Below are 121,896 nucleotides of genomic sequence, written 5' to 3'. Positions count from 1 at the left end.
TTAAAATCTTTGGAGCAGCGGGGGCATCGAGCTTTTATTGCAGTTTCCCCATGTGATCTCTTAGATGAGGGGAGAGTGCGGGCAATGTGCTTGTGCCCCTGCTGTCACTGCTTCTCAGTTTAGAAAAAGGCTGAGGAATTGGGGTATCCTACTTCTTCTTTTTTTCTTTCTTTCTTTCTTTATTTATTTTTATATGAAATTTATTGACAAATTGGTTTCCATACAACACCCAGTGCTCATCCCAAAAGGTGCCCTCCTCAATACCCATCACCCACCCTCTCCTCCCTCCCACCCCCCATCAACCCTCAGTTTGTTCTCAGTTTTTAACAGTCTCTTATGCTTTGGCTCTCTCCCACTCTAACCTCTTTTTTTTTTTCTTCCGCTCCCCCATGAGTTCCTGTTAAGTTTCTCAGGATCCACATAAGAGTGAAACCATATGGTATCTGTCTTTCTCTGTATGGCTTATTTCACTTAGCATCACACTCTCCAGTTCCATCCATGTTGCTACAAAAGGCCATATTTCATTTTTTCTCATTGCCACGTAGAATTCCATTGTGTATATAAACCACAATTTCTTTATCCATTCATCAGTTGATGGACATTTAGGCTCTTTCCATAATTTGGCTATTGTTGAGAGTCCTGCTATGAACATTGGGGTACAAGTGCCCCTATGCATCAGTAATCCTGTATCCCTTGGATAAATTCCTAGCAGTGCTATTGCTGGGTCATAGGGTAGGTCTATTTTTAATTTTCTGAGGAACCTCCACACTGTTTTCCAGAGTGGCTGCACCAATTTGCATTCCCACCAACAGTGCAAGAGGGTTCCCATTTCTCCACATCCTCTCCAGCATCTATAGTCTCCTGATTTGTTCATTTTGGCCACTCTGACTGGCGTGAGGTGAGGGTATCCTACTTCTAATGTGGGGACCTGTGCCTGCAGAGTAGTCTGGAAGGGTGCATTTTGGGGGTGGCCAGGATGTCTTACCTAAGCCTACTCCTTTGCTCCCTTCTAGTGGAGAAAAGGGAGACAGTGAGAAGCCATATCTGTCCGCATAATATACAGCAGCTTATAACCCATCCCACCCCTTCCTGAGCTCCCCAGAGGGTTCTATTGTAGTCACTGGGAGTGATATTGCTAAGGGTGGCCCTCCCTTTGGGTTTGTGGGGGGAAAATACCCCTGAATGTAATAATGAAGTCATCCCTGCTGAAATCAAAACCACAATGAGATCACTTCACACCTGTCATAATGGCTAAAATCAGCAACACAAGAAACAATAGATGTTAGTGAGGATGCGGAGAAAGGGGAACCCTCTTACACTGTTGGTGGGCATGCAGATTGGTACTGCCACTCTGGAAAACAGTGTGGGGTTTCCTCAAAAGGTTAAAAATGAAACTACCCAGTACCACCACTCAGTATTTACTGAAATGACACAAAAATACTAATTCAAAGGGATGCATGTACCCCGATATTTATAGCAGTATTATTTACAATAGCCAAATTATGGAAACAAGTCTCAGTGTCCATCAACTGATGAATAGATAGGGAAGAGGTGGTCCCTAACATATAGGGTGTTTCATATATACAATGGAATATCACTCAGCCATCAGAAAGAATGAAATCTTGCTACATGCAACAATGTGCATGGAGCTAGAGAGTATTATGCTAAGCAAGATAAGCCAGTCAGAGAAAAAGAAATACCATATGATTTCACTCGGATGTGAAATTTAAGAAACACAACAAACGAACAAAGAGGAAAAAAAAGAGAGAAGGCGGGGGGGGGGGGGGGGGGGCAAACCAAAACAACAGACTCTTAACTGTTGAAAACAAACTGATAGTTACCAGAGGGGAGATGGGAGGGAGGATGGGTAAAATCGGTGATGGGGTTAAGGAGTGCACTTGTTGTGATGAGCACCAGGTGTGGTATGAAAATGTCGAGTCACAATATTATACACGTGAAACTAATATTACACAGTTCGCTAACTCACTGGAATTTAAATAAAAACTTAAAAAAGATGCAGAGAACGAAACTTAGGGAGCCACAGACAGTAGACCCTATGTGCATCCTGACTGGAAGGTTGCAAGTCTGCTCAGAAAGAGGGTCCCTCAAACACACAGCCTGTTTGTTGGCTCGCCTAGGCACTAGGGTTTAGGTCAGAGTTTTAGGGAGAAAGTGCAAATTCAAGGATGGGAACAGATGTTTCTCATCTTGAAGACTGTCCAGATGCTGCCACTTGAAAAGAGGAAAGAAGCAACTAATTCAGCAGGGCTGGGGAATTGAGAGTTTGATGCCAGGCTGTAAGTTGCTTGCGGAAACCTCGAGTTCCCGTCGCTGCTGTTGTACGGATGCCAGCTCCCTCCAGTCTGGGAGCATTCCCCAAACAGATAGTGCCGGCACTCACGCCAGGTACCGCACAGGAAGCTGCAAATGCATGAAGCGCACACCTCTGGTAAGAAACAAGTTTAACCTTCTTCTGACATGGTGCTGGTGGTAAGAGGGTGTCAGTGTTTTAAACGGTATGCTTGGTTGTAGTCATCTAGGAAACGAAAGGGCCACAGAGAAAACTGCTTGCTAACAGACAAAAGCGCTTTGTCCTGCCCAGGGAGAGAAGTTGTTTCTGTTCTCTGCTTAGAGGTAAAAAGAGCGAGATCAAGAGGTCAGGTGGGGGGAAAGGTAAAGCAAGGAGATGTTTTATGTAAGCAACTACCCGAGCCCGGAACCTTCATCCTCTTAGGCTCCAAGTCCTCTGACTTGGTTCCAGTCACAGACGCGGTGTATCTGGAGGTAGCAAGATGGTTGAAGCAGCCGGTGTTTCTTAGGAGAGCAAATAAATGAAAGAATCTAAAGAAGATCTCATCAAATGAATCTGTCTGATCCTAGGACCTTGGCTTCTGTTACAACCCTCCTGTTCCTTCCCATCTTTCTACCTTTCCTGTATGCATCTCTGGCAAATCATCAGATATTTACAATCCAAACATTCCAGGAATTTAATTTGAATTGTCTGCTCCTAAGGACGTCACAGATGAGATTCTTCAATTATCAAAATATGTGTGCCTCTAGACCCACGTGGCAGATAACGAGGCTAGCTTGCTCAGCAATCATTCTACCTCTCTTGTAGCCTACTTCTCTGTCTGCAGTCGTTTGCTGTCTAAAGGCTAGTTTTCCCAGATTTTTAGGCACATAAAATTCCAGGCAATTTAGATTCTGTCAATCAGATCCCCAAAAACTCTGAATGTATGCTGTGTTTCGTAGGAGTGGAATAGGGTGTATGGCATAGAGTTTTCTGGTGCAGTTAGCGCAGAGGTTATAGAGGACTGGAGTAGTCAGGTGTTTTGGTAGCTTCTTGATTCAGTGGGTTCTTGAAGAGTCCTCTGTTCCCTTTGCAGTCTAGCTCTTATGTATATACAGTTTGGGAAATTATTCCTGAAGACCCTCAGTGACTGTTGCGTAGGGTCTACCAATGAACATGGGGGCCATAATCATCTCTTTGGTCTAAACCAGCTAAGAACCTGATTGTTAACTTGCTCCACTTTATCGTTGGACCTAGAAACAAGGCGAAAAGAAAAATTCTGTGGGAAGAAACCAGACAAAATGTATGCTCCTTTCTCAGACATTCTATTTATGCTAATGAGAGATTGACGAAAGGATAAATCTATACAGCTGTGGGTGTCACCATTTTCATTCCCAAACTAGATTGCACTAAGTTCGTAAAAATCTATCCTGCAAGCTCCAGGTCACATTTATTCAGCAGAGTCTTAGGTCCCCCAAATTATATTTTTATGTAGCATTTACAAAAATACTTAATGACCTTTGACCCAAGGGGCCCAGTCACGACCCTCATTGTTAGATGTGCAGCCAGGTCCATTGGTTTTCTCATTCTCTGAAAAATATTCTGAGGGGCGCCTGGGAGGCTCAGTTGATGAAGTGTCCAACTCTTCATGCCGGCTCAAGTTATGATGTATGGTTTGTGAGACTGAACCCACACTGGGCTCCTCACTAACAGTGCAGAGCCTGCTTGGGATTCTTTCTCTGCCCCTCTGAAGTTCATGTGCATATGTGTTCTCTCTCTCTCTCTCTCTCTCTCTCTCTCTCTCTCTCTCTCTCGCAAAATAAACGTTAAAAAAAGTTCTTGTATTCTTAGTTGTAGGCTTTTGTTTAGGATCCTATGAGCTCAGATCCCAAAATACAGTAGAAGCTACTCTGTTTGAAGAACTGTAAATAATATAATTTTCTTCAAACTGATTGTACATGATTGGAGTTTTATTGGAATATAAAAAAAAATTAGTTACACACAAAAAAAATTATTATATAATAAAACAAAAAAAAGTAATTGGAAAATCTTACCTTGGAATTACCTTATATATGCATATTCTCATTAATCACCCAGTAAGGAGAATACAAGGAGAATCCCAGGTTACCATACTTAATAAATTCTCACTGCCTGTGTTACCCATTCTCTTCAGCATGTGGTCCATTCTAACTTAAAACAGTTTCTGGTACATGCTCACATAAAGTGATGAGAGAGCGTTAGCATATAATCAGAGAATTCTAACCCCCAGAATAGTGTAATTGCCAAAAATGAGAATAAACTTGAAATACAGAAAAGAGAATTGTTCTATCAGTGAAAAAGTAATTTTACCCTTGTGAAGAAGATAATATGATTAAAAAAAAACAAAAAAGATCTATTTTTCTACTTAACATATATTTCAGAAGCATAAAATGGCATTTATTAGGCCAAAATATGATTGGGATCTCTGAAAATGAAACTTGTAAGAAGCAGCTTTAGAGGTTGTATTAGAACAGATTAGAAATAAAAATAGATACGGTTTCTCGGAGCATGTCTTATTAGCAGGCAGGTTGTCTGTTAGTTTGGGCATGCAGAAGGAAACCAGGGGTAGAAATGAAATCCCAAAAAGCTCTTGGGAGGACAATATGAAAAAATGAGATCATAAGAAACCCATTGCCTAAATAAAGGTGACAAAATTGAAAAAAAAAAAAAAAAGGCCAGAATAGGACTTTAAAAATAAAATCTATAGGGGCACATGAGTGTCTCAGTAAGTTAAGTGTCCAACTCTAGATTTCGGTTCAGGTCACGATCTCATGGCTGTGAGCTCCAGCGGGACATGTGGCTCCGTGCTGGGCATGGACATTGTTTGGGCCCTCTGTCCTTCCCTCGCTTGCCAGCACAGGCTCTCTTTCTCTAAAAAAGAAAATAAAAAGCATAAATCTCTAAAGGAGAGAATAAGGTCAATTCTTCTTATCCCAAATGAGAAGCCATCTGTTTTTCACCTACCATTTACTTAGCAATGACTTTTAGGTCAGACTTGGACTAAGCAATTGTTAATATAATATTAATCACCATAAGACATCTCTAAGTCTTGAACGTGTGCTGGACCCTGTTAGGTGCTACAAGAATATAATCTTAATCCTCACAATAATCTCAGGATTATCTCAGGAGACAAGTATAACTATTAACTCCTTTTTGTGTCTAAAAGAGCTGGAAAGAGAGTTTGAGGAAACAACTGAAGGTCCTAGCTCACACTTGATACTGTTAACTTCTATAGTACCCTAATTTTTTCATGGCCTTATCCTTAGAACTAAAACTAGTACCAAATTGTACCAAATAGATATGTTCACCTATGTGACTGTTCTTAAGTCAAAGCACAAGAAACACATTTAAACACCAAACAAATAAAAATTGAGTGAGAATCCACCAGTGTATCAGTTAGGACATTTACCTGACAAAGACGAACTAAGCCTTTAGTCCAAACGTATATAAGCAAAACAACACAAAAAAGAAGAAAGAATTATGGAAAGAAAAAAGAAAAAAGGAGCTCAGTGGCTGAGAAAACTGAGAAGCACAGGAGGCAGTGTTGCTTTTCAGGCAACCACTGCTGCAGAGATTCTGACAATGACCCCAGGCCTTGAACCTGCCCTCCTCCGGCCTCCAGGTCCTCTCTGCCTTGGTTCCAGTTGCAGCCAGGCCCTACCTGGCAGAAGCAAGATGGTTGAAGCAGATTCAGTCCTTATCCTTCCAACTTTGAGTCAAACTACATCTAGAGTTCACTGGGACTCAGAGTAGCAATGTGTCACTCAAATCACATGGGTCGAGTCATGTTGATGGCATCAATGTGTCCAGAGAAAAGGCTTGTTGTGGTTGGATTAGGCTGAGGGTGTGTATGAATGGGGCTTACTATGCTACAAGAGTCCAGTATAAAAGGAAGGCAGTGCCCTAACTAAAACTCAAGGCTCACTAACAAAAGAAGAAAATGGATGTGAAATGGTCATAAAACCAAAGTAGTCAAATACTCACTCTTCTAGCAACTGAAGTCACCATTTCTTGATTTTCTTCATCTCTAAAATGAAGTGTTGACCTAGATGATTTCTAATCTCTGAGTCCACAAAGTTCTATGGGAAGTCCCAAATCATGAGCATTATTTGTTGGCAAACCCCTACTTGTGTATCTGATTTACTTTTCCTTTTAATGCCAGTCTGCCAGGTACTGTGGCCTCTGGTGTTCGCAGCTTACTCTATTCCTCCTCCTTGGGAAGACTCCTGTGCTCCATCTAGACTTCTCTGAGTCCTTCGCTTTGCCTTCCACAAATAACATCTTTTCTTGTGCCACTTCTAGTGCTTGGTGAATATAGATAGATATACATATGTTTAGCACATAGTATGTTCAATGAATATCTTTAATGAAAACAGGTTATCATAACTGTTACTGCATTAATAAATTACCAGCCCTTACTAACACGCTTGCATTCTTTAATGGCTGATACAACGACTTCAATCGTAACAGTAACTCTATTGTGGGATTTGCAGTGGGTATCTTTCATGACCTTTAAATTCAGCCTCTTAAACTGTAGGTAAAAGGAAGCCCTTCTAATTATGCAGTCATAAAAACCCATACCCAGAAAATGATACTAATGTAATATTTTATGAGCTGTTAAGTTCTACGGGGCAAGGGTTTTATCTTATCTTCACATGTCCTAATGCCTAGCACACAGTCAGAATTTAATTGGTGTGGGATAAATGCTGTCACCTAGTGCCCCAGAATTGTCAACCCATAAGGTGAATATATATAAGCAACATCAACATTTTTATGACCCTATCATTCATTCATCCAGTAAAAACGTGCAAGACAGTGTTGTAGTACTCAAGATATAAAGGTGAATAAGATAGACAAAATGCTATTTTTATAAAGCTTATATTCCACTGGAGAGACAGGAAGTGAATTAATAAATACAATGTTAGAAAGTGATGTGTGCTACAAAGAACATCATTCAGGGGAGAGGAAGTAGGGAAAGATAGGAATAGTGTTGGTTTAGGAAAGGTGTCCAAAGGTTACCTCTAATGAGGGGATTTTGAGCAGATACTCTTTATCTGGTCCTCACTGCACAAAGCAGGAAAGTTTGCATTGTCACATTTCATATCAGAAGCTCTACAAAAGCAGGAGCTACATTCGAGATAGACAATATCTGAATTACTCCAAATTCCAGTCTACTGATTCTTTTGTAATTACTGATAAAAAGTGTCAAAATGAGATGTATTATAGTTACAGAAAGAATAAAACTTGTTCTCAGAGAAATTTAGGATGAAAGAAGCAATGAAAGTGGTGTCAAAAAGGTAATGATCCTTTGCAGCAACATGCTGATTGCAGCTTTGCTCTGCTGGGGAGGGTAGTCTGGGATGCCGCTCAGGCAGTGGAACCCCGGACATGAGGGTTCTCAAGGCCTTGCTGCCTCAGGACATTCACTAAAGATGCAAATACATGTTCTTCCCTCATTATTATTCATGATAGCCCCCAACAGACTCTTATAAAGCAAAACATCATTCACTAAGCTCAGTATCCATGAACTTAAAATATGGTTCTTCACTCATGTGTCACTAATTACCACTGCACTAACTAAAATGTATTTATAAACCATTATCCCATTGAGGTTACCTCAGGCCATTTTTAGGAGATACTTTTGTGGGAAGTGATGCTGTCAAAAAATTTTAAAGAGGAACTTGAAAACCAAGTAATGGGTATTTTTGCCTTTCGCATTAAAATGTCACAGAAAATCTTGAAGGTTAAGAAAACCAACACTTGGGTGTCAAACATGTGTTTTAATGGTTTTATTTATGAAAAAATACAAACCTCATTTGAAAATACTACAGAACATGAAGATTCTGGGTTTACGACCCATAGGATTCACTGCAACTCTCGATCTTGGTGATTCTGACTGGGCCTTTGTTATAATGAGAAACCCAAATGTTCAATATAAGTAATTAATAAGTGTATGTGATAATAAAGAAACTGGATCCATTTTTCAGGTTCTCACTTTTTTTTTTAACTTTTCTTGTTTATTTATTCTGAGAGAGAGAGACAGAGAGAGACAGAGAGAGACAGAATCCCAAACAGGCTTCATGTCATCACAGAGCCCAACACAGGGCTCCATTTCACGGAATGTGAGGTCATGACCTCATGAAAGAGGGGGCGCCTGGGCAGCTCAGTCGGCTAAGCATCGGACTCTTGGTTTCGGCTCAGGTCATGATCTTGTGGTCTCGTGAGTTCAGGCCCAGTCTTGGCCTCTGTGCTGGCAGCACGGAGCCTGCTTAGGGTTCTCTCTTTGCCGTTATCTGCCCCTCCCCCACTTACGCTGTCTCTATCTCAAAATAAATAAATAAACATAAAAAAATGAGGCAGAACTACTTGGCATCATAATGAGCATTCAGAATACATTCTTTTGCACTGATATCACTGAAAAGATGCTATAGCAAAATGGTTTATGATAAGGTTCTATTGTATTAAACAAATTGATTCCATAGATGTATACATAGGCAAAAGCACAGAGGGAAATGGAAAAAACCTAGAGCTATTAGCTACATAATTAATGTCAAATAAAAATCTAGTTAATTATCTAGTTTTTTTAAATAAAAGAAACTATTTAACTGAATTAGACGTTATATGTATTCTATCACATGTAATATAGATAAAATAACTCGTCTAGAATTGGGATTGTGTGTGTGTATATATACATGCACATGTGCACATGAGCTATATTTGGTGCATATACATATGCATACACCATACATGTTAGGTTTCTCAGGCATGTGTGTGTTTTAATGAATGAAATTGTGGTGCACACACAGTGGTTAATGACCGTATAATGCCATTGCAGAGATTAAACAAAGTCTTTTGATCTTTGTTCCTAGCTTTGTATTACTCCTCCACATTCAATATATAATAGCTTAAAAAACACTAGAACTAGCAATAAGTGTTGATTTCACTCTTAAAAGGATGACCAAGACTATTCCTAGGATAGCATCACTTTAATTCACTTGTAAATCCCAAGTACACCTCAAGCTCACAAAACTTCATCATGATTCCTTATCTGTGTACAATACTCTGGGCATTTGTAAGGAAAAAATGACCCACAAATGAGACAACAAAGGGCTATGCTCACTTTGGAACAAAATGGCTACAAGTAGCTAATGATTAAGAATATGCAGAATACTTATATATGCACTATTTGGGCTCTAAGATTCTCGTCTTGGGAAATTTTATTGAGGATTTGAGGATTTTCGATGAAAAAGGCAGCAGCAAAAGTGTAGATGTAAATTGGGGCTAGGGGAATAATTCAAGTGAATGAAAGGTTTCGTGAACTAGGCACAGGCACATAACTAAAACAGAAATAGAAAAGATTGTATTTGCTGTATTAGTCTAACTATTGAAAGAATACAAATCTGGAAAAAGTATTTACACTTCTAGAAGATTTGACAGAGAAGTATTGGGCTTAAAGTCAGAATTCAAGCACAGGAAAATACATACCACCAGAGATACTTAATGTAACAATAAACTAAGCCAAAGGTAGGTCTAGAATTTGAACTACCAAGACAAGTAAGTGCTCATTGACTCCAGTATTAATTTTGAATTCTGATCACTTAGGTGTCCTTTATGGAATATTAAAACAATTATGATATTTAACTGAGCTACTGGCAGATTCCAGGCAATCTTTCATGTCCTTTAAAAATATCTCTAGTTAGCAACAGTAATTCAGTGGGTAAGTTTCGTTGTGTGTGTTTGTTTGGGTGTTTTGATTTGGTTTGGTTTGTTTTGGTGAGTCAGACGACCAAAATTCCAATCCTGTTTGTGCAGTTTCATAGGTATGTGATGTTGATTACAATATTGCTACCTACCTTAAAGGTATCTCATAAGGAGGAAATGGAACAGTAGGGTCCTTAACACATTGCAAGGAGAATAAACCTAATAAAAGGATTTCTAGGGGTGCCTGGGTGGCTCATCTGACTTGATTCAGCTCAGGTCATGATCTTGTGCTTCATGAGTTGTAGCCCCCACTTCAGGCTCTGCAGAGCCTGCTTGGGATTCTCTCTCTCCCTCTCTCTCTGCCCTCTCCCCCCACTCTCTCTCTCTCTCTCTCTCTCCCTCTTTCAAATAATAAATAAACTTTAAAAAATAAAAACCTTAAAAATGAAAGGATTCCTAAGTGGTCACTTTGTTCAACAATTTATAAGGTAGTAATTATTATCTCCTGTTCACAATTTACCTAGTAAGAGATATATCTGAAAATTAGAACTAAATTTGTTTGACAAATAAACCCACAAATAACAAGTTTAAAAAAAAATACATGATACTACATAATTAAAGGATTTTTCTGCCTATGACCCTAATGTCAATTGCATTTGCTTATTAACAAAGTTTTAATTCATCTTTATATTTTTAATTTTTTTATGTTTATGTTTCAGAGAGAGAGACAGAGTACAAGCAGGGGAGGGGCAGAGAGAGAGGAAGACACAGAATCCAAAGCAGGCTCCAGGCTCTAAGCTGTCAGCACAGAGCCCTACATGGGGCTCGAACCCATGAACTGTGAGATCATGACTTGAGCTGAAGTCAGACACTTAACTGACTGAGCCACCCAGGCACCCCAATTCATCTTTATCTTTTTACTCTACAGAAAAATTGAAGTAACAAAATGGCAAATAAACAATTTTGAAAGCACACTGGAGGGAAAGCACTCTAAGAAAATGTTAATTAATCTTATTAATAGAAGTACATTTTAATACAAGCAAATCAACACTGAAAAGTAAATTTATATGCAAAACTTAGGGCATTTAAAGGCAGACATTTTTACTGGAATAATCAAACGAGTTAAATGATTTGCAATTTTTGCAATACATGAAGCATATAATCTTTTTTTAAAAAAAAATGTCAGTTTTTTGAAGTGCTTGGGTGGCTCAGTTGATTAAGCATGGACTTTGGCTCCTGTCATGATCTCCCAGTCTGTGAGTTCCAGCCCCAAGTCGGGTTCTGTGCTGACAGCTCAGAGCCTGGAGCCTGCTTCCATTCTGTGTCTCCCTCTCTGTCCCTCCCTTGCTTACACTCTAGATATTTCTCTTAAAAATCAACATTAAAAAAATTAAAAACAAACTTTGTCAGTTTTTCCATGTCTGTAAAACACACCATTTAAATTTCTTCATGTAATTTAAAAGGTGTGTTGTCCTAGAAACAGCTGTTAAATAGTTTTTATTTTTAAAGACTATTTATTCCACTATGGCAAAACACTTTAGGATGGAGGTACAAAATCTTTGAAACTTGAATAAAGGCTATATTTTGCCCAGAGGTTTAATCTTTTGTACTACATTGGGTGATTCCAAGTAGGACATTTTCTAGTGAATATGATTTTCCACTTTGATCAGTTCTGGCAGAACATGATAGAAGAGCACAGAGCAATATGTGAATCAAATTTTTTTAATTTAGTCAAGTAGGCATTTCCTCAAGCACAAATTAATGTAAATCAAGCATTGCTAGAACTCTGACCTTTGAAATTATACTTGCATAGTCAGATTTCCCTAACAAAGTGCATGTTTACAGTATCTTTTATTTAAATCAATATCCTTTATGCATGAGCAGATAAAGGAAAATGGAAAGGCCAACAGCAAATAAAGAGAACCCAAGTGATTGAACTCAGCACAGTGGAATAATGAGCCAACCTTTCCCCAGTGTCCAAGTCACTCTGTGATATTTAGCTAGGCACTTACAGAAGTGTATTAGCTCCTCAGGTCATTAAGATGCCATTTTGTGCACTTCCATAGTCAACTTATTCTCTGAGGCATCCACGTTGCTATTGGGGAATGACTGCAGCAGTGGGGTGAATAAACTGCATGATTAATTTATGGCTTGATGACAATGTTAGTTAAGGGATACACTTGATTTTCAGAAAGGGAGTAGTTATCAGATGTGTGGAATTGAAATGAACTGAAGCACTGAGTTGATAGTAGGGAATGAAAAAAATCTTTTCAGTATTCCTCAAACATAATAGCAGATCCCTGCACTATATCAATGTGTGCAGCAATTCTTTGGGTACCACTAATAAAGATGCTAGTGAAATACTAAATTCTTGGCAGCTTTAACCGCAAATCAAAAAGATGACACATGTGCCACCTGTAGTTAAGAAAAAAGAATCTTGGAATGATCACCTTTTATCCATTTTTAAGTATGACACTGTATAGTTTGGATCAATTGAGGAACAAATTCCAGTCCACTGGGGACCTCTACTTTGTACTAACCTATCAACAATAGTTCCTTAAAAAAAAAAAAAAAAAAAGGTTGGTTGGTATAGGAAAATGGCCCGATGAGAGGAAAAAAATGCATGTCAGGGGCATGTCCTGTATTGTGAAGTAGACCTTCTCAGGTCTACATGTTAGAGCTATCAAAGCTTGGGGATCCATTCCTATGTTCCCTCTTCAGATTTTTCCTAATAAAACATGCTGTTGAGCAAATTATCTGGTTCACAAACTACTGCAATTTACCAGTTTGGGGGATTATTTTTTTCTTTGTACTGTTTATCTAATCATTAAGTCATTAAATCTAGTCCAAGAAAACTTTTCTGAATTTTTATGAAACTCCTCTAGAATAAAAAGTACCTGTTGGTGAAGTGATGTCAATGAGACCATAAGAATTTTAAGGGAAGTCCTTAGTGCTATAGATTTGACATGAATAAATATAAACATATTGTACTCGTTCATTGTGTATGGGAGATGAATGCATCTTAATGATAGCATTGTAGATGCTGGAGACAGATCCTCACCAAAAAATTAATCATAATAGTAAAAACTTTCATTACCTTTACTGTGTATCAGGCATGTTCTAAGCACTCTGTGTTACTTTATCTTCTCAATCCTAAAGGCAAGGTTTTATTACCTCTATTTTGCAGATGAGAAAAGTGACACGTAGAAAAGCTAAGTGATTCATCAGATGTTGTATGACTCGTAAAGAACAGACTCGGGAAACAAACTCACAGAGCACATTATCAAGTCCAGGCTCCTGGCCACTGTACTATGGCCCTCTCAATGTCATTGTGGTACTCTTGACGATATACCTCATGAGTTTTTATATCAACATGCTACATACAATTCAGTGCTTTTAAAATGTATTCACATATCATGGCACACACAACAAATTACAGCATTTGGCCTGCAGACTTGAAGGAAAGTATGAGGCTGTTTGCTGCCAGAGGTCTCTTTGTTCTGGCTGCTCTGGGGATTGAAGGAATCGGTATCTCAGCACAGTTGTATGGCATTTTAGCGACACAAATGTGCCTTAGCCCAACGGTCAAGAAGCTCTCATGTAATTCCCTGTAACCAGCTACTGTAGATAGATCTTTCCAAGGCAGAAGCAGATTCTGAAATACTCCCTTTAAATTGTTAACAATTTTAGAATTACGAGCTAGCATATGAAGAAGGAGGGGGTAGAAGCATGCATAGATACGATTAAAAAGTAAGTTACGGGTTAACTTTGTTACTTTGATTCAGAATATCGTCTTAAGCAACTCACAGACGTGTTTGTGAAGACCCTGAAAGTGGGAACTTCTTTACATGTACACATGAAGTGCATATTACATTCATTTCTGTTCATTTCCCCATAACTGGGGACTTGAAAAATTGCTCTGTGAAATCCAAGACATTGCACATCGTATAGACCAGCTCTGATAAGTACAGTGCTGATGAGAGTGATCCATGCAGTCCAGTATAAATAATTTGCAGCATTGCAGGTGGTTCACAGATGGCAGGGAAAAATCATACATGTACACTGTTAGGAATTCTTAATTTATGAAGCCCTCATAAGTGCCATTATAGAGTATGTTGCCAGAGCAATATAATGTAGTGTGGCTTCTCTGCCTCCCCTACTGAGCTTCCAGATTAGTCTTTGAGGTTGCTGTAAGCCTAAAGAAAAAAATAGGCACCTGGGTGGCTCAGTCAGTTAAGCAACCAACTGGGCTTAGGTCATGATCTTGTGGCCCATGAGTTTGAGCCCCACGTCGGCATCTATGCTAACAGCTCACAGCCTGGAACCTGCTTTGGATTCTGTATCTCCCTCTCTCTCTGCCCCTCTCCCACTCACATGCTGTCTCTCTCTCAAAAATAAATATTTAAGAAAACTTAAAGAAAAAAGCAAAGTATGTGTTAGGACACTGTACTTGTTACTCAGTCTTTCAACATCAATTCAGAAAAACCTACACCAGTGATTTATGTACTTCTTTTGAAGAGCCTATTTACAGATATCCTTACTCCTGATACAAATTTAGCATAAACAGGGACTTTGTCATCCCTGAGGCAAAAGTACTGTCAAAGGTCTAGGTACCCTTGAACAATATCTGTATCTCTAATTTTCCAATGTTCTAGAAAGCCCATCACCCAAAGGAAATAGAGCACTCTTGAGTCTAGGTTATAGAGGTAAATTTAACATGGGATTGTTTCCTTCACCCCTTCATATATTTAACATACTTGGCTTCTGCTGAAGAGCAGACATGTTTAAGATACAGGAAATGCAAAGAGGAATAGGGCAGAGTTCAGTCCTCAAGGAGCTTGCAGGCCAGTGGGGAGGGACATGAGAAGGACATGCATTACAAACAATGTGGTAGTTGCTGGTGAAAACAAGATGCTGGGCTTGGGGAAGGTGATGGGGTGTTATGGGCACAGGGATTGTAACAACTTCTGTTTATTTCACAGTAGAGGGAACATGTGAACTGTGCCTTGATCTATGAGGAGGGGTTTCTCACGCAGACAAGAAGAGGAAAGGCATTCCAAGCACAGGGCTTAGTATAAGGAACAGTGCTATGAAAAGAAACGTGTGTTCAGCAAATGATCCACAGTTCACTGGAGATACATCATAGGATGTGCATATGACGGGGTGGGGTGAGAATGAAAGACTTACTCTCAAGGGGTGAACCTGAGAGAACTCACAGGGTGCCGGGATTTGAATTGTCTTCTTTCCCCCCACCCACACAAACGATTTGATTTTGTCCCCTAGGCTGCCTTTCTCATGTTAAAAAAAATGCCATTATTAAATAGCCTTCCTTCTACTTTCCTTATGGACTTACCTCTTAAACATCATAAATATTAACTTTCAAGTAATTCAACTATTAATCTTGGCAAATATTACTGTCTCAGTAATAGCATTCTATTTATCCCAGGCTCCCAGCTCAGTACTGAATTGTTTAAATCCCTCTGGTGTTTTCCAGGAGTTTTACATTCTTGCTGTACCTGCAGCCAGTATTATGGACCTGCTAGTATTCCCTCAGAAGCCAGAGATTCGGCCACATTGTGTAGAACCAGTTTTATCAAAGGTACATTACACTGGATAAATCTAAGACTAGAAAAACATCAGTTCTGAAGTATATAGGATAAAATAAAGAATTTTACAGTCCTGGGTACAACTCCCTAAACTGATCCTGAGCTTTCAGCTTCAAAACAGTCATTCTTAACCTATTCTCCTACCTCTGCAAGCTACTGTGGGTGTTCTCTTTGGGACCATAAAGGTTACATTTCCTGAATTGATCAAAGCATTTTTCTGGATCTCCTCTTTTATGAATGCAAACATGTATAAATTTTAAAATTCTAGGTCAAGAATTTGTCAAAACAGTACTCTTACTCAGACTCGTGTGTGAATTCAAAGAAAGAAAAATAAAATTACATAGATTCATTAAAACTATTCAGCGCACTGTAATTATAGGATTACTCAAGAGCTTCCTTCTAACAGCTGCAAGTCTTTAAAATTAATCCACACACATATTTGCACACGACTTCACATGCTTGCGTGCGCGCGCGCACACACACACACACACAAACACACACATTCCTTGCTTATTAACACCTCTTTCAGAAATGTAGAAATGACAAAGTTTGGGAAATTGAAATCCATAAGAAGCAGAGAATTTGCAAAAAGATAAGGAGCAGAGATGTTTCCCCACCACCCTCATGGATGTCTATGGAAATAAAACAAATAATAATAAAATGGAAAAAAAACATCTACCAACCTGAAACTATAAAGGGTGCCATTAAAAATCAGAAGCTTTGATGAATTTCTTCAAGATGAAGTGTAGAGAAAACTGTAAGAAGCACAGAGACCTGCAAAAATCGTGTCTAGGAAATAAGGATGGGAGAATTTAAAAATAACTCACATAGTTCCATTTATGCAGAATTGGGGTGCAGGAAGAAAAAGGAGATCAGCGTAAACCAGATGGCCACACCAAGCAGAATGTCAAAGTTCATAAGGTTTATATCCCAGAGTAGATAGCCAGAAGGAAGAAATATCAATACATAGATATTTCCTTGAAGAATAGATTCTGTCCCAAAGAGAAAACCTAAGTCATCAGACTTTCCTATTGAGTGAGCTTCTACAAAAAGCTATCATCATGGTTGGCAGTGATGTGACTAGCATATTTGATAATCAGAGATTACTTTTTAATCTCTTTCCCCTATATGAAAAAAATAACAGGTAGTAATCAGGTACTAATCATAATTTTACTTATTTTTTAGTTCTAAAGCCATTATCACTTGAAAGAATAGATTCTATTTTAAAAATATTGTTTAGTGGCGCCTGGGTGGCTCAGTCAGTTGAGCATCCAACTCTTCCTTTCATTTCAGGTTGTGATCACAGGGTCCTGGGATTGAGCCCCGTATTTGAATTTTTTTTCCACACTTTTATTTATTTTTGGGACAGAGAGAGACAGAGCATGAACGGGGGAGGGGCAGAGAGAGAGGGAGACACAGAATCGGAAACAGGCTCCAGGCTCTGAGCCATCAGCCCAGAGCCTGATGCGGGGCTCGAACTCACGGACCGCGAGATCGTGATCTGGCTGAAGTCGGACGCTTAACCGACTGCGCCACCCAGGCGCCCCTGAGCCCCGTATTTGAACTCCGTGAGTAGCATGGAGACTGTTTGAGATTATCTCTCTCTCTCTATCTGCTCCTCTCATCCACTTGTGTTCTCTCTTTCTCTCTCTCTCTATATATATGTATGTGTATATATATGTATATATATATATGTGTGTATATATGTGTGTATACACATACACATATATGTATGTATACACACATATGTGTGTGTATACATACATATATATGTGTGTATACACATATATATACACATATATATACACACATATATATACACATATATATATTTAAATACAATAAAATATTTTATGTATAAATGAAAATTTGCATTTACCAATCCAAAACAATGCACTTGTGATTCACATTTTGTTCACTGCCTTAAATTTTAAGCACAAATAAAACTGCCATGTAGAAAGACACACTTGAAATAAATACAGGTCTTTTTGTTAATCTTTATATTCCCTGTTTTAATGCAGAACTATGTAGAACTACCTGGACTGGAGACACAATCTGTACCCTAAAAGAGCATTATTGTATTTGTTAGCAAACAGTGATAACAAAAAGCAAACTGACTTTTAGTTGGTTTTATTATTGTTTTTCTTTTGTTTTGTTTTTGAATGTTTTGTTTTTTACACCTTATTTTTTAAATATTTTGAAATTTTTATTTTTTTTCCTATTTTAACCATGGTTATTTTTTTTAATTTACATCCAAGTTAGCATACAGTGCAACAATGATTTCAGGAGTAGATTGCTTAATGCCCCTTACCCATTTAGACCATCCACCCTCCCACAACCCCTCCAGCAATCTTCTGTTTATGCTCTATATTTAAGAGTCTCTTCTTTTTTGTCCCCCTCCTTATTTTTATATTATTTTTGCTTCCCTTCCTTTATGTTCATCTGTTTTGTCTCTTAAAGTCCTCATATGAATAAAGTCATATGATATTTGTCTTTCCCTGAGTAATTTTGCTTAGCATAGTATCCTCCAATTCCATCCACATAGTTGCAAATGGCAAGATTTCATTCTTTTTGATTGTCGAGTAATACTCCATTGTGTGTGTGTGTGTGTGTGTGTGTGTGTGTGTGTGTGTGTGTACACACACCACACCTTCTTTATCCATTCATCTGTCGATGGATATTTGGGCTCTTTCCATACTTTGGCTATTGTTGATAGCACTGCTGTAAACATTGGGTGCATGTGTCCCTTCGAAACAGCACACCTGTATCCCTTGGATAAATGCCTAGTAGTGCAATTGCTGGGTCGTAGGGTAGTTCTATTTTTAATTTTTTGAGGAACCTCCATACTGTTTTCCAGACTGGCTGCACTAGCTTGCATTGCCACCAACAGTGCAAAAGAGAACCTCTTTCTCCACATCCTTGCCAACATCTGTTGTTGCCTGAGTTGTTAATGTTAGCCATTCTGACAGGTGTGAGGTGGTACCGCACTGTGGTTTCAATTTATATTTCCCTGATGATGAGTCATATTGAGCATTTTTTCACGTGTCGGCCATCTGGATGTCTTCTTTGGAGAAGGGTCTATTCATGTCTTTTGCCCATTTCTTCACTGGATTATTTGTTTTTTGGGTGTTGAGTTTGATAAGTTCTTTATAGATTGTGAATACTAACCCTTTTTCTGATATATTATTTGCAAATATCTTCTCCTATTGTCGGTTGCCTTTTAGTTTTGGTGATTGTTTGCTGTGCAGAAGGTTTTTTGTTTGTTTGTTACTTTTGTTTTTTGATTTTTTTATGAGGTCCCAGTAGTTCATTTTGCTTTGTTTCCCTTGCTTCCAGTGATATGTTGAGTAAGTAGTTGCTGCAGCCAAGGTCAATAAGGTTTTTCCTTGCTTTCTTCTCGAGAATTTTGATGGATTCACGTCTTTCATTTAGGTCTTTCATCCATTTTGAGTTTATTTTTGTGTATGGTGTAAGAATGTGGTCCAGGTTTATTTTTCTGCATGTCGCTGTACAGTTTTCCCAGCACCACTTGCTGAAGAGACTGTCTTTATTCCATTGGATGTTCTTTCCTGCTTTGTCAAAGATTAGTTGGCCATACGTTTGTGGGTCCATTTTTGGGTTCCCTATTCTGTTCCATTGATCTGAGTGCCTGTTTTTGTGCCAGTACCATACTGTCTTGATGATTACAGCTTTGTAATACAGCTTGAAGTCTGAGATTGTGATGCCTCCAGCTTTGGTTTTCTTTTTCAGGATTGCTTTGGCTATTTGGGGTCCTGTCTGGTTCCATACAAATTTTAGGATTGTTTGTTCTAGCTCTGTGAAGAATGCTGGTGCTATTTTATAGGGATTGCATTGAATACATAGATTGCTTTGGGTAGTATTGACATTTTAACAATATCTGTTCTTCCAATCCAGGAGCATGGAATATTTTTTCCATTTTTTTTGTGTGTGTGTCTTCTTCAATTTCTTTCATAAGCTTTCTATAGTTTTCAGTCTATAGGTTTTTCACCTCTTTGGTTAGATATATTCCTAGGTGATTCATAGTTTTGGGTGCAATTGTGAATGGGATCGACTTGAATTCTCTTTCTGTTGCTTCATTATTGTTATAGGAATGCAACCCATTTCTGTGCATTGATTTTGTATTCTGTGACTTTGCTGAATTCAAGGATCAGTTCTCACAGTTTTTTCGTGGAATCTCTTGGGTTTTCCATATAGAGTATCACGTCCTCTTTGAAGAGTGAAAGTTTGACCTCCTCCTGTGATTGGGATGCGTTTTTTTTCCTTTGTATTGTCTGATTGCTGAGGCTAAGACTTCCAGTACTATGCTGAATAACAGTGGTGAGAGTGGACATCCCTGTCTTGTTCTTGACCTTAGGGGGAAAGCTCTCAGTTTTTCCCCATTGAGGATAATATTAGCAGTGGGTCTTTGATATGTGGCTTTTATGATCTAGAGGTGTGATCCTTCTATCCCTACTTTCTTGAGGGTTTTTTATCAAGAAAGGATGCTGTATTTTGTCAAACACTTTCTCTGCATCTATTGAGAGGATCATGTGGTTCTTATCCTTTCTTTTATTGATGTGATGAATTGCATTCATTGTTTTGGGGATATTGAACCAGCCCTGCATCCCAGGTATAGAGCCCACTTGGTAGTGGTGAATAATTTTTTTAATATATGTTGGATCTGGTCGGCTAATAGCTTGTGAGGATTTTTGCACCCATGTACATCAGGGGAATTGGTCTATCGTTCTCCTTTTTAGTGGGACTTTGTTGGTTTTGGAATCAAGGTAATGTTTCATAGAGTTGGAAGTTTTTCTTCCATTTCTTTTTTTTTTTTTTTTTTTTTTTTTGGAACAGCTTCAAGAGAGAATAGGTGTTAATTTTTTAAATGTTTGGTAGAATTCCCATGGAAAGCCATCTGACCCTGGGCTCGTTTTTTGGGAGATTTTTAATTACTAATTTGATTTCTTTACTGGCTATGGGGGCTTTATTATTGTTTTTAAAGTCTGTATAGATAATGTATCTCCTACTTATCTGTACTCTGAGCCCTGATATTGAGAGTGAACAGTAGACTGAATTCTGCATATTTTAATATAATAAAAGATAAATTCAAATAATCAACCCAGAATTCAGAAAAGAAATACAAAAAGGTGAAAATAATGTAAGGAAATATATTCGATATAGAGGAAAGAGAAAATCCAACCTATCATAGACATCACAGGGAAAAGGAAAATCATTTATAAGAAATCAAAAAATCAATAATAAGTGAAAAAAAAATTAATGTTAACCTGAAGAAAGACCTGAATTTTTATCAAAGGAATTTGGCATATATAAGATGTAAATAATGAAAAGAGATAATATTATAACATATCCTAGTTATGACTGTTAAATTTTACAACAGATGTAGGAGAAATTCAACTACTATATAGGAAAGCAGATAACTTATAAAGGAACAAAATTCACATTGCATCTGGATATCTCCTTCTCAACCTCAACACCAAAAAATAGGCAATATTTACAGTTGTAAAAAGTGAACCACAGATAAAAATGTAACCCCAAATTTATTTATCCATCCTTGATTTTGTTCTTGTGACAAAGCTATAAAAAGACATTATCAGGCATTCAAGTGGTAAAAAATAGACACCTACTTGTGTATTCTTTCTGAAAACTACTTGGCATTGTACTCTAAATCAAAAAGGATCAATAGAATTCAAACTGAGGAAGAAAAAGTAGTAACTGTTAATTATACAAGTTGAGAAGCAATAGGGGAGAGGAGATTGAAAGTAAAGGCTAAATGTTCATTTAACATACTTCTAACTACCACTTCACTCCTTACAATGAGGATTAAAGAAAGGTAGTAAGTTGAAATAATTGAAATTCCTCAAGTATAACCACTAGTTAAAAAAATAAATAAAATAAAATAAAGTGCATATAACTTGGAAATCATGGAAGCAAGAGAACACTTCAGATTAAAGAAAAAAATAGGCCCAAAAACGTATGAATGGAAAGGTAGGAATAAGAAATAACAAAATTACACACAAAATGATGTGATGCTAATAACCCCAAATACATCAGATACGATAATAACTGTAAGTAGGTTATGCTTCTTGTTGAAAAGCAGTTTGTCAGGTTAGGTTCAACAGTAAAATTCTAAACAGGTAATTCAGATGTCAAAGGAGATTATATTCTTCTATGACATTTTAAAAAACCACGCATTGTAGTATCTCAAATTTTATGAGCTCAATGTGCTGTGGTGGGGTATACTTAAAGTTCTTGCTGGACCCAAGTTCTTTTACTATCTGAACTCTAAACCTTGCTTGTATCTGACCTTCTATGTCTCCAGCTCTTCCTCCTGCCCCTCTCCTGTGTTTCCCCATGTCCAACTCCCTAGACAGGAAATGCTGGGCGTTGCAGATAACACTGAAGCTCTGGGACCATGGAAATGTGCTTTCACCCTATGGTGTGTCCTTTCCTCCTTAAGACTCCTTGTGTATCTCCAGCCCTCTCATATTGCCAAGAACCCCTCACCACTGTGCTTACAGGTTACTCAGCAACCCCTCCCCCTTTATTAAGCTGAGCAGTTTATCTAGCTTTTGAACTACAAATAGTCTTCTGTCTTGCCTTTGCTTTTCCGAAGTCTTATTAATATCACGACCCAAACAGCCCTTCTCCTCTGAGTCTCACCTTTTAACAGCCCGGAAGAATGGGCTTTGAAATTTCACTATTCATTTTCCCTCTTGTATGATCCTATGTAAATGCAAGGGAGCTAGAGATTTTACTTTCTTAAATATAAATTAGGCCATCATTTGTTCCCATACCCTCCCTCAATTCCTCAAGACAGATGCTGTTTTAGGCTATTTAGATTTTAAATTAAACTATTATAAATTAAACTATTTTAAATTAAATTACTATAAAAATGCTATTTACCTAAGAAGTATCCAAAATAAAATTTAGGTTAAAGATATAAAAGAATGAGTAAAGACTTATCAAGGAAATACAAACAAAAAGGAAGCAGTGACAGTCAATAGGATACAAGAAAAATCCAAAGAAAATATTAAATGAGATAGAAATTATTTTTTTGCTAATAAGTACAATTCTCAATAAATTTACAATAATCACTAAACTTTATGTGTCACGTAATAAAATACCAACGTAACTACAGTTAGGCTGTCAGAAATAAAAGAAACTCACAAAACACAATTATGGGAAAATCTAATATGTCTTTGTTACATTTCTCTGACTTTTTAAAAAAATAGAAAAGTTATTAGGCAATGTATTCCAACTCATAAAAAAATAAATAGGAATCAAAAGAGCAAGACTAAAAGTAATTGTTAATAAACTATGAAGTGGTAGGGGAAAGCAGAGATAAAATACAGAAAATTGGAAAACAGAATTAACAATAGTAATCCCCCCCCAAAAAACCTCTATATTCTTTTATGGTTCATGAAGTACTTACAGGAAAAACCTCGCTAATTAAAAAAATAGAAGTCATTCAATGCCAACAAGACAAATTATAATGCAATAAAATTAGAAACTAGTATAATTCTAATAAAAATACTAACAGGAGGTTTTTTTTGTTATTGTTTTTAATTTGTATGTGTGATTTTTCCAGTGTATCTTAGAGAATAAGGGTTGGAAAAAACTCAAATTACAAAATATTATCAAGGAGAATATACCGTACTTGATATAGAAATATAGAAGAAAAATAATTAGAGTGACACTGTCCTAAGTATAGAACCTATGGTTTATAAAACAAAGGTGCAAATTCAACCATATATATAAATTATATGTATATAGTCATATATATAGACGTCATCTTCTATATCTCATACATAAATATGGAGAGAGAAAGAAAAAGAGAGGGGCACCTTGGTGGCTTAGTCGATTAAGCATCAGACTCTTGATTTCAGCTCAGGTCATGATCTCATGTTTCAAGAGAGAGAACCCTGTGTCGTGCTCTGTGCTAACAGCACGGAGCTTGCTTGGGATTCTCTGTCTCCTTCTCTTTCTGTGTCTCCCCCACTCGCATGCATGCTCTCTATCTCTAAATAAGTAAACACTTAGAAAAGAGAGAAAGTAATTGCATATCAGAAAGGAGAGCATGGAATGACTATTCAATAGAGCATATTAACTGATGGACTATTTTATGTTTCAAAATGTATTCTAATGAAGTATAACAGTAAATAGAAGAAAAATGCTAGAACAAATGTGAGGGAATATGATCCCCTGTTGATTTTGGAAAATATTAAAGCTAAATGTGATCAGCCCCATAACTAATGAAAGTAATGTAAATTACAATAACAAATTAAATACAACATCTAGTATATATCAAACTGATTAAGTTTTTTTATTTATATTTCTGGTTTTTTTTTTTATTTAAATCCAAGTTAGTATATAGTGTAATAATGATTTCAGGAATAGAATTTAGTGATTCATGACTTACGGGTAACACCCAGTGCTCATCCCCAAAAGCACTTTCCTTAATGCTTCTTGCCCATTTAGGCCATCCCCCAACCCAATACCCCACCAGCAACCCTCAGTTTGTTCTTTTTGTGATAACCAAGTAATATTCCGTTATATATATATATATGTATATACATATATACACATATATACATATATATATACACACATACATACATACATACATATACATATATATATTATAATAAAAGAAAATGTGAGAGAATATGATCCCTTCTTGATTTTGGAAAAAACTAAAGCTAAATGTGATCAGCCCATAACTAATCAAAGTAATATAAATTACAACAACAAAAATTAAATACAACAACCAGTCTATATGTATGTATATATACACACACATACATATAAATATACCACATCTTTTTGATCCATTCATCAGTTGATAGACATTTGGACTCTTTCCATATTTTGGCTATTGTCAATAGTCCTCCTATAAACATTGAGGTGCAGGTGCCCCTTTGAGTCAGCATTTTTGTATCCTTTGGATAAATACCTAACCAAAGAAATAAAAACTCTATACAGTGAAAACTATAGAAACCTTATGAAAGAAATTGAAAAAGACACCCAAAAAATGGAAATATATCCCATGCTCATGGATTGGAAGAACAAATACTGTTAAAATGTTAATACTACACAAAGCGATCTACATATTCAGTGCAACGCGTATGAAAATAATACCTGCATTCTTCACAGCCAGAACAAATAATTCTAAAATTTGTATGGAACCAGAAAAGACCCCAAATAGCCAAAGTAATGTTGAAAAAGAAAACCAGAGCTGAAGTTCTCACAATTCCAGACTTTAAGCTCTTTTACAAAGCTGTGATCATCAAGACAGTATGGTACTGGCAAAAAAACAGACACAGAGATCAAAGGAACAGAACAGAGAACCCAGAAATGGAACCCCAAATGTCCATTAATCTTTCACAAAGCAGGAAAGAATATCCAATTGAAAAAGACAGTCTCTTCAGTAAACGGTGTTGGGAAAACTGGACAGTGACATGCAGAAGAATGAACCTGGACCACTTTCTTACACCATACACAAAAATATACTCAAAATGGATGAAAGACCTAAATGTGAGGTAGGAGAACTGTCAAAATCCTAGAGGAGAAAACAGACAACAACCTCTTTGACCTCGGCCGCAACAACTTCTTACGAGACATGTCACTGAAGGCAAGGGAAACAAAAGCAAAAATGAACTTTTGGAACCTCATTAAGATAAAAACCTTCTGCACAGAGAAGGAAACAATCAGCAAAAATAAAAGGTGACTGATGGAATGGGAGAAGATATTTGCAAATGACCTATCAAATAAAGGGTCAGTATCCAAAATCTATGAAGTACTTAGCGAACTCAACATCTAAAATAATAAAAAAAAATCCAGTGAAGAAATGGGCAAAAGACATGAATAGACACTTCTCCAAAGAAGACATCCAGATGGCTAACAGACACACGAAAAGATGATCAATATCACTCATCACCAAGGAAATACAAATCAAAACCTCAAGGAGATACCACCTTACACCTGTCAGAGTGGCTAACATTAACAACTCAGGCAACAACACATGTTGGCGAGGATGTGGAGAAGGAGGATCTCTTTTGCATTGCTGGTGGGAATGCAAACTGATGCAGCCAGTCTGGAAAACAGTATGGAGAGTCTTCAAATTAAAATCAGAACTACCCTATGACCCAGAAATTGCACTACTAGGTATTTATCCAAACGGTACAAAAAAATGTGTTGTTTTAAGATAGATCCCAGTATTGGCACAGCTAATGGGAAATGTTTGCTCTCTTACATGATTGATGGGATTGTCAATAGTAGTAACTGTCTATAGTGAAGTTTTCTCTATTAGAATAAGCCTTAATTTTTTTTTCCATACAATTGGACTCAAATAGTTCCACTTTTAAAATACCGGTAATTAGGGGCGCCTGGGTGGCTCAGTTGGTTGAGCGACCAACTTCAGCTCAAGTCATGATCTTGCAGTTGGTGACTTCGAGCCCTGCATCAAGCCTGCTTTGGAATCTGTGTCTCCCCTCTCTCTGCCCCTCCCTTGCTCATGATCTGTCTCTCTATCTCAATAATAAATAAATGTGAAAAAATTTTAGAAAAAAAATAAAACGCAGGTAATTAGAGGTACCTGGGTGGCTCAGTTGGTTGAGCTTCAGACTTGTGCTCAGGTCATGAACTCGCGGTTAGTGGGTTCAAGCCCCACGTGGGTCTCTGTGCTGACAGCTTGGAGCCTGGAGCCTGCTTGGAATTCTTAGTCTCCCTCTCTACCTGCCCCTCCCCACTCTCATGCTCTCTCTCTCAAAAAATGAATAAACATTTAAAAAAATTTTAAATACAGGTAATTAAATATAAAAGAAAAATTATAGTTGATTTAAATTAGACAAAAATGAGGGGTTGTGTAAACAAACTGACATGATAGGCATATATAAAATTTATAATACAAAAGGATACTGATGAGAGATAAAATGTTCAGGATTAACATTACATTCAAAAATATTTATACAATGATCCAATTTTGTCAAAGTGGGGATGGGCCTCTTTGGAGAGGAGGAATATTTTATCACATTGTTTAAAATTGTAGGCAAATGGTATTAATGAGTTATTACTAGTAAAGTTTTAATTATGGAGATACATAAAAAATGAGAATCCCAGAGTCTGGAACAAGACCTGCTTGCTGAGTTGACCGGTACTTTCTGAGAGTCAGCCCTGGCCCACCCTGTGCACTTACCCCCCTTCCTAATAGTGTATTCCTGGCTACTGAACTTGCATAGTCCCTGTCAAAACTGCCTAACATTCTTTTTTCTTGACTCCAAACTTTACCACCAGCAATGCCATCCTAAAATCTCGAAAGTCTATCTCTGCAAAGCAAATATGACTGACAGCAGAGGCTAGGGAGGTCCAAAGAAGAGGTGGAATGGCATGGTACTAAATTACCAATGACAACTATTTGCCTCTTCATCCCACTGCAGATGGTTCCTGACCTGCAATAGTCTGACATGATTTTTTGACTTTATGATGGTGTGAAAGCAATAAGTATTCAGTAGAAATCATACTTTGAATTTTTATCTTTTCCTGGATCAGTGATAATGGAGTACGATACTCTCTCATGATGCTGGGCAGGGGCAAAGAGTTGCAGCTCCCAATCAGCCAGGCAATTACAAGGGTAAAGAACCGATAGGCTTACAACCATTTCTACTTGTACAACTGTTCTGTTTTTCATGTTCTGTACAGTATTCAATAAGTCACGTGAAATCTTGAATGCTTTAATATAAAATAGGCTTTGTGTTAGATGACTTTGCCCAACTGTAGGCTAATGTGAGTGTTCTGAACACATTTAAGATAGGCTAACCTATGATGTTCAGTAGGTGGGGTATATTAAAGCATTTTGAACTTAGAATATTTTCAACTTGTATGGGTTTATCAGGACATGACCCCATCATAAGTTGAGAATGATCTGCATTGATCTATTGATCAGCCCTTCTACCTCTTTATTGATGAAAATAGCTTTGGGGCTCTCTTTCTTTTGAGTAGCTAGTAAACCTGGGCTTATTATACAGTAATTTCTCAAATGATAACGATTATAATCTTGAAGAAAAAATATGATTTCCAAGAAGGTAAAAGTTATAGAAACTTCCAAAATAAACCACCTTTATGAACATTCAAACTCTGCTCCATGGTGTCAAAAAGCGATTCAGGAACACCTGCCTGCTGCATTAGAATCTACAGAGGCAGAATCTCTCCCGTTACATACACAGTGCCTCTATTTAAAGTTTGTTAACATCTCTATGTTGGTTACCATCTTGGAATTTAATTTGGGGGTCTTGCTTTATGCTCCAAAAAATCTTGGTAAGTCTCAGCAAAACTCCTGTGCCTCAGTGAAGGCTTGCTATGTTTGTCCAAAGGATGGAGACTCCATGCTACCTCCCATACTTGTCTATGTGACTGGGAGGATATAACAACACTCTTGTCTGGTTTAAGGGTCTGAAGGGAAGCATATACATGCAAAAAGGTAGGAGGCTTCCAATAATAAAGTTTTGTCTCTTCTCAGTCCCCAAACTCACCTTCCCACAACTGGCTAAACCAAGACACGAAATTCAGCATATAACTAATGTATTCTAAATTTATTTTAAAATTCTTTCTGAAGTAGTTCTATTTCTCCATTATAATTATAGGATAGATATGCATTTGCCTTAATTACTCTCTCTTCCCCTTTCAAAAATATGCATTGCAAATAATTAAGACTCCTCTATTCCATGGGGCGCCTGGGTGGCGCAGTCGGTTGAGCGTCGGACTTCAGCCAGGTCACAATCTCGCGGTCCGGGAGTTCGAGCCCCGCGTCAGGCTCTGGGCGGATGGCTCAGAGCCTGGAGCCTGTTTCGGATTCTGTGTCTCCCTCTCTCTCTGCCCCTCCCCCGTTCATGCTCTGTCTCTCTCTGTCGCAAACATAAATAAACGTTGAAAAAAAAAAATTTTTAAAAAGACTCCTCTATTCCTAATAAAGATAAAGCAAGTATATATTCTGAGGGGAAAATGCTTTATCTTTCACTTCTGAATGTGTTTTGGTCCTTGCATTTGAATATGATCTGGAAATTCACTTCAAACTGAAGCAGTGCAGCTGAAAACTCAAACTCTTGGGAACCAGTCCTGGATCAGCCGCTGAGTAACCTGTGCACGTTGCTGCCTCTCTGTAGCCTCTTAGGGAAAACAGTGAGATCAGAGACTGAACGTAGGACCCCTTCCAGCATAACAAATCAAAGCATCTCTGAGTTTGTCTTTAAATAATAAAGTCTTGCTGTGAAGAACGGCTGTTGAGATCTCACAGCACAGCTCTACTCCAAGCTGGAAATAGCCCTTCTCACAGACTCCTAGAGAGCTCAGCTGAAAGCACACTCACATTGTTTCGTTACATGTGGAGTCCTCAGGGTGTCTCCTCTAGAAATGAAAGCTACCTACAATGTGAAAACAAACAACAACAAAAGAGATAAACCAAACGAAATAATTAAGACTCTTCTGGAAGAGATAGGTTATTCTACCATGTCATTCCCAGTCCTGTTTCTTCAGTCACTTAAAATCTGCTTGCCACTTTGTTTCTGGAAAATTCAATAAAAGATAGCTGAGTGTGTCAAGATCTAAAGCTCTAGCTGTATACAGGATTTGGGAGCTGTCTCTTGCTATTCTGACTTGACTCACAGTGAGAGAGGCCTAGGGCCAACTCTGAGAACTGCAGGCACAATTCCAGGCAATTAGTGATAGCGCTTAAGGACCACAACATCTGAGGGACTTGATTGGAGCTTTTTCTGAGTGTATGATGCCTTTTGGTTGATTAATGAGTGAATATGCCCTCATTTATTCTCTTTGAGGACGCAGCTGTGGAGAGCAAGCACATAGGCACATCCTGTCTGAGCAAAGTGCTTTTTCCTTTCAGCTGCCTCTCTGCCCCAGTCCTAAAATGGCACCTCTGGTAGACAGCCTGATGCCTGACTTCCAAAATCATTAGAGAACAAGGCTGAAGGACTCCATTTTAACTCTTATTTTGCTTAATGTCACCCCAAAGTTGGAAACATTCCAAATGTACACTTCTCAAAAGGACAACTTTGTTTCTAAATAACATGCCCATTTAACAAAATACAGTTTTCTTTGGCTGCTGTTTCAAACCCCGGTCCCAAGCCTCATGCCTGTGGTCACTTGTCTTTGGATGTCTTACAAATGGCCTCCTGATTGAGGTATTTGGGAAAGTAGCTCCTGAGTCACTATGTATTAAAGTTGGGTTAAATATAATAAATTAAATGTTTCAAATTAAAATGAGTGTTTTTAAAATGCATATACCTAACAAGGTGAAGTATATCCAACGCAAGGTCAAATTTAGTTACAGGTGTGATGGAAACTGTGCATACGCTTATTGGGAAGGTCTGTAATGTTAAATGAGGAAATTCATCCTTGGACTTGAAAGGGCTTTGTTTGTAGTTTGTATTAATAGCCGCTTCTCAAAAGATTGCCAAACAGCAAATGACTTGTAAGAAGAGACAGTCTCTAGATATTGCCCATGATTAGCTGAATGGATCCTTCTGTCACCCATCAATTCCTCATTTCAAGTGGCTCAGAGTTCATTGAATTTCTACAATTGGAGGGCTTTTTTAATTTTCAAAAAATAACATTGTGACTCATCTTGAGATTGCAATATTCTGCCTGAGAAGTACTCATCCATGGCTAATTTTTTTTCTAAGAAAGGTACTATTAGAACTTAGATGTTGCCATTTGTCTTACATGCCAAAGCAGCTTACAAAATGGCTATTAAAAATAGAATTGCCATCCACCTGTTGGGTTTAATACATGCTACATCACGTTTTACTTCTGATACGATTTGTTAGGCAATGTGTGGTTGTCAAATTCTAGGAAAGTAAGAGAAAGGAGATTAATGAAACAAAACACTTATCTTTTTTAGAAGGCAATACTGAGAGTTAATCATTCTTACTACTAATATTTGTACTGTTCCACAGGGCCATGTGACCCACAAAATGGTGGCCATGTAACCTATAAAAATGGGTGTGAAAGAAAATCGTGTAAGACTTTCCAAGCAGCTATGAAATGGAAAGTAAATTTAATATAGTATTTAAAATGCCACATTGAACATGTAAACAATGCCCTTTTTGTCAAATTTTCTATTGTCTTCTGTGATCTTCTGTCATTGATTTGCTTCTAGTGCTTCGTAGGACCTAGACTTCACTGGTTTCCAATCTGAAATCTCAAACCAAGAGCTCTAGATATAAACAAGTAAAGACAAACACGCAGAGCATTGGGAAATGCAAATGCAATGATAAGGCACCTAAACAAATGCACCGTTTCGTTTGGATTCTCAAGTGTAGCCCATGTATAGCATCTTCTTATGAAGGGAAATTGCTAGGAAAGCAAAGTGCTGGGCATTACCGTAGATGAATAAATCAGAAACTTTGGGGATAGGGCTCAATGATCAGTGTTTGAGCAAGTATTCCAGGTAATCATGATGAATACTGGAATTTGAGAACCACTTATCTATAGGAAATATCTGAATTTCTTCCACTGAATAATGAAATGTTGCCTAAATCCTAGATGTGCTCAACAAAATGTGACCGTAATAACCAGAGATAAAATTAGAGAATTAGATGTGGTAGGAGTAGCAAAGGCCTTATTATAGTCCCCCCCTCCCCCAAATTGTTTATTTGCAGTGTTGATCTCAGAGTCATTACCTGTAACATTGAACTTTAGAGCAAGCTCATTGTACAGAAAACCACAACCACCCCAACAGTAAAATGACTAATGCTCATTAAGCACATACTATAAGCCAAGCATAGTTCTAAGTGTTTTACATTTATGTAAGTTAATCTTCACTACCACCTTAACCTCATTTTACAAGTGAGGAAACTAAGACCCAGAGGGAGTAATTTGTACACGGTACCACAGCTACTAAAGAAGTGGATGGCCAGTTTCCTCAGAATATCTTTCTTGTCTCTAAGTGATGATAAAATTATGAGAAAATAAAATATACATGTAAGGTTCATAATTGCTACTCTCTGGTTTTTAATATGAAACAAAGTCCATTACACAACTGCTCAAGTGTAATTCGGTAACACTAAAGACAGTAACTATAGAACAAACCAGATAATCAAAACTAAAGCTGTCATATACATATACACACACATACATATGCACATATGTATATAATACATACATTATGTATACATACATATACATACAAATATAATACATAATACATACACAAGATACATATGTAATCTTTCTTGACATGCTAAACCAGTTCTGAGACCACGGACCTAACCTCAGTACTGATGAGAGTCAGCCTTCATATATGACCCTGAAGATGGGCAGACAGACCCTGGATGGAGAGCCTGCTTCTCAGAGCAGGTGGAGAAGCAGGTGGAGCTGTTGCTGCCACCAAAGGGTCAGTAGCAAGGAGAGCATATCAAAAAGAGTGACCTGCAAGGGTGCATAGAAAGCTCACATCTGCAAATTCCCAAACCAAACAGAAGCTCATTTCTGTATTTCCTGCTTTTTCCTTCGAAATGATAGTCATTTAAATTTTGCAATTTCCCATCTCACACTTACACTTTATTTTTAGCGACTTGTTTTACATTTGGTCCTATACTATGAGATCACTAAAAGAAGCCTTTACCTCCCTCCTTCATCGATTAAACAAAAATTATAATGATAACAAAACATAATAGAAAATGAACCTGATTTCTTTACAAGTTTCCTAATCACCAGTCTCTGGGGCCATTTTAACAATGAATTATTAAAGACCTCTGACGTCTATTTCTTGGAGTAACCTGTCTAAGCATCACTAAACTGTTAACCTCCCCTGCCATCAAAGAAGTCTTAAATTACACCATATGCATCTATGTTTTCTAGTGGTGTGTTTATATTTTGTGCATTTTATACAGTGCATATACACATCACTTGTATTCTTAGCACAAGTCTGTCAGTAATAGATTTGAAATAAAAATTGACTTTTAAGATTGAAAGATAGGATCTAAAAGAATACAAAAGAGTGAGTACTTTTAAAAATAGCATTACACAATTATCTTTTTTTTTTAATATAACTTATTGTCAAATTGGCTAACATACAGTGTGTAAAGTGTGCTCTTGGTTTTTGGGGTAGATTCCCGTGGTTCATCGCTTACATTCAACACCTAGTGGTCATCCCAATAAGTGTACTCCTCAGTGCCCATCACCCATTTTACCTTCTCCCACAGTTTCCCCATCCACCCTCAGTTTGTTCTCTGTATTTAAGAGTCTCTTGTGGTTTGCCTCCCTCCCTCTCTGTAACTAATTTTTTCCCCTTCCCTTCCCCCATGGTCCTCTCATAAGTTTCTCAAGATCCACATAGGAGTGGAAACTCATGATATCTGTCTTTCTCTGACTGACTTATTGCACTCAGCGTAATACCTTCCACTTCCATCCATGTTGCTGCAAGTGGCATGATTTCATTCTTTCTCATTGCCAAGTAGTATTATTACATTGTATTTATAAACCATATCTTTTTTTTCCATCAGTTGATGGGCATTTAGGCTCTTTCCATAATTTAGCTATTGTTGAAAGTGCTTAAACACTGGGGGTACATATGCCTCTATGCATCACCACTCCTGTATCACTTGGATAAATTCCCAATAATGCTATTGCTAGGTCATAAGGTAGTTTTGTTTTTAATTTTTTGAGGAACCTCCACACTGTTTTCCAGAGTGTCTGCACCGGTTTACATTCCCACCAATAGTGCAAGAGGGTTCCCATTTATCCACATTCTGGCCAGCATTTGTAGTTTCCTGAGTTTTTCATTTTAGCCACTCTGATCAGTATGAGGTTTTGTTGATTGTTTGCTTTGCAGTGCAGAAGCTTTTTATCTTGATGAGGCCCCCTTAGTTCATATTTGCTTTTATTTCCCTTGCCTTTGGAGATGTGTCAAGCAAGAAACTGCTGCAGCTGAGGCCACAGAGGTTGTTGCCTGCTTTCTCCTCTAGGATTTTGGTGGTTTTCTGTCTCATATTTAGGTCTTTCTTCCATTTTGAGTTTATTTTTATGTATGGTGTAAGAAAGTGGTCTAGTTTCATCCTTCTGCATGTTGCTGTCTAGTTCTTCCAGCACAATTTGTTAAAGAGACTGTCTTTTTTCCATTGGACACTCTTTCCTGCTTTGTCAAAGATTAGTTAGCCATACTTTTGTGGATCCAATTCTGGAGTCTCTAATCTATTCCATTGGTCTATGCGTCTGTTTTTGTGCAAATACCATAGTGTCTTGATGATTACAACTTTGTAGTAGAGGCTAAAATTTAGGATTGTGATGCCTCCCGCTTTGGTCATCTTCTTCAATATCACTTTGGATATTCGGGGTCTTTTGTCGTTCCATACAAATTTTAGGATTGTTTGTTCTAGCTTCGGGAAGAATTTTGGTGCAATTTTGATTGGGATTGCATTGAATGTGTAGATTGCTTTGGGTAGTATTGACATTTTAACAATATTTAATCTTCTAATCCATGAGCATGGAATGTTTTTCCATTTCTTTGTGTCTTCTTCAATTTCCCTCATAAGTTTTCTATAGTTTTGAGCATACAGACCTTGTGTACATCTTCGGTTAGGTTTACTCCTAGGTATTTTATGGTTCTTGGCGCAATGGTAAACGGAATCAGTTTCTTTATTTCTCTTTCTGCTGCTTCATTATTGGTGTATAGAAATGCACCAGATTTCTGTACATTGATTTTGTACCCTGCGACTTTGCTGAATTCCTGTATCACTTCTAGCAGTCTTTTGGTGGAGTCTATCAGGTTTTACATGTAGAGTGTCATCTCGTCTGCAAAAAGTGAAAGTTTGACTTCTTCTTTGCCAATTTTGATGTGTTTTATTTCATTTTGTTATCTGATTGCTGATGCTAGGACTTCCAACACTATATTAACAACAGTGGTGAGAGTGGACATCTTTGTCCTGTTCTTGATCTCAGAGGGAAAACTCTCAGGTTTTCCCCATTGAGGGTAATATAGCTGTGAGCTTTTCACATATGGCTTTTATGGTGTTTAAGTATGTTCTTTCTATCCTGACTTTCTTGAGGGTTTTTATTAGGAAAGGATGCTGAATTTTGTCAAAAGCTTTTTCTGCATCGATTGACAGGATCATATGGTTCTTATCCTTTCTTTTATTAATGTGATGTATCACACTGACTGATTTACAACTATTGAACCAGCCCTGTAGCCCAGGAATAAATCCCACTTGATCATGATGAATAATTCTTTTTTTATGCTGTTGAATTAGATTTGCTAATATCTTGTTGAGATTTTTTGCATCCATGTTCATCAGGAATATTGGCCTATGATTCTCCTTTTTTTGTGGGATCTCTGTCTGGTTTGGGAATCAAGGTAATTCTGGCTTCATAGAATGAGTCCAAAAGTTTTCCTTCTGTTTCTATTTTTGGAACAGCTTGAGGATAGGTATTTACTCTGCTTTAAATGCCTGGTAGAATTCCCCTGAGAAGCCATCTGGCCCAGGACTCTTATTTTAGAGATTTTTGATAACTGATTCAATTTCTTCATGAGTTATGGGTCTGTTCAGATTTTTTATTTCTTCCTGTTTGAGTTTTGGTAGTGTGTGGGTGTTGAGGAATTGGTCCATTTCTTCCAAGTTGTCCAGTTTGTTGGCATATAATTTTTCACAGTATTCCCTGATAATTGCCTATATTTCTGAGGGATTGGTTGTGATAAATCCATTTTCATTCATGATTTTATCTTTTTGAGTCCTTTCTTTTGAGAACTCTGGCTAGGGTTTTATCAATTTTGTTTATTTTTCAAACAACCAACTTTTTGTTTCACTGATCTGTTGTACTGGTTTTTTTTTGTTTTGTTTTTTGTTTTTGGATTCTATATTGTTTATTTCTGCTCTCCTCTTTATTATTTCTCTTCTTCTGCTGGATTTGGAGTTTCTTTGTTGTTCTTCTTCTAGTTCCTTTAGTTGTACTGTTAGATTTTGTAATCGGGATATTTCTTGTTTGTTGAGATAGGCCTGGTTTGCAATATATTTTCCTCTCAGGACTGCCTTGGCTGCATCCCAAAGGGTTTGGGTTATTGTATTTTCATTTTCATTTGTTTCCATATATTTTTAAATTTCTTCTCTAATTGCCTGGTTGACCCATTTATTCTTACCTTTTTTTTAAGTTTATTTATTTTTGAAAGAGAGAGCATGAGTGAGTGACAGAGCATGAGCAGAGGAAGGGCAGAGGGAGAGGGAGACAGAGAACCAAAGTAGGCTCCAGGCTCTGAGCTGTCAGCCAAGAGCCTGATGGGGGGCTTGAATTCACAAACCACAAGATCATGACCTGAGCTGAAGTTTGATACTTAACCGACTGAGCCACCCAGGCGCTCGTGACCCATTGATTCTTTAGTAGGATGTTCTTAAACCTCCATGCATTTGGAGGTTTTCCTAAATTTTTCCTGTGGTTGATTTCAAGTTTCCTAGCATTGTGATCTGAAAGTGTGCATGGTATGATCTCTTTTCTTTTACATTTATTATGGGCTGTTTTGTGACCCAGTATGTGATCTATCTTGGAGAATGTTCCATGTACACTCAAGAAGAATGTGTATTCTGCTGCTTTAGAATGGAAAGTTCTAAATGTATCTGTTAAGTCCATCTGGTCCAGTGTATCAATCCGAGCCATTGTTTCTTTATTGATTTTCTGTCTAGATGATCTGTCCATTGCTTTAAGTGGAGTATTAAAGTCCCCTGCAATTACCACATTCTTACCAATAAGATTGTTTATGTTTGTGATTATTTTATATATTTGGGTGCTTCTGAATTGGGTGCATTAACATTTATAATTGTTAGGTCTTCTTGATGGATAGACCCCATAATTACGATATAATGCCCTTTGTCATCTCTTGTTACAACCTTAAGTTTAAAATCTAGTTTGTCTGATGTAAGTATGGCTACTCCAGCTTTCTTTTAACTTCCAATAGCATGATAGATGTTTCTCCATCCCCTCGCTTTGAATCTGAAGGTGTCCTCTAGTAGAAAATGGGTCTCTTGTAGCCAGCAAATGGATAGGTCTTGTTTTGTTTGGTTTTTTATCAATTCTGATGCCCTATGTATTTTGATTGCAGCATTTAGTCCATTTACATTCAGTGTTCTTATTGAAATATATGGGTTTGAGTCATTGTGTTATCTGTAGGTTTCGTGCTTGCAGTGATGTATCTGGTACTTTGTGGTCCTTGCAACATTTTAATCACAGAGTCCCCCTTAGGATCTCTTGTAGAGCTGGTTTAGTGGTGATGAATTCCTTCAGTTTTTGCTTGTTTGGAAAAACCTTTATCTCTCCTTCTATTCTGAATGATAGGTTTTCTGGGTAAAGGATTCTTGGCTGCACATTTTTCCTATTCAGCACATTGAAAATTTCCTGCCACTACTTTCTGGCCTGCCAAGTTTCAGTAGATAGGTCTGCTACTACCCTTATGTGTTTACCCTTGTAGGCTAAGGCCCATTTATCCCTAGCTTCTTTTAGAATTCTCTCTTTATCTTTGTATTTTGCCAGTTTCACTATGATACGTCATGAAGAATGATTCAAGTTATGTCTGAAGTAACTTGAAGAACTGGAATTTTCTGTGCCTCCTGGATTTCAATGTCTGTTTCCTTCCTCAAATTGGGGAAGTTATCAGCTATGATTTGTTCAAATATACCTTCAGCCCCTTTCTCTATAAGGGAACTACTTCTTCTGGAACTACTTCTGGAACTTCTAGGGTATGGATATTACTCCATTTCATTGAATCGTTTTAGTTCTCTAATTCTCCCCTCATGTTCCAGAATTTTTTTTAATCTTTTTCTCAGCTTCATATTTTTCCCTAATTTCACCTTCTCTTTCACTTAATTTCCCCTTTGCTGCTTCAGTCCTCACTGTTACTGCCCTTAGTTTATTTTGGAGCTCATTTACAGCATTTTTAATCATCATGACTATTTTTTAGTCCCTTGATCTCTGCAGCAATAGATTCTCTGCTCTCTTCTATGCTTTTTTAAAGCCCAGTGATTAATCTTATGACTACTATTCTCAATTCTTGTTCAGTTATATTGTTTATATCTGTTTTGATCAATTCTTTAGCTGTCATTTCCTCCTGGAATTTCTTTTGAGGATAATGTTTCAGTTTTGCCATTTTGGCTAGTTTTCTGTCCCTTATGTTTTAAAAGCTTGTTATGTACCCTGCACCTGCGAGCACTACTGTATTAAAGAGGAGTCACACACTGTCCAGGGCCTGGCCCTTCAGGAAGTGTTTTTTGGAGAGTGTTACTTGTTCTCTGTTGTTGTGACTTTGGTTACTTTATCTACCTACTCCTAGTAATGTTCTGGACTCTTCACCAAGTGTACTTTGATTTTTCCTTGAAGTAGCCCTGAAAAGTAAAACAAACAGACAAACAAAAACATAAACATCAGCTACAAGTAAACAATAAGGTGGAGGGAGGGTTGATGGAAGAGGCCTTATCCCATACAAAGGGAGAAATGACAGGGGTGGAGGAAAATAAGAGAAAATAAAATTTGACCAGAGAAACTATGTGGCTTAATCCAGAGAGAGAGAAAGAAAGGGAAATAAAGGAGGTGTAGAACATGTATCAAGAGAATAGGTTAAATATGTCTGCTTAAACAAACCAATAACCAGAGTAACCAGACTAGAGAAGGGAAGAGATGAGGAGAAAAGGAAGGAAGAATATATCTATATAATAAGAGTTGTCCAAGAATTAAATCAGACAATGCAACAGTGCTGGTCTGGAGGAGGGGCTGTCTGGTTTGTCAGCTACAATCCCACTCTTGGAAATAGGCAGTTACCAGGCGTGGAGGGATGTAGTTTGGTGTAGGCAGGTCCCGCCTCCACTGTGGGTCCACTCTCCATTCCCTGAAGTCCTACCTTGTTGGTAATGGGGAGAAAAATGCAAACATCCCACTCTCTTTCCATGGACTGGGGGTCCCAAACCATTCTGTTCAGGCTGCCCTCACTGTGCTGCGGACACAAACAAGGGAAAGGGAATGAGCTCACTGTGCTGTGGGCACAAACAAGCATGTCCTGTGCTTCCCTGGCCCTTGGCTAGGATTTAAACCCCAATGTGTTTCAGGTTCCCACTCCATCCACCCCTGTTTCGGGGACGTTTCACTCCATTGAGTGGATATATATTTTCTTGCCACAGAACTCCAAGGAGGGGATTGTTTTCTCCCACTGAGGACTGCACCTCTGAACTAGTTACCGAGCCCAGGGCTGGCTTTCCTCCTCCCCAGGTGCATGAACAAGGCAGCCGGCCCCAGTACAGAGAAAGCCCCTCATTTAGAGATTGGATCTTTCTCTTTCCAGTTCTGTGATTTTTCTCTTGTCCAGATACAGGCCTACACTTCCACAGCCTCTCTTTCTCTTCTCTTTGTCTCTTCGCAGAAGGGGATCCTTTCCCTCTGTTCCTTTTATCTCTCAAAGTTCACAACCACGCACCTGTGGCCTATCAGGTTGTCCTAGTAGGTCCCTGGAAGCATCTTTGTCACTTTTCTGCCTGGACTCTTGGAGTTCAAATTCCTTTGGCCTCAATATTGCTTTGTTTGGGAGACAAGAGAACTTGGGATCGCCCTACTTCACCATGTTGGCCCCTCAAAATCTATACAATTTATCTTTAAAAATAGTCAGCAAATGAGAGCAAATGAATAAAAAAAACCTGGCTATAGACTTAATTCTTGAATGGTAATAGGAGTGGAGTAATGGGAAAGCCAACTCCTATAAATGGTAACTTCAATCTGATACTACACTAGAATTAGTTGTTTTAACCCCTTTTAAATATGACATTGGTGCTTGATTGGAAACTAGCATGTGTCATCTAAACCTCCTGAAAAGTTCTTATAATTTGGAAGTCCAAATTAAAAATTTTCAAACTTCAAGGGTAAGTTATACCTTCTTTCATGCTTCCAGAGTCAGGGGGAAAAGCACACACACCTTAATGTCAGATAAAATTTTCTACACTCTCTAGCTGAAAAGAATTATAGGGGGCAATCATTAAATAAGAAACACTTTCATGAGGGGTTTCTGAAATGATTCTGATGTGAACAGTGAGAATCTGTAGTTCCATGGAGTAGAAAGACTTGTCCACAGAGGAAATCATCTTTTATAGTCATTGTTAAAGATAAAAACTGATTAGGTAACCTATTAACTTTGCTCACCTACTGCAAGGTTTTTGCGTAAGACAAATTAGTAGCTACAGAATATCTGCTATAAATGAAACTGTGGAGGGACTCTGGGGGCAGGAGGAAGATGACTTTTTTTTCCCCAACAATAATTACTGAATATCTCCTATATGCCAGGCACTACTCAAGATACTCAACATTTTGGTCGTGAGTAAAAGACACACAAATTTCTACCCTATGATGTAAGTTCTAGGGGGAGGAATAGACAATAAACAGGATACACAGCAATAACACGTGTTGTAAAGAAAAATAAAGCAAGAAAATGGACTAAAGAGTAATGTTGGGAGGCATACACCAATTGCAAGTGACAGGGAAGAATGGTTCTCCATTGAAAAGATGGTGAAGGAGGTAAAAGAGGAATCAGGGAGGATGGCTGCAGGAAGATCATTCCAGGGAAAGGGAATGAGCACAAAAGCTCAGAGACAGGAGATTGGTAAAGTGGAAGAACAGCATGGAAGCCAGAATGGCTGGAGTAGCGTATGGGACAGAAAGAGGAGTAGGAGGTGGGGACAGAGAGGTAAAAGGGGACAGATTCCCTAGTGTCTTATTATAGGTTATTGTAATGACTTTCACTTTTACTCTGAATGAGAAGGGAGCCACTGTAAGAGTTTGAGCAGAGGTGAGAAATGTTCTAAATTGGGTTTTTAAATCTTCTTTGAAAGATTCACACACACAAAAATAGCCTGATATATAGCAAGTAATTACACCACCAAAGAATGAAAGCAATCACTAATATATTTTTAGCTAATGAATTGAGTGCTTACTATATGGTTAAGTAGGTTATTTCACAAATGTGCCCAGTAAACCTATTCTCTAATTTAGTTGAGGAAATTGAAGCCTGGAGAGTTTATACAACTATTTCATTATCAAACAGCAAAGTGTAGCAGAGCTGGTCTTCAAACCTAAGCATTCTCAATTCTGACTCCTTGAAAGGAAAGCTTATGCTTTCTGGCTTCTTCAATGCTCAGGGCAATACAACAGAGGGACTGATTTGCTCTCTCTGGTAAGTTGAAGAGGGCTCTGCAAAGAAAGCAATGGTTGAAAATATCCTAGAAGAATGACTAGATTTCTAGGAAAACAGTAGGTGCAAAGTCATCTAAGCAAAGGAAAGCATGGTAGTTCAGGAAGAGGTTTTGTGTGGCTACAACTTGGTTAGCCCATAGCAGCATTTTGGGATGACATAAGACAGGTGATTTTAACAGGCCCTAACCCAAAGGGAAGATTTCCTCTTTGCTGAGATATATATTTTTTTCAGCAACCGATCAAGGGTAAGAAGAGCCCTACCAAAATGTTTGCTTCTAGGCAGAAAAGTTTGCCTTCTGAGGACAGGAACCTCCTCTCTTATTTGCTGTTGCTTCCCAGCTCCTAAGACTATTAGATTATATGTATTTTCAGTAACAATGTATACTTCTTTTGTGCCAATTCAAGTCCAGGAGTGGGTGTGAATGATAGCCATGCAGAGCTAGGTGCCATGTTTTTCTGCCCTCCAAGAGAAATGAAGCATTCACAAAGTTAGCATATACTACACCTACTGGTTTGGCAAATTTGCTCAGCCTAGATGTCATTGATTCACTGGACTCTTGGTTGTCCCTCGTGGCACACAGTTTCCTCAATTCCAGATCATCTTATCTGAGAGGAAAGAATCAACTCAACTAGGAAATGAGTAGACTTTGTTAGGTTATCAACCCTTGGCAGGGGACATCCTCTCATCTCCAGGTCTTGCTTATCAGGGGTAGCACCAATGATGTCATGCAAGAGACAATATAGGGATGAGACAAGTTCCTGTTCCCATAGACTTAACATTTGAAAGAAAATAACCCACTTCTGGAAAAGGAAGTTATTCCTGATTAATCTAGACAGATATAAGAGTCTCGTGTATAAAATGGAACCACTGAAATTCTGTCCATTTCAAAAATATATAGAGATTTATTTATTTTTTGTGTATATCTAGATTTTAAAAAGGATTTGGCAATCAAAAATAATGAAATCTTGCCATTAACAACAGCAGGGATGGAAGTAAGCAATATAAGTTAGAGAAAGATAAATATCATATGATTTCACTCATATGTGGAATTTAAGAAACAAAGCAGATGAACATAGGAGAAACGAAGGAAAAATATAAAAACAGGGAAACACACCATCAGAGACCCTTAAATACAGGGAAAAAACTGAAGGTTGCTGGAGAAGTCTTGAGTGGGGCGATGGGCTAAATGGGTGATGGACATTAAGGAGGGCACTTGTTTGGATGAGTACTGGTATTTTATATGTATTGTTGGATCCGGTTGGCTAGTATCCTGTTGAGAATTTTTCTTCCATGTTCATCAGGGAAATTGGTCTCTAGTTACCCTTTTTAGTGGGGTCTTTGTCTGGTTTTGGAATCAAGGTAATTCTGGCTTCATAAAATGAGTTTGGAAGTTTTCCTTCCATTTCTATTTTTTTGGAACAGCTTCAAAAGAATACGTGTTAACTCTTCTTTAAATGTTTGTAGAATTCCCCTGGAAAGCCATCTGGCCCTAGACTCTTGTTTTTTGGGATATTTTTGATTGCTAGTTCAATTTCTTTACTGGTTATGGGTCTGTTCAAATTTTCTATTCTTGTTTCAGTTTTGGTAGTTTATATATTTCTAGGAATTTTTCCATTTCTTCCAGATTGCCCATTTTATTGGCATATAATTGCTCATAATATTCTCTTATTATTGCTTTTATTTCTGCTGTGTTGGTTGTGATCTCTCCTCTTTAATTCTTGGTTTTATTTATTTGGGTCTTTTCCTCTTTCTTTTGGATAAAACTGGCTAGGGGTTTATCAATTTTGTTAATTCTTTTAAAGAACCAGCTTCTGGTGTCATTGACCTGTTCTACTGGGGTTTGTGTTGTTGTTGTTTGTTTGTTTTTGGTTTCCATAGTATTGCTTTCTGCTCTAATCTTTATTATTTCCTGTGTTTGGCTGGTTTGGGGTTTTATTTGCTGTTCTCTTTCCAGCTCTTGAAGATGTAACATTAGGTTGTGTACCTGAGACCTTTCTTCCTTCTTTAGGAAGGCCTGGATTGCTATATACTTCCCTCTTAGGACTGCCATTGCTGCATACCAGAGGTTTTGGGCTGTGGTATTATCATTTTCTTTGGCTTCCATGTACTTTTTAATTTCCTCTTTCACTTCTTGTTAGCCCATTCATTCTTTAGTAGGATGTTCTTTAGTCTCCAAGTATTTGTCCAAATATTTTCTTGTGGTTGATTTTGAGTTTCATAGCATTGTTGTCTAAAAATATGCATGGTATGATCTCAGTCTTTTTGTGCTTGTTGAGGGCTGATTTATGTCCCAGTACGTGATCTATTCTGGAGGATGTTTCATGTGCACTTAAAGAATGTGTATTCTGCTGCTTTAGGATAAAATGTTCTGTATATATCTGTTAAGTCCATTGAGCCGGTGTGTCATTCAAAGCCACTGTTTCATTGTTGATTTTCTGTTTAGATGATCTCTCCATTGTTGTAAGTGGGGTGTTGAAGTCCCCTACTATTATGGTATTATTATGAATTAATTTCTTTATGTTTGTGATTACTTTTATATATTTAGATGATACCATGTTGGTGGCATAAATGTTTACAATTGTTAGGTCTTCTTGGTGGATCTCTTAATTATGGTATAATGCCCTTTTTCATCTCTGTTACACTCCATATTTTAAAGTATAGATTGTCTGATAAAAGTATGGCTACTCTGGCTTTCTTGTGGTGACCATTAGCATGATAGATGGTTCTCCATCCCCTTACTTTGAATCTGAAGGTGTCTTTAGGTCTAAAATGGGTCTCTTGTATACAGCATATTGATGGATCTTGTTTTCTTGTCCATGCTATTACCCTATGATTTTTGACTGGAGCATTTAATCCATTGATGTTTAGAGTGAGTACTGAAAGTATGGATTAATTGCCATTATGTTACCTGTAAATTTGGAGTTTCTGGTGGTGGTCTCTGGGCCTTTATGTCTTTGTTGCTTTTGGCTTTTTTCCCCCATCTTTTCTCCCCTCAGAGTGTCCCCCTTAAAATTTCTTGCAGGGCTGGTTTAGTGGTCATGAAGTCCTTCTCTTTTTGTTTGTCTGGGAAAGTTTTTATTTCTCCTTCTATTTTGAATGACAGCCTTGCTGGATAAAGAATTCTTGGCTTCATATTTTTCTGATTCAGCACATTGAGTATATCCTGCCACTCCTTTCTTGCCTGCCAAGTTTCTGTAAATAGGTCTGCTGTGAACCTGATCTGTCTTCCCTTGTCGGTTAGGACTTCTTCCCTTGCTGCTTTCATCATTCTTTCCTTTCCTGAGTATTTCTTGAATCTGACTATGATATGCCTTGTTGATGGTTGTTTTTGTTGAATCTAATAGGAGTTATCTGTTCTTCCTGGATTTGGATGTCTGTGTCTAACCTGTGTCCCCAGGTTAGGAAAGTTTTCTGCTAGGATTCCCTTCCATCAACCTTCTACCCCTTTTTCTCTCTCTTCATCTTCTGGGAACCCTATGATTCTGATGTTATTCCTTTTTAATGATTCACTGAGTTCTGTAATTCTTACATTGTGCTTTTTTGTCTTAGTCTCCCTCTTTTTTCTGCTTCATTATTCTCCATAAGTTTGTCCTTTATATTGCTGATTCCCTGCTCTGCCTCATCCATCCTTGCCACTGTGGCATTCATTTGAGATTGCAGCTCGGGTATAGCATTTTTTATGTCATCCTGACTAGCTTTTATCTCCACAGAAAGGGATTGTAATCTATTTTCAACCCCAGCTAGTGTTCTTACTATCATGATTCTAAATTCTGCTTAAGACACATTGCTTGTATCTGTGTTAAGTACCTGGCTGTCATTTCTTCCTGTTCTTTGTTTTGGGGGGAATTCCTTCATTTTGTCATTTTGAAGGAAGAAAAGAAATTAATAAAGTAAAAAAATAAAAATTAAAAAATTAAAAAAAAACATAAAACAAGCAAATAAAGGATGCTAGATACTAGGTATGTTTTGGTCTGGTTGTTGAAAGAAGTTTGATAAAATAAAGAAAAAAGGGAAAGAAAAGAATATAAAGGAAAAAAGGAAAACAGTTGAAATTTGAAAAGTGAATACAATAAAATAGAATAAGATGAGATGATAAAAGTAAAATAGAATTTAAAAATAGAATTACAAAAAAGTGAAAAATATAATAGAAAAATATTAAGGAAAATTTTTTATATAAAAATGGAAAATAAAAATAAGTTTTCTCTTTGTATATTCAAGAATAAGAAAAAGGAAAAAAATTAATAGATGGAGCAGCGAACAGAGTGAAATATGATTGAAATTACATCCATTTTCCCCTAGAAGTCAAATTATGAAGCACTTTATAATCCATAAAGTAAGCAGGTGGAGACACTTGTGCTCCTCAAGAGTGTGGTTGCCCAGTTGGGTGAGGCTTAGGGTAATTGTTCCATTCTCCACTAGATGGTGCTGCTTAGCTTACTGCGGTGGATTGTTGCAGTGGGTGTAGGCATGTATGCACATGCGCGAGAGGGGTGAAAATGGCATCACCCCGCTAGCCAGTCTCTAGTTTCAGAACTCTGTGCTTTCCCAGACTGTAAATCAAGCACCCCTCCTTTGTCTACAGATTCCATGTACTCCCCACACCTACACTGTCTGTGACAAAGCTGTCAGGCTGCCAGGAGGCACTTCCCTCCTGAGTTTTATCTCAGATGGGGTGGTGTTTCTCAACCTCTCACTTCTGAGGGACTGCAGCCTTGACCCTCTCAGTCCCTTTGGGGCTGGTTCTTGTTGAGCAATGGCAGGGTACCGGCTGCCCCCAGGAATATTTGTGCAACCATGCTGCTGCCAATATGTAGAGACTGCAGCTGGGCACTATCCCACCCCCAAAAAAGTTCACACATGTAGCAGCACTGTTTTAGGGACTCGAGAAAATCACAACACACATCTGGCACAAAGCTTCATCCCCATCATTCTTGTTCCAACACCAGTGAATGTGGACGTCTGGTGTCCACGTGGACCCTTGCCTGTGCGGTGGCCATACAGGCTCTACCAAATGTCTTCCCAGGAGGGGAACCACCTCTCTCCATGTGACCAGAGGACCTCTTGGACCTCCATCTTTGCTCCTGGGGGTTCACCCTTCCCACCAGAGCACTGCCAGGTATCAAGCTACAGAGCCTCAGACTCTGCACTCCCCCTGTTTATAGAGTCTTCATAGAATTTAAACCCTCTCCTTTCTCCCTTTTCTGTCCACTATTTTGCAGATGTTCCCACTCTTCCTCTTTCTCTCCAGCTGCTTTTGGTGGGGCAAATGTTGCTTTTCCCATACTCTGCCCGTTTCCGTCCTGTCTCCACAAGCAAAACTAGCTCCCTGCCCTCTGCAGATTCCCTCTCCCCCAGTTCACCTCTCCACGTCAGGTACCTGCAGAGTTGTGTGGTTCAAGTTGTGCAGATTGTTGTGTTAATCCTCAAATCAGTTTTCTAGGTGTGCAAGATGGTTTGGTGTTGATCTGGCTACATTTCAGGGATGACAAAGGCAAAAAAACTTCCATGATGTTCAGCCATCTTGGTTCCCTCCTATTCCTTACAAATGGAAGAGTTGAATTCCATGTAATAAATGGACATCACTGCCCTAGTAAGATGTCAACTTAATGATTTTCCTTAGCATACTGCTGAATATAAAAAACATTATTGAAAGCTAGGGAAACTGAGGGAGGACTTGTTATTTCCATGTGCTTTTTGAATCTTAAGGATCTAGAAGGAGAATCGGGGACCCTATGCTATCAGTGTACTTGTTTGTACACAAGAAACAGTTACATCTTGAATGCCAGTTTGAGTGTGCCTTGCGACCTTTTTTTTTTTTTTATCTTTGCTTCCTCATTCTGATATAAAATAACTTCAGATTAGTATTTCACTCACATTGTTTTTATCAGGGAACTCATTTATTAACAGTAGATAAAGCTTGTAATACAAACTCACATGAGTACTTTGAATAATTGAATCCATTACAGAGAGTTCTATAGGATAGCCCATGATAGACTTGCAACTTTAAAAGCAATGAAAGTAATTTTTAAAATGTGCTTAGATTTGACTTGACATATTTTCATATTTCATACTAGTAAACTAAAGAAGTACATTTTAAAATACTTTGAAATCACTGCTATTATAAATAAATATGATAACATTTTCTGGGAATCAAGACAGGTAATAGTGTTTGATGATACTGCCCTGAATATGAATTTTAATTTTCAATCTCATGGTAATTCTTAAAAACTATTTATTCTTTGGTGGTTGCAGCTGTAGAGCTGAATGTCATGTTCACAGTTTGCATATTTGTGCAGATTTGTTTAGAAAATGGGCTCTGTTGTGAACTTGTTTCAAAATTGCCAAATGGGTGTGTAATGAAAACACATCTGCTAAACAAAAAAAAGAGAAAACCAAGTATGAGAAAGGAATTAGCAAGGAAACATTAGTTTTAAAAGTTTTCTTATAATTGAAGTGTGTTGCAAATGAAGTGGATCTTTGCCCAAACATGCTATTCATAGCATCCAGAATCATCAAATAGTAGGCACTCCAGGCAGAGCCAGAAGTAGATAAGCCATAAGCAATTACGAATAATGCAGAAGAGGGGATGGCAGATTGGAGGTGAGGTAGTAGTGGCGTGATTGTTCAATATCAAGTACCAAGAAAACATATGTTGAAAAAAACTAACAATTAAGGTGACCTTGTGTGTCTTGCCCCAAGGAGTGAAGAGAAAATTTTGAAAGGGATTTTTTTTTTAAATTTTTTTTTCAACGTTTTATTTTATTTTTGGGACAGAGAGAGACAGAGCATGAACGGGGGAGGGGCAGAGAGAGAGGGAGACACAGAATCGGAAACAGGCTCCAGGCCCTGAGCCATCAGCCCAGAGCCTGACGCGGGGCTCGAACTCCCGGACCGCGAGATCGTGACCTGGCTGAAGTCGGACGCTTAACCGACTGCGCCACCCAGGCGCCCCTGAAAGGGATTTTTAAAATTTGTTTGACTTACGGTGTCAGCATGTTGACCAGCTCAGATGCTACCCCATCAGTGAGGTATTCTCTGCAAATACATATGTACACATAGACATATATTTATACATACATACATGTGTGTATATGTATATTGAGAGAAAAATCTTACTGGTGGGCATGTTATAAATTTTATTTACAAATTATTTATGAATTATAAATAAATATATACTAAGACCTCCAGTGGCAGTCTTGAAATCCCAACCCCCCTTTGTTTGCACCATATGATATATGATAAACAGTAAAACCTTAGTTTGTGAACATAATTCACTCCAGAAACTTGTCTGTAATCCAAAACACTTGTATATCAAAGCAAATTTCCCCTTAAGTAGTGAAGGAAACTCAGATGATCCCTTCCACAAGCCAAAAATATTCATATAAAAATGATTACAATAGTATAATACAATACAAAATAATAAAGAAAATACAAAATATAAACAAAAAAATTAACCTACTCTTACGTTTGAAAACCTTCATGGCTGGTGTGAGGGAGATGACAGAAGAGGGTTCTTGCATAAGAGACAACTTTCCCTATCACTAACAAAATCATTGCTATCTATTGGCTCAGTGGAATCTCTTTATTTTTGTGCAACTTTAACAAAGAACCTATTCAATTACCTAGAATGAAGCAGAGCATTCCTAAGCTTACTCTTATATGGAAAAGCAAAGGACTGTCCATAGGTGCTTTGAAGGCACAAAAAATACACTAGTGCCGGTTGTGGGCACCTTCCAATGTTCTGAAAAATCACTGATTTCTGCCAAACACCACAGCCTGAGACCAAGCATTTGAGTATGGGAGAAGATCACCCACAATCCCGCAGTGAGAAAGAGAGAGAAGAACCATTGTCTCAGTAGTGATCATGTGATTTTCAGCATCAGAAACTACTCGTATTGCAAGACATCGCTCTTTACCAAGTTAAAATTTATTAGAAATGAATGTTTGCTCGTCTTGCAGAACATGCACAGTACAGGTTACTCACAATCCAAGGTTTTACTGTATTGCCCTATTATCTCTTTATTATCTACTCCATCTAAAATATATGCCTCATAAGAACAGAAACTCTGTTCTCTCTTCAGTCCTCTATTTCTAGAACCAATACTTGACACAGAGTTGATGTCCATAAAAATGTGTTTAATAAATGAATAAATCACCAAATATGAGCCCCTTTTTAGCACATAGTGAAATATTACCTCTATCTGTGTACCTCTATCTGGGTAAAGAGGCTCTTTTGATCTCCTACTTCTATATAACATCCATATTTCTCAGATGGATGAGAAAACATCCCACAGACAATTAGAATGTCTTTGTAAATAAGGAAGTATGTCATGTCTTCTCTATATGGCATTATATTCATTTGGGAAAGAATTTTGCTTCTAGCTTATAAATCTGTATTTGTCCATTGATTATTATTTATCACTCTGTCTTCATACTCAGTTTGAGAATTCAAAGTTTTTTAAGTGAAACTTAGTGAATTCCTTTTCCAAGTAGCTTTTTTTCCATTTGAAAAAGCCAGACTTGATAGTATTAAATAAAGAAAGAAGGAAAGAAATTCTTAACAGCATTATATAGACCACATTCCTCATTTTTTTCTCCCATCAAATCCTAACAATAATTGCACATTAGAGAACAAAATTGGTAAATGAGTTCCCTTCCACTAAGCTGAAAATCTGCCACGAACAGAAAGTAATTTTTCTAAAATGCAAAGTACATCAATCATTTTACCCCCTTGCTTAAAACCCTGCAGTAGCTTCTCATTGCTCTTGAAGTGAAGAACAACATCTTCATCTCCGCTCACATGTCTACCTGGCCTGGCCCTTGCTTATCTCCCCAGTCTCATTAATCATCCATCTCTCACTTGGTCTGTGAGCTCTGGCCAAACTGCCTTCTCTCAGTTTTTAAATTCCATTCTTTATCCAAATGCCAGGCTTCTCTGATTTCACTCCCACATCCTTCAGATCTCAGCTCTGAGGTTCCTTTCTCTGGCAGCTTTCTCTCCCTCAAATTCTCATTCTAGACCAGGATCTTTTGTTACAAGCTCCCATAGAAACTTTCCCTCCCTCCCACTCTTCTCTCTCCTTTCCTTTCTTGAAGAGCACATACCTCCATTTCTAATCATACATTCTTCTGCATTCTCATGTGACTAACACCTTTCTCCCAATTAATCTGTAGGAGAGCAGAGATACCTCTTTTACTCACCATTATTTTCCAAGCTTGAGAACAGTGCCTGGCATATGTAATAGGCCACTAGTACTTGCTACATTAATGAAAACAGTTCTCAAACTCTATGATTTGCCTTGCTGATGGAAGTCAACTATTTAAGTAGTGTTAAATACTCTTAGCTTAATACAGCAATAATTGAGGTAGGGAATTATATTGATGTTTCCTTGTTGCCATGAACATAAGTAGTTAAGGAGGAGCAAAGGACGAAGGAATGTTAAACAGTTAGAAGTAACTTCCTCAGGGGCTTCTTCGCTGTGCTGAGTACCTATAAGTCCATCTAATCCTTGGACATTCATTTCCACAGGGAGTATAAAATGCAGTAACATTCATGAAAGTACTCTAGATTCGTTTTGCCTATGATCTCCAAGAAAATGATTTATGACAAAATGTTGATAGTAATAATGAAATGAATATAAGAGAAAAAGTTGGGAAGTGTGAAAACAAAGCACCCAGACCCTGCTGAACATTTCCAGGGAAATAAATATTTAGTTACTCCATAGTGAGAAGGTCATGTTTTGTAATGCGAAATGTTTCATGCCTCATAGCACGGAAGTTATGAAAGATCAGTCAGTAATCAAAGAGTAACACCATCCGTTAACCAAAGCAAGAGATGACACAAAGATGATAAATGAAGTGTCTCTTTCGAAATGGGGAAAAAATGAATGAAGACTTCAGACATTGATATCAGTCTGGTTTCCCTCTGGGATTTCGGAGAGGATTTTACATTTTTTCTCACTTGGCTTCTTCCATATTTTTGTGTGGACATGAGGCCTGTTAATACTTTCAGTACAAACTCAAATCAACAAAAATTGTTAGAATACATGGAGAAAAGAAACTGGATGATGGCCGAGCTTGTTTTCCTGGATCTGATATTGAATAGTTGTGTGACCTTGATGAAATAACTTGACCTCTTGCTTGGGTCTGACTTTATGCAGTACAGAATTTAATGAGAAACATACAAATGATTGTTGTTATGCCTCCTAACATACCTGGAAGAGGGGATATGTGTTAGTGTTTCCTTTTACCTAACCTTATGTGACTGTGTATGTGTGTGTGTGAACTCAAGGTGTATTCCAGAGTGCTGGGATGGCTTTTTTTGGTTTCTTTCAGAATCCCTTTTTTACTTGCCCATTGATGCCTGGAATTCCTCAAAAGGGGCACAGCATTTCATTCTATAATTAGCATTATAAATTAACATACAAATCATTCTGGGAGAGGTGACACATGGAATTTCATACTATGAGTTAAAAAGACTTGAAGGAGCTCTTTTTCTGAGAGTAAATTTTGACAGGGTTAAGAAGCTGAAGGAAGTGAATGCTGACAAATGGGGAAGCATAAACATGAGAAAGCTTAGAGTACCAAAAGCACATTTTACTTGCTTCACATTTTTGTCTGGAGCTGGCCCTGGGGAGCAACTTGAAGAGGACCATTACATAGACTTTGAGTTTTGGTAGCAAACACCTCCCCTCCATCCTCCTCAAGAGAATGTAAGCTTGTAGGGTTGTACCCTGGGCCCACTTCATATTGAGAACACTTAAATTGTTGAGCAATGCTACACAGTACCAGGAACTGCACCAAAGGGAGCCTATCTGATGGCAAAATAGCAAATGGAATATACTTCAATACCAGTGTTTAGAACATGAAGAGCAATGACAGTTCAGCGAGGTTAATGTAACAACTTTTGCTTGTTTTTTTACTGTTTATATAATTTCTGTTTGCTTATTTATTTGGCAGCCAGCATGGAAAGCCTATCTTTTAAAACTATCCATAGAATATGAGGGCACTCTAGACATTTTACATTACCTTATACTTAATAATAACAACCCGTTGCTAAGGATCACAGTACAGATGGCATATGAAATTACTAGGAGGATGCAGCATTTCTGACAGTCTCATTTAGTCTGATTTTGATAAAATAACTATTCATTGAAAATGAGTTTCTGTGTTTTCAGTATTCTGGCATATTCTGGCATGTTGTAGATCGAACATTAAATAATAGTGTCTTGTTTTGTATCTAATATTAGTTCCCAGCATATCTGTCCTCAGTACCCTTCAAACCCAGTGTTCCCTTGGTTTCATTTTCTTTGCCTTTTGTCACAATCATCAAGATGAAAATGAAGTTAAGGAAGCTGCTAAGTCTCTGCATGTGTATATAATGGATATCATGTTGACCCATATTCCAAAGACCTCTGGAAAACACAGGGACAGGTAAAAAGGAGTAAAAAAAAAAAAGGGGGGGGGGTAGTTATTGATAATGTACAGAGAGCTAGCAGTCTGATACCAGGGACAAGACCTATTTGGGAACCAGACAAAAAATACAGGTATTCTAGTCAGAAAGAGGATTGTGTCTGGGACCACTTTGGTCATGTCTCCAAAAGCCTTTCATTTGAGTAGTATTTACTAGATAAGTCCCACTCTCAAGGGCTTTTTCTTAAAGACACTGCTGGTCTTCCGACACCTGCAGGTATGTAGACTTCCCTCTTCTCCTGCACTAAACATTTTTGTAGAGTTATTTAGCAATTCAAGAATCCTTTCAAGATTTTAAAATCCAAACTACTATCAAGAATAACTATCCTAGGGGGCACCTGGCTGGCTCAGTTGGTGGAGCCCGCGACTGACTCTTGACCTCAGGGTTGTAAGTTCGAGTCCCATGTTGGGTGTACAGATTACTTAAAAATAAAAATCTTAAAAAAAAAAAAGAACTATCCTAATTATGATGGGGTTGAGATTGCTATCAGACTAGATGCATGAGGGAAGATTGCACGAAAAAGGAAAGATAATTATAGTGAAATCCAGGATCTGCAAATCCCAGCACACCACTCCATTGTGCCCACAATTGCTGATTCTTGGTATTGCTCTGAACTTAAGTACTTTCTCCTGAACACTCTTGAAAGGGCCAAGAAGAATGAATAAATTCTTAATATTAAAGAATGAATAAAGAATAGGAAGAGACGAGTGTGTTTTTTGGTATTTTATTCTCCCAGCAACACAAGGCATGTAGACTATCAAAGACAGAAACTATCAAATTACAGATTTTCAAAGGACCCCTAAAAACACCTAGTTCCCACCTCTGTTTCTACATAAACTTGTCATTCTGAAAACTTTAGGTAAGATTTTATCTATATACTTATTTTAAAAGTTTTCTGACAGCCATATAGCATTGTTTTTCCTCAAATATTTCAGTTAGAATTAGTTTCTAATATGTAATACAAGTTTGGCTGTAATTTAAGGCAATTTCTTTTTTTTTTTTTTGTCTTTTTTCACTGTTTTTCATGTTGGTTTTCTTCTTATACATACCTGCTGTTAGATTTTAGATAAAGATATTAGGTGATTTTATTCCCTTGGTTATGAGATTAAAATTGCTTAGGACTGCACATTCATTTTTTATGTTCAAGTTCTAGTGGCAAATTCATTCTTTATAAACATGCTTCTTTATATGGTGTGTTCCCGGGTGGTTTGCAGTTCCAAGGGCAGCAATGACGAAAATTCTTGAGGTAAAAGCTCATCTGTGACTTGATTCCTCCAATTCAGTTCTCACAACAATTCAGTGTCTCAGCTTTACTCCCTTTTGAGTGTTCTCCTTGAAACTAATACTATGGAAAACAAAACAAAAACAAAACCCCTCTTAGATATGGATAATACAGAAGGAGAGGGAAAATCTACAAAAGATCTCTTATGGACTGCTCACTGCTTGCTTCAGGGATATTTTTGAAAACAGAAATTATATCTACACAGCCAAAAATGCCTGGAACCAGGGCTGTGCTGAGTTGCAGACTCTGTCTGTCTCCACAGCCAAGCTGGGGCAGCTCTGGCCACTCGGCCCGGGCTCTGGGCCACTCTGGTTGGCAGCCTGGCCAACCAGAACATGCCAGGGAGGGGGGGCTGTGGGGCAGCCTTGCTGTCTCCCCAGGACTGTGCAAGTGAAAACTCTAATAGGATTCCTGAGAAGGATTAGACCCAATCAGAGTGCTGATGCCACGTTAATCCTTCGGCTACTTTAACTCAAGTCCCCAGTGAGGCTGAGGAAAAAATGGAAATTATCACTTTTCCTGTTCCTCCTTCACTATGAAAGCATGACTCTGCACAACCTTCAAAAAGCCATCTTTAACAATCCCACTATCTTTTATCTATTTCTCTAACTGGATTTTTTGGCAGTAAAGGAGGATGTGAGCAAGCAACACATGTGCAACTAAACTTAACAAGAGCAAGAGCCAGCCTTGCTGGCTGATGGAACTGATACTCAAAGCAGTGGTTCCAAGCGTTGTAAAACTGCCATGATGTGGAGATTTGGCTATATGGATGTCAACTAGAGGATTGCAAGTCACCAAACCAGGTCATTTGGGTCCATCATATTCCATCTGGGAACTGAATTACTTAATCTGGCTGCCTAAAATAATCAGATTAACTAGAAAACTGCCAGACTATTTAGGTTTGGGGTTGGTAAATATAAAACAGTAAGATAAAGAAGTACCATGCATTGCAGATTATAGGGAATTTAAAAAGTGCCATCAGATCCTTCCCATAGAGTCCTCTCTGGCACGTATGTGCTTGCTTCCCAGTAGACTGCAGGCTAATATTGTCTCTATCCTAGAGGTATTAAACATACCTTCCCCTTCTCAGCTTTTGCATTAGGAGGGAAATCCGTAATGGAAACTGACCAGCTGGAGATCTCATTATTTTTGGTGATCAAAGAAAAACAATTGATCCTTGGACATTGTTTTCCCTTGTGGAACAAGAATTGTAATTTGTGCCATTGGTTGGTTCTCTCCCTACCCAAAGGAAAATTAGGAAATTAGAGTGCAGATCCTAAAATAGGTTGTACTTCTGAACTCACTGGTGATTAATAATAGATATCTCTAACCCCTAGACAATTAGTGTTCATATATAATTCCCTTGACTCAAAGAGGGGAAACAAAAGAAACAAACAAAAAAAGAGAAAAGCCAAATGTAAAATCGAATCAGATTTTGTACGCTGTTCCCCATAGCCAAAATGGAGACTTGGAAATTTATGCTATCCAATTACAATGTTGCTTCACATTTAAAGGAAAGAAGAATAGAGCAGTTATCTAAAATACCATTCCAGGTCAGAGCATACCACTGTCACTGACTGGCTAAATTTGTCTCCAGCTTTGTGCTTATTATCCCTCCCCCAGCTTCTGGATCCTTCTCTCTCAGGTTTGACCTTATAATTGTACTGACCCAGACCAATCTCGGAGCAATGGAGACCCTCAATTCAAAACAGATTAATCTCCCCAGGATTGATAATATATCCAAGGTCTACATCCCCTTTCATTTCCAGCACTGTTAGCAGTCAGCAAGAAAAACTCCCTTTGGTCACCTATGGTGCAGTAGCACATACATTATAAAATAGAAATATGTATTTATGGCATGCTGTAAAGAAAGCTCTAATCTGAACACTGAAAAAAAAAAGTGAATGATAATGTCAACCACATACATTCATCTATTTCATCCCCTTGCATTTAAGTTTTGCTTTGTCTTTTTCCCCCAAACTGGGTAGTTTAGACATTTCCTATAATACATCTTCATTAGAGTCCATAAATGTTTTATGGATGTGCATTTAGAAAAGTTGCTTTAAAACTTGAATTTGAGCAAGACCATCACTACAAGAAAAAAAAAAAAAAAAGTATTGACATCAGCTGAAGTGTTAATTTCTCTGAAAGCACAGAGGGTATTAACACAGACTCTCTCTCTTGTTAAATGGTAAGTTTTAAAATTGTTCAAAGAATGCCAAAGGGTTTTTTTTTTTTAATGTTTGTTTATTTTGTAGAGAGAGAAAGAGAGACGGGAGAGAGGGAGAGAGAGGGAATATCCCAAGCAGGCTCCGCGCTGTTGCTATAAACATTGGGTGATGTATACCTCTGAATTAGTATTTTTTCATTCTTTTTTTAATTTTTTTTAACGTTTATTTATTTTTGAGACAGAGAGAGACAGAGCATGAACGGGGGAGGGGCAGAGAGAGAGGGAGACACAGAATCGGAAGCAGGCTCCAGGCTCTGAGCCATCAGCCCAGAGCCCGACGCGGGGCTCAAACTCACGGACCGTGAGACCGTGACCTGAGCTGAAGTCCGACGCTTAACCGACTGAGCCACCCAGGCGCCCCTGTATTTTTTCATTCTTAAGGTAAATACATAGTAAGTGCAATTGCTGGATTGTAGAGTAGTTCTATTGTTAACTTTTTGAGGAAACTCGGTACTGTTTTCCAGAGTGGCTGCACCAATTTGCATTCCCATCAACAGTGTAAAAGTGTTCCCCTTTCTCGGCATCTTTGCCCACACATTTTGTTTGTGTTGTTAATGTTAGCTATTCTCACAGGTGTGAGGTGGTACCTCATTATAATTTTGATTTGTATTTCCCTTGTGATGAGTGATGTTGAGTACGTGTTCATGTGTTTATTCACCATCTGCATGTCTTCTTTGGAAAAATGTCTATTCATGTCTTCTCATTTTTTAAATTGGATTATACATTTTTTGGATGTTGAGTTTTCTAAGTTCGTTTTATATTTGGATACTAACCCATCAGCGGGCATGTCATTTGCAAGTATCTCCTCCCAGTCCATACACTGCCTTTTAGTTTTGATTGTTACCTCCACTGTGCAGCAGCTTTTTATTTTGAAGCCCCAATAGTTTATTTTTGCCTTTATATCCCCTGCCTTAGGAGACATGTCTAGTAAGAAATTGCTACAGCCAGTGTCAAAGAGGTTACTGCCTGTGTTCTCATCTAGGATTATTAATGGTTTCAAGTCTCACATTTAGGTCTCTCATCCATTTTGAATTTATTTCTGTGTAGGGTATGAGAGAGTGGTCAACTTTTCGTTCTTCCTCATGTTGCTATCTAGTTTTCCCAACACTATTTGTGGGAGAGACTGTCTTTGGCCCATTGTATAATCTTTCCCGCTTTGTCAAAAATTCATGGGCTGAATAGTTGTGGTTCCTTTCTGGGTTTTTATTCTGTCCCATTGTTTTATGTGTTTATTTTTGTGCCAGTATCATACTGTTTTGATAACTACAGCTTTGTAATAGAACTTGATGTCCAGAAACTTGATGCCTCTAGCCTTTCTTTTCTTCTTTAAGGTTGCTTTGGTTATTCAGGGTCATGTGTGGTTCCATACAAATTTTAGGATTACTTGTTTTAGCTCTGTGAAAAATGCTGGTCATATTTTGATAGAGATTGCATTAAATGTGTAGATTGCTTTGGGAAATAAAGACATTTTAACAATATTTGCCCTTTCAATCCATGAGCATGGCATTTTTTTTCCATTTCTTTGTGTCATCTTCAATTTCTTTCATTAGTGTTTTATAATTTTCAGAGTACAGATCTTTCATCTCTTTGGTTACATTTATTCCTAGTTATCTTACAGGTGTTGAGTGGGATCAATTCCTTGTTTTCTCTTTTTGCTGCTGCATTATTGATACATAGAAATGCAAAAGATGCCTGTATGTTGATTTTGTATTCTGCGACTTTACTGAATTTGGGTATCAGTTCTATCAGTTTTTTGGTGGAGTCTTTTGGGTTTTCTATATACTGTATCATGTTATCTGCAAATAGTGAAGGTTTGACTTCTTCCTAGCTGATTTGAATGCCTTTTATTTCTTTGTATTGTCTTATTGGTATGGCTAGGATTTCCAGTACTGTGTTAAATAACAGTGGTGAGAGTGGAAATCCCTATCTTCTTTCTGGCTGTAGAGGAAACGCTCTCAATTTTTCCCCACTGAGGTTGATATTAATTAACAGTGGCTTTTTCATAGATGTCCTTCATGATGTTGAGGTATGTTCCCCCTAAACCTACTTTATGAGGGCTTTTATGAATCGATGTTGCACTTTGTCAAATGCTTTTTCTGCATCTACTGAGAGGATCATATGGGTCTTACCTTTCTTTTATTTTTTTTTTTTAAGTTTTTTTTTTTCAACGTTTTTTTATTTATTTTTGGGACAGAGAGAGAGAGCATGAACAGGCGAGGGGCAGAGAGAGAGGGAGACACAGAATCAGAAATAGGCTCCAGGCTCTGAGCCATCAGCCCAGAGCCTGATGCGGGGCTCGAACTCACGGACCGCGAGATCGTGACCTGGCTGAAGTCGGATGCTTAACTGACTGCGCCACCCAGGCGCCCCTTACCCTTTCTTTTATAACTGTGGTGTATCACGTTGATTGATTTATGGATATTGAACCATTGTTGCAGCCCAGAAATAAACCCCACTTGATCATGAATGATTCTTTTAATATACTGTTGGATTTGATTTGCTAGGATTTTATTGAGATTTTTTGTATCCATGTTACTCAGGGATATTGGTCTGTAGTTTTTTGTTTGTGTTTTGTTTTGTTTTGTTTGTTTGTTTTGTTTTTTGTTTTTTTTTTTTAGGGGAGGCTTAATATGGTTTTGGTTTCAGGGTAATTCTGGACTCATAGAATGAATTTGGAAGTTTTCCTTCCATTTCTATTTTTTTGGAATAGTTTGAGAAGAATAGGTATTAACACGTCTTTAAAAGGTGGGGGGCACCTGGGTGGCTCAGTCAGTTAAGTGTCCAACTTTGGCTCAGGTCATGATCTCACAGTTCGTGAGTTCAAGCCCCGCATCAGGCTCTGTGCTGACAGCTTAGAGCCTGCTTTGAATTCTGTGTCTCCCTCTCTCTCTGCTCCTCCCCCCCTCATATTCTCTATCCTTCAAAAATAAATAAAAACATTTTTAAAAAATTATAAATGTTAGGTAGAAACACCTGTGAAGCCATCTGGACCTGGACTTCGGTTTGTTGGGAGATATTTTTATTACTAATTCAATGTCTTTGCTGGTTATCAGTTTGTTCCAGATTTCTATTTATTCCTGTTTCAGTTTTGATAGTTTATATGTTTCTAGGAATTTATCCATTTCTTCCAGGTTGTCCAATTTGTTAGCATATAGTTTTTCATAATATTCTCTTATAATTTTTGTATTTCTGTGGTGTTGTTATTTCTCCTTCCATTTGTGATTTTATTTATTTGGGTCCTTTTTATTTTCTTTTGGATAAGTATGGTTAGGGGTTTATCAATGTTAATAATTTTTTTCAAGAACCAGTTTCTGGTTTCATTAATCTATTCTATTGTTTTTTTAGTTCCTATATCATTTATTTCTGCTCTAATCTTTAATACTTCCTTCCTTCTGCTGGCTGTGGGCTTTATTTGTCCCCACCCTCAATGGGGAAAAACTGAGAGCTTTTACAGCCAGAAAGAAAACAGGGATTTCCACTCTCACCACTGTTATTTAATATAATACTGGAAATTGTGGCCATAATAATCAGACAAAAGTCTAGGTGTAAGATTAGGTTGTTTCAGATTTTTTTTTTCTTTTCTTTTTTTTTTTTTTTTTTTTTTTTTTTTTGCTTCTTGAGGTATGCACCTGTATAGCTATGTTCCTTCCTTTTAGGACCACTCTGGTTGCATCGCAAAGGTTTTGGACAATTGTGTTTTCATTTGTTTCCATGTATTTTTTTCTTAATTTCTTTTTTTTCCTGGTGACCCATTCATTGTTTAGTAGTATGTGGTTTAACCTCCATGTATTTGTGGTCTTTCCAATTTTTTTTCTTGTAATGGGCTTCAAGTTTTATAGAATTGTGGGTAGGAAATATGAATGATATGATCTCAATCTTTTTGTACTTGTTGAGACCTGATTTGTGTAATCTTTTCTGGAGAATGTCCCAGGTGCACTTGAAAAGAATGTATATTCTGCTGCTTTAGGATGAAATGTTCTGAATATATCTGTTAAGTCCATCTGGTCCAGTGTGTCACTCAAAGCCATTGCTTTTTTATTGTATTTCTGCTTAGATTATCTGCCCACTGATGAGTAGATGGGGTGTTAAAGTCCTCTACTATTAATGTATCATCAATGAGTTCCTTTATGTTTGTTATTGCTTTATATATTTGGGTACTCCATATTGGTGGCATAATTAGAATTGTTACATCTTCTTATTGGATTGTCCCCTTTATGGTGATAAAATGCTCTTGTTCAGTCTTTGGCTTACAGTAGATTTTGTCTTAGGGGTGCCTGCATGGCTCAGTCAGTTGAGTGTCTGACTTTGGCTCAGGTCATGATCTCATGGTTCATGGGTTCAAGCCCCATGTCGGGCTCTGTGCTGACAGCTCAGAGCCTGGAGCCTGCTTCCTAATCTGTGCCCCTCCCCTGTTCACACTTGGTCTCTCTCTCAAAAATAAGTATTTAAAAAAACTTCAACTCTAGTTTGTCTGATATAAGTATTACTACTCCGGCTTGCTTTTGATGTCCATTTGCATGATAAATGTTTCTCCATGCCTTCACTTTCAATCGGCGTCTTTAGGTCTAAAATGAGACTCTTATAGGCATCATATAGATGGATCTTGTGTTTTGTCCACTTACATTCAGAGTAATTATTGGTAGATGTATATTTACTGCTATTTTATTACTTATTTTGTCATTGTTTCGGGAGATTTTCTCTGTTCCTTTCTCTTTGTCACTTTTGGTCTTTCCTTTGCTCTCAATGAGTCCTTTTAATACTCTTGCAGGGCTGATTTAGTGGTCATGAATCCTTTAGTTTTTGTTGGTCTGGGAAACTGGTTATCTCTCCTTCTATTCTGAATGATAGCCTTGTTGTGTAAGAGTATTCCTGGCTGCGTATCTTTCCCATTCAGCATGTTAAATATATCTTGCCACTCTCTTCTTTCTTGCCAAGTTTCTGTTGAGAAATCTGCAGGTAACCTTATGAGTCTTCCCTTATAAGTTAATAACTTCTTTTGCTACTGCTTTTAAGATTTTTTTCCTTATCACTACATTTTGCCAATTTAATTGCAATATGTCTTGCTGTAGGCCTGCTTTTATTGGTTTTGATGGGAGTTCTCTGTGCCTCCTGGATCTAGATGTCTGTTTCCTTCCCATGATTAGGGAACATTTTCAGCTATTATTTCCTCAAATTTTCTGCCCCTTTTCTCTCTCTTCTTTTTCTTCTAGGACTCCTATAATATGAATGTTATTACTTTTGATGGAGTCACTGAGTTCCCTAAGTCTATTCTCATGTTCCATAATACTTCTCTTTTTTCACCTTTATCATTTTCCATTATTTTGTCCTTTTTATCACTTATTCATTCCTCTTTCTTGCATCCTTCTGTTGATTGCATCAAGCCTATTTTCAATATCAGTTATTGTTTTCTTTCATTTCTGATTCTTTAACTCTTATCTCTGCAGTAAGGTTTTCCCTGAAGTCTTCCATTCTCTTCTCAAGCCCAGCCGCTATCCTTAGATTGTTGCTTTAAACTCTCCATCAGGCATGTTATTTGTATCTGTTTCACTTAGATCTCTGGCTGTGACCTTATCTAGTTCTTTAATTTGGGATGAAGTCCTCCATCCCGGCATTTTGTCTAAGTCTCTATCTTCTTTTGTATGTTAGAAAAACCCATTATTGTCCCTGCTCCTGAGAGTAATGGCTTTATGAAGAAGAGGTCATATAGTGTCCTGGGTCTGATGCTTCAGGGAATGCCTATGGTGTGGGCTGCATGTGCTTTACTCTTGTGTTTTGGCTTCTCTATCCTTCAGGCCAATCATCCCTAGAGGCTCTCCTTGCCTGAAATGGGTAGTGTTTGCTTTTTGCCCAGAATATGGCAAGTTATAACTAGATATGCTGTGGTCTGCTTGTTAAATGAGACCTGATTCTACTTCCACAAACGCAAAGCTTTGCAGGATTCTGGTCAGGACATGTGGTGTGGTTAGGGGTTTCTGCTGGTCTTTTGGGGAAGGATCTTGACATACTGGGACTGAGGCAAGCTTGACTCAGAAGGGCAGTCACACCATGATGCAGGAGTATGGGACTTGGAACAAACAGGGTAGACAGCAAGTGTCAGTGTTTTGCTGCTTAATACAGGTAGTTCTATGTTTATGCTGAGACGTGGGGGAGGGCAGTGGCAAGAGCTAGCTCCTTTGTTTCCAGAGAGGCATCCCATTAACACTACCTCTCAGCAACTCACTCCAAGAGGAGCAAATAATCTCCCCTCTGTGTATCCCAGGCATTTCTCAGGTCACTGTTTCAAAGCCTTCTGCCCCCTGGGTGGTTTGCCTGATTTCTCTCTACAAGTAGTGGAGCATGCCCAGGGCTCTATCCCAGGCAAGCCTGTTGGCTTTTATTTAAAACTGCAGTCTTTAAACCCTGCTGGTTGCAAGAAAATCAACCCCTCTCATTTTTGCAGCCGCTGGCTTTGGGGAAATGTTTTCCTTTCCTGCAGACTCCACTTTCTAGCCTTTCTCTGTGACAAGGGCTCCTTCCTGTCTGTAGCACTTGGAATCCATTTCTCCTCTAAGCCACATCTCCACACTTCCTACCTTCCTCTATGTGGCTTCTTCTCTCCCTTTGGATGTGCAGTTTGTTCTTTTAGTCCTCAGAATGGTTTCTGGTGGTATTTAGAAAGATTTGATAGCTACCTACTTGTGTTGCAGGGACAAGACAAGGCTAGGGTCCTCCTACTATGCTGCCATCTTACTATCCAGACATGATTTATTCTTAAAAACTGGAGGGGAGTATTTTCTCCAAGGGAAAATTTTTTATAAGTGTGCAAAGGGGTTTTCAAATGAGTCTTGTTACTTAATAGTAATGAGTGAAAGCAAAATAAGTGAAATAAGTGAAGACTATTATTTCCATCCTATGACCCAATCCATCCCATTTTGAGCTTTTTTACGTTTATCCTATTTTGAGCCTTTTGTTTTTAATTCATTGTCGATGTTATTATTGTAACTAAGCCCCCCCCAAGCCAAAAATCCATGCACCACTTGTCATTCCCCCAAAATGTAACTGCTAAGAGCCTATTTTTGACCAGAAGCTTTACTGATAAAATATACAAAATGTGTTAATCATCTGTTTATGTATTATATATACATATGTGTTTAGGCAATAAAGTAAGCTAGTGAAAAAGGTTTAAAAATCAGAAGAGAATATACATTTACAGTGCTGTACTGTATTTATTGAAACAAAAAACTCCGTGTATAAGTGGACCTGTGCAGTGTGGTTTAAGTATGTTGTTTGGATTTTGTTTTACGGTCTAATCTCCCATTTACATTTATTATTATAATGAAAATATTGGGTCTTATGTTTACTTGTTAAAGGATTTCTATCTGTTTTAAAATGCTGTTGAAAATGCAATTGAAGTTAAGTTGTAGAATGAAGAAGAATTGTGCCTATTAGCTAGACATTGAGGGGAAAGGAAGGGAGAACAGGAACAGAGAAAAGTAGAATCCATTGCATGACTTGCATTCTCTTAACATACTATGAAGGTATATTAATTATCTATTGCTATTGTAATAAGTTACCTGAAACTGAGTACCTTCATACCAAATTTTATAACTTCAGGTTCTGTAGGTCAGAAGTCCAGTGGGCTCAAGTCTCTGCTTAGAGTTTCACAAGACTGGTATCAAAGGGTTAGCAGTGTTGTATTCCTTTATGAAGGCTCTGGGAAAGAATCTTCTTGTTTATTTGGACTATTGGTAGAATTCAGTTCCCTACAGTCATAGGACAGAGGTTCAGTTTCATTGCTGGCTATCAGCTGAGGGGTGTTCTCAGCTTCTAGATGCTACGTGCATTCCTTGGCTCATAGTCCCCTTCCTCCATCTTCAGAGTCAGTACTTGGGTCAGATCCTCACACTGCATCCCTCTGACTCCAGCTGGGAAAGGTTCTCCTCTTATTTTTTGTTTTGTTGGTTTTATTGCAATATTAAAATAACACACAAGCAATTTGAATCCAGTCTTGCTCTGATTTAGTCAACTTTTCACCAAAAAGTTGCCAAATTAATTTTTCTTAACTATCACTTAAATGGGTATGAAACAACCAGCTAGCTTGCTTGCTTCCTTCCCTTCCTTTTATAGGCTGGTGTGATTAGATTTGTCTGAAAGGGATAATCTTTCCATTTCAAGATCCATAAACTTCACATCGGGACAGTCTTTTTTTGCTATGTAACATGACCTACTTATAGGTTTCAGACATTAGGGAGTAGACATTTTTGAGAGGTACTTCTTCATCCTATAGCAGAAGGATAGGCAAGAACCTATTAGAAATCAGCTCAGGCAGCATTAGGAGTTCTGGGCAAAGCTTCATTGTATTGACCTGATAATAGTATCCTACCTTATGAAAATGAATTATAATAAGAAAAACCATATGCAAGTTAAATGAACAGTAATTATAGGTGGAATTACACATGGCCTGGAGAATCTCACTTTGGGGAGGGTCTAGCAAGAGTTTGATAAGGAGTTTTGATGGAGATCAAGAACAGTGTAAGTGAAGGGAAAGAATGTGACACCTATGCAGGGAAATACAACAGAGACCTTCTGGGCATTGCAGACTTATTGCTATTCTTTGTGACCCAGGTTGGAATAGATAATAAGTAATGAATCATGTAGTGGTCTCATCCAAGTTGCCTCATTTAGTGTGGCATTACTATTTGAAAAACAAAACAAAACAAAATTCTTATTAAGAAATGTTTCCTGGGGCGCCTGGGTGGCGCAGTCAGTTAAGCGTCCGACTTCAGCCAGGTCACGATCTCGCGGTCCGTGAGTTCGAGCCCCGTGTCAGGCTCTGGGCTGATGGCTCAGAGCCTGGAGCCTGTTTCCGATTCTGTGTCTCCCTCTCTCTCTGCCCCTCCCCCGTTCATGCTCTGTCTCTCTCTGTCCCAAAAATAAATAAACGTTGAAAAAAAAAAATTTAAAAAGAAATGTTTCCTCAGAAAAAGCAGGTGATCAGCCTTCTGTGTTCTATGTAGGGGTGCAAAGCACTCTAATCACTCTATACCTTGAATTCTGTTCCCTTAACATTATCCTGGAGGGTTAGGCCATTCCAGGAGAAGTGGCATGGAGACAAAAGTATTTGTCAATGTTTGGAGTCAAGGTTGAAATATTATATTAAGAGTTACATAAAACCATTCCCTTTCCTCTAGAAACCATGAGTTTGCAATGTATTTTATTTTTTTTATTTCATGTACCTAGCTTCTCAATATTTTCTGTTACATCTAAATTTTGCATCTAGATTATTCTTAGTACATTGTTTTTATCTATTCTTTTGAGTTTTATATTCAATTTTACTAAATAGATTTATAGCTATCAGTTAATTCTACTGAGAGACCTTTTATAAAACTATTTTTCTATTCTTTAGTTCTTAATTGGATAGAGATGATATTGTATCAGTATGTGCTCAGTGTAAGAAAAGTAGAAACATTTCTTTTTCTGAAATATTTATTCTCTAAAAATCATTTTGTAGGGCAAACATTTAATCAGGCTCTACATAAGATTGCTTTTTCTTTTTCAGCCTATTTTGGATTCATCCTTTTCTCTCCACCTAAATTTTATTCTTCTACTTCAGACAGAAATATTCAGACTTAGATTTCTCTGTTAACCTTTCAACTTCTTTCCTCCCCAGTCTCTGCCCATCTCTTTCAGTCCTCACGCTGGTGCTAATCCACTTTCGTAAAACATTTTGACCTTGCTGGTTTGTTCCTCATGACCTTACTAAAGTTGCGTGATATATGTTACTCCTTCTTGGATTGTCATTTCCATTTCTTTTCCCTGATCAAATCCTTAGGTTTCTTTCAACACTAAATGCAGATTATATCTTCTTGGCCTGATGACACCTGGCAACTTGTCTTTTCCTTGTCTCAATTCACGTAATATATATCATTCACTTCAAGGACATTAGCCTGAATTATATGTACTCTGTGCTCTTCTCTCATTGATTCTGTGAATCTTACTTCCTTTATCATATTTTAAGTTTGGTTAGGTCAGTGATTGTTTTTTCTTTAATGGCCTCCCCTGCACCTGGCCTGGTGCTATGCTCAGAGCCCAAGAGTGATTTGTTGTTCACTAAAATAAGTAAGTTTATGCTAGATAACTTGGCTCAATAATTTAATGTAACTTTAAATTTAAATACAGAAGTTAAAAATGTGTTCATGGTTTTAAAATAAACTTGTAAAACAAAGAAAATGAAAACTAAAAATCTCCTTAGCCTCTTTTTTCCCAATGTAAACTCTTAATAGTACCTTACATATACTTACACCTACAAGTAGAGAAAATATATAGGAATCCTATATAGGAATTTATAGGAAAATACATAGGAATCAAAATATGTAGGAAAATATATAGGAAACAGTGGGTATACGGGGTTTTTTCTCGCTTATTTTTTTCTTAGTTTGGTGATGTTTCTGTATCAGCATTTTTGGCTGTATTTTATTACTTTTTAATGACTATGTAGCCTTTCATTGTGTAAATGTGCCAAGCACTATGGTGACAGTCAGTCTTGACAGTTTCTTGCTCTGGAACAAATGTAGCCACATTCATGTCAGATCTCTTAAGTAAACCTCCATCTCCAAAACCAGGAATTTATATTAATAGTGAGAAGAAGTGCATCAGAAAGAGTGAGAGAAACCTTTAATCTAACACCAAATTTTAACAGTACGTGGATAAGATTTGATTAAAAGTTTGGTTAATCATGGGAAATACACTATGTTGAGCTCTATAGTAAAAAGGTATAAAGTTAACATTTGCACACTATTTTCCTTGGGATTATGACAGTCAGGGAGGGAGCCACATAGGAATCTGGAGGAAAAATGTTTCAGGCAAAAGCACAAGACAAGTACAAAGATTTGGGGATGGGAACATGGGGCTTCAGTAGTGTGAGGAAAAGAGCAAGTAGTGTGAAATACTTTGCCTTGTTCCTGAATCAAATGGGAACATATTGTAGGGTTTTAAACGGACAAGTGAGTTAATCTGACTTATATTTTAAGAGAGGCACCTGCTGTTTTAACACTACATTGGAAGGGGGCAAGGGAACAGAGTGTAGAGGTGTAGAGGCCAGCTCTACAGTAATCTAAGTAAGATTAATTGTAGCAGTGGACTGTGAAATCTAAGCTACTGTGTTGGGGGGAAATGAGGGCACCATTGTGGGAATGAACAGTGAAAAACTGATAGGCTCAATGGATCATTAGATTCTGGTGGGGGGGAAAAGTGGTGGAGTATGGATATTAAAAGGACTGAGTGGGAAAACAGGAACAGCAAAGAAAAGAAAGCTGAGATCGAGTGGAGGTTAAGATGACTGAGAGGAAATTGAGCAACTCATAGGCCAGAGTAGTGCAAGGTTCATCTATAGCAATATTATATTTCAACAAATTATGGCCAGAGTAAGGTTAGAGAATATGCTAGTGAGCCGGGAGCTAATACTTGTAAGGATGATGGGGGTGCTGTCTTCCTTATTGAAGAGTTGAACATTTGTTTCCTGAGAACTTCTTCTTTATCAGAGAATATTCAGGGGAAAAAAATGCCATGATTAGCACTGTTTAGGGTCATGCTTATAGGAACTAAGTTCTAGAGCCAGAGAGCTTGGGATCAGATGTCATCTTCTATTTACTAGCTGGGGGACCTGAAGCAAAATCTTATCTCAACTGTAAATTGGAGATGAAAGTACCTTCCTCCCAAGGTTGTTTTGAGTCTTACTTGAGATAATATATGTAAAGCACATAGACCAGCGCCTGGTGCAGACTAAGTGCTATGTAAGTGTTTGCCATTAATAATGTCACTTTTTTCCCTTGGGTATCACAGGGTATGTCAAGGAAATAGTCAACACATGCATTGTAAGTTGGTTAGAGAAGAAATTGGTAGAGAGCAATTTATCAGTGCCTTTACAGAGCAATTCTATTTATCCTTTAGCTATACTTGCCCATCTATAAAATGACATATACAAAGATATTCTTGCTATATCATTGATAATAGTAAAAAGTTAATAAAATTATAATAGTAAAAAGGAACAACATATCCATAGAATACATCTGATGCAGCTCTTTAAAAGAATTCATTAGCTTTGTAATGTTGATACAGAATTCACCAGGATACATTGTTAGGTTAGGAAAAAAAATCAAATGCAGGACAGTATATATACTTAGCATTTGATATACACATATGAACATTTCTCTGTGTGTGTGTAAATGAATACAGGATTTTTGAAAAGTTACACAGGAAGCCTCTGCTTCTCAGGAAGAAAACTGAGTAGAAGATAGGGGTAAGAGCACCATTACTGTTTCAACTTCTATTCCGTGGCAGCTTTCATATTTTGTGTTGTGTTTATATTTAAAAAAATATTTTTTAACTAAGTGTTGATTTTATAACGTTAAAAGGCAAATCCCTTCAGGAAATATTTCTTGTACAACCAAGTTCATGGCAGGCTGTACAAGAGTCTGAGGAACACTAACATTAGTCCTTACCTTGTACTTGTTGGGGAGGCAGGGTGCATCTCATGAGTCATTCCAGAATAAACCAGAAATATGAAATTGAACAATCTAGGGGGTTAAGAAGGCTAAGGGGCTGACAACTGTTTCAACTGGGGACTTTTGAACTCAAAACCAGATCTGAATATACATGTAATGTATTCAGAATGACTCAGGAACATGATCGATATCTATATATTTGGTTCAAAAAAAAAAAAAAAACTCTCAGTTACCTGTCACAATACAGCAATATGAAAGCAATAGATCCCCTTATTCTTGTTCCATCTGCTTTCTAGTAGCACTGCAACTAAGATGTTCTATTTATTTAAACCTAAATTTAGCATGAGGTGACTGGGCAGCTCAGGACACTGTAATAAAATGTTAGTGAGTGGTACTATGATCCATGGCTGCTGATGAGAATGTAGGACGTTAATGTTTCCAAAAAGTCTTAAGGCCATGACACACATGGAAAAGAAAATAAGAGAGAAGTAGTAATTGAGATTCTGAGAAGGGACATTGAGAATTACCTACAAATAGAAACTGACCTTTTTTTCTTTTTCGTATCCTTAATCCCCTTCTAACCAAATATCACAGCGATGTGTTGGAAAAGCAGGCATGGTTTCTGTGCTACAGGCTATAGCCGATGTGTGAACAGAGCAGTTTCTAATCCTGTACCAAATATAAAATTAACTTAAAAAATGGCTTTCTGTTTCAGTTTGTTTGCTCATAAGTTACAAAGCCTTGATAGATATTTGAGGAAAATGAAAGCAATAAGCTCAAAGTTGTTCAACTGAGAAAAATAGCGGCTTTGAGCAACAGACATTTCTGAGAAACCTCTACCCTCAACCCTCCACACTTAGTCCCACCTTCCCTCTGAAGTCATACGTTAGGAAGAATGTGCTGTGTTGAGCAATGCTGTACCACACATGGGCTGCCGACCAAGGGAAGGCTATTTCCATGCTAGATGGATTCCAAAGAAATACATTTTGTTGGAGCCTAATCCCGGCATCTGATCTTGCCCAGAGAAAGCCCTTGTGGTCTTGAAAGCCAGAAGATCCATCAGAATAATTCAGAGATTGAGAGTTTGGGTTCACTCTAGGGCATAATCAGGGACTAGGTTTGGCCCAATGGTCTCAGGCCACCCTTATGCCATTTTTAGTCAAAGCCCCAAACTGACCTGTTTTCTCAAGAGTCCTTATGAGAATCCCCACCAACACTTGCCCAGCTCTGCGACCAGCAATAAAGGTGTGCTGAGTATAGGACCCTGAGGCCTAGAGAGCCAGGTGTGGTAGTAGCTTAAGAGCTACTACACCCCGGCAAGGAATGTCAGGAATCCTATCTTCTTTCAGAGTCCTCGTGAGAGCATCAGACTTTAGATTCCTTTCATGGATGTCTCATCTACCTAATCAGTCTTTTACCCAAGTCTTAAGTTCTCATCAAAATTTCTGGGCAGTCCAGGGTCTATCTAGCCTAGTTAAAAGCATCCACTAGCAGCCCTTTTCTCCTGGGCTGGAATGCCCAGGAGGGTTTTTTTGTTTTTTGTTTTGTTTTGGTTTTGGTTTGTTTTTGCTCTGTTCAGACACCCTTCAAACAATGGGCATTTCAACACCAACCTAGGCACGTTTAAAATTTTTACCTCTGTAGCTTGACTATTTAGGCAGCAGTCTGGCCTTGGATTTATTTGTTCCTCCCAGGCTTTCTTCAAGCTCATCACCACTAGATCCATCCTCCTAACTCAGAGCTCCCAGAAAACCTGATGGACAGGGAAGAACTATTTGGAATACTTGAATGGAAATGTACCTTGGCTGAGATGTGTCTGGGGGCTTAGTCATAAGTAGGCCCCAAACACTCATCCATGCTATCTCAGACACACACAGGAACCAGACGGCCTCTATAAAAGAAAAGAGAAAACAGGAGTGTAAGTACAGGTCTACCTTGACAAATGCCACCCTAAGGGAAACACTCACCTCATCCTATGTCTACAATTCTAAGAGTAAATAGAAATACTATGCTTTTCTGTACTTGTAGGAAGGGTACTGCTTTATTCGTTTTTTAAAAAATGACAGAGGAATCCTTGTTCTTCAGTTTTCTAATTCAGGTTGTAGAAGTTGACAGAGCATGACAAGTCTTCCTCTTACCCTAGTCCCACTCCACTGCTTCCAAAAGGTCATCAGAGAAGGAGCAAAGCCAAAAGATGCAGAAGAAGCACTGCATTTTTAAAAGACTGTCAGATTATGTGATTGATAGTACAGCTAACTCAGTATATTGAAACAGTAAATAAATAGGGCCCATGTGCCCTAAGTTAATATAGCTCCCAAGGGTGCCTTGGTTTCAAGGGCACAGTTTACGTCCTGCAGAATCTCACTCAATTAAATAATAAAAATAAAGTAGCAGAAAGCAGGCTCTCAATCAGTGAGTTCCTGCTGAGAACCCAAGCTCTGCTTTGTGCTGAGGGGTGCAGATGACAGCTTCCCTATCTTCAGGGGGCCCACAATCCAGTAGTGGAGGGAGAGACTCACACCCAAGAGCAGCACAGCAGAGGACTGAACAATGGGCAATTACGTGCTACATCTTTGCTGAGACAGAGGAAGAATGGGTGAAAGACAGGGTCGGGTGCAGGACCCTGGAGGGAAGGAGTGAGGACAGGTGGAGAGAGAGCAGCAGAATGACCTTGCTGGAGGTGGAACTGACAGGCTCAGTTCATGGACTGTGAAGAGGCTGGACCGATTAGAGCAGACCATCTGCACTGTGTTCATAATTTCATAAGTACCACTTTCAGATTATGCAAAACAGAAAGAAGAATGTGTTGATCTAATGAATATATATAAATGCAAAAGAGATAGGATTCGTTTTGCTTTGCTCTTCCATCATATGTCTGTGACAGTTGCTTCAGAAATCATACAAGCTTCAAGCTGAGGATGAAACTTTGAAAGAAAGAAACTTTGAAAGAAATTAGTTACACCAATTACTTTAGGATCTCCTTGTCTATATTTAACATAAAGCTTTTCTGGTGTTAACCGTGATCATTTAAGTCTTTTCTTTGATTTCCAAATATTAGATTTTCAGCCTGAGATTCCAACCCCATACCTTTTCCTGTATAAAATTAGTGAAGAGTCCAGTTGACTAAAAGTAGAGTATCAGGCTTATATAGGATTTAGAAAAAGAAATAGAGGAAAAGAAAAACAGTTCTGTGCAATAAGCCTCATGTTATATTTAAAATAGAACATAAATATGTTTAGTCTATAAAGCTCTGTCTGCCACTAATAAGGCACATGATCTCAGAAGGAAACAAGACTTAAATAGTTCTGATAAATGAAGGGCAAAAGACACTTTGTGGATATATTTTGATCACAAATACTATCTTAGCATTTACTTTTTTTTTTAAGTATAGGATTGTATTTTCCTGCAAAATGAGTAATATCCAAATTTACTCTTTTCTTTTATTAAAATGGATTTTTCCCTTGCAGAAAAGGCTAATACCAATGAAAATGTTAGGCAAAAAATTGAAAATTAATGAATAAAGAATGTATATGACTTTGGAACAGCCCTTGGAGAGGTGAGGCCATCTGGTTGTATAATTCACAACCCACCTGAGACACATTCCTCAAGCTGTATGCTGCTCACTGATTTTGTACTTCTTGATAAAGATCACGTGAGAAATTACCAGCCTTCTGCTCAAAATGCAAGGTCCCCATACTTAATACCCACATGATGGAAAAGTAAACGTGCAATATCTTCCTGGTCCCTTGACCAGTTATTCTTTATCAGACTCTAGCTTGAGCTGCTTCTCAGTCAGCCTCTGTGAGCAAGTACACAAGTGTGTCCCGAGCTCATTGACAAAGCGTAACTTGCCAGGACCGCACACCCAAGTGCCATCAGAGAGATGAATGTGTGTTCTCCCCACCACTCCTGAAACAGAGCAAGTCTGCGTCCAGACCAGTCTCCCAAAATTCAAAAGGAAAATCCTAAACAGCAAAATACCTTTGTCAGAAGTCTAATAAGTTCATGAAAGCAAACAAAGAGGAACCCCACCACACAGACCCACAAATTACATTAAGGAAGACAGTCAGCGGGACCTCCTTATCTTTACACAAAGAGGCATCATAGGCCCTAAGGTACCTGGGAGAATGAAAGCTAAGGAGTTACCAGCGGCAGGCGTGGCTCAAACTCTCACTGCCCCCCTCAGGCAGATACTTAGCTGGGCTGAGTCTGAGTTCACATTTATAAAAAAAGGACAGTACTCCATCTCCAGGTTTTTTTGACAATTACCAATAATATATTTGAAGGAAATTGCATTCAAAAAGTTCTCAAAAATTATACTTAGTCTTAGCCACTAGGAATGGTTATATTATTTCCACTTTTATCGTTGACCCAACATAGAGAAACTAGAAGCTTAGAAGCCTAATTTGCCGATCAAAACCCACCATCCTACAGGACTGGAACCAAGAATATCCTATCTTGCCACAGTAACATCTCTTTTTTGCAGTTAGTACTAGACTCTTTGGCACAGAGCATATTTTTCTTTTTATGGAAGTGGAGGCAATATTACAAAGATGCTTTTAATCAGAAACAGGCCACCTAAGCAAGCAACATCTCAATAGGAAGTAAAATGTTACTGTTCCATCATTTTGCCACAAGGCGGGCAACATGCTGGGAAATGCTTTTGCCCACTTGTCGCTCCTTATCTAATCAATTTTTATTCTTTTCATAGTTCCATGTAATGGGGTTGGAAATGGCTAAATAAAGTGAAAGATGTTTTGAATTGCATTACTAAGTGGTAGCTACATTATTTCATAAATGAATAGTGCTAACTACATTCATATAATTTATGTATTGAAGTGTCATTCGGGGGGAAAACATCAGTGTCAGATTTTGCATTTAAACGCCTGCATTAGCTGTCAGCTGTGCAAAGTCCCATAAAGACAAACGGCTCCACGGTAGGCACACAGATGAGGGTATTCATGGCCCACATTTGCAAGTAGACGTGCTACTGTAATCACGAAGAAGTTTTCTGTAGTCAACTCCTTTAGAGCTTATGTAAAAGTTCCTAACTTCCATTCAGACAACAGCCACATCTACACGATCCATACTAAATAGCAGAGTCTGAACCCTTAGAGTATCATTTTTCTTTTAATTCTGTCTCTGCATAAAATTAATCTTATTTTTGTCATTTACCTTTAGAACCAACAAAAATGAGATTTAATGAACTATATAAGTCAGTGGCACATAATAAGTCTGATATTTATATTGCAAATTTTAAATTGATACTTCTGTACTACTGCACCCTTCCAAATTAGTGGATACTTATGAAGTATGATTATTCTGCTATGTGGTGGTATGTGTGTGTGTAGGTGTTTGTGCATGTACACCCACAGCCTATAGGATAGGAAAATAAAAGGAGGAAGGGAAGAGAAAGAAGCCTTATGCCATCAAACATTAAAAGTGTGAATGAAAATTGACATTAAAGCTCAATTTAATGAAACCTGTCATTAAAGCTGAACTTAATGAAACCTATCCTTAAGGGGTGCCTGGGTGAGTCAGTTGGTTAAGCATCCGATTTTGGCTGAGGTCATGATCTCACGGTTTGTGGGTTCAAGCCCCGCATCAGGCTCTGTGCTGACAGCTGAGAGCCTGGAGCCTACTTCAGATTCTGTGTCTCTCTGACTCTGCCTCTCCCACACTCATGCTTTGTCTCTCTCTCTCTCTCTCAAAAATAAATAAACATTAACAAAAATTAAATATATATTTTACTTCTCTAATTTTTTTAAGTTTATTTGAGAGAGAGAGGGAGACAGAGATTCCCAAGCAAGTTCTGTGATGGCAGAACAGAGCCAGACTGGTGGCCTGAATTCCTGAAACCATGAGATCATGACCTAAGCCAAAACCGAGTCAGATGCTTAACCAACTGAACCACCCAGGTGCCCCTACATATTTTACTTCTTAATCATCTATTCAACCAGAGTTTATTCAGCTTCCATGTGCTGAGCAAACTGCTGATTGTGAACACATTAAGTCTGCATGATATATGGTCTTTGCCTTCAAGGAACAAGTCAGGAAGCAGAGAAACATAAGGGCCACAGACAAAACAGAAATGCCCTCTGACATCATTAATGGGATAAATGTTTTAATAGAACTATATCCAAGGTTTCAATGGGGGACAAAGGAGGAGACCCTTAATTTAGCGAGTAAGACAGGCTATGTCAGGAAAATGTGGCATTGGTACTGACATTTGGAGACTCTACGTGATTTCCAAGGGATGATGAGAAGAACAAGGGCATTACTCCTGAAAATTGCAAATGGATTATCTAGAATATCAAAACAGGATGAGAGGGGACTATGAAAATAGACTAGCAGGGAGCAGCACTACTCAGTCCAGGCCAACAGTTGCTATACTTCAGTAGTCCCAGGATTGTCTGATCTCTCGATTTATAAAGAAAAGCAAGGAACCCATATGTTTATACGCATTATACCCGTTTTTAAGTGGTAGCAGCTGATTATCAAATACTAAAAAAAAAATTCAGACCTATCAGAAGATAAATGTAAACCAGATCTGACCTACTGTTTTCTATTTGGTGTCCTCTGATCTCATCGAATACTGTGCACCCAGGAGAATGCTAGCAGACCCTTGGCTGACAGAATAACACTAAGCTTTAGTCCTGTGAAACACAATTTGAGGCAGATATTCAAATATTTGTGCAGTGGAATTTATTTTAGGTGTAAAGACATGCCAGCAACTCAGTCCAGAATATTTGGGAGCGAAATCACAAGATTAACCAAATTAAGATTATTAGAATTAGAAATTATATGGCTGTTTATAATGGTCCATTAAATGCACTGTTTGATGCCAAAGAAATGAAATGCTATTTCATTAATTTTTATTGTCTGTCAAGTGGTTGTTTTTCAGATGTTGTGCTTTGCTGGAGAAGGCTGAGCCATTCACATGTGCATATGCAGTTATCCCTCTGACTGCCCACCTATGAATGAAAGTGGTTACGGACAACTTGATTGGAGCTTCAAGTCCTCAGAAACCTGATCCTGATAACACTGGTGCTTGGTTGAGTTTTCCCAACAAATAATGTTGTAACGGAGCATTGTGCTTCTTAACCAAAATTCAAGTGTTTAAAATTCGTAGCAGCAGACATGCTTAGGTGTACAATTGTCACTGTTCCCCAAAGGTAATCGCAAAATGGATCAAAAGCATGGTGTAGACAAGGGCACCTGAGGTGCTCAGTTGTTTAAGTGTCCGACTTGGGCTCAATTTATGATCTCATGGCTCTTGAGTTTGAGCCCCACGTTGGGCTCTGTACTGACAGAGCTTGCTTCAGACTCTCTCTCTCTCTCTCAAAAATAAATAAACATTAAAAAAAAAAACTAAGGAAAAGCATTGTGTATACACAAAAAGATAGGAAGACAGTATGTAAGTATGCAAAATGGTACCATAGTTGTCTCAGATAAAAATGTGTGAAAGTCTAAATGTGCTGTAATTTGTGACGTTTAATGCTTCCTTTCACTTCCCCTGTATAGGGAGTGACTGTAAAACTTTAACATGAAAATAATCTGTCTTCTTTTCTTTCAGAGGGGGAAAGGCCAAGATTAGGCAAAGAGTCCTAAGGGGTAACTTCAATTCATGTCCGTCAAAACACAACCTAAGACAGAAACATGAAGGGCAAATATTTGATAACATTATATTAGTCTGAACGTGAGCTACGGCAACTGTGAGTATATATACTGAAATCAACATTTCAGAGCACTGGAAAGTAGCATTCATGTCAAAGTTATGAAATTGCTTTGATGGTAAACAACAGCAGCAGCAAAACGAGAAAGAATAAGTAACCAGAATTATGCCACAGTCAGCGAATCTGAAAAATTAGGAAGACTAGAAGTCGACAAAACCTTGGTCCCTTTGGGCAATATGGATAGTTTGTTATTAATACTCAGTGTTCCTTTGAGAAGGTGAATAGCTCATTAAGGCTACAGAGAGACTTGCTAAGAAATGCAAAGGATTGGGAATAAAACTTGACTTCTTTAGAAACTGAAAATGATGCTTCTGAAGCTCCCACCAGCTAAATAGGTCCTTAGTGTGCCTAATGCCGAGATAAATAATGCTAAGTGTGTTACTAGCTCTGTGTTTCCATTGCAATTAATATAATCCTCCAGGGATAAAATAAGAGATCATGTAAAAACCCCTGGTACATTAAACTGAACATTAAATTGAGTCAGATCTTCTCAGCTGCCTAAACCACGCTTCAGCAAGTGCAACATTTGGGACATGAGGGTAACATCAAAGGCAGCTTTGATACTCCAGGGCATGGTACTCTAGCACCTGGAAGAATTAAGGGACCAATTTTAAACAATGGGAGAATCTGGCTCATTAAGAAAAATTCTTGCTAGAATAACAAACATAATGTGCACATTAGTCAGCAAGTGCTTTACTCTCTCTTGGGCATGCATGCCACACCTATCATTTCTTCCCCCATTTGTAACATCCCCTTATATAGCATCACTTGCCCATGTAATTAATAGGTTCTTCACTCTGTCTTCCAACTCACTAATGGTTTTTTACGAATTTTAAATTAACAGGATGAGACAGAGCATCACACCTAGTTACACACCATATGGTAGTTCCTCCCAAGTGCCATTTACTATTATTTTATTTATTCAGATCCAGGATACAGACACAGCCATGTTCCTACATGAATCTCAAAGGTCAGATAATCCATTTCTCTCATTTTAACAGATGAAGAAGTTAAGGCCAAGCGAGGTTTAGTGATCTTTAAAAGATGACTTATTGCTCCAAATACTGACTACCAAATCTTAGACTAGACACTAACCGTTTCCTCTGCAGATATTCCACCTGCAGTCTGGAGAGAGTTATGCCATATGCAAGCAAAATCAGAGGAAAAATATTTTTCAAAAATCCTCCTAATGAGTCAAAAGAAATGGCGTCCACGAGCTTGAAAGGTAAAGGACTTGCATGTTACATTATAATTTGCATACTCGATGCTTTTAGGGCCTGGCAAGTTGTACAAATCAGTGAAATGGCTTTTAAGATGATAAGAAATTTGTGAACTGTACTAACTGTAAAGACTGGGCTCCTTTCAAAATTAATTTCAAAAGAAAGTATAAATATAGAAATAGACATCTTGGTGAGTTCCAAATCAATTTTACAGAGTCCACCAATTTGTGATATTATTTTTAAGTTTGTTTGTTTATGTCTTTAAGAGAGAGAGAGAGAATCCCAAGCAGGATCTGCGCTGTTAGCACAGAATGCAATGTGGGGCTTGATCCCACGAAATGTGAGATCATGACCTGAGGGGAAATAGATGCTTAACCAACTGAGCAGACCAAGCACCCCCAATTTGTGATATTTTAAATCCATCCCACAGGATGGACTGAATTATCATTTATCACTGCATAAATGAGATACTTTTATTCAGAGAAAAAAACAGGAGTTAGATATTCATCCCATACCATACACAGAAAAATTCCAAATTTTTTAAGATAAAATCATTTAAATAAATAAAGTACAGGAAGTTTATACTCGGATGACTTCCTCTGATCAAAACACATAGGAATAAAATACAAAAAGGAAAAACCAAAATGGCATAATAGGATAAAAGGTGAACTAAAACTTATCTTGAATCAGAAAGAAAGCAGGATCCTGAGTAGGTCCCAAACCCATTGGTCATCTGAGCTCTGGGTCTGGGAGCAGGCAGTAGGGACCAAGAGCTAAGCTCTATGAGCCCCTGTGAGTAGGGAGCCAAAAGTAGTTCAGGTGAGTCAGGGGCCACTGTTTAAAGTTACAGACAGGAAGGGAGTTCCCTTCTCACAAAACATAATTTTAAAAAGCACTGTGCCGTCAGCACCGAGCCCGACATGGGGCTAGAACTCACCAGCTGTGAGATCATGACCTGAGCCAAAGTCAGACACTTCAGTGACTGAGCCACCCAGCCACCTCTTAAATGTTACTGTTTCTATGGAGCTGCCCACGTACAAAGGCAATGAATACATTCAGAATAGTAAATCAAGAGACCTGTATGATTAGCATCCACACTTTCCACGTCTTCAGTATCACTGCAGGAAAGAAGCTTTAAACTTTAATTATAAGACCCACTTCTGGACTTTGAGGCTAATTAGAAACAGCCTTAAAACTATAAGCCAGAGATAGACATTTGAGAGAAGGTCTCAAAATATCTAAATTAACACCATACAGACTTCAGGTTTTACCCACAATGCAAGCAAATTAGATACGAAAGAGTAAACGTGTATGAAAACACATACGCACATACACTAAAACGTTAAAACGTGCTCCTTAGGTACTCACTCACAGGATACCAAGGAAGCTGTAATGGAAATGATGACACACTTAGAAACAAATGACAACTGAAAATACTATAGCGCAGAATCTATAGGATGGAGGCATTGGTGTTCTAAGAATGTAAATCTAATAAAGTTCATTTCTTTGAAAAGTATTTTAAAACAGATTTTATTTTTTTTCAAAAACTAAATGAGTTAAGCATTTAACTGAAGAAACTAGCAAAAGTAAAAACAAAATAAATCTGAGGAAAGTCGAAGCAAGAAAATAATAGGAGCAGGTGTAAGGGAAGTAGAAAACAAAGAAATGAAAAAAATCACCAATGAAATCAAACCTGATTTAAGGGGGAAAAACTGAAAGAGAAATAAGATTAATCGATGAAACGTAACACAAACATTAGAAATGAAAAGGACACACCTACAAATAGCACACTTTAAAATGAAATCAAATTCAGGGAGCAATTTAACATAAATATAAATGCCAAGATATTAAATAATACAGTAGTATTTAGAAGTAAAGGTGTATGTAAAATGATACATCATGTTCTAAATCCATTTGCCCTGGGAATATAGAAAGAGTTCAATAGAAAACTAGTAAGTATTACATTAATAAAAGTTAACAGGGTAAACCACCTGATTATAATAAATAGAAGAAAAAAAGCATTTCATAAAATTCAACACTTTGTTTTAAAAAAATCTACTTAGATGACAAATACAGATAATTCCTCTATTGGATTGTAAATTTTAGCCAATGCAATGTATTATAAATGAAGAAACAAAATTAAATGTATTCCCTACCTATGTATTGTGGGATTTTCACAAATAGAAGATATCACAAGGTGTGCAGGATACAAGGTCAACATCAGAATTATTAAGGTTCCTACCCAACAATAACCAATTAAAAGAAAAAATAGAAAAAAAATTTTGTCCATTGTAGGAAACAATAGTAGTGACAAAACCACAATGAAGCCAGGAATAGCCCTAACAACAGAAAGACTTGGAGGAATAATACAAGCCTGAAGAACATAAACTTGAATAAATGGAGCTTTAGGTTTAATATTGCCAAGATGTCAATTCTCCCTTTGATTTTTAAATTTATACACATATTTTTTTTTAATTTTATGAAGGTCATATGAACCCATTTTTTAAAAAGTAAACTCACCTAGCCAGCCTGTATTAGCCAGATTTCATTGGAATGTCTTCTATTTACTTTCAGAGTCTCTATATGACTTACTGGCTTCTACAGGTTCCTACTTAGGACTGACCATTCACAATTCTAATTCTGTAATACGTCCACCCTGCTCTTGAGATTTTCTGATCCCTAGTTTGGCGAGTCCTGAACTCTGGTCTTACCTCCAAGCTTAGGTCATCCCCACCCTCCCCCCCCCCCCCCCGCCTCAGTGAACCGACTGCTGGTTTGTAGTTGCAGAACCATGTTCCACAACACAGAACATGACCACATTCAGTGGATGGCTTCTAACTTACACTCAGTTTAATTTCTCTGTTTGACATCCAAAAACTTTAGGAAAAAACATTTTTGATGCATAAATGGTTCAGTTCTGCTAACACATGTCTCATAACGGGTGTGCCGCTATCCATGATGTTGTGCCCTGGAAATGGGGTTTTCAGGCCAAAATGACTCAGTGAGGCACCATCTCTAGAAATCTAGTGATTTGTACTTACAAGACAGGTCATTCTCAGGAAGTAATGAGTAAGGTACCAAAAGGGAAGCTAAAGCTTTGAAAGAAGTCTTGTGAGATTTGGGTGAGTCAAAGCCTTTTTTTTTTTTTTCCAAAAGAAAAAGAACCTTGGTTAATTTTCAACGTCTGAAAATCTGATTCTTCCAAAATGAAAAAGCAGCAGAACAAACTTTTTATAACTATGTATTAGAAGAAACCTGGGTAATGATTGCAATTTTTTCAAGTTATTTTAAAAAATACATGTAACACATGAAGCTATAAATTTATCTGTCAAACACTTTAAAAATTAAACAGGTCAAATAATTTGTTTACTTAGAGCTTCCCTCTTCTTATTTGCAACTGCTTTAGTACATGGGAAAAACAACCAGATACTGGATAGCACTTTCTTCAAAATAACTAGTTACAAAGAATGTTTAACATAATAGTCTATGTTTGTAAGTCTAATGAAAGTAGTAAAATAAGATTCAGTTCCATGACTGAGCTATCTGGAGGGTTAAAATTCACATTTATACACGATATAAAAAAAGACTTTAGAAAGAAAGCATATTTCTTAACTTTTTATGTGAATAGAGGAGACAGCTCAATTATGCCTGAGGAGTGTTATTAGCCACAAAGGTGGTCTCTACTGCCTTTGTCCCTCCTGTTCCACACTTATACAGACATGCATTCCACACTGCTTCTATCCTGTGGGGACAACCCTCTTTATTTCAGTCTGAGGAGCCTGCATCTCTTCATGTTGGGGTTGTGAGTTCAAGCTGCACGTTGAACATAGAGACATTAAAAAAATCAACAACAACAAACATAATTGTTTTGTCTCATATATTTCTAAGTTCTTCATTTTCAGTTAGTTTAGCATGAGCTTGTTCATCAATAGCCATGATCTGCTAAGGAGAACTAACTGTTTCCCCTTTGATCATTAATCTGTGTGTGTGGCAAAGATGACCCTGAACAGAATGGTCTCAGCACATCAGATCCTTAGAACAGTGTTATTTATTAGTACCTATTAAGAATTGGTAGGACTCTAGTAATTATGATGGTTTATCTTATGTGTCAATTTAACTAGGCCTGGGGTGGTCTCTCCTGTTTTATCCCTTCTTAAGACTCGGCTGAACATACTCCCCACAGTTCTAATACCAGGTATATGCTTAAACACTGTTTCTGGGTGTGTCTGTGATGGTGGTTTTTTATTTTAAACATTGTTTTAACTTCTAAACATAAAACTTTATTGTATTTCTAGTTATGTCCTTTTGTAGGATATATTTAGGACCAAGTACTGTATAGAGAATCGTTCTGCTAATTGAGTTTCCACCCTCACCCATAGATGACCCTTATCCCCCTTCCCTACCCAGCTTAAGTAACTTGATCACAAACAAAGTGGTAGTTTGTTGGACAGATGGAGCTCAAGTCTAAATCCTACAGTATAAGAACAAACAAGGAGAGGAAGTCTCATTCCTCTCAGGGCCCTCCCAAGTTAGCAAAAGAAAAGAATACAGAAGATTCCAATAGACCTATCACAGTAGTCTTTCATATCTTTCAGGCCAGGTGGGGGACCCCCACTAGCATTTTCTCTACCCACTCCAGTCCCTCTTCTCATTGGTTACTTCTTAGCCACACTTATGATACTACAAATTACCCTATATCCTGACCTTTGCACCTCAGTTTCTGCTCTAAGCAACCTGAGCACAGATTGGCTGAGGCCCACCCACATTAGGGAGGACAATCTGTTGAAGGCTATTGTTGAATAGAATAGAAGGCTGAGTAAGAAAGAATTCTTTCTGGGGCACCTGAGTGACTCAGTCGGTTACGTGTCCAACTCTTGTTTTAGGCTCAGGTCATGATATCCCAGTTTGTGGGTTCGAGCTCCTCATCCAGCTCCACAATCTCTCCCTCTCTCTCTGCCCTTCCCCTGCTGGTGCTCTCTCCAAAATAAATAAACTTTAAAAAGGGAGGGAGGGAAGGAGGGAGGGAGGGAAGGAGGGAGGGAGGGAAGAAGGAGGAATGAATTATCTGTCTTTGAGTTGGGACAGTGGTTTCTCCTGCCTTCAGACTCAAAATGCAACTTATACTACCAGCTCTGCTGGTTCTCAGGGCTTGGACTGGGAGTGGAACCTACATCACAAGCCTTGTGGCTCTCCAGCTTGCTGAGTACTCATCTTGGGCTTCTCAGCCTCTGTAATCTGGTTCTGTCAGCCAACTTCCTTTGCAACCTCTGGGAAGAAGGTCAGCAAGTCTATGTTAAATATCAATTATTAGGTAGGTAGTCTTCCGTGTGCTGGAGATACACTGGTGGACAGCAGGGAAGACAAACATTAATCCCTCTTTCTTAGAGTTTAAAATGTAATGGGAGAGACAGACAACAAATAAAATACCTAATTGTTGAGAAACAATTCTCCATGTGTCTCTCACATTTCCACGTATATTGTGATCAGAGGTACTGCCTGCCTTTGTTCTGGGCTATTTTCTCAAGGTTGTTTATACAGTAAAGAAACTTGAAAAATATAGTCTCTTGTTCCAGAGCAAGGTCAGGTTTTCTTACAGCTTTGGATATAGTGATACTGATAGTGATAGGCTTTAGAGCTGAGTGAGATGGAAAGTCACTAGGAGGTTTTCAGCAAGGGAGTGACATAATTTGATTTGCAGTTTAATAGAATCACTCTGGGTTCTGGGTTGAAAATAGCTCAAAGGAGACCAGGACAGAAGGAGGGAGTCATGAGATTGAAAGATAAGGCAGAGAAGGAGTATGTAGCTAGAAATGGAGTGTTTCCTTGAGTTACAAGGAGAGGCAAAAGACTGGTGTTCCTTGGATAAAGGCATTTCTCCTTTTCATATTTCAAACCCCAATTAGTGTGCTATTTTTCTCATGAGCATTTTTTTTCGTTCATTGAACTATAATTGTATAACCCTAATTAGTGCTAAGAATCCATTAGGCAATAAAAATTTCCTCTCTAGTTACAGAGGAGCACATGTCCTACATGTGAAATTAACAAAAAATTAATTTTTATTTCACCAAGTTAGAAACCAACTCATTGATAATTTGGAACAGATATTGAGCTTTTAGTGTTTTCTGATGCATCGTGAAGCAAATAAAATTGATGTTTTTTTGTTGGGTTTTTTTTTTGTTGTTTTTTAGTAAGCTATGTCAATACATAAGCCCTTTTATTCAGAGGAATGTTTTTTTCTATCATTTCAAAAAGTAAAAATCATGACTAGGATAGTCATAGATATTCAAATCACTACTTTCTAGGAATCTTTTCTTCCTAAGCCAGTCATCTCAATCTTTCAGAGATAAAAATCTTACATGAATTCTGGCTGATTCACTACCATAATTAACCTCGTATAGCCTGCTATAATATAATAAACCTCATATAAAAATTAAGGGAGGAAATAAGAAAAATGATCATGGCAAGGAAGCCATGCAAGCCCTAGGTAAAATCAGGAAAGACCAATCTCCTTTTACAGACTTCACCATCATCCACCTTTTCTTAGTTCCCCAGTGAGGTATATATCCTAATCAGATGGCATCATTTTTGGCTCACCCAGCCAAAGAGAATTTGTAGTTGAAATCCCCTCTTTTCTTTGAACTTGAGATTTCAACTAGACATCAGCTAGACAATGTCATGAATTCTTGATAAGGTACTCTTTGAAAAAAACCCAGATAATACCTGAGTATTTTAACTATTCATCCATCCATCCATCATAGCAACAAATATTTAACACTCTATCCTGGAGGGTACAGTGATTTACATGGAAAATACACATAGATGTCTAAGATCTGATCTCTGAAGAGAAAAATCTACATGCAAGGAAAGGCATTCTGTGGTAAATGCAGCTTATACTGCTATTATGAAAGTTAATACAAAAAACTATAGGAAATAGAAGAACCATTAAACTGCAGTGGTGATGGGCCAGGGGCTACTGAGCTGTACATTTAAGGGTGAGTGGGATTTATTCGGGAAAAGAGGTAGAGGCAGGAGCAAGATCTACAGAACACAATTTTTTCTAACCCATGTGTTTTGGCTATGAAAAATTTAATACACTCCCCCAAGAAAGCTGCTTCACCTATTATTATGATCTCACATTATTGAGATCTATGCCAGAGGCTTTAAGTAGCATAATGAATGTAAGAAATAATTTTGCAAGCAGAGAAGATAGCAGAGGAGTAGGGTAACCCTAAGCTTGCCTCATCTCTAGAACACAGCTAGATAAAAATCCAATCATTCTGAAAACCCAAGAAATTGATCTCAGAACTCAGAGAACCAACTGCACAACTAGAGGGAGAGAAACAGCCACATCATGAAAGGTAGATGCTGTGGAGAGTTTATATGGGGGACTAAAGAAGTGGAAGTGCTGCAGAGGGTAGGGAGCCCTGATCACAGAGGTAGGAGTCAAAGAGAAAAAGTGAAAACAGTCTTCATCAGGGGATTGCACAAGAAAAACCCTGCCCCAAAATCATGGACTGGGAAAAAGAGAGGAGTTGACTACCACAATTTTTTATAAGTAGTGGAACTCAAACTCTGAAACTTTAGAAGTCCCTGCCATCACTGGGATCATGGTTGGGGGCTTAGTGGTGCCCTGTGGGGAAGAACAGAGACCTGAGATCAGGCAGCATGGTCTGAGGAGCCCCTGGGTCACATGGGGAGAAAAACTTCTTGTCCTTTCCAGGGACAAAAGAGCTGGTGGGCACCAACCAACTGCCCTGTTCGCTAGCATAGGAAAGGGATACCTGTTGAGGGCAGCAAACCTTGGTACCAGCTTTTTGCTGCATTCTACCATAAACTCAGTTGCACAGTCGTGCAGCTGCTTTCCTGTGACAAAGCAGCACTAGCCACAGTTCAGTGAGACCCTCCCACAAAGGATCAGCCCGGGTCCCTAAAATCTGGAGTTTTAAAACCAAGCTGCACACCTGAGATAAAACACAGGTGTACTATGTCACCAGGCAGGAAGACAGATAAGACACAGACAAGGGTGAAGGCAGGGATCTGATGGAAGCTGGCAATACAAGAGGGGAGATTGTTTGCTCTCCTTTGAGGGCTTCCTGAAGAGTGGCAGATGTGAACCTCGTGTTCCAGGGACAAGAGAGCTGGGTGACACCAGCCCCCACCCCACATCAGCAATGACCAACTTCAGTGAGCAACAAACTTCCCCAGAGTGGAGGCTAGAGCCACTTACACCAAGTCCCACCCCCCGCCAGCCCTGTGCCCTGCAGGTACTTTTCACCAGGGCAATTCTGCCTGAGAATTAGTGCAGCAGTTCCCTCCTGAAGAAAACCAGCACAAATTCCTCCCTCACACCAAGTCTACTGATCATAGAGGGCTGCAAAGCTTCAGCTTTAGGGGAAATAGGATCTAGCTTTTTAAAATCAGACCTAAACATACCTACTTAAAACTTGCTACACAGTAGACAAGGTCTACTGTGCCTCCCCCCACAGCAGGCAAGGAGAAACTCTTCAGAGGACTGACCTAAGGGAACGAGTAGCCAAAACACAAAAGCAGAGTATACACAACATACACCACAATCAATTCCCAATTCGGCACCAGTCCCAAGACAGTATAGGACCTCTCCTTCATATATCCATCATTTTCTGTAGCATGAATATAACATGCTTTCCTAACACTCACACACACAAAAAAAATCTGGCCTAGACAAAAATGTCAAGACGAAGGATCCATACCAAAAGAAAGAACAAAAAGTAGAAGTAATGGTCAGGGATTTAATTGAAACTGATACAAGATGCCTGAGCCAGAATTTAAAACAACAATCATAAGGATACTAGCTGGGCTTGAGAAAAAGCATAGAAGACACTAGAGAATCGCTTGCTGCAGATATAAAACAACTAAAAACTAGGCAGTCTGAAATATAAAAAAAAAAAATACATCCAGTCAGTTTTACATCTCAGTTACAGCAATGAAAATGAGGATGGATGAAGCAGATGAATGAATTATGTAATGCAATGATGCTAAAAAGAAGGAAATTAAAGTATGGTCATGAATGTAGACTTAAAGAACTCAGCAACTCCTTAAATCATAATAATATGTCACAGGAGTCCCAGAGGAAGATAGGGGAAAGGGGGGAAATACTTGAGTAAATTATAGCTAAAAAGTTTCCTAATCTGGGGAAGGAAACCCAGATCAAAATCCAAAATTCACAAATAACTCCCATGAAATTCGACAAAAGCCAGCTGATACCAAGACATATCATGGCCAAATTCACAAAATACTCAGACAAGGAAAGAATCCTGAAAGCAACAAGGGAAAAATAAGTCCTTAACCTTCAAGGGAAGACAAATCAGGTTCACAGTACATCTATCCACAGAAACGTGGCAGGCCAGAGAGAGTAACAGATATATTCAACATGCTGAATGGGAAAAGTATGCTGCCAAGAATACTCTATCCAGCAAGATCATCATTCAGAATGGAAGGAAATAAAAACAGTTCCTATCAATAATAACTTGGAATGTAAATGGACTGAATGCTCCAATCAAAAGACATAGGGTATCAGAACGGATTTAAAAAAAAAAAAAAAAAGCAAGACCCACATCTATATGCTGCCTGCAAAAGACTCATTTTACACTTAAAGGCACCTGCAAACTGAAATTAAGGGCATGGAAAACCATCTATCATGCTGATACACGTCAAAAGAAAGCCAGAGTAACCATACTTGTAGCAGGCAAACTAGATTTTAAACCAAAGACTGTAACAAAAGATGAAGAAGGCCACTATATCATAATTAAGGGGTCTAACCATCAAAAAGAATCTAACAATTGTAAATACTTATGTCTCCAACTTTAGAGCACCCAAATATATAAATCAATTAATAACAAACATAAAGAAACTCATTGATGATACTATAATAATAGTAGGAAACAGATCACCTAAGCAGAAAATCAATAGGAAACAATGGCTTTGAATGACACATTGGACCGGATGTACTTAACAGATATATTTAGAATATTTTATCTTAAAGCAGCAAAATGCACATTCCTTTTGAGTGTGCATAGAACATTCTCCAGAATAGATCACACACTGAGTCACAAAACCACCAAGTACAAAAGATCTCAACAAGTACAAGATTGAGATCATGCCACATGTATTTTCAGCTCATAACACCATGATACTTGAAGTCAACCTAAGAAAAAATTTGGAAAGCCCTCAAATACATGGACATTAAAGAACATCATACTAAAGAATGAATACGTTAACCAGAAAATTACAGAAGAAATATATATACATACACACACACAAATATATATACACACACATACATACACCACATTAATAAAGGATAAAAACAATATGATACTGTCAATACATGCAGAAAAAAATATTTGACAAAATACAGCATCCATTCTTCCTAAAAACTGTCAATGAAACGGGGCATATACAAAAGATCTCAGTTAAGACTATATACCAAAGAGGCCTCAACATCATAAAGGCCATACACAGAAGACTCACAGCTAATATCATCCTCAATGAGGAAAAACTGAAAGCCTTTCCCCTACAGTTAGAAACAAGACAAGCATGTCCACTCTCAACATTACTATTTAACATAATACTGGAAGTCTTTGCCTCAGCAATCAGGCAACACAAAAAAAGGCATCCAAATCAGCAAGGAAAAAGTCAAGCTTTCACTATTTGTAGATAACATAATATTATATAGAAAATCCAAAAGACTACACCAAAAAATTGCTAGAATACATGAACTTAGCAAAGTCACAGGATATAAAATCAACATGGACAAATTTGTTGCATTTCTATACACTAACAACAAAGCAACAGAAAGATCAAAGAATTGATCCCATTTGCAACTGCACCAAAAGCCATAGGATACCCAGGAATACACCTAAAATAAACCTAACTAAAGAGGTAAAAGATCTATATTCTAAAAATTACAGAACATTTATGAAAGATATTAAAGAGAACACAAAGAAATGGAAAAGCATTCCATGCTCATGGATTTGAAGAACATTGTTAAAATGTCTATACTACCTAAAGCATCTACACATTTCATGCAATCCCTACCAAAATACCATCAGTTTTTTTGCAGAACTAAAACAAACAATCCAACAATTTGTATGGAACCACAAAAGACCACGAATAACCAAAGCAATCCTGAAAAAGAAAAGCCAACCTGGATGCATCACAATTCCAGACTTTAAGCTATATTAGAAAACTGTAATCATCGTGACAGTATGGTATTGGCACACAGACACCTAGATCCACAGAACAGAATACAAAACCCAGAAATGAGGGCACCTGGGTGGCTCAGTTGGTTAAGTGTCCAACTCTTGGTTTCAGCTCAGCTAATGATCTCACATTTTGTGGGATCCAGCCCTATGTTGGGCTCTAGTCTGACAGCACAGGGAATGCTTGGGATATTCTCTCTCTCTCTCTCTCTCTCTCTCTCTCTCTCTCTCTCTCTCTCTCCCCCCCCTTCTCCTCTCTCTTTCTCTCTCTCTCTCTCTCTCTCTCTCTCTCTCTCTCTCCCCCCCTTTCTCCTCTCTCTTTCTCTCTCTCTCTCTCTCTCAAAATAAATACATAAAATTTTTTTTAAAAAAGAAAAGATAATCCAGAAATGGGCCCACAACTACATGGTCAACTAATCTTCAACAAAGCAGGAAAGAATAGCCAATAGGGAAAAAAAAATCTCTTCAGCAAATGGCATTGGGAAAACTGGACAGCAACACGCACAAGAATGAACCACTTTCTTACACCATACCCAAAAATAAATTCAAAATAGATGAAAGACCTAAATGTGGACAGGAAACCATCAAAATCCTAGAGGAGAACTCAGGCAGGAATCTCTTTGACCTGGGCCATAGCAACTTCATACTGGACACATCGCTGGAGGCAAGGGAAACAAAAGCAAAACTCAGCTATTGGGATTTCAAGATAAAAAGCTTCTACACAACAAAGAAAACAACAAAAAAGCAACCGACATAATGGGAGAAGTTTTTACAAATGACATAGCTGATAAAGGGTTAGTATCCAAAATATATAAAGAACTTACCCAATTCAACACCCAAAACACAAATAATTCAGTTAAAAAATGGGCAGAAGACATGAACAGACACTTTTCCAAAGAAGACATCCAGATGGCTAACAGACCCAGGAAAAGATGCTTAACATCACTCATAATCAGGAAATTATAAATCAAAACCATGATGAAATACCACCTCACACCTGTCAGAATGGCTAAAATTAACAACCCAAGAAACAACAAATGTTAGCAAGGATGTCGAAAAAGGGAAACCCTCTTACACTGTTGGTGGGCATGCAAACTGATTCAGGCACTCTGGAAAACAGTGTGACGTTTCCTTACAACATTAAAAATAGAACGACCCTATGATCCAGCAATTGCACTACAAGGCATTTACCCAAAGGATAAAAAAAAATTCAGATTCAAAAGGGGTACATGCACCTTGATGTTTATGAACAACAGTCAAACGATGGAAAAAGCTCCACAGTCCATCTACTTATGAATGGATAAAGAAGATGTGGTATATATGTACAGTGGAGTATTACTCAGCCATCAAAAAGAATGAAATCTTGCCATTTGCAACAACATGGATAGAACTTGAGGGTATTATGCTAAGCGAGGTAACTCAGACAAATACCATATGATTTCATTCATATGTGGAATTTAAGAAACAAAACATATGAGCATATGGAAAAAAAAAGAGATGCAAACCATAAGACTATCAACTACAGAGAACTAAGGGTTGACGGAGAGAGATGGGTAGGGGGATGGGCTAAATGGGTGATGGGCATTGAGGGCACTTGTTGGGCACCCATTTTAACTAGAATTTAAATAGGATTTAAATAAAAATTTGAAAAAAATTAATTCTTCATCCATGATATTTCAGACATTTAAGATACTTAGCTACCCAGGACTTCACAGACCCACTTTCCTGTGTGATGGAAGTTTAAGAACCCAGTCCCATCCAGCAAGGCATCCCTTCACAGTACTTCTGTCCTGATTCAACTACAAACTTGCTTTAGAATATAGTTGCATATATGAAATCTAAATCCAGGCAAACTAATTTATGGGGACAGAAACCAGACAAGTGTTTGGGGAGGGGATTTGATGGCAAAGAGAGCACCGGGAAAGGGAATGAAAATGTTTTAGATCTTATTTGGGACAGTAGTTACATGGGTATATAAAACTATCAAAACTCAACAAACTAATACTTATGATTATATTTTAATTCTATCTTAATAAAAAAATAAGAAATGGTATCATTGCACCTTCCTCAAAGTGAGCTTTTTATGCATGGTACTATTCAGAGGTTTTAAGGATAGGTCTGGTGTTCTGCAAGCTACAAGAACAGTCTCAGAGTTTTTCCGACAGCCCATGAGTAAATGCAGGTAACTTTGGCAGACTTTGACTTTAAATGTGTTTTTATTGGAACTATCTAGTCACTAGTTCATAGAGATGCTGACAGAAAAGCAGTACCTACACCCTAACTCTCTGATATTTACCAAAAAAAAACAAACAAACAAACAAACCCACCTGACAATACAGCTCAATGGTTGTACTGCCTTCTGTTAATTTGCAACCCTGAATAATAGCAATTCTCACTGTGGAAATACAAAGTCAAGCTACATAGGGAGGGTAGTGTGCTGGTGAATCCCAGTGTGCTGGGATTGTAAGAGAGATCTTATAGTTCCCTCTCTAATTGCTCGTGAGCCAGTTTGCAGATGTGCTGAGATATGGCCCACATAACTACTCTCCTCACAAGGCCTTCTATAGTGTCTTGCACTAAATATTTAAATACTTACAATGAAGTAGAGGAAGAATAAATATAGAAAAGTTTGTTTCAGGTATATGTTTATTAATTTGCCAAACCAGAAATTTGTAAAGCCAAAAGAGGACAAAAAGAAAAGGAAAAAAAAAAAGGAGAGGATTTGGGAAAAGTATTGACAATTGACAAGAAATAAACAAATATTAGATGCAAGAACCTTGCACATGTTGTTACTGGCATACTCCCTTATCTCCTCAGTACTTTTCTTCTCTCCTTAGGAGTCTTTCTCTCACCCTATACAAACAATGAGCTTAATTTTAAAACTATTGTTCTTAAGGAGGCTGATAAAAACATCATATCTCAGACTTAAACTATGTTTATTCCGGCAAATGAGTCAGGCTTGGTTTGGTTAAAGCTCTTAAGCTATCTTAAATGATTTCCAAAAATATTATAACCTAAAACTGAAAAGCCACACCTGCATTACATTTTCAATTTTATATACCTATTTATATACCAATTGTATATACCTATATACATTTTCAATTTTATAGACCTATATACCTATTTCAAATTTATATACCAATTTTATATACCTATTGAAATTTGATAGAATGTGCCTTATTCCTCCACAAATAACAATGAAATAGTTTAGCCTTGATTGAGTGCATACTACAGTGAATCTGATATTTCTGAGGTTATATATTTCAATCTCCTTATTGACTGAATAAACAGAAAAAACTGCACACACAATTGTAATGTGAATACTGCCTCATGAATCAAAAGATAGCAACCCTAGATAACTAGTTTTCCCTGTAGAATAGAAACTCAGGATAGTGAAAAAGTAAGTTTTTGTCACATTCATTTTTAAAATGTCAGTACACGGTGAGCTTTGATTGTAAGGCCAAAGGAGTTGCGGGCGGGCAATGGAGGAATAGTAAATCTGTTGACCTTTTAACAGACCAACAATGTTTGATGTGAATTTGCATTTCCAGATGCATAATATTTATGGCCCCTAAAAATTAGCGTATTGCTGAAACACCCAGTTTTTTTTGAAAATGCATAGGATACTGCAATGTCCATAGAACAGCAGGCATACAACATGCCTAATACAAGCTTCGCTTTTGTACAGTCTGTTCCAACTACGACACCATGTACCTTGGGGACTTTGCTTACATATTCTAGAATGTTATTTAACCTAAAGATAAATGAAAGTCTTTAAAAGAGAGTACAGAGGCTGCATTTTGAAGCCCAGGTCTTACTTTATTCTTGGGTGCAACTCAACCCACAGAAAGATTATTCACACCCACTCATAGGTCCCAGCTGCAATCCCACCACCGGGTATGCATACACCCAAAATGGTCCCTTTGTATGGAGGAGGGCCTGGAAAGGAGGAACAGTATGTTCAGTCATTCTGCAACCACTGGGTAAGAAGCTCACCTTCTGTCCAAGTTTAAGAATGTTAGTACCTATTCTATACGGTTGTGCAAGCCAGACCAAATGAAATGTTGTTGAAAGAAAGTCATGTTTTAGAGTTTGGAATTCTTGATTTCAGTTTTAGAGATTTCCTTGCAAGCGAATTATTAACTTGGTATTCCAACCTATGTTTGCAAAAGCACTCTGTTGTCCGTTTAGAATGTGTTTTCAAAGAATAGCTGGCATAGTAAGCTTGCACAAGCCATATTAAAATGTTAATGCAGAGTGGAAATGAAACAAAAAGTACATTTATGTTTTATATTAGGCAACAATTTTACATGTAAGGATGAGTATATTTTTTAAGTACTTTTGGTGCATATCCTGATCTAACTGGAGCTCACTATAGAATAAATTACTGGATAATACTCATCAAACTCCAAATTGGGAATATCAGAATACATGAACTGATAAGTATGCAGAAACACAATGAGATAGATTATTTAAATCAGGATTTGTCAGAGTATTACTAACTTTGGGGGCTGGGTAAGTCTTTGTTGTGGGAAGCTTCCTGTGCACTATAGTACATTTACCAGAACCTCTTGCCTCTATCCACAAATGCCATTAACAACCCATCCCCATCTTCCAAACTGTGACAAGCAAAAATATTTCTAGATATTGTCACCTGCAGGGAACAGGGGAGGTCAAAATTACCCTCTGTTGAGAATCCCTGTTTTAAATCAAGATAGTTCTATGAAATCCTGAACATATGGTTACTAGTCACTTAACTCTAAAAATTAGGATGTTGAAAAACAATACAAGTATGAACACAAAACAATGCCACAACTACACATAAGCTCTTTTCTTTGGCTGGAAAATATTAGCTAGTGTCAATAGGCAGTTTATTGCCCAAATATTACCCAATATATCTGATTTAGGAAATGGAGTCATATTTATCTAGAAAAATTTTTATATAGGTTTTCTAGTGTACACCACTTTTTTTTCTGTATTAACAAATCTGAATTTTTATTTTATATTTTTTAAGGTTTTATTTTTAAGTAATCTCTACATCCAATATGGGGCTCAAACTCACAACCCTGAGATCAAGAGTCGCACGCTCTATCACCTGACCCAGCGAGGTGACCCAACAAATCTGAGCTTTAAAAAAGAGGCATTTTCTAAATTTTCCACTAAGCTTTATAAGTAAAGTGAAATCTTATTGAGTATCAAGCGAGGCCCTGGGTGGCTCAGTCGGATAAGCGTCTGACTTCAGCTCAGGTCATGATCTCACAGTTCGTGAGTTCGAGCCCCACATAGGGCCTCTGCGCTGACAACTCAGAGCCTGGAGCGTGCTTCGGATTCTGTGTGTCTCTCTCCCTGCTCTCCTTCCCCGACCCCTCATACTCTGTCTCTCTCTCAAAAGTAAATAAACATTTAAAAAAAAAGTTGTTGTTTTTTTTATAAATATTATCACCCAATTCTCAGAAACCATCAGTAATACCGTACTTGGAAAACCCAACTTCCATTGTTCCAAAGATAGAAGTAACTTTGTAAAATTTTGCTTTCTGGAACAAAGGACAATTAACCAATGCTATATTGCATGCAAACTATTCTCCTATTTATTTTGAGTCCAATTTCTAGCCTCACAACTTATCTATTGTTGTCATTTAATTTCTGGGTATATAACTGATGCCTTTTAAACCCAGAAGTTCCCTCTAAACTCTCCCTTCCTTTGCACATCAGTAACTGATGGAATTTAAAGAAAAGTAAAGCTTAAGTAGTGGGGGGGGGGGGGGGGGCAGAAGAATAAAAGGAATTTGCAAAGAAGAATATAAATCACAGAGAATATTGAGATACCTGCACTCTTCCAGGGTAGGGCAAGTGCTAAAAAAACAGGGGATTGTCCCAGCACAGACTTGGTAAGATGAGAAGTCTCTGCCCCACCCTCACAGGGTACCCACCTGAACCTGGTAAAAGTCCCCAAGTCCTGAGATCTCAAATAAAAGCCACAAGAGAGGCTGGTCAGTTGTGAGCTGTATGTATTTTCTCACTGAGAAGTTCCTTATTCAGAAGCTTTCCATGAATGTTTCTTGTGATATTCTCATGTGAGGGATTCAGATGTTGCTCAAATGTTAATGAAGTACTCATCAAAACTCTGTTCTCTTAGGGAAAGAAAAGTCTTGAATTCCTTAAGTTTACCCTGTCATGGCTGACCAGCAGGAAAAGAAAGACTCAATTCCAGTATGTACTTGGGAGATAGAGGGCCTGAGATATACAAGTCTCCTGGACTCATCAAGTTCTCAACCTACTGACTTTTATAGGCAAAGCAAAGTTGTTTCATATCCACACATAGCAGAGGATGTTAACAGTTATGGGCAGTCCTTCCAGTGTTGTCTCTCATAGGACTTGCTCACCTGCAATGTGTGTTTGCTGTTCTCATGCTTCATGAATGTAAATCCTATTATCTGAAAATTCAGAAGGAAAATTAAAAGTGCTGGTAAAGATGAAATCATTGAATGTAGTGGAAAATGATGAGGGTTGCATAGGGGATGAAACATTTGAAATAAACAATTCTGTAAAACAAAGAGAGTTCACATACAGCATGAGAAAATTCAGAAATGAGTAAGACACAAAGTGATTATTGAAATTTAAAAATGTTTGAATATCAGACATCTGTTAACTCAATGTTAATTGAGGGAAAGTCTAGGTGTTTTCAGAGTTCATTTGGACCTTGCAATCAGTAGACTTAAATGTGGCCTTTCAAAACATAACCTGTTCTTTCAACTGTTCTCCTATAAACATCTATGACTTTGCCATATGTCTTTAACCTGGCAATTTGACTACCATTTTTTATTCTTAGAGAGGTTGAAGAAGAAAGATGTTGAAGTGTTTTGTTTCTTTTGTTTTGTTTTGGTGGCATTCAGGAATCCAAGGAGATATGATTGGAAGTAATCAATATTAGTCTGCTCCCTGAATTCCAAGATTCCATTAATAGTAGGCCTACTCCACTTGCCATACAAGTTCACAACCTCTAAGTCTGTAAGTGTTAAAAAAAAAAAAAAGGGTAGGGGAGCCTACCAATGGGAGTGCTTTTCAAAACTTTATTTACCCTGATGTCTTGGCCTGATATTTCACACCTCAATTTCTGTGTACAGATCTTAAGGACACAGCTACATTCAGACTGCCATCTAGTCACACATACTTCATATTCAGTATTCTTTGGTCTCTTGTTTGAATATATTTTTAAAATTCTTTCTCTGAGCAAATCCCCTCCTTTTTTTTTTTCACTTTAACAACTCCTATTTAACCAAATTACATAGACTTTTGCCTCTGAAATGTCTGTACAATATTTCCTATCTCCTACTTGACCTATTCCATTCCCAGAATTATTCTGCTTATGCTCTGACTGCACTTCCACACTTATCACCTCCCACTTCTTTCATACATTCGGGTGCTGGTTTGTATTCATACACACAGCTCTGATAATAGACCAAATCCCTACTAAAGTCAGTGAATGGCTTCTAGCTCTCCAGAGACATCAAATACAAACGCATCCTGCACATTTTCATGGCTGCTAACAATATCACTATGACTTTATTCCCCTGTCACTCCAGCTTTATCCCTTAACCCTTTCTGTAGTTTCCCCGTTCATCAGGTTAAATGGAACATTATCATCACCCAAGTAGGCCTAGCTGTGTACATGTTGTTCTCTTGCTTAGAATTTCCTTGATGCCTAATTCATCAAATATTAATAACAAAGTATTACCGATATTTCAAGTTCCATCTCCAATGCCTTGTCTCTTTTCCCAATTCCTCCTGAGTGGAGGTGACTGCTGGTTTTAAAATGACCAGTCCTTAAAGAACTTTCTTTGTACTCTTTTATGGCATTAAGCCTGCACATATCACCTTGTACTCTATAGTATGTGCCTCCTGGATCATGCCATATGCTAGACCATCAGGTCTTTAAGTGTAGAAAATAAAATTTACTCATCTTTGTGGTACTTAACAAGCACATAGTCAATATTTGTAAAGTTAAAAATAAAAGAACAAAGTATCGTCAGGGGCTTGAAGAAACATGCAAGTATTCACTCATGTATTCAATAAATATTCTTGAGTATATATATATCACTTGCCAGAAACTGTCCTATGATACATTTAATTCTGCTCTAATGGTTGTTCCCATGTGGAAGCACTTAATATTATGTACTTGCCAATAACAATGAAAAATAAGCCAACTCTACTTCAAAAATAATCAATCTGCTGGGGCGCCTAGGTGGCTCAGTCGGTTGAGCGGCCGACTTCAGCTCAGGTCATGATCTCGTGGTCTGTGAGTTCGAGCCCCGCGTTGGGCTCTGTGCTGACAGCTCACAGCCTGGAGCCTGTTTCGGATTTTGTGTCTCCCTCTCTCTGACCCTCCCCCGTTCGTGCTCTGTCTCTCTCTGTCTCAAAAATAAATAAACGTTAAAAAAAATTTTTTTAATAAAAAAAAAAAATCAATCTGCAACACAGCTTTCACCAACAAAATCTGGCAGATATAATTTCTCGTTATGTTAAAATACGTAAATGAAATTAAATCTCCCTATGTGTTAATTTACGCATTAACTCTGCATAGAAATCATGATATATAGGTAGAAATTTTCACCTTCTAGGATATACTCGATGCAAAATAAACATATAACTGACAGCTGACAGCTTTGTAGGATTAGTGTTGGAAAAACTCCGTAAAATTAGATCTGTTAGCTCCATAACACACTAGGTAATGGTAAATTTACACTAAAGTAACAGTAGGCATGAAGACTGGAATAGATCTTTGCAAAAATCGTATTATTGTACTTGCTATTTTTTACTGGCCTATGTGTGAATTATTTAAAATTAAGTTACCAAGCATCAGAAATTGGTATAGTTGTGCATATGTGCCCAACATACACATGACTACATACAAATTTTGTAAACTGAAGTTTGTTGGAGATTGACTACTGAATGGCATAAAGACTGGGTTACACTTCCTAGGCCTAGCTGTTCTAGCTAGCCTGTATTTACTAGCAGTACAATCTTAAATCAGTTAACTGTTTGAGACTTAATTTAATGAGGTAAAAAAAAAATCACATAATCAAAATTAGCTTTAAGGGACTTCTGCCATCATGGAAGAACATGGAGTAAGAGAGTCAGATTTACCCTCTTTCTGAAACAACCCCAACACCAGACAGAATATTGAAATAATGGATTTCAGGACTCTGGATACCAGGCAAAGAAAACAGTGATCTCTGAAGATGGGCAACAAATGAAGTGATCCTTTTGATTGCCCAGTTTACTGCCTTGAGAGAGTTTCCAGATAGTGTTTTGGGGAGGGGAGACCAGGTAGAGTTTGGCTGATTCTTTAAGGTGAAGAGATGAAATCTAAGAGAGACAAATAGGGTGTAGTTCTCAAGCCAGAGTACTGGAGAGAAGTCAGATGCACAGAAAAGGGAGCACTGCAGATCTGCAGAAGGTTTCCCTTCAAAGTTCAGGAGAGTTTAGGTCATTGCATGCATATGGAGAAACTACTCAAAGCCAGGGCCAGAACCATCCATAAGGACAAGTGAGAACATTTCATGAAACACATACAGGACAGGATACTGTCCTAGTTCCCACTAGCTAGACTAAATATCAATGAAACTCTCACTGGTTCTTTGAGATCATCAATAAACCTCTAGTCAGACTAATCCGGAAAAAAGAAGACAAATACACCAATATTAGGAATTGAAGGGATAACATCTCTAAAGATTATATATATATATATATATATATATATATATATATATATATGCACTATTATGAACAACTTCATACAAATAAATATGACAACTTGGAGATACAAACTACCTAGGCTCACTCAAAAAGAAAAAAAAGAGATAATGGGAATAACCCCATATCTATTTAAGAAATCCAATTTTTTAGTTAAAAACCTTCATACAAAGAAAACAACAAACACAGTATCTTCTCTGGTGAATTCTACCAAACATGTAAGGAAAAAAATCGCAATTTTACATTAACTTTGAGAAAACTGAAGACAATTAACAGCTCCCTAAATTATTCTATGTAACTAGAATTACCCTGAGACTAAAACCAACAATGTCATAAAAACAAACAGAACTTGAGCTGAATATCCCTCATGAATATAGTTGTGAACATTTGAACAAAATCTTAGGAAATCAGATAGAACAATACATTTAAAAATTAAAACAAATCATGACAAAGTAGGGTTTGAATGAACCTTTGAATATAGGTTGACTTAAGTCAAAAATTAATTAAGGTGAGGCACCTGGGTGGCTCAGTTGGTTAAGCATCCAACTTCTGCCCCGGTCATGATCTCATGGTTCATGAGTTCAAGCCCCACATCAGGCTCTCTGCTGGCAGCACAGACCCCACTTTGGATCCTCTGTCCCCCTATTTCTCTGCCCTTCCCCTGCTTGCTCACTATCTCTCTCAATAAATAAATAAATTTTTAAAAATATTTTAAAAATTAAATTCACTGTAATTGTTCATATACTAATAAAAATCCTGTGACATCCAAATTTATGCAAACCAAGTATTTGACAAAATCAGACATCCATTCTTGACAAAAACTTACAGCAAAATAGGAACAGGAGGGAATTTTCTCAACCTGATAAAGGGTATGTGTATATGGGTATAGCTTATATCATACTTAATGGTGAAAGACTAAATACATTTCTCCTAAGAGCAGGACAAAGACAAGGAGGTTTCAACCTCACCAGTTCTGTTCAAAACTGTACTAGATGGTCTCGTCATTTCCATGAAATAGAAAAATAAGTCATCCAGATTGGAAAGGAAAGGATTCTGTTTATTCATAAAAAATATGACCCACTATGCAGAAAATATAATGCAATCTTTCCCAGAGCTACTAGATTTAATACATGAGATTAACCAGATGGCAAGATAGAAGATAAATATTCTGTAGGCAATTCTATTTCTATATTTATTATCAACAGGCACTGTATATTAGAATTTTTAAAAACTCATGCCATTTATAATAGCAAAAAAATGCAAAAGATATGTACACTGAAAACTGCAAAAAGTTGTTGAGAAAAAATAAAGTAGACCTAAATAAGAGGAGAGACATACTTCATTCATGGATTGGAAAAATACTCAAGATTGTATGCCTTCCAAATTAATCCATAGGTTGAAGCCAATTTTAGTTAAAATTCCAACAGCTGTTTTTATAAAACTGACAGCCTACATATAAAATTCACATGGAAATGCAAAGGACCTAGAATAATCAAAAACAATTTTGACTAGAAAAACAAGGTTGGAAGACTAATATCTGCTTTACAGATTTATTATAAACCTACACTGATCACTACAGTATGTTATTAGCACAAACATCGATCACTGAAACAGAATAGATAATCCAGAAATAGACCCCTATTTATGGAAAACAGACTTTTTTCAGCTTTATTGAGGTATAACTCACAAATAAAATTGTAAGATATTTAAAGTGTATGATGTCATTTGATATACGTATACATTGTGAAAGGACCAACCCCATTGAGTCAACTATCTCACGTATTTACCTTCTATTTTTTGTGGGGTTTTTTTTTTCACTTTTGGTAGGAATATTCAAATTCTACTCTCTTAGCAAATTTCAATTATACAATATAGTGTTATCAACTACAGTCACCAGGAGCCCCAGGAAACCACTTTTCTACTCTCTGTTTCTTTAACTTTGACTGTATATTTTCTACATGTAAGAGATACCATGCAGTTTTTGTCTTTCTCTGGCTTTATTTCACATAGCATAATGCCCTTCAGTATCATCCATTGTGTCACAAATGACAGGATTTCCTTTTTTTTTTTTTTTTAGGTTAAATAATATTCCATCGTGTTTACCACATTTTCTTCATAGAGGTTAAACTCCTGGACATTGGTCTTGGCACTAATTTTTTTAATTGGCAACAAAAGCAAAAATAAGCAAGTGGAGCTACATAAACTAAGAAACTTTGGCAAAGGAAACCATCATCAAAATGACATGGACATACATGGAACATGAGAAAATATTTTCAAACCACTTATCTGATAAGTGGTTAATATCCAAAATATATAAGGAATTTGTAAAATGCAATGGCAAAAAACCTCTAAAAAACAAAAAGTCCAATTAAAAAATGGGCAAAGGGCTGAATAGACATTTTTCTACAGAAGATAAACAAAAAACCAATGGGTACATGAAAAGGTGCTCAACATCACTGTGCATCAGAGAAATGCGCATCAAAACCCCAATGAGACATCACCTCCCACCTTGTTAGGTTGTCTACTAACAAAAAGACCAAGTGATAACAAATGTTGCCAAGAATGTTCAGGAAAAGGAGGCCTTGTTGCACTAGTGGTAGGAATATAAACTGGAATAGCCACTATAGAAAACAGTATGGAGTTTCATGAAGAAATTAAAAAAGAATTGCCACGTTATTTAGTGATCCCACTTCTGGGTAAACATCCAAAGGAAACAAGATCGTTGTATCATAGAGCTATCTGCACTCCCATTTTCATTGCAACATTATTCATAATAGCCAAAGTATGGACAATTGATTTTCAACAAAGTTGCAAAGGTAGAGAGAAGATGGTCAAGAAATAGTGGCAGAAATAACCGTCTGTATGAAAAAGCATGAACTTTGATCTTTAACTCACACTATAATAAAAACTAACTCAAGATGAGTTATAGAACCAAATGTGAAACCTGAAACTACAGAACTTTCAGAAGAGAATTTAAGAGAAAATCTATATGGCCTTGGATTAGGCAACAATTTCTTAGACACTGAAAGTATATCCATTTAAAAAATTGATAAAATAGACTTTGTCAAAAATGAAAACTTCTGCTCTCCAAATGACATTATTAAGAATATGAAAAGACAAGCCATAGACTGCAAAAAAAATATTGACAAAGCATATTTCTGATAAAATACCTATATTGTAAAAATACAAAAACTGTCAAAATGCAATTATAAGAAAATAACACAATAAAAATGGGGGGGGGGAGGGAAATGCATGTGAACAGATGCTTCTCCAAAGAAAATATATAGGTAACAAATAAGCATATGAAAATCTAAATATTGTGAGTTATTAGGGAAATGCTAATTAAAACCACAATAAGATACATACATCATAGAATGGCCATACTTAAAGAGACTGACCATACCAAGTGTTGACAAGGATGTGGAAAAACTGATGCTTTCATACACTGATAATGGAATGCATAATTGTCAAACACTTGGGAAAAGTTTGACAAATTCTTAAAATGTTAAATATAAACTTATAATATGATCTAGCTATTCCACTTTTAGCTAGTTACCCAAGATAAATAAAAACATATGTCTACACAAAAATATGTATCTGAATGTTCAAAGAAGCTTTATTTGCTACAGCCCTAAACTGGGAACAACCCAAATGTTCATCTCAAAATAATCACACCGAGTGAAAGAAGCCAAACAAAGAGTAAACACTGTATAATTTCATTTCTACAAAGCTCTAGAAAGATATCTAGAATTATCTCCAACATTTGCAGATGACATGATTCTTTATATAGAAAACCCAGAAGCCTTCACCAACAACTGCTAGAACTGATTAACAAATTTGGTAAAATCTCAGGATACAAAGTCAACACACAGAAATCCGTTGCATTTCTATACAACAAAAATGAAGAAGCATAAAGATAAATTTAAAAATCAGCCCCATTTACAATTACATCAAAAACCCTAACATACATAGGAATATACCTACCGAGGTGAACAAGAAAACTTCTGGATGTAACAGAAACATTCACTATCTTGATTGTGGAGATAATTTCACAGGTGTGTACATGTGTAAGAACGTTTTAGGGACACCTGGGTGGCTCATTTGATTAAGCCTCTGACTCTTGACTTCAGCTCAGGTCATGATCTCACCATTTAGTGAGTTGGAGCCCCACATCGGGCTCTGCACTGACAGCGCGGAGTCTGCTTGGGATTGATTGATTCATTCATTCATTGGTTCATTCTCTCTCTCTCTCTCTCTCTCTCTCTCCCCCCTCCCCCCAAAATAAATAAATAAATAAATAAATAAATAAATAAATAAATAAATAAATAAATAAATACATTTTAAAACCTTTTTAAGTTGTAAAATTTAAATCTGTGCACTTTATTACATGTCTGTTTTACCTCAGCGAAGTTGTTTAAAAATGTCCTTTGAAAACCTATGACATTATTTATACTTGAATTAAAAAATGTCTTGAAAACCCATTAGCTTGCCCCTACACTATAATAAACATACACATATTACATACACTGTAAATTCTTACATGGTGAACCACTGTGAGAACCACAAGAGTAGACTAAAAAAGGACCAAAGGAAAGTGTGGCAGATATTAGGGCATTCAAACCCTGTGGCAGATATTAGGGCATTCAAACCATTCTGCTTCTAATTTCAGTGATGAAGACAAGAGCAGGGTGAAAAATTTCAAGACATTCTTATGTTCAGTGTTTACTCCTTTTGGTTATACTATAAACCTGACCATGTGAATGCACATTACTAGATGTGTTTGTTACTGTATAAATAATAGGGTCCTATCAAATTTTGTTGTGGCTTGTTGGCATAAATTAAAATCATTTCTATGTTCAGACTCCACTATAATTTCTACCTACTGCATTGCTTTTTGGATGTTTGAATATAAAAATTAGCTTCTACCCTAAAGGCCTGTACATTCTATTGGGAAAGTCAGCATGCAAACATTTATAACACAATGTTGTTACAGCTACAGACAGGCAATTGATTTTGCATAGGGACAGAGGGTCAGGTAAAGCTTTAGAGAAGATGTGAAATTAGAACTGTGACTTGAATTAAATACAGTTATTTTCCTAGAAGGGAAGAAAGAGATTATTTCAGAAGAAAGTGTCTTTTCTTGGTTAGAAGCACCTTTAAAATCTCTCCTTGTTGCCACCCCAAATTTTTCAATTGCCATCTCCAAACCTTGTGTTGGTTACCAGTTGCTAAGCTTTAATGTATGTATTAATGTATATCTCACTCTATCTTACATTAGCTTTGCAGAATGGGTAATGTTACCCCCACTTTATAGATAAGAAAATGTGTAAATCACTTTAGGCTAAGGTACTATGTAGTATAGCAATAAGGGTTTATTTCCTGCTCACATTACGGGTCTCCAATGTGGATAGATTGTGTCTGTGCTTCATGTCTTCTGTTTTTCCAGACAAAAACTGAAGAAACAGCCCTTATCTGGTATAGACCAATCTTGTAAGACGAAAAGACCAATACTGGAAACACAAAATGGCTCTTAAAGCTTTTATTCACAATATGTTGGCTAAAGCAAGTCACTTGGTCAAATGTGACGTAATGGCTGGAAGTCTAATACTCTCATGGAAATCTACCATGAGCCACATGCCATGGGAAGAGACATGTCATTCTCTCACTGTTGAGGGTAGCAAATACCTAGAACTTCATAGAACTAAGGTTCAAAAATGTGTATAACTTGCAAGCCATAGAGCTGAGTGGCAGGGGCAGGGTTCAAAACTGTTCATTATCAAAACCTCTACTTTTTACACTAATACCACATTTCCACACTCATTTATCTCAAATGTACAGGTCAAGTTTAAGTGTAGCGAATATCCTTGGTAGGGAAGAGAGAATCTCAATAGTATGTGTGTATGCACACAAACATGCATGTGTGTGAAATAGAGAACGAGGCAGGTAGACAAAGACAAAGACACAGAGATGAACTGGAGAGAAATGAAAACAGGACTTGATCGTTTAGTCTTACCTCAATTCTATGGCTATAACAAAGAAGAAGTTCTTTATTTCTCCACAAATTTATCCCGCCCTTCCCCTGAATATGGATAAAAGTATTAGATACAAATTTGAGGCTATTTAATATAGTCTCAACATATGGCAATACGTCACTTGGCATTTAGTAAACACACCATGGATATAGCGCTAAACCAGGGAGTCTAGAGAGACATCAGTCAGATGGCAACCCATGTGAAACAGCATTAGAGCTCCTACAACCCAAACAACAAATGCTTAAGATACTCCTTCAGATACGTTGCTAATTGGGAGCATGTCCCACACACAAGTTAATCTCACCTAATCTGAGGTTCCACATCCCATTCCGCCATGGGCAACTCATCTTACCCTCCCTGTTTGCCTTCCCTGGAATCCTTTAGCACACAAGTATTTCCATATTAAAACAGAAGGACGTGCATGATAGAGAAGCTGGCCTCCTTGTCTTGAGCTTCAACATAAATCAATGAGAGAGAACTTCAGTAATCATCCAAATCCTCATCATTCCCCTCTGTCTTTGCATGGTTCTGAGTGTCACTTGCCAAAGTTAAACTTTCTTGAGGTATTTCCTTCTAAATCATCACAATTAAATAAATGCAGCTGACTGTATATAGCAAGGAAGGGGCAACAATTATGTGGCATTCTAAGCACAATGGAACCCATTAATTTTCTTTCCTTTTTAAAAGAATGCTGTCACTTTAACTCTGCACTTAAGGCAAATTTTCAGAAGTCTTAAGTTGCTAAGAGTATCTAGAGAAAATTGTTAAAACACCGTAAGTAAATCTGTGTTACATTATATAGAATAGTCAAGTACCAGTCAGCAGAGGTCTGGAAAAAAAAAAAAAAAACAAGACATAAAAGATAAAATTTTACTTTGAGACTGTATAGTGTGATTCTCACCTTGAGCGCTGCTGTGTCCACTAGTCAAATGTGTCATGGGCATCGTGCTTGTGAACTACTGGGAAATTGGTTTGTAAGGAAGTCTACTGGGGCTCTTTGGAAATAACTGAGCTTGTATCCATTTATGGGGTTCAGTTGTCCTCAGGTCTGCCTGGAAAACTGGAGTAGCTGACAGAGCGTATCAGGGGAAGAGAAGGTGGCAGAGTGTGCAGACAGCAAGTGAATTCCACAAAGGATGGCAACATTCATGGTCAACCTGGCTCAGAAAAAGTAGATTTGCATGGATGGTGCAAGGAGTTTTTAAGTATAAAGGAAAAGTGGAATTTCTCAGAGGCAGGTGCTGTTTATGCCTTGGCAGCAATGCCAGCTCACCTCAGAGCCTGCGTCTCTTGGTTTCTCAGTCATTGGGCTTTCTCCAGAATCACGCAAATTTGCCCAGTGTTACAGGGTAGCCCAGAAATAGCCCAGTGTAGCTCGAAATTTATCACTCCCCAGGAGTACCCCCTCAACAAATGAGAAATGGGAGCCAGCAGATAAATAACCAAGTTTCCTAGACATTCAGTGGACAATTGTGACATGTATTCCACCCAATATCTCAAATAACCCGTAGTGAGGTTGAGTCCATAACCTGCTTATGAATGAATCTTTATCAGTGCTTCCCTCCCCTCCCCATCTCTTTTTTTACCCCTTTACTTGTGCTTCCTGGAATACTCCATAAACAAACCACCTGTTGTTATGTCATCCAAGAGTCAGCTTTTGAGGAATCAACTCTAAGTTACTCACTGAATACAGTGTATCACTGGGTCCAAAGAACTCAGCTTTTGAATTCTATTTAAAAAGGTATAATACAAAGGAGGAAAAGACACTTTTCCCCGATTCTGCAAGATTATCTCAAAGCTCTGGCACCAAGAAGACTCAAGGTGATCACCAGGAGAGAAACATGTATCTGATAGAGCAGTGAGAGAACAGAACCCTTGCAAGGCAGTTACAAAGACTGAAGGGTAGAGGCAGCACTCACCACCCTGTTGGGGTGACAGATGCAATGTAAAGAGGGGCATGAATCAGTGAGGCATAATGGCATGGTAGATGTCTCACAGGGGGAGGGTAATAAAGGAGATTTTAATAGGAGTGTATTTTTATTGATGTGTTGCTTATATAGTGGATGTTTTGAAATTATAAATATTAATGGATGAAGTAAAATCTGACACAGAAATAAAGATATTCCATGTCTCATTATTGATCAAGCAATTATAGTTACTTATTTCCTGCTGGTAGGGTTTAGGAAATTAATATCAGAGCAGAGCACAGACTGCACAACTGAGAGCAAAGACTGAAAACTGAAATGAATGAAAACGGAAGTAAAGCACCCAAGTAGTGGACTAAGAAGTTCTCTTAAAGATATCACCAAGAGGATTCTCCAAACTGAACCCTGAGGGGGGGGGGGGTTAACTCCCAAGTTAATGTAAGGAACAGATACAGGGTAAACAAGATCCATGTACTAATTAAAATACCTTGAAAGTAAAAAATTGGCCTACTAGGATAGAGGTTAAAAATTCCAATTTTGGAAAAATATCACTAAATGAAACTATTAAATTTTACATAATAAAACAAGGATCTACAAATGGTTATGGAGATAATAAACACATTTCAAACAAAATACCAAAATACAAACATTTGTAGACAAAAAAAAAAACCTATACAAAAATAAATCCAAAAAATGCATTGGAAAATATGTAAATATATTTGGATATGAAATAGAGTTAATATTTGAATATAATAGATCCAGAAGAAATAAAAATCTCCAACAACCTAACCTTACACCTGAAGGAATGAGAAAAAGAAAAACAAAAGAAGCCTAAAGCCAACAGAAAGAAGGAAATAATAAATATTAGAGCAGAAATCAATGATATAGCAACTAAAAATCAAAAGAACAGATCAATGAAACCAGGAGCTTGTTCTTTAAAAAAATTAATAAAACTGATAAACTCCTAGCCAAACTTATCAAAAAGAAAAGACAAAGGACCCCAAATAAAGAAAAACACAAATTCGAGAGGAGAAATAACAACAAACATCACAGAAACACAAACAATTGTGAGAGTTTTATGAAAAATTATATGCCAACAAATTGGACAACCTGAAAGAAATGGACAAATTCCTAGAAACATATAAACTACCAAAACTGAAAAAAGAAGAAATAAAAACTAAAACAGACCAATAGCCAGCAAAGAAATGCATTCAGTAATCAAAAATCTAAAAAACTAAAGTCCAGGTACAGATGACTTCAGCAGAGAATTCTACCAATCATTTAAGAAGAGCTAATACCTATTCTTCCCAAACTATTCCAAAAAATAAAAATGGAAGGAAAACTTCCAAATTCATTCATGAGGCCAGCATTACTCTGATACCAAAACCAGATAAAGACCCCCCTAAAAGGGAACCACAGGACAATATCCCTGATGAACATGGATGCAAAAAAAAAATCTCAATAAAATCCTACCAAGCCAAATCCAACAGTACATTAAAAGAATCATTCATCTCAATCAAGTGGGATTTATTCCTAGGCTGCAGGGATGGTTCAATATTTGTATCTCAATCAACAACATGATATACCACATTAATAAAAGAAAGAATAACTACCATATGAACCTCTCAATAGATGCACAAAAAGCATTTGACCAAGTACAGCATCCATTCATGATAAAAACCCTCATAATGTAGGTTTAGGGGGAACATACCTCAACATCAAAAACCCACAGCTTACAAAGCTGTAATCACAGGCACTGGCACAAAAACAGACACACAGATCAATGGAACACAATAGAGAATGCAGAAAAGGACCCATAAATGTATGCCAACTAATTTTTGACAAAGAAAGAAAGAATATCCAATGGATAAAAGAGCATCTCTCTCACATATAGTATTGGGAATACTGGACACTGAAATGCAGAAGAATAAACTTGGACCAATTTCTTACACCATACATAAATTAAACTCAAAACGGATCAAAGACCTAAATGTAAGACAAGAAACCATCAAAATCCTGGGGGAGAAAACAGGCAGCCACCTCTTTGACCTTGGCCACAGCAATTTCTTGAGACAAGGGAAACAAAAGCAAACATGAACTATTGGGACTTCAAGATAAAAAGTTTCTTCATGGTGAAAGAACAATCAACAAAACTAAAAGGGCAACTGACAGAATGAGAAAAGATATTTGCAAATGGCATATCTGATAAAGGGTTAGTATCCAAAGTGTAAAAAGAACTTATCCAAATCAACACCCAAAACACAAAGAATCCAGTGAAGAAATGGGCAAAAGACATGAATAGACACTTTTCCAAAAGACATCCAGATGACCAACAGACACGTGAAAAGATGCTCAACATCACTCATCATCAGGGAAATACAAATCAAAACCACAATGAGATACTACCTCACATCTGTCAGAATGGCTAAAATTAAAAACTTAGGCAATAAAAGATGTTGGTGAAGATGCTGAGAAAGAGGAACATTTTTGCACTGCTGGTGGGAATGCAAACTGGTGTAGCCACTCTGGAAAACAGTATGGAGGTTCCTCAAAAAGTTAAAAATAGAATTACCTTACAACCCAGCAAATGCACTACGAGTCATTTATGCAAAGGATACAAAAATGCAGATTCAGGGGCGCCTGGGTGGCTCAGTTGGTTGAGCATCCAGCTTCGGCTCAGGTCATGATCTCACGGTCTATGAGTTCGAGCCCCGGGTCGGGCTCTGTGCTGGCAGCTCGGAGCCTGGAACCTGTTTCAGATTCTGTGTCTCCCTCTCTCTCTGCCCCTCCCCCACTCATGCCCTGTCTCTCTCTCTCTGTCAAAAATAAATAAATATTAAAAAATTTTTTTAAAAAAATGCAGATTCAAAGGGGCACATCCACCCCAATGTTTATAGCAGCATTATCGACAACAGCCAAAGTATGGAAGGAGCCCAAATGTCCATTGACTGATAAGTGGATAAAGAAAATGTGGTTATGGGAATGCAAGCTGGTGCAGCCACTCTGGAAAACAGTATGGAGGTTCCTCAAAAAACTAAAAATATAACTATCCTATGACCCAGCAATTGTACTACTAGGTATTTATCCAAGGGATACAGGTGTGCTGTTTCGAAGGGACACATGCACCCCAGTGTTTATAGCAGCACTATCAACAATAGCCAAAGTATGGAAAGACCCCAAATGTCCATGGATGGATGAATGGATAAAGAAGATGTGGTATATATATATATAATGGAGTATTACTCGGCAATCAAAAAGAATGAAATCTTGCCATTTGCAACTATGTGGATGGAACTGGAGGGTATTATGCTAAGTGAAATGAGAGAAAAACAAACATCATATGACTTCACTCATATGAGGACTTTAAGAGACAAAACAGATGAACATAAGGGAAGGGAAACAAAAATAATATAAAAACAGGGAGGGGGACAAAACAGAAGAGACTCATAAATATGGAGAACAAACTGATGGTTACTGGAGGGATTGTGGGGGGGGGGATGGGCTAAGTGAGTAAGGGGCACTAAGGATTCTACTCCTGAAATCATTGTTGCACTATATGCTAACTAATTTGGATATAAACTTTAAAAAATAAAAAATAAAATTTAAAAAAAATGAAGGGAAATACTCTGTACCAGAAGGAAGGAGAAAAAAAAAAAGAAAATGTGGTATAGATATACAATGGAATATTACTCGATGATCATAAAGAATGAAATGTTACCATTGCAACAACATTGATGGAACTAGAATGTGTTCTGCCAAGCAACGTCAGTCAGTCAAAGATAAATATCCTATGATTTCACTCATATGTGGAATTTAAGATACAAAACAGATGAACATAGTGGAAGGGAGGGAAAAATAAGATAAAAACAGAGAGAGAAGTAAACCATAAGAGACCCTTAATTACAGTGAACAAACTGAGGGTCGCTGAAGAGGTGTCAGGTGGGGGGATGGGCTACCTGGGTGATGGGCATTAAGAAGGGCACTTGTTGGGATGAGCACTGGGTGTTATATAAAAGTGATGGATCACTAAATTCTACTCCTGAAACCAATATTACACTATATGTTAACTAACTTATATTTAAATAAAATTAAGAAACAAACAAAAATAAATAAAAGCAAAAACAAAAAAACCTGAGCTAGTATCAGCCTCAATTAGGAAAAACTGACAGCTTTTCATCTATAGTCAGGAACAAGACAGGGATGTCCACTCTCACCACTGTTATTTAACACAGTACTGGAAGTCCTAGCCACAGCAATCAGACAACACCAATAGATAAAAGGCATCCAAATTGGCAAGGAAGAATTCAAGCTTTCAATATTTCAGATGACATGATTCTCTATATAGAAAACCCGGAAGACTTTACCAACAAGTGCTAGAACTGATAAACAAATTCAGTAAAATCGCAGGATACAAAGTCAACATACAGAAATCCATTGCATTTCTATACACCAATAATGAAGAAGCATAACAAGAAATTTAAAAATCAGTCCAATTTACAATTGCATCAAAAACCATACGATACATAGGAATATACCTACCAAGAAGTGAAACCTGTATTATGAAAACTGTAGAACACTGATGAAAGAAATTGAAGAAAACACAAAGAAACGGAAAAAGATTCCATGCTCATGGATTGGAAGAAAATTGTTAAAATATCTATATTACCCAAAGTAACCTACACATTTAATGCAATCCCTATCAAAATACCAACATTTTTCACAGAGCTAGAACAAACAATCCTAAACTTTGTATGGAACCAAAGAAGAGCCTGAATAGTCAAAGAAACATTGAACAAGAAAAGCAAAGCTGGAGGGATCAAATTCTGGACCTCAAGTTCTATTACAAAGCTCTAGTTATCAAAACAGTATGGTACTGGCACAAAAACAGTCACATATATCAATAGACCAGAATAAAAAACCCAACAATGAACCCACAACTCTATGGTCATTTAATCTCTGACAGAGCAGTAAATATTATCCAATGGGCAAGAGACAGTCTCTTCAAAAAATGATATTGGCAAAAATAGGGGCACCTGGTGACTCAGTAGGTTAAACTTCTGACTTTGACTCAGGTCATGGTCTCATGGTTCATGAGTTCAAGCCCCACATAAGGCTCTGTGCTGAAAGCTCAGAGCCTGGAGCCTGCTTCGGATTCTGTGTCTCCCTCTCTCTCTGCCCCTCCCCTGCTCATGCTCTCTCAAAAAAATGAATAAACATTAAAAAAATACAGTTTAAATAAATAAATCCATCCATCCATCCACTTTTTCTGCTTCAGCATCAGGATGAAAAAGCCACAAAGCAAGCCTATATTTTTACCCTAAAAGTTGAGAGTATTGAATAGCATGACTCCAGTTACCTTATTAACAGAATCTCTTTTCTCTACCTTATTAAGAACGCTACTGTTGCCTGCATCTGAGTACACTTCCCATTATATGGTCCTATCTTTTTCCTATCTTTTAAAATAACCTATACTGAGGGCACCTTTTGGGATGAGCACTGGGTGTTGTATGGAAACCAATTTGTCAATAAATTTCATATATATAAAAATAAAAATAAATAAATAAATAAATAAATAAATAAAATAAAACTTAAAAAAAAACAAAAAATAAATAAATAAATAAAATAACCTATACTATCATCAAGAAATGGTATAGGGAGGGCCCCCCCGGGGGGGGGGGGTCAGTCGGTTAAGCTTCTGACTTTGGCTCAGGTCATGATCTCATAGTTCACAAGTTCAAACCCCACGTCAGGCTCTGTGCTGACAGCTCAGAGCCTGGAGCCTGCTTCAGATTCTGTGTCTCCCTCTCTCTCTGCCCCTCCCCACTCTGTTTCTCTCTCAAAAATAAATAAACATTAAAAAAAAGAAAAGAAACTGTATAGTGAAAGACATCCTACCATCTTACAGTAGCATCAAAATCCCATATCATTAAAAATTTTAATAAATGCATATGCAAATTTTGAGATGCAGAGTTGTAAACCATTTACTTCACTAAGCTTATTTTAATTCTTTTTTCATTTCTTTAGTATTTATATCATCATTTGATGTGACAACGACAGATGGAAATGTGTGTTAAATTCTGCCACTAAGACTGGTTTTGTCTACTTCTTGAATTTTTACTACCTTTGGTTTTATATATTTCATATATTTAATGACTCAACGTTCATGGTTATGATATTTTACTGTGGTTATTTAATATTTTGTGAATATTTTTAAAAATCTTTCTTCCAAATTATGACTTTCCTATAGTGTTTTCTGATATTAATATTGACTACCCACTATCTTTCTCTTGGCATTTGCCTGGCCTATCTTCCACTCATTTCTTTGTCTGTTTAGCCTTTCAATTTCCAAGGGAACTAAATAGTTTTAATAGTGCCCACACAGTCTCTGCAAATATTTGCAAATTCAAATAGTGAACTAAAACAGGTCTCCTTTTTTGAGGATGAGCACACGGAGAAAAATACCTTTTTATTGGACTGGGAATCCAGTTGAACATAAAGGGCAAAATAGTGCTGATTCTAAGTGCAGGGAGCTCTCCACGTTGCTGAGGGCAGTCCTTGAAATCGTGGGCATTTCATAATTAGGTGATCTTGGGCGGGTTCCTCAACCTTTCTGTCTCTCGGGTCTACCTCCTCTGAGAAATAAGGAAGATGACAATATATACTTTCTAGGATAGATGTAAGAGTTAAGTAGGTTAATCCACGTAAAATGCTTACAATACCAGGCACATTGTCAGTATTCAAAGGACGCGAAGTAGTATCACGATTCCTATTGTTACTCCTGTCACAGGATTTGTTCCATCTGTTTCCTACTTTTCTCTCTGGAGCCTGCTGTTAACGTTTAGGGGTCCATGACAGGTTCGAGCTGCAGCGACCAGTAGGAATATGAGCTTATGAAACCGGACTTGCCATTTTTTTCTTAACTCAGCAGAAAATGTTGTGTTTGACATGGTGAAATTTTTCACAATAGCAAAGGTCCCCTCAAACCTCCCTTCCCAAGGCAAATCCTAAACTCAGCTTCTTAATGTTTATTTCTGAGAGAGACAGAGCGTGAGTGGGGAAGAGGCAGAGAAAGAGGGACACACAGAATCTGAAGCAGGCTCCAGGATCCGAGCTGTCAGCACAGAGCCCAACACGGGGTTCGAACTCAGAAACCAGGAGATCATGACCTAAGCCAAAGTCAGACACTTAACCAAATGAGCTACCCAGGCACCCCACGTATTCAGCTTCTTATGCTACCTTTCTGAATTATTGTCTAAGTCTTTGAAAACAAAGAAAAAAGGGAGAAAAACCAAAATGGTACTGTTCTGCCTGCACACAATACTCTGCACTTAATAATACCTCTTGTATATGGTACAGACTTTCCCCTATTTAAAGTATTCCCTGGCTTATCATTTTATTTTCAAAAATAAAAGTCACAATGAGTATCTTTGTACATATGGATATATTTTCTAAAGGGTAAGTTTTTAGAAGTAGAATTCTAGGCCAAGAGCATGAGCACTTTTAATTTTGGTAAATATGCCAAATTGTCCTCTGTGGAGGTCATATCAACCCACATTCCCAATAGGGTTGGAGGGCAGAAAGCTCACTTACTCTCCAAGTGTATTAGCAAACCTTTTCATCTCTGCCAGTCTGGTAGCTGGAAACAGTATTTCATTACAGTTGTGATTTACCTGTGTTTCATTCAGAATGAGACTGGGTGTGTCTGCCTCTGTCATGGTCATCGTCTAACATTTGGGCTGATGAGACAGTGAGTGAGGCGGCATCAGTCTTTGCAGAGCAGCAGGCTTAAAAAGTCTACAGTGGTCAGCCTGAACCTTGTTACAGATATTTTAAAAAGCAAAACTGCAGATTTCTTTAGCCTAATATTTTTGTTTCTTTTATTTCATACTTTTGTACCAATTCAATAACATTTCTAAATTGCAGTGGCCGCAGAAGTTCTCAGGGAGTCTTTTACACTTCTATTAATTTTCTTTTCTGTGAAATTATACTAAGAAAATATAAAGAAGGAAATCCTTTTCTGCTTGCCTACAGCAATTTAAAGGCCAATGATGAATGGTTAGCTGGGAGAGCAAGGCTCCCAAAGCAAGGGAAATAGGGTGATTAGGTTTTGTATTTTAAATGAGGAATATGTACTTGGAATACACAAGCAAGAAGATACCCGTTTGTGCAAAAGAAAGAGGAACACAAAATTAATCCATTAATTACAAAAGAATCAAGCATAAAAATACAACTTTTCCCAAAGAATAAAAATTTCTTCATAGAAAAATGCTTTTTTTTCTCCTGCTCCAGACTAAGGATAAATGAACAGATATGTGTTTAGACAAAGGACAATGTATTTTCAGTGTGAAAAACTGAATCATGTAATGCCAACAAATCAGAATACGGTTGGGTGCCTGAGTGGCTCAGTCAGTTAAGCATCAGGCTCTTGATCTCAGTTCAGATCATGATTTCATGGTTCCTGGGTTCCAACCCCGTGTTGGGCTCTGTGCTCAGCTTGGGATGGTCTCTCTCCTTCTCTCTGTGTCCCTCGCTTGCTCGTGTGTGTGTGTGTGTGTGTGTGTGTGTGTGTGTGTGTGTGTGCGCGCGCGCGCGCACGCACGCACGCGCGCACACACGCATACTCTCAAAATAAATAAGCTTAAAAAATATTTAAAAAGAATATGGTTATTCACGTGAATCATTTCTTAGTGAGGTCATTACCCCTAAATGAATTGATATTTATGAGTGGATATTCATAATCTAAACCTCACCTAGATTTTCTAAAATCCCTGTTGCCGTACATAATTGCTCAGCTACAGAATCCTCAAAGACAGTACCTGAATCATTGAGTTGTGTTGGACAATTTTATTGCTACATCAAACTGGTCAACTGGTCAACTGCCCAAATATTTTCTGTTTCCTATAGTCACATTCATTTTTCTATTGATCAGATTCTGGTTTAATCTAATTTGTCCATAATGATTCATCTTAACCTTTTACTGGAATTTCTATAGAAATTAAGAAGAATTAAACACTTGAGAACATGCATCTGAAAACTGCATTGCTGGATAAATGTTATCAGTAAAGAGAGTTAATAGTTCATCAAGTTATTGTTTTGACTACCATATCTATATATGATAAAAATTGTTAAAAATGTTGTACAATATCAAATCTAGTAACAGAATAAATTAATCAATGAATAGAACAGAATTGGGCCAGGAGAGAAGGGCCAGTTTCTTTAACAAACCTCAAGACAGCTTTCCCTTCTCACTTTAACAGTTTTGACTCAACACGATTTTACCAATAATTACTCATCCTCTTACCCAAAGAAGTAATAATAAACATTGGTGTAGAAAATATTTGAGGCATCTGTCCAGTACCTTCTGGAAATACCCTTTCTCCTTCATACAGTCAGATGTCTTAAGAAGAGACACCTCATGGGGTGTCTGACAGTTAAGCATCTGACTCTTGGTTTCGGGTGAAGTAAAGATGTCAAAGTCATGAGATTGAGCCCCACGTGAGGCTCTGCTTTGGGCTTGAAACTCGCTTGGGATTCTCTCTTTCTCCCTCTCTCTCTGCTCCTACCCTGCTTGTGTGTGCATGAGTGCATGTGCATGCATGCTCTCCCTCTCTCAAAATAAGTAAGTGAAAAAGAAAGAAAAAGAAGAAGAAAGAAGAAGGCAGCACCTCATTCAACCAAACCCTCCCTAAGCCCTGGCCACAAAGAGGAGTACCTGACTCAAGCTGGTTTCAGGTTTGGAACTAAAGAAATATTAAGCAGTCTCACCAAGAGTTTGAATTTGTGAGAAGTAAAGCTAGGGAGTTATCAATGGCAACAGAAGAATAGAGGCAAAAACAGAAAGAGAATCGCTTGTGACAAATGTCAAAAGGTAAAGGCACATACAGTTGACTGTTTTCAGATGGATGGGTCAGGGAAGACTTGGAGAAGTGGCATTCGAACTGGGTCTTAACACATGGATAAGAATTGAACATTCATTCTTTATGTGTGCCAGAAGGGGCTTTAGTGCAATTTTGGAAGTTTCTCTGTTGTTTTCCCTTCTGGAGACCCTCACTTCTAAATCACAAGCCAGTTATTTGGATATATACATAAGTATGTGAGTATGTATGCATACATATACACACATACAAAAATTTAAGAATAAAGTTATATGAGTAGGGATGTTAAGTGCAGCTTTATTCTCATTAGAAAAAAGAAACATGAATATTTCTGTTATATATATATATATATATATATATATGCACAGTTAATAATGACAACACATTATCATTGAGTTGTGTTTACATAGAATGGTAAACAGATCTGTAAAAATTGTATTCCAGATACCTATGTATCTTTTGAAAAATTTTTATGCCGTGTATTTATTTCAATTTTTATTTTTGTGAAAGTTATATATGAACACAGTTCAGAATTAATAGCTCTTGTTTTTTAAAAAAACAGCATGCCTCTGACCTCCCATATGCCACTGCTTCCTGATTTCTAGAGGCAACCACTTCTGAATCCTTTAAAAATTTTTTATTAATTTTTATTTTTCTGAGTAATTTATTTTAATTGCTTCTTCTTGACCTTTGAGTTTTAGACACTATTGACTTCCCACTGTGAAGATGAGGCTCCCGCCCATGCATTCATATTTCCCATTTCCTATTAAGATAACAAAACATAATTTTTATTAAATCAATGTTCATTTTCAGCCATGGTGGACTATTCACTATACTATGATCATTTTGTGTTTTCTATACAACAGAAACTCTTCCCTCCAAATTACTTTATTTCTTTGTTTCTTTATTTTTGGTGTATGCTTTTCACATTGGAGGCTTTTTCAAATGCCCGGTGATCCTCTACAGTCTGCTCCCACTTATGACTCAGCCAAAAAACTGTTGATTAGAAAGTCTACCTGTGGTGGACAGAGATGGTTGTTGAATGTGTATTCTTTTTAGGGTTGTCTGCCTAAATTAATCCACTGGAGGTAGTCAGCATCTTTACTTAGAGGATCAATCATTCCTCAGAGACAGTTTCTTCAATTCTTGCTTGTGGATATAATCCTAACAGGCAAGCTGGGAGAGTCAACATAGATATATCAATCTTTACTTCATTCCCCTGCTTCTCTGTCTGTGCAGGACAGAGACCTTCTAGAGAGGACAAACCTGCCAGCATCGGAGGAAAGCAGTGGCCGATTGAGCAGAGGAGAGGAGCAAACTGGGTGACTTGCTTTCTGGAAAGACTTTCAACCAAAATTCTTGTTTTCAACCCACTTTTGTCTCCACTTTCAGCACTTTACAGCATCAGCAATTCTGGAGCCCTTTGCAGGTCTTATGGTATAAATCAGTTGGCTTCTTTGCCTTCTCCCCTGTGTAATTAGGATTCAGCATTCTGGGATCTGCTAAGTCAGTTTTAATTCTTCCATCTTCCTCTTCTCTTTGTCCTTAGGTATCTATCATCTTTAAAAATACCTGTACTGTCATTTTATTGAATTTTCAGGAGAGAGCAGAGGCTACTGCCTATTCAACTCACTGTGCTTAACTTCCCAATTTGCATTTTATACTAGACTTTTATTTTTAAAGACTTCAAAAATTAGGCCTCAAGTAGCAATGTCTGCTTATTTATTGTAAACCCCAAACACTAGATTTTCTAGCAACAAACTTGGAGTCAGTTCTTTTTTTCCCCCCTCCAACTTTATGTAAGGGGATAGCAAGCAGTACAAATATATTTTAAAATAATTTGATATGATATTTAACTCAGCCTTGGTCCTGGAACCTGGGTAAACAGAGTTTAAAATGTGCACTCTGACAAATATTGAGTATTTGTATCCTAACTTTTGGAAACAGTGTACTGAAAGTTTTCTTTCTGTTTTGGAGTAAACAAAAGGGTCCCAAAAATGAAACAAAAACTTGAACATCTGTGAGACCTGAACATCTAAGTCTGAGATACTTAAATTATTGAATACCTGCGACCTTATCCCCATAAATTATTGTTAAGAAATTTAAATTTCAGGAAGAAGTGAAGGCACTTTTCCTACACCTAAGAAGTGTGCCATCTATCTTAATACTGAAACTTTTTTCAAACATGTTAATTTGAGGAAATTCTAGAACAAGTTTTGAAATCTTATTTGACAACAATTCCTATACTTGTTTTTATCTCAACCAAAGGATATACTCAGTGGTCCATGAATATTTACCAGACTTTAATATTTCACTAAATGTCTCAGACATCTAAAAAGTAGCTTACCCACAGTATAGTTATCCATGCCGTCCAAGCAGAGACCTCTTACTAACTAGGTCATCAAAACACAGTGAGGGCTAGAGAGAACAGCCTCTCTTCAGCTTATGGAAAAGCATATGAGGAAGATTCGTCTCAGGACAGGATGGTGATCAAATCCAGGGATTTTTGCAGCAGCTCCCATTGATAAATACTAGGTTATATTGACTATGTGCACCACAATAAACCACCATTTGTAACCAGTTCAAGTCAACACTGATAGAGGTGAAAAAAAAATTTCTACAGAACATTTTCACTTGCCAAGGTTAAGATAAACAACTATTCTTCAAAATCGTCTCAACAAAAACAGAAGCTATGTGCCTGAATCTTCTGGGCTACATCCATCCTTCAAAAACTATTCCCCTTATCATTTTAGGGCACACAAAAACCTCTTGGGAAGAAAATGGTTAGTTCAATTGGAGTCAGAGCCTGTGGCCATCTTGATATCTTAAGTAACTGACTGGTGCGAAATTCCCCAAGCTATTCTCAGTGTCATTATAGGACTGTGGTTCTGGAATCAGAGATTTGGATTAAAACCTGGGCCTGCCACCAATAAGCTGTGTATTTGGGGGGAAGTCAGGTAAACTCTTCTATATAAAATGGAAAGGAATCTTAGAATTCTTTTGATTGTTCATGTCAAAAACCCTACTTAAGGTGGCTTAACTAAAAACAAAAAAAAAATGCATTGGCTAGCATGATTTATTGGCTCTGCTTTCTTTTGGGTTGGCTTCATTTATAGGAAAATTCTTCCCATGGAGCAGCAAAAATGGGCCCTTATCATTCCAAGTATACAGATATCCCCAATACTAGAAAACCCAGATAAAATGGCAAGGTGTCTCTCCCCACGAACCCCATGAATCTCCAACATGGATTCTGGATGACTTTTTTGGGGGTCGGTTTTCACCCTTGGGACAATAATTTTGGCTACTGAGATTAGTTTTTTAAAATGGCAGATTTGATCTATGTTACATAGAAATGAAGGCACAATTACCTTCTGTACCATCAAAATTACATGGAGGCGTAATTCCAGAAAGAAAAAGACAAATGCAATTTAAAAATTGTACAAGTCTATAACATGGCCTACCCATTCCTATTTTACAGAACCACTATGACAAATTCACAAGGTAACTTCAGCAAAGTAGTGGACATAATGACTTTTGGCAATTATTTTTTAAAAACCTTACTTACATAGATAAGCTAATTGTATCCAGGCGTTTTACCCATTTCTTTGAAAGCTAGATATGTGCCTTTTGCTCAGTAGTCTCCCGTAAGCATCTAATCAGATGTTGTTTCTTTAATTTCTAAGCATGCTAAACATGATTAAAGCTAGAACCTTCAAACAAACTTCTTGCTTCAAAAACAAAGTCTGAAAACCTTAGCAAAGTACAGATTGCAACCAATATTAAAAGTCACACACTGCCAAAAACCAGAAAATTGCCCCACAGTCAACTTTAACCTCCACCTGAACTGGCTGACACAGAGGCCATAAACAGCCATAGAAATCATTGCAAATTTGGTGTGTTATAAAAATTCTGGATGCAGTCCTGAAAGTGAGACCTAGATGTTAAAAACTGTATGTTCTTGCTCTTTCAGCATATATCTTAAAACCCAAAAATTAGAGACAGTGATATTTTTTTTCTAAGGTCACCATTACAACTGCAAGGGTGGTTTGTGTACACACTACTTAAACCCTTTCGGGGTCCTCCCTCTGCTACTTATAAGATGATGTTTATCAGGTAGCCAGACAACTGTGTGTGATATAATTTATGGGTGAACTTAAATCCTTATTTGTCTCCTACAAGAAGAGTATGGTTAGTTATATAGTAACTAACTTAAGATAGGGTGCTTATATACTGCAATTCTTTGGGATTTCTGATGAAAATATAATGAGAACAGAGATTCAGAGGTGGGAAATTATACCAAGTGCATGCTTAGTAGTACAGTTTGTGCAGAAAACAGAACACAAAGAAGAAGCTATGGGAAATATTCATGACACATTTTAAAGAATATCTGATGAAAGCAGTTTACAGAAAATTGGATTCTAATATTTCTGCTTATAGATGAATCAATAAAAATTATTTTAAAGAGAGGATTCTATAGACCTTTACAACTCCAGAGTGGCTCTAACTCAATGCTCCTTTCAATATACAAAAAAGTCAAAATTATTTCACATTTGAGGAGAAAAAGAGCTCTCTCTCACACCCACTGGATCATTTTCTGGTCAAGCTCTCCTACTTTTTTTTTTTTTTTTTGGTTGTTGTTGTTGTTTGTTTGTTTGTTTTTGCGGGAGAGTAAGTACTACAAATTATGTGAGCTGCTTTTTAGAGCATGAATTCCACGTATTAAACTTTTTTGATTTCGTGCTGAAACTAAAGTAGTGTGGCTTTTTTATTAGGCAGTTGCTTTGATTGTACTGGTTTACTTACTGCCCACTACCAACCTTATTTCCAAAAGCTGGAGAGGAACCTGCTGTTAGCCTAATTGTCAACACACACCCTGGAGGAGGAAGGGGGATCACTTCCCAGGACAAAGACACCACACAATCTTTCTGGGAAAAGTCTTTCCATTAGTTTTCTTGGCCCCCAACTTGACCATGTGTTACTTTTAGCCTTGGAAATTTCTTCAAGCTTTATGGATTGTCACAGAGAAACCTTCTTATAGGAGAGCCCTGAGTGCTCAGTTTAAATCTGGCAATGTTGCATGTGGCTATACAATGAGGAAATTGGTTTTGTTAATTTCCAAAGACTGACTTCTTTGTGCATGATGATATTACTTACCAACAATAACTAGAGGCATGGAACTCTAAAAACCCCAAGAATGGAATCAAATAATGATAGATCAAAACCTACATTGGCATTTGAGTGAAGAAAAAAACTAAGTACATATATCACCAAGAAAAATCCAATCCCTATTCTGTAGGTAGCCTTTTTGAATAACTTTCAGATTAGTCACCATTCGTGGAGAGAAGGGAGGTGAAAAGTTTTTATAATAGATGATATCATCTCCAGATAGCAATCAGTAAACTGGTATGTTGTTCCTTACTATTAACAGTGGAAAATACAAATAAACACCTTGCCCTCAAGTAGTTTACAATCTAAAATTAGAGATAAAAGATATTAAAGAGATATAGTAACAAAGCATCATAAAACTGACAATCAAAATTGTCATAAAAATATCACTGAGTTGAAAAGGCAGCATATATAATTTCATGTTGAGAGAGTCTCATGAAAGGGTGAAATTTTAACTTGGACCTTTAAGAAAAGGTAGGATTTTGATAGAGAAATGTGTTGAAAATCTCTTTGTAGGGAGAACAGAGTGAGCAAAGACATGGAGGAAAAACAATGTTAAAGGAATTGGATTGGAATTGAAGCTTTGTGTGAGAAAAGTAGATTAGCTCC

At 37.6% G+C, this 121,896-nt stretch overlaps 2 long non-coding RNA genes across 2 annotated transcripts; one reads left to right on the top strand and one right to left on the bottom strand.

The window, feature by feature from the left end:
• Window positions 1-1,954: 1,954 nt before the first annotated feature.
• Window positions 1,955-79,226, top strand: LOC123379008. Its single transcript, XR_006582885.1, has 3 exons — window positions 1,955-2,449; window positions 75,917-76,055; window positions 77,186-79,226. It is a non-coding gene; the product is annotated as an uncharacterized LOC123379008 (long non-coding RNA).
• LOC109502153 lies at window positions 53,333-70,233 on the bottom strand. Its single transcript, XR_002160566.1, has 2 exons — window positions 70,141-70,233; window positions 53,333-53,691 (listed from the first exon to the last, which is right to left on the bottom strand). It is a non-coding gene; the product is annotated as an uncharacterized LOC109502153 (long non-coding RNA).
• Window positions 79,227-121,896: the final 42,670 nt, after the last annotated feature.

This window comes from Felis catus, chromosome A1 (assembly GCF_018350175.1).
Source record: "Felis catus isolate Fca126 chromosome A1, F.catus_Fca126_mat1.0, whole genome shotgun sequence".
NCBI lineage: Eukaryota > Metazoa > Chordata > Mammalia > Carnivora > Felidae > Felis > Felis catus.
Note: the sequence above shows the minus strand (reverse complement) of the source record. Positions and strands in the feature narration are given on the sequence as shown.